The sequence below is a fragment of the Gobius niger genome (genome assembly GCF_951799975.1).
Source record: "Gobius niger genome assembly, chromosome: 2".
In the NCBI taxonomy this organism is placed as follows: Eukaryota; Metazoa; Chordata; class Actinopteri; order Gobiiformes; family Gobiidae; genus Gobius; species Gobius niger.
Window position 1 is genome coordinate 23,411,149 of NC_136853.1, and position 110,214 is coordinate 23,521,362.

Here is a 110,214-nt window from a genome sequence, read left to right on the forward strand (position 1 = left end):
AAAGACCCCAGCGGGCCTGCTAGGCTAGCTACCTGTAGCAGGGGGCACCTGGCACTTTCTAGTGCACAGTTACCACCCATCTATGGCTACAGAAAAGTCCATAAAGTTCCTCCGAGTCAGCGAGAGCGGGGGTGGGAGATTGGTGGAAGACACATCGGAGGACTACATGGCAAACGACCCAGAACCGAACCAGACAATGAGAACTAGGAATCCAGCCATACCTGAAGCTACTACAGAACAAGGTCCCTCACTCCAGAGGGGCACTTGTGGGTGGGCCAAAGTGACATCCCTCCATGGCGGATCCATCAAGGCATGCAATAAGAAGTGTTTGAAGCCAGTTGTGTAGGGTACTTGCATCAACCAATACTTCTCATGGAGCAAACCGAGTCAGTCGCTCGATCAAATGAACCTTTCATTGCAGGTTAAAAAAAAACTCACCATATATTTCATGGTCTGCCCAGAGGCCTATGGGCCCTGGTCTCAAGTCAAGAGAAAAAAATAAATAGAAATGTAATCATACATAAATAATCATAATGATAAAAGAAACAATACTAATTCCCAGCTGTTGATCTGTTGAACCAGGAAGTGAAACTACCGGATGCATTGTTTTAGATTTTTTTGATCAATATTGCATTTTCTAACCAACAGAGGGGGTCATTTATCAAGACAGGTGATCAATAGCGAGTGCAAGCTGGAAAATATAGCTAATAGCTATTTGTGAGCATGCTGCACCTAATTTACCAATTGCAATCGCCTGTGTTACAGTGTTAGGGCCCCAAATCTGATATGTAAATGAAAGAAGGTGATCCACTTTTGCACGCGCTACCGTTTTTGCACATGAGCAAATGCTTGATGAATGAGCCCCAGAGTGTAAGATAATAAAGAGAATGAGATTGATATTATTACCTTTAGATGTGACCTCAGGCGATATGACCTAAAATCTATATCACGATATAAAAAAGAAATAGCACGAAAACGATATATTTCACGATGTAATTGACAATGGACAAACAGCCTATTGGGAAGATTAATTCAGTGATATTTTATTCTTTTTTTTTAACGGCAAACTAATTTTACTAATATGATCTCAAGCAATTTACATCCTTGGATTCATTTTTAAGCACCTGTCAGTGTCCCCGTGTTCTACAGTCAGTGTTAATGCTGCTCTGATGGAGCTGAGCGTAACAGAAACATCGTGTCCACAATGATATAAAAAATTACAATGATATAATATATGATATATTGCGATAACAATATGTGATACGATCTGGCCCACCCCTAATTTATTCCTTTTAAGTCTCTGTGCAGTGCATCCAGAAAGTATTCATGCCCCATTTTTTTTCACATTTTGTTTTTATTCGAAAATTAATTAAATTATTTTTTTTCTCCTCATCAATCTACATACAATACCCCATAATGACAACAATTCTAAATGTTTGCTGAAACATGACATGCAGCATTTGTTGCCTGGATGAAAAATAAAATACACTGACATAACTGTTTACACTCTTTGCTATGACACTTAAAACTGAGCTCTGTTCCATCCTGTTTCCTCTGATCATCCTTGAGATGTTTCAACAACTTAACTGGAGTCAACCTGTGCTAAATTAATACCTGTCTCTGTAAGGTCCCACAGCTGACAGTGCATGTAAGAGCAGAATAAGCCCTGATGTCAAGGGCATTATCCGTAGGTTTGTATCGAGGCACAGATCTGGAGAAGGGTACACAAAAATTGTTGCAGTATTGAAAGTCCTGAAGAGCACAGTCGCCTCCATCATTTATAAATGGAAGAAGTAAAGACCCACCAGGACTCTTAGTAGAGCTGGCCGCCCCGCCAAATTGAGCAATTGAGGGAGAAGGGCCTGGGTCAGGGAGGTGAACAATCGAATGGTCACTCTGACAGAGTTTAAGGCTTCTTAGGAAATGGGAGACGGCAGAACTCCACCAATCAGACCTTTATGGTAGAGAGGCCAGACGGAAGCTTCTCAGTAAAACACACAACACAGCCCATGTACTTTGAGTTGAGAGACGCCTCTCAGATCATGAGAAACAAGATTCTCTGGTCTTATGAAACCAAGAGAGAACTATTTGGCCTGAATGCCAAGCATCATGTCTGGAGGAAACCTCATCACCTGACGAATACCATCCCGACAGTGAAGCATGGGGGTGGCAGCGTTATGCTGAGGGCAGCAGCAGGAACTGGGAGACCATTCAGGATGGAAATAAAGATGAATGCAGCAATGTACAGAAACATCCTGGATAAAAACCTGCCCCAGGCCTTAGACTGGTCATCGTCCAACAAGACAACAACTCGAAGCACACAGCCAAGATAACAAAGAAGTGGTTTCTGGACAAGTCTGTGAATGTCCTTGAGTGGCCCAAAGAGAGCCCAGACTTGAACCCGATTGAATATCTCTGGAAAGACCTGTGACACTCCCCATCTAAACGGACAGAGCTTGAGAGGATCTGCAGAGGAGAATGGTATGCATGCCAGAGTGCTAAGCTTTACCCAAACCCAAGAAGAACTGAGGCTGTAATCAATGCCAAAGTGATGTTAAGTGGTTAAAGAGTGTGAATACATGTGTACATGTGATATTTCTTTTTTTTTTTATAATATTGCAAAAAATTCTTAAAACCTTTTCACTCTGTCATTATGGGGTATTGTGTGTAGATTAAAGAGGCATTATTATGAGTCCTTATTGTTACAGCCTTATTCCATAACAATAAGGTGCGTCTTTTGCGTTTTTCACTTTTATGAAGTCATTCTCTTTTTTTTCTCTTTCTTGGCACTCAATAAGTTTTCCAGTTCTGTGGAGCTTGCATTTTCCTCCCCAATCCCCACCATTAGCCCTCAGTCTCCTCCTCCTGCTCCATGCGTCTAAATGGTGGTTAGGGGCTTCGGGACGGTGGGAAAGCTGCATGCATGAGTTTTTTCCCCCTCTCTGCATGTTAACGTGTTCACCGGCTGGACAGCACATTCTTTCCACCTCTGTCGGCCTCACGGGTCAACCAGAACCATACCCCTTCCCTTCAAGCTCCCCTCTTTTCTGTGCAATGATCTGAGTCGGATGTACAGGGGCGGCTGGGTAGACCATTTCACAGGAATCACACTTTCCAATAGTCCTTACTTATTACATTCTTCAGTTACTGCTGGACCCCAGAAAAAGTTAAGCGTGAGCAGAAGGCCTAAACATAAACACATGTGGCACACTGTGCTGGTAACGTGAGTGTTTCCATTCCAGACACTTGACTTATGTCTGCTGCGATGGCCCAGAATGAAAAGGGGAAATTGAGAAAATGGAGAATTGCTAATAAAAGCACCACTATTACACATATTGCTATTGTTTTCACATAGTGCTCCTGAAAAAGACTGTCACACCCAAGATGAAGACTTTTTGGAAAGAATGGCTCTTTTGTTTTCATGTTGTTTTAAAAGGAAGAACCATATGGGCAATCGCAATGTCGTCCAGGGGCTGTGGTGGGCAATTTAATGTTTTAAAGTGGCAAAAGCAATGTTCACAAACAGGACATTGCATCCCTTGTGCCGTAGAGGATCAATCACTTTATAAAACAGAGGGTTGAATGCATCCACTGTTGCCTACCATTCACCAAAACATCCGGCGAAACAACAATAAATTATTTACATTTTTGAAACCTCAGTTCAAGCTGATGTGGCATTTTCAGTTTTATTGAAAAAGCATATATGAATTTAATTAAATATCGGATGGGTCAGCAGATGGCGCTAGCACCCATATAGTATAAAAGCCTACCCAGTTTACTTCCTCTGTCTTCCATGGGGCGTGCGTTGTGTTCCACGGGTCCAGGTAGATGTCCCTATGTTCCCTCTTCATTCTTAGATTTTTGTGCAGCCATTAATGCAGATTTTATTTTAGTGTTGCAGGTGGTTGCGGGTGGTTGTGGGTGGTTGCTCCATGCTCGGTGGGTTGTCGGCTCTGGATAAGTCGAAAAGGGCTAGATGTGGGAGTGCGATGGTGGACCTGGATGCTGTCGTCTTGCTTCCTGTTTCTTTCCTTATTTTATGTAAATTGTAATTGTAAATTAAGTAATTGAAGCTGCGTTGAAATGAAGTAACTAAGAGCTCATTTGTGCCAACTGATGTTACAACTAAAAACTGTCACCCCATATGTGTGTGTTGCAAACTCAAGCTTCTGTGAACTGAATGTCAAACTAAAATATGATTATTTAGGAATTAGAAGTGAAACGCAAATGTGCAACTAAATGAAACCATGTCAAAGGAACACGCTGCCTCTGTCCTTTGGTAACACCTGTGTCCAGTGGAGTCAAAGTGTTAAGTTCTCAACCAAAACAAAGTAAGGATTCTCTTTACTTACTTAAGTAAGGATTCTCTTTACTTAAGCAGTACTTTAGTAAATGTACTTATTTACTGACCACCTCTGGCTACCCAGCTGCCCTGATAAGGTATTCCTGTTGGAGCTGGACTTCCCTGTAACAAGCTACAAAATAGGGATAAAGCCATGTTCTCTCCAGGTGCCTTCGCTTAAAAATCACTCCTTTGCTTTCGGATAACAGTTATTCAGAAACAACAGCTTTGCATCCCGAGGGAGATCTTTACAGGAATAAACACAACCCTTGTAGTCTATCAAACAGCAATGTCATGTGGTTTAGCATTCGACTAAAACATCTTTTCCACACTATTTCAATACGTTTTGTTTCTGTATTTTCTATGATATACACAGATCACGGAGCATGACTCATGCGCCGTTCTGTAGATATGACTCATACAGTCGTGGAAATGTTTCTCTCATTGTGGGTTTAAGGAGTCCATCACCCCCACTAATCACTTACATAGACCGGAGCACAGACACTGACTAATCTGAGAAGTCGTACAACAGCTGCATTTGAGGACAAAATCAGGGATTCGGAGTCTACAAACTTCGGTAGGGTGGAAAGAACTAGCCCCTTGTTTGGCTGTCTACCCCACAGCCCTGCATGGTGGTTTTCAACACGTTCTGGATAAGAATGTCTATCTGTGGCAAAATGGTGAGGTCATAACCCTGTAACCAGGAATTAATGTGTCAACTCAGCGTAGCTTATCACCTTCTCAAAAGCTTCTGCAACAAAGAATAGGGAAGGCCACAGATCTTTGAAGAGATACAGTTTTTTGGGTGGTCATTTCTCAAAAGATATGAATGAAAACACAAAAAATGTGTTTTCACTCATGGTCAGTGACAGCCTGTTTTTACCAGACCCTCGTACTCATTGCGTTTCGTACAAGGGTCTGGACTTTCACAATTGAGCTCCGTTATCAGGTCGGAGGGGTGAACTCTTTTGAAACGATTGGATCTGATTTTCACTAGCGTTTGGTCGTGACGTATGTAGTGCGCCCGAGTGAGTGAACCAGCTATCAGCTATGCTCTTGGGAGTATTTCTTGCACATTCCAAGGCATCTATTTTAATTTCTGGATATTTGGGAGTGAAGCCAGAACGGAATGAAGAGCTTCCATTACTTTTGTATCCGGTAGGATACGAAATGGTAGGTTGAAATTCAACCGATGTAACGCGGCCGCTGAGATCAGACCCAGGCGATCAGACCCAGACGTACATGTAGGGAAATAATAATTGACCGGAGTTTACGGATGGCTAAGGCCAGGCTAAGTCAGTGATGTTGTGAAGCCATTTATTGTGGAAAAAAAATTGTGAACTCATTTCAAATCACCATAACAAAATAAAATACCAAAATGACCCCTTGAAACGTTTACATACCCCAGTTCCTAATACCGTGTATTGCCCCTTTAGCATCAATGACAGCTTGGATTCTCCTGTGGTCGTTGTGGAGAAGGTTCTGTATAATCTAATGGTAAAGCGGCCCATTCTTCTCGGCAAAAAGCCTCCAGTTCCTGTAAATTTCAGGGCTGTCTTGCATGAACAGCAGTTATGGTGCAGTAGGTGTGGAGCACTTCTCATCAGGCCTATGATGAAAAGTGAACCATACCTACTGTGATTTATGGAGGTGTTTCGCTGATGACTCTGGCTTCAGCAGAATAAAGTGAAGGTCCCCTTAGTGCCATCTCAGTCTTCTGACCTCAATATCATTGAACCACTGTCTGTGGGGAGATCTCAAACACGCTGTTCATGCAAGACAGCCCAGGAACCTACAGGAACTGGAGGCTTTTTGAATGAATGAAAGAATGGGCCACTTCACCATTAGATTATACAGAACCTTCTCCACAACTACCACAAAAGACTCAGAGCTGTCATTGATGCTAAAGTGGGCAATTCACGGTATTAAGAACTGTACAAACTTTTCAACAGGGTCATTTTGGTATTTCATTTTGTTATGGTGATTTGAAATGAGTTTTCACAATAAATGGCTTCACTGACCATGAGTGAAGAAAAACTTTGTGTGTTTTCATTCATATTCTTTGAGAAATGGCCCAAAAAAAAAGCGTCAGGGATTTGAGAAGTTTGGGTTGAGATAGTTCGTCTGAGCTCTAAAGAAATTTCAACCATTCTTTACATAAAACCCCCAAAAAAGACAAAGTCCCAACACAAAAACGATGGTGAGATCCTTTGTTTCTAATGAGGGGTGAAGGGGGCAGTTAAGTGAATGGGGGGACGGGGCGGGGATGGAGGGAGGTGGCTGTCCAAAATATACTGAAATCGGGCGGTACAGTTGTTGACACACTTCATCACTGATTGTACCGATACATTTAACACAATTGCAAGGCCGGCACAAAGCAAAGAAATTGTACTTTTTCCTAAAGAGAAGGTACTGTATATTGTGTTTATTTTTGATGGAAACATAATTCAACAGTCGAGCTTCAACAAAGGTGCTGTGGGTATACCAAAACAGAGGCTCAGATGTCCGTGAGCCGAGAGGTAGGATACACTGTGGGGGAGCAGCTTTTGGAAAAGAAAAACAAAACGTTACTGAAACAGGCGAGAACAGTAATTTCATATAGGTCTGGCAAAAGGATTCCGTTTCCTCTGCACGTTTGTTGTTGGATAATTACAACCACGTGTTTTTTCGTGGCAGGGCAGGCAAGTGCATAACTGTGAATTCAACACTTTCAGCATGGACATAGCTATATCCCTTTAATCTATATCATTCTTACTGCAGCTACAAATCAGAGCTGTTGTGTCTAAATGCTCCGAGATTTGAGACCTGTGTTGTAAAATGGACTTCTAATTACTGCCGCCCAGTTTGGTGTTTCAGCTCTGTGTGAAAAAAGCTGAATCAATCTTCATATTGTTGTCATCGTTTCTGCTATAGCAGCCTAAACATGAACTGTGTGTCAATATACCAATACTTTCCTTTAAAAAATGGTTATTTGCAGATTATTAAAGCTATAGGTCCTTTGGGAACACCCTCAAAACGTTTGAAACTGCCAAGAGGGAGAAAACAAACTGCTCTTGGTCCGGAACTTCTTCAAATGCAATCCAAGAAAGCTGTATGGGCTCTTCTAGCATCCGGGTCATTTCAGTGCACCACAGAAGAAGAATGGTGGTATTAGACAGCAGTTTTGCCTGTGAATGACAGACTGTGTATAATAAATTGAGTTTTTCTCAGTAAATCCTGCCTAAAAGCTGTTGTGCGGTTGGATGTTCTATGTGTTCTAAGAATCAATGTCTGCAAATCTAAACTGATTGTGTGGATTATGTTTTAAATTGTTAATCATATGTTTAATGTCATGACACGTTTAAACCGTGCTTTTGCTAAACCTAAAGCCGAATAAACTAGAAAGAACGTTGCCTTAGAGCTTCTAAATCCTTTTCTAGTCTGCATTACGTATAAAGCAGTACTAAGTAACTAAATCCTTCCCGTAGTCCCTCTGGAGGTAATACAAGTGTTAATGGATTGATTGGGGGGTCTTTCATCTCCCCCTGGCCTGAAAATCACACTTGCAACTTTCCTGCCTATGGGTCGGAGTCACCAATACACACTAATGGAATCATGAAGAAGAAGCTAACAGGCTAACGGGCAAAGCTAACTGCGGGCTAGCGCCACTTAAACAGTATTAACAGCCACGTTTGAGTGAAAAAAAAAAAATCTCCATTGTGTAATTGAATGTACAATATCCCTCTGTAGTATTTACTCTCACGGACAATTAATGAGTAAAAAACACAACATGTTAGGACACCTGCAGTGGCGCTTATGGCCTCTAGGGGCATGAGTTACTACTGCTTTAACTTAGGCCATGATTATTTCTCATAAAGCAAACATAAATGCGTGAAATTCAACACAAAGTTAACATGGATTATTGACGGGTACTAGGCGACCTCTTGGCAGATATTCATCGAGACCAATTAAGTCAAATTTCTGTTTATATCGGACTTTTGCCTCAGTATGCGGGTTATCGTGGTTATCAAATGACATTTCATCACAATCTGACAATTATTCACCTTAATAAATCCTCTGAAATCCAATGACAGCTGCCCAATGCCACTGATCGGCCATTGTTTTCAATGGAGCGCAGAGCGTTGTATTCACCGCCGCTTGATTTGAACACCGTAGAGCCCTATTTCTGAGAAGTTGAAAAAAATGTCATCTTTTTATTTTAAATCTATGTTTTAGGTTGCTGTATGTATCAAGGCAACTAAATGTTGAAATTTGAACAAAGGACACCTGTTGTCAAAACACTACAATAACATCTCCATAGAGACCATCTCCATGGTGATGATCCCCCAAAAAGTTGACGTTAAAAGGTCTGAGGAGAGACAACCCCATAAGCCACATGTTTTTGAGGCATTTGTTTCCTTCTAACCTAACAGGTCCTCTCTCGCTCCTCTGCTGTATGTTCTTTGAATAAGTTCCTCATGTATTGCTTGTAATTGAAACCATAAGGTCAGGCCTGCGAAGACCAAAGCAGAAAAGTTGTAACATGTCTGTGGTCACTACAAGTTCATTCAACTAGTTCATTTGGAGTTTTTATCACCATGAGCCATAGTGTGGGGTAATGAGAATGAAAAGTTTCCATCTTTTTAAAAGTGGCTTGAATGTGTTTAAATAGATGATCGCATGGAAAGTTCAACTAATCCATGGAAAGTGGATAATTAGGAGAGAAAGGACAGACCATATAGCCTTTGTTTATATACCTCCCAAAGGGTTCTGAATAGAAAATACTCATGATTGTGTTTTTAAGCAGAATCATCCATGTCTCTTTTTTCCCCTTATGGATAAACGCCACTTGTAAAGGGACCGCTTTTCAGGAAACAATTGAAGACAATTGCTTTGAAATTCAGAGTTCCATTTTTTTTTTTTTTTTTTTTTTACTCTTTCTGATGTACAGAGGCAAACTTTTCTTCACAGGCCCCCGGGTCTTGCCCCCCTACCCTAAAAGAGGCAAGTATTCTCCTTCCATCAACAGCAAAAGTTACATTTTATGGCGCACTTCCCTGTATGAGTATAGACTTGTGTGGAAAATGGCAGGAAATAGCAGAAAGGCGAAGGGAAGGCACAGATTGTGTTGTTTGATGGAAAACAGCTTGTTGGTGTTCATTACCGTGATGTTCGGAGGATAGATGAAGGCAAGCTGACTTGAGACTGCAGCTGGAAATTATTTATTTCTTTGGTCTTTGCCGAATTTCTCCAAGATGATTTATAAACTCACAGCTGTGCTTTCTGCCCTCAGTAACATTCACTCACTTTACACGATGTATGCACACACATATGAATGTGTAAGTACAACTTAGGTATACAGAAAATGTATGTTGTATTTAGGCAATCTGTGTTTCAGAACTAAAACAAATGTGAGCTGAGGCCAAGAACAAGAAAATCCTTGCCTGAACTTTTCTGAGCGTGACACAATTGTGTAGGGGCCAATCTCTGACAAGAATGTTTTAGAGCCTACAACATCGCTTAAGGCAATAAATCAAAGAGAGCCAAATCCAAAACATGGAAAATATAATTAAAGCTTCAGCTTCTGAACATTGAGTACTCAAAATCAATCAGATATCTTTCCTTAGGGCAAAAGCATCCGTAGTATCACACATAAATATGTTGATATTATGTTTGTGGTGCTAAATGACTAATGGAATACACAGCAGCATCACTTGAGTCTGTCCCTACTATGATATTTTCTCAATCTATTGGATCAGTGCTGTAGTCATGTGTGGAATTGTTCTGATTGGTTTCATTGTCTGGTATTTTATTACATTTTGTACTTTTAGAACTCTGCCCTCAGTGATCTAAAGTCTAAACTAAAGGTTCATGTATGAGTCTGAGGACACATAGCGGTAGTTCAGGCTCCAATCATTTTCTGATTATCTCTTGCTGCTCTTCGTCCCCTTTCACCCTGTGTTGTTTAGTCCAATAAAGCCGATGGGCCAAAAGGTAGCTAAATAAAGCAACATTATATTAGAATTAAACAAAAATATTCAATGCTCAAGTTTGGCAACATGTGGCAACTTGTACTGGTAATGGTTTCCTTGGGGAATCCTCGACATAGGGAAAGGAATTTAGCACCCTTTGAGTCAGAGCTTTTTCCACCTCTGCAGACAGAAGAAAGGATCACCCTGTGGGGGTGGAGGCCTTGTTCTGACTCCTGGCTGGGGGTGGGAGTTGGCTGCATGTCCACATTACCCTTTTTAGTAACTTTTGAAGAGCGTGCGCTTGGCAGGAGTGATGCTTGGCCATGAGGCGCTGATGTTGCTGATGGAAAGGAAAAGAAGTGACTGCAGAGGTTAGTCATGTTGGCAGTGGCCCTGAGGACTCAGGCTGACAGAGATAGTGTAGGTTAGAGACTGCGTTGAAGGGAGCACAGCACAGTTCTATCTGGAGTCTCCTCTGGTCCACTGTGCTCCACAGGCAACACTGGAGCCTGCACACCTCTCCTATTTGGCTCGGGCTCAGCGTCCATCATTATCTCCTGCGCACGTGGGCCTGAACTGTTGTGTGTATATGGCCTCTCTCCTTTCTCTTCCTTCTTAGTTCTCTGGCCTCCACTTTTTTCTGTTGCATAATGGCTTTTAAGTATCTCCTCTCTGTAGCCAGCCCCCTGCTCTGTCACATAGACAACTATAAACCCGGCCCTTTTAAACCAAACAATGGCAGCAGGGAAATAAAAGTGATGCCTGTTTGGAACAGGGCAACAATAGGCCACTTAAAACTGCCAGAGCATTTGAGCAGACATCTGGTAAACAGCTTTGTAAATGTGTGTCCTCTTCCTTCCTTCATTCTTTCAAATTGATCTTGTTTATTTGGTTGAACGCCGTGTGAATGATATGAGGGATACTCCCACTTTTTTTTTGTTTCAATAGCACCACCTAGCAAGTCAGCATTTTTAATACAAAAAAAAAATCTAATTAGACCCGTCTTCTTGACTTGGCACTTATTTGAGACAGATAGAACACGCATGTGCCACGTCTCCATCCAGTGGTGGCAGATTTTGCGTGACTTTTAAAAGGAAATAAATGTATAATTTAAAGCTTAACAAATTCAAAGAATAAACCACAAATCATTACAGATCGTGGGTCATACCCCCCCCGATTCACCACCCACACTTTCCACATCCTGAGTCTTTTCCGATTAGAATGTGTTTACACTATACGTCTTCTGCTCTCGTCGTTCTCAGACATTATCCTTGTGCTCTCTGTACTGCTGATGTGTCACCAGGCCCCCATTCTTCTGCAGCCCCCTTCCTACATCCACACGCACACACACACACACACACACACACACACACACACACGCACACACTCAGAGCGGCCCATAGCGGTTCCAGATGTGAGGGCGATGATGTCATGGCAGACCGGAGGCTTTGGACTCGCCGGCTTCTTTTCTCTCCAAAAAACATTGAGCACAGAGGAGGGAGCACGCGGCGGAAGAAGCACATCACTGAGATCTTCCCAGTCCAGCCTCGTTTTGATCCCAAGTCACACTTAACAGATATCCATCATTTGGCTCCAACTCCAAAAGTCCTCATATAGCAAAGATCAGGCTATGTTTGTCGGCCATTTGATTTGTAAAAGAAAAAAAACATCTTATAAAGTAGGTTCTGAACAGTGTTGAACAGCATGAAAATCAGCTGGCAAACACCATCATCATTTTGACCACCAGCGACAGCAGAGAAGAGGGTATTGTTGTGACGGTTGCTAGACAACTAGAGAGTAAATAAACTTTGCAAGAAAACATGGCTGTGCTGTAAAAAAAAAAAGAGGAGAGAGTGAGAATGTCAATTGTTCCTAAATGTCTTGCACTTACAAGGAGCTCTTTGTGAGTTCCCTTCCGCAGAAAAAGGAGGCTGAAAAATCCGCAGAGCAGAGCTAAATCTTTACTAAAACATAAGAAACGGAATTATCTTTGGAAAATTGCACGATCCCAAATGCCATGTGTACTTTTCAAGACAATAAGACGTGTACAGCCTTTCAGCCACAGTATGGGTGTGCCACATGCAGAGCACACAAAAAGATTTCACTTCACTTTTTATTTTTGTCATGCTACAAAAAAAAGGAAAATGTGCCTTACTTACCACCACCATTGTTTCATGTTGGAGGAGATACCAGCCTTCAGACATTTGAGTGAATGAGACGAGCAAGATATATTACATATACTATTCTCATTTGGGATACATATTAAGTATTCACGGCCATGTTTTATGAGTCATAAAAGTCCAAAGATCCTGTTGTTGGTACTTTATGTCCTTGTTCTAACCACTCTTTTTCTCTGTTCTTTTTCTTGCTCTTTCTTACTTGCAAAATTCAAGCAATAGCCTTTCACTTTAGAGCAGTTTTCTTCTTTTAATATGTATGTGCAGAAAAAGTATACAATATATATATAGTATACACAAATCTATCAAAATGACTGTTATTGGGTTGTTTATGTCATCATTTCAGATTATTTGTTTGGTTTATTTAATACTTTTAAATAAACCTTTTTGAGGAAAAGACAATATTTGACATTATATTTTACAAGTCCAGGTACCAGGGTGAGTCCCGACGCCATAGCAGTTGAGAACCACTGCTTTAGAGAGTTTCATGTGGCAGCATTCATGTGGAGAACGTTTACAGTCAGACCTCATCACTAATGTCCCTGAATATCAGTGAGATCTCAGCCATGATTGATCATGAGGCTCATCATTTTTATAGTTACAGTAGGAGGTGCTGCAGTGAGGGCGCCAGGGGACCGGCTCTTAATTAAAGCCTGTTTAAAGGTCACATAGGGCGGGGCTATGTTAGCTCTGCTCTGACTCCCTCAGAAGCAAATCAGGGGCAGAAAAAGATGATTTATTGTTGAGAGTCACTTTCATGTTGCTGTCTATAGCGAGATGTTTAATCCTCGCTATAGACAGCAAGTGAGTATACCAAAACTAGAGTATACCAAAACTAGAGTATACCAAAACTAGAGTATACCAAAACTAGAGTACACCAAAACTAGAGTATACCAAAACTAGAGTATACCAAAACTAGAGTACACCAAAACTAGAGTACACCAAAACTAGAGTATACCAAAACTAGAGTACACCAAAACTAGAGTACACCAAAACTAGAGTACACCAAAACTAGAGTATACCAAAACTAGAGTACACCAAAACTAGAGTACACCAAAACTAGAGTACACCAAAACTAGAGTATACCAAAACAAGAGTATACCAAAACTAGAGTATACCAAAACTAGAGTATACCAAAACAAGAGTATACCAAAACTAGAGTATACCAAAACTAGAGTACACCAAAACTAGAGTACACCAAAACTAGAGTACACCAAAACTAGAGTATACCAAAACAAGAGTATACCAAAACTAGAGTATACCAAAACTAGAGTATACCAAAACAAGAGTATACCAAAACTAGAGTATACCTAAACTAGAGTAAACCAAAACAAGAGTATACCAAAACTAGAGTATACCAAAACTAGAGTATTCCAAAACTAGAGTATACCAAAACTAGAGTATACCAAAACTAGAGTATACCAAAACAAGAGTATACCAAAACAAGAGTACACCAAAACTAGAGTATACCAAAACTAGAGTATACCAAAACTAGAGTACACCAAAACTAGAGTATACCAAAACAAGAGTATACCAAAACAAGAGTATACCAAAACAAGAGTATACCAAAACTAGAGTACACCAAAACTAGAGTGCACCAAAACTAGAGTACACCAAAACAAGAGTATACCAAAACTAGAGTATACCAAAACTAGAGTATACCAAAACTAGAGTATTCCAAAACTAGAGTATACCAAAATTAGAGTATACCAAAACTAGAGTATACCAAAACAAGAGTACACCAAAACTAGAGTATACCAAAACAAGAGTATACCAAAACTAGAGTATACCATAACTAGAGTATACCAAAACTAGAGTGCACCAAACTAATGAAATACACAGTAAAATAAAATGGTTGTTTTTGCAATTACATAGCCCTCTGCTTCTGCCATTATGTCTACTTGCAAAACATAATCAACATCTACTACTGGCACATCCTACTTCCTACTACTACCACATACTACTTTCTAATACTACCACATCCTACTTCCTACTACTACCACATACTACTTTCTAATACTACCACATCCTACTTCCTACTACTACCACATGCTACTTCCTACTACTACCACATCCTACTTCCTACTACTACCACATACCACTTTCTAATACTACCACATCCTACTTCCTACTACTACCACATACTACTTCCTACTGCTACCACATCCTTCTTCCTAATACTACCACATCCTACGTCCTACTATTACCACATACTACTTCCTGCTACTACCACATACTACTTCCTACTACTACCACATACTACTTCCTACTACTACCACATACTACTTCCTAATACTACCACATACTACTTCCTAATACTACCACATCCTACTTTCTAATACTACCACATACTACTTCCTACTGCTACCACATCCTACTTCCTGCTACTACCACATACTACTTCCTACTATTACCACATACTACTTCCTACTACTACCATATACTACTTCCTACTAATCCCGCCTCGCTGACCTGTGTCCAGGCAGGTAGGGCAGAAGGAGGGAACGACCCGATCAAGAAAGGGAAGTGCAGGACTCTGCCATCACTACTATTTACCATCACATTTGTGAACTGTCAGGCTCAGGGGAAAACAAACACAAATGAATCTAAAAATGTCTAGTTGTTTTCCCCTGTAGTAGGAGCTATTCACAGGGAAATCATTTGGCATGTTTGTTCATGATTTATGGTGGGATTGAGCAGAGGATGATCTTGTGGATGAACTGCAGAAGGTGTCACCCTGCAATCTACAAACTAGCGGTGAGAGCAAATTACATGTGGAGATACAGAGGTCGGCGCTGGAATCCCATTGTGGGCACTGAGCTCACCTCTCCCTCAGAATCCAAAGCCTCAGACTATCACAACAAGACGGGCACGGGATTTTGATCAAACTACCACTGTGGAAGACGATGTTACCGTTACTGTAACTACTCACGTAACCGTATTTAAATAAGGGAAACTTGGAAGAGCTTGGTCGCTTCTAACTTCACCCCTGTTTGGCCCCATAGAGGAGAGGAGGAGAGGCTAAATGCTAACAACATGTTTGGTCTTTTTGCGTGACTGAGCGTGCGCACAAAGACCAGACTGGTACGCATCAACTCGTCTAAGCCCAGGTAAGAACACATCTCAGTATGGAAAAAAACTGTGGCCTGCTCCTTTAAATGAACGCACATAAGACTCATGAATGTAAACACGCCACGTCGAATGGTAGCTATGGCCTGGCCTATTGTACATGTTTTGGTGGTAGGGGAAACCGGAGTGCCTGGAAAAAACCTACGCACACACGGGGAGAACATGCAAACTCCACACAGAAAGTCCCTGTCCGGCCCGGGCATCGAATCCGGGACCTTCATAGTGGTCATAGTAGTAGTAATAGAAGTCGTAGTAGTAGTTGTAGTCATCGTCATCTAGTTGTCATAAACATTTATGGCTAAATTCCGCAGCACTGGACTCTTGTCTCCTTCTTCTGTGCTCATGTCTGTTCACCCACCTCCTGGAAAGGTTCAGGTAAGTGAGGCAGGATTTTCTTTTTTTAAGTAATTGAAGTAGTAGTAACAGTGCAAATAAAATAAGTAAGAGTAAATACTTTTGATGATAATACCACCAGTGATTTACAGTAAATACAACAAACCTGTGAGGTAGCTCGTTCCCTCCTGTACTGGGGGTGCGAGGGGGGAAGTAAAAGTGCTCCTGGGTGAGGGTGCCGAGTTCCTGAGTGAGATGAAAGAGAGCGAGCTTTGACCTATGGGTGCAAAACACTGTCTCTAATTAGTGATCGCTAATTAAAGCTCGCAGCTCTGAGCAAATGCGCTGTGGTCACGTGTTGCAGTATTTGTTTACACATAAGCAATAAACACAGCACACATGAAAGGTGTCCACAGGAACAATCCCATGCTCTAAGAGACGGCGTATTTCTCCCAAACCAAATCGTCAATCACTCCAAACATAAAAATAGACCGTTCACAGTCAAATATGTGTCTTCCTTTTCCGAGTTGAAACATACTGTATATCAAAGTCTCCAGGCTCAGAACTTGCACTGGAGTATATGAGATTTATTATGGTATTCGTGTGTACAGTTTTGATAACACCTGTCCAAGCATAGTCTGTTTAATAAAGGATACAGACTGCTTTAAGAATGAGTTCAATATCTTACAGTTTCATATGTTTCCTTGCAGTGACCATAAAAATTACACATTTCAAAACGTATTTACCGGACTATAAGTCGCACCAGCCAAAAAACGCATAATGAAGAAAAAAGAAACATAAGTCGCTCCGGAGTATCAGTCGCACCCAGGGCAAACTATGAAAAAGAGTGCGACTTATAGTTCTACCAAATTTTACTCTAATGAGATGACTTGAAGAGTAAATATGTTTCATCAAGTTTTCCAGAGTAATTCACATTGTTTAAGTATTGACTTTTCACTTGAGTAAAAGTTTCAGATATCGGGCATACACTTTGTAGGAGTTGTACTTATCACTCTTTACGTTGTTGTGTTGTTTGAAGACTTTTTCACCGTTGCTTGTGTATCGACTGATAACAGTGTAATAGGTTGTGCTGGAAATAGGTTAATGAAAAATACGACATAGCCACCATTTCCAAAACACACACAAACAGGTCTAAAATAGGACCATGAATTAAACCTCGAAAAACAAACCCCTTTAACCACAGCAGACTGGATGTGAGTGTGCTGATGATTTTCCCAGACAGACGCCTTCCTCCAGCTCACAGCGCAGACGTGACCGGAGTCTGGAGGTGCACTGCTTTCTCCATCACACGGCTCCAGAGCAGACAGGAACACTCTGCTCATGGAACACCCCATGGGACACTTACACACCGGGCACCTTACAGCGACACATTCAACTGAATTACATGCCCCGTCTGTGCTTTAATGATGTGACACATTCATTTGACATTAAAACAGAGGTAGAAAAAAAATAATAATACTAAAAAGTTGTTCCAGTTGAAAAAGAAGGATGTTTAAGGAAAAAGATGTGCTCTCTCGAAAAAATGGTAATGCTTTACTAATTGCAGTGTAATCACAATGGTGTCAGACTTAAAGCAGAACTAAGTAACTTCTTTACCTTAATAAATCCTTCATAGTCCCTCTGGGGGTAAAGCAAGTGTTGATGGGATGAAAGACCCCACTTTCATCTCCTCCTGGTGCCTCTGCCCAGAAAACCACCCTTGCAACTTTCCTGCCTCCGGGTCAGAGGCGCAATACACACTAATAGCATCACGAAGAAGAAGCTATCGGGCAAAGCTAACTGTGGGCTAGCGCTACGACACCTGCAGTGGCGCTTATGGCCTCTAGGGGCATGAGTTGCTTAGTTCTGCTATAAAATCTTCAAAACTTCACGTTACATGCGAGAATTAGCTGATAGACCAGGGGTAGGCAAGTTTTCTTGACGGAGGGCCGATTTTCTTTATTGCAAATAGACCCAGGGCCGAAGCCACTGATTATTATCCCAAAGTAAAATGCTAACGCCAATGGAACAAGAATAAAGCCCACTTTGAATCAGACAAATAATTGTTTTTCACTTGAAATGACACAAAATTATCCGAATTAAGAGAATAACTACTACTAGAGGCTTTATCTCATCCAAGACCAGACTATATAGCAGTTTTCACAGTGACATGGCAGAGGACGTTTGATTCACTGCTGCCTGTCTATCTGCATTGTTCTGCCTTGTTCTCCATTACAATGACCTTCTCACCTCTGCATTCTCTGTTCCATGCAGGCTCCAGTCTTAATATTTCAGCAGCTCCTTTTGAAGTTTACAGCAAACTCAATGCACGCTCCAAGTGCAAACGACTGGAGCTGACAAAGCAAACATACTGAAGTCGCTCAGTACAACTTTTCCACGGATATAACTCAAAGTTTACATCTTTGAAAGGAAACATTTATACATTTAGGCTTTCTAGGAGAAGGAATGGAAGACAGTCGACTGGAATCAGGTTAAATGAAAGTCCCAGAAGCTACCATTGCTATCTTCATGAAGAAATATATAGTGAAAAATGTAGGCGTGTCATAGGCTATTGCTGAACATGTTCCCATACACTTTATATTCGTACAGAAAGAGGATGAAGAAGCTACTTACTGAATCCCCAGAGTTCTGTAAATTGCCATCATTAATTTCCCAGAGCTTTACAGTGCAGAAGCCTGCAGAGGGTCAAAGGTCAATGAGAGTGTTTGGAAGTGCATTGTGTGAGTGGCGGGCTGCATCTGCTCCACAGCGTGAGGCCATATTTGTGAGAGCGGTAACTGTGAGGGATCGCAGCTGTAACTCAGGTGGCCAGAGTGTGAGCAGATCATGCTTCGATCCTGTACAGATCTGTGTGAACTGCTGTTTGACGCTTTCTGGAGAGTCTAAAGAATCAGGTCTCCAAGGAAAACAACATTTCAAATAAAATTTCAAATTATGAGAGTGCAAGCAAACACTGGAAAACGTGCACTCCGCTTATGTAGAGGAAAAAAGACACTGCCTACAGAACAAAGATGCAAAACTCTCTGCAGTCTAGTATGAAACAACGCTGCCATCTAGTGGTCATTAGCAAAATCGTTGTGTCCTATTTACCAAAATGCCATCATTGCTCTTTCAAAATCAGCCACTCTCAAGATGTTCAACTATATTACACCAAGTTTAAACTCAACTTTTCCACCGTTACTACTGATGTGTGATTATAGGGTCAGATCAATAACACATTATTCTAAGTGCAACGTTGATAGCATAAATGTGAGATCAGAATGTTATATTTATGTGATGTATTTTATCTTTCACTAACCATAGCAGTTCTACAAAACAAAAAACAACATAATCGGTAAGTATTTTTCAGGCATTTTTAATTGGCACAGTAAACACAATACAAAGTATTCAGTGCTCTGAAACACAAGCGCGGCCTACCAAATGGACACAATGAAAGTGTGAAAACACACCATTTGGTAAACCTCACAAATTAAAACAAGTCTTACTTTGTGAAGCAGATAAAGTATTGGTAAGACTGAATAGTTAAAATAGATGTTTCCTTTTAAAATTTTATATATTCATATACTCTCTCTGTTCCTCCATTTCCACTGTACATACATCACTCTGGGGCATGGATAAAGTGTGGCCTGATGAACAGAAGGTTGGCCTCAGTTTTGTGACTTCTATTGTCATTCTCGACTGTAACTTTGTATTTTGACATATTTACTGACAGTTAGCTGAAAAACAAACAAGCTTGACTCTATGGCACAGCAATGGTTCGATCAATGCTTCCATCTTTGAAACGTTAAAAAGAACATGGCGTTAAATACACAAATGGCTTCAGCCAACATACAAAACATTGTGAATTTGACTCAAGATTGTAGGTTCAGGCAAAAATAATAATATAAAAGCACCCTAAAAGAAGTGGATTGAAATTATATGTGCCTTGGAGATGGGAAATAAGCGAACACTTTAGTTTCATAATTAAAATATCACATTAACTTTCACATATCTGCATTTACTCTTTTCATTCAGTGATAACACAAAATAGGAGCTGCATATTCTGTCACTTCAGACGACTTAAAAGATCACAGTATATTTTCATATACAGTAGATAGGAACTTAATTGTGTTTTTGTGTCTAGTGATAATGACTGTAAACAAACATCAACTTTCATGAAACACTCTGATCATAACTTACAATATAAACTTTTTACATACCATTAAAAGTAAAACAGAATGCATATTGCATGGTGGTACGCATAACAACTCCCAGAAAAGAGCTTTTGAGAGACAGGGGTAACATTTCAGAAAGAAAAACAGGGAAACATGCCGTCTGAAACTCAACGTGAAGTATTACCATAGGCACATGACCAGATTAATCCGAAAAACAGCTTGACCAGGCAATGACAGTTAACGTGAAAAGAAAGAGCAGACACAAGCTGCCCCGGGCTTTGCCACAGCAGAGGGGCAGAGGAGGAAGACAGGGCAAGCATGCAGCAAAATCACAATGCTGAAAAGACCCCCTGCCAAAGAGAGAGGTGTCAAGCAACCACAGCGGGTCTGTAGCAGCTTGTGAGGGGAGGGGCGGGGTCAGAATGGGGTGGGGGTCAGTATAGGTAGGAGGTAGGAGAAGGGTGTGGTCAGAGAGGACAGACAAAGTGACGAGAAAAAAAAAAACAGTGAGGTTGTAATAGGAAGTGGATGAATCTTCTCTGGTGAAGATGGAACACACATCTCACAGACAGGCAAACATGGAGGACCTACTATCAATGTGTAGTTAAAATACTACCACATGCCCAAATAATAGACAGGGAGATAGTATACAACACATAAACACCAATCAGGCACGACCTTATGGCCACCGAACTAACATAAGTGTTCAGATTTACATTTGAGTCTACCGGCGTAAATACTGCTATATTTCTGAAGTCGTTAAAGCCACACTGCGTAGAATTTCACCCAATAAATAACATTTAAATACAAGCATTAATTTTATGACAGATGTTTTCACCATTGAAAAATACCTCATAAATGTACAATCAAACATTTATGAGGCTCACCCCTTCTAAGATATGATTTTAAACTTTACCGGGAGTGGGTACGTCTCCAGCTCGTTTCCATGGAGATGTGACAGGCAGTAGAATTTGAGATTTAAACTGGTCAGTTTTTCATCCAAATCCACTCTTTTATTACACACTGCAGTAACAGCATTATCTGTGTTGAGCTGGTCATTAGGAGCGTGTTTTTGTTTTGCCGCAACAGTATCGTCCAAAATGTTATGCAGTGTACCTTTAAGCTTAATTGAAATATATGGTCTTAAAATGTTTACCTGTTTCTTATGGTCCACAGCAGGTGTCCAAATGAAGATGTAAATGAAGATACTGAATGTTGAACTACACCAGTGGTCATAACGTTGTGCATAATTGGTGATTAAGGGATACCGTAAATCAACAAAATCAAGAGGCACTGTCAATCTACTAATGTGTGACAGGAATTCAAGTCGCAATGAAGACGGCAAACAATACCGAAACTAATTCTACCTAGAAAATAGTGTATGCGATCTAAAACGCCATTGCATTTGGTACACGTTAAGCACCTTTGTACGGCAGGACAGGCCTCCGGTAAAATGTGAGGTGATTGAATGTTCTTTTGGTTGAAGTGACTTTCACAAACACACGACCAGATGAAGGTGGTACATGACTTCTTCCTGTTTGCTTATACTCATCATGTCGGTCACTGTCCCGTCTCTGGCCACACCCTCTGCCAAGTGTGTGCAAACAAGCTCAAGTAAAAGGCGGGAGAGGCTGTCAGTGTGCAAGCATTAGTTCATTTGCAGCAAAGCGAAAAGCTATTTTTTGTGTTTGTGAGCGCTGCCAATGTTAGGAATGGAAACGATTGTTTGTCTCTGAAATTGTGTCTTGTAGTTGGTAATTTTGAAATGGTTAGGGATTACTGAAAGTTTTGAACTTTATCTGTCAGTTTGTGGAAAGTAGTTGTTTTTTTTCTCCAAGACTGCTTGCCCTGCCATTCCTCAGCCTACCTCACGCTGACTTCAAGGAATCTGCAATCCAAAAAGTACAGAGAATTAGAAAACTGAACGGAAACAAAGAAACAATAAAACAAAAGCACACACTTACATTTGGATAAGAAATGAAGAAATGCATGTTTTTAAAAGACTTAAACATTACTAGTGCAGAAAAGTTCATCTATACTTAACATTCAAATAGTGAATCAAAGAAGGAAAAACTTTGAAATATTATCGTAACTTAACTGAATTGGTTCAAATAAAGTATTGTGTCTCAAAACAGGACTACTTTAAATAAACTGACTTTTCAAAGCAGCATTATGCAGATATGTCAGCCGATTTTATAACTTGCTTTTAAACTTGACTTGGGCACATGCTGAAACTGATCACTTGTCTGTCACTCTGCAGAAGTGCACAGCATGCATGATGTCATACGCTGCTCTTACACAATGAGGGAAGGCAAAATATGCCCCCATTAATCAAATTACGTTCTTCACTTCAAAACCACCATGCTGTGCCAGTTAAATCTATCAAAGCTGTTGAGCAGAAAGAAGGTCAAACAAAGATTTATAATGAATTGAATGAATTATAGAAAGATCAGGCGTCTTTCTCAGTATGATTACGTTACCGAGGCCACACACACCATGCTCTCTAACTGTGCCCCCATGTCTGTTCAAAGACCATGCAGTCTAGCTCAGGAGCTGCTGCTTCTATCTAGGCGCAGTCTCACCGTGTAACACAGTGCACTATTGTACGTCTTTATTCCTTTACCAAAGGCCTGGAAAAAAAGGACCAGAACAGCTCACAACTATCATTACCAGAAATGCAGCACGGGAAATGCAATCTTACAAGGTGTCTGTGTCGAATATCTTACACCTGGTCTACAAAACCTGCGCTCAAAGCTTTAACATAATACAGTCTAACATGTATTTTACAACATGCCACAATATGAGATTTTTTTTCCTTTCAGTTAATCTACAAAAATAACTTTCTTTTATGCTATGTTACAGCAGGTTAAAGTACATGTCTAGCTGCATGATTGTAGAGTAGTAGCATGCATTTGTACAGGCTACAGGTGACCAAAACACAAAGCTTATGTTTCGATCAGCATTATAGAATTCAAAAGTGCACATTTACTTGTTCAGAGTTTAAATTTACAGGGTGTACATTGCTTTAAGCTGAACTACTGGACTATATTTTAGACATATCGAGTACCAACACAAACTTTACATTTAAACTCCAGTGTTTTGATTTGTTATGATTTATAAACACTCGGTGGCACCAGCAGTGACTTAGTGCCACACAAATAGCATTCAAGTACCAAAATGAATACAGTAATACTGTCCAAATTGAGGCACACAGACAAATGTTTGGTCCAATAAAGCATTGTTTCTGGGCTCGCAGTAACATTCCTGGATTGGACATGTCCAGACAGAAAACAGACTTTAAATGTATGTCATAGCACCTTTGGCATTCGTTTCCAAAAAGACTTCAACGTAGGTTGTGGGGACATATCCCTCCTCTTCCTCGTTTCTGCGAACTCGAGTCCAGCCATCGCCTTTGTCTTGTTCGATAACATACAGGAGCTCCCCTTCTGCTATTGCAATAGTGCCCTCATTTTTACCTAAAAAACAAAATCACATTTACTGAGGTACACAATATAATACAGCAGGCAAGTTTGCTTGGCAGAGGGCCGGTTTACTGCATTGTTAAAAGACCAAGCACCAAACCTGCCAATTTCAGTCCAAAGTAAAGCACCGCTCTCTACAAATGCCAGTGGAGATAATATTTTACCTTATTAGGGGTTTTGTTTGGACATTTTAAAGTAACTGACAGAATTAGTCACGTTTCAAACAAGCAGTACTAAGTAACTTGTGCCCCTAGAGGCCATAACAGCATGTTGCTGTTTTTTACTCATTAATTGTCCGTGAGAGTAAATACTACGCTGACAGAAAAGACAAAGAGAGAGAGGGATATTGTTCATCCAATTACACAATGGAGATAAAAGAAATTTCGCTCAAACTTCTTCTTCGTGATTCCATTGGTGTGTATTGGGGCCTCCGGGTCGGAGAAGGGAAAGCCGCAAGTGTGGTTTTCTGGCCAGAGACACCAGGGGGAGATGAAAGACCCCTCAATCATCCCATTAACACTTGTATTACCCCCAGAGGGACTACGGAAAGGATTTATTAAGGTAAACAAGTTGCTTAGTACTGCTTTAAAGCACTCATTGATATGTGTAATAATATTTTTCCAAATCATCTTGAGGGCCAGAGGCACAGAACCCTCCAACACTTGGAAGTAAAGTGCTGAAGGGTTGATGTTGCCTACCCCTGCAATATACAATACACTGAAGTGAGTATGAATTGAGTAAGCAACAGATCGCTTTAAATCACACACTTTTTCATTAGTCACTCCATGTTATCATAAGTTATACGTCGTTTGTTTGTCACATGTACCTTCAAAGGGATATAGGGCTTTACAGGTGCCAATGGTGGGTAGAGTCTCTTCATCATCAAACTCATCATCGTCGTCTGGCGTAGAGGGCGTGGGGTTCGGGTTGATGCTGGCTTTGACCTGAGTCTCAGAGTTCTGCTCCTCTGTGTAACTGCCATCAGGGCTGCTCGAGGTCCAACACACACACACACACACACACACATAGTAAAAACCACTATGAAAACATACTCCTCTGTCGAAGGTTCATCATACGGTATAGATATAACTAAACAGATGCCTGGGTAAAAATGCCATACCTCTCTCGGTCTTGTGCACAGTTGTTGCTCACTGTGGTCGCGTTATTTTGTGTCTCATAGATCACACTTCTCCTTTGTGTATCGCTTTTGGAGGGCATTCTTTCTTCCACCTCTGCTAGCCACCCCTGAAACAAACAAAGAGCTCAAACCTTTGGCATCATGAACAATATGGTGCTGTGAGTGTCACCAGGTCCAGATCTACCACAGTTTGCGAAACAACGAGCTGGGTTACAACTGCACCACACATTAGAATAATTGTTTATACACATAACTGGCATGGAGTACCAAGTCCTGTATTTAATTGTCTCTAATAAATGCAATAAGTTCACGATTTTAAGTTTAAATGTTGATTCCAGCTCAGTCAAAACAGTCCTTTTGTTGCAATGATCAATATAAACACAGCTTATGCCTTTGTTCAGAGAAGGGCCCCTCGTCCCAGCTCCAAATGTCCAAATATGGCAGAGCAGGAGGCCTCTCTGGCCCTGCCCCAACTCAAGACGTGTATCTGAGCCATTTCATTATTTACAGTCACTGCTGAACCAAACAAGATGGCCTGTCCAAGAGTATCACTTCCAAATGAGATCAGCCATTGGCACACACCTCAAATTTCTGAACTTCAGACTGCATTTTTTCAATACTCTCTCCGATTTCCGCTAGCCGTGGGTCTACGCTGGCGGGGTCTCCCATTTGGGGGTTCTTCACATACACGTCTTTCATCTTCGTAAGTGCATCCCTGGGAGGAGAAGTTATTTATGTCAGCCCGAGGAGCAAAAACACATCGGAGTGCCTTGAGCTGCAGATTATCACTTTTACACTTTCACGCTATTTTTAGAATACCTCTTGTCCATCTCTTTCTGGATGTCCTTATTTAGGTCATCTATCTTTCCTTGCAATTTCTTTCTCCTCTGCTCAGGGGGGAGATGGCTGAAGTCCTCTGGCCCGGATCCCTGAGAAAAACCAAGAGCGTAGGCAAGAGAAGTATTAAAAAAACAGCTTCCATAGTGAATTATTCATTATATCTTTTTGAATTTGGGCTATTTTCTACTTTGTTGCAGTATCTCCTGAGCCTTCTGAACTTTAGGGATTACAGCTTTGCAGATGCTGCCAATTTTGCTTAAGATTAGGATGATACTGCAGCTTTCTATGTCTTCATCACAATTTGTGTTATTAACCTTAACCTAATCAGTTCAACACCTCATCTGCAACCACTATGCTGTCATAAACGTCATTAAGGTCTAGTTACATGGTGATGCTAATTGTGTTTAAGCCTGTCTTGGAAAAGTGTGTGTGAGAAAATGTATCTTTTCCGCTGGTAGATCATATTTCCTGATGGAGATGCTTCCAGCAACTGAAGCGATGAGTCATGTTGCTCGGCAGTCCGTTAAAACTTTCAGTAAACACACTGCATCACTGTCCTGGCCAGTGAACGCACCGCACATCTGGTTGACCTAGAAAAACTGATTTCTGATGTTGAACTGAATAGGTTGTGGTCTGCTATCTTACTGATTGGGTTATAAGAGGCACCATGGGACACTGGTGGAGCTACTTTTGTTCAGGATTCACTGCACAGAGGCAAACAGCTGGTTACCGATGTTGATCTTACCCTTAATCCCGGCATGCAACACTTACCAAGCATGCAACACAGTAAAAAGTGTGAGTATTCATGCAAAACATGCGTCTTAATCATGAACAGGAGCATCTCAATAAATGTGAATGGCAGAGATTGGTTTAAGAATGCACATAAAATGTAATGTTTTATTATAATAGGTTGTGTTCACGTGACATCACAACGTTTGAAACAGCCAATAGTTTAACTTACCACGGACTTAACCGAGTGTGTTTTCTCCAGTTTGGCTGATCTAAACTGATCTATTTTCCTCACGTTGTTGCTGTGTGGTTGTAACTGTTTTCACATCTTCTTTCATCTAACTTTTGCCACTTTTTTGTATCACTTTCATCCCTTTTGTTGTCACATTTTTTCTGCTTTTTCATTGGTTAATTTTGCTGCATTTTTTTTTTTTTATCTCATTCCTGTTTTTGTCGCTTTTTTCAAGAAGCTTTTAGATATAGGTAAAGCCAAACTGGAGAAAATGTGCACGATTCAGGAGGGGGTTAAGAGGATAACTGACTTCAAACCATAGCAATGCCGCCCAAGAAGTGTTTCGATCCAGCACGGCAAAATAAAAGCACCATCTTATTCATTAGTTCAACTTTCTTTCTGCTTAACTATTAACAGACAAAACACTTCATTTAAAATGTGTGTATTTAGTTCGATTTTTGCAATGTTGCAAGTACCTGCTGATCTAATCAATGAGACGAGCTGTGTGCTTTTATTTTGGCGTGCTGTATGGAAACAGGAAGTCACTTCTTGGGTGCCGTTGTTATGATTTGAAGTTATGCACAGTGGCAGGAAGCTATGAATTCTATGAGGGTAACTATGACAACAGGGAAGATGCTGATGTTTTTGGCTTGGTTTATCCTGTGCCAATCCACATGAAACAAAAACTGGCAAATAGTCCAACGGCTTCACTGTCTGCATAAATGACTACGATAAAGGTATTTTTCTCAAATAGGCGAATATCCAAAAGTGGTATGAAATGATGGCAAATAATGATGAGGTTGACGTCTTTCTCCCATAGGGTTGCATTATACCTCCACCTGACATTATCACATTCTAGAACATGAACACAACCTATTTTACAAATCGACATGAGCCCAATTGAAATGAATGATTGTGATCTTGTGATATTAAGATGCGCCTGTATTTTTAGTAGTCCATCACAAATGGGAATGCCGTCTAAAGTAACTCTAAGGATTTTTGTTGTCTTCTTTTTTATATCTAGCTAATTAAAAAATCTGAATGGTCAAGAAATGACCCACTTTCAAATGAATAGTTCACTGTCTGATTAAGCATGCACTGGGACACCGCTAGAGGCCGTCCCCTCTATCAACAGTTACAGGTATTAGTGTTCTTTGCAGAAACACAGGACTACACAGACATTAGACATGAAGTATGTTTGATCACCTCAATGAGATTCCGGACGTGGGAATTGAGTGTGATCTGCACCACAGAGACAGACATTGGCAGGGACAGGACGAAGACGACATATAAAAAAACAAACAAAAAAAACAAATAATAAGATGACAAACAAAACCACATAGGTTTGGGGGGGGGGTCCATCTTTGCGCTGGATAAAATGTGATTAAACAAAAGCAAAACATCGTACAGGAAGCAATTAACACCGTATTACCGGGGAGGCGTGACATGCGTGCTATGATCATGCAGCTAGAGGGGTGTTTTTTATTTCTATTTATTTTTTTCGGTCATGCTTACCAGCTTGAGAGAAAGCTTCATGGGGAAGAGGAGAGAGAAATGGCGCGGAGGAGCAGGAGAAAAAGAGACAACAGACACAGGTCAAAAACATTAAGAGAATACAAGCTCTCGTTCATGTTTGTAGATACTAATTGCAATGGATGGTGAGTTGTTGTTGTTGTTTTTTTTGGTTTTTTTGCCAAACTTTGTAATCTATATGCAATTCAAACCGTGAATATAGACAGCAGAATCTGGCACTTTAACATGTATGATGAAATGGAAAATGGGAGATGTTGGTTAGAAAAAAAAGGCCATTCTTCTGCGAAAGCGTGGAGTTAAAGAATGACATAAAAACTGCAGGAAAGGAAGAAGAGTAATAGAACGGTAAAATGAATCGCAGTACTTTTTTTTTGGGTACTTTTTTCACTTCCTTCCGCAGTCGTTACAGTTACCTAAAGTGACAGCAGAGGGCGCCACAGCTACGCGTGATATATTAGCAAGTCGTCAGACAAACGGGCTGCTGCACACATAACAAGAACAAACCCTGCAGAAAGCACAGACATCCAAAGCACCCACATTTTAGAGTGAAATGAGGATAAAAAAAACAATCACAGAGCACATATTAGGTAAATCTGGTCTGTTATTGCTGGGGTTGCTGAACATGTGGAGGTCATCAATCAGCAACAATTGGCTGGTGAAACAGATGAGTATAACCTTAGTAGATCTCAGCACTCACTGAACAGCCCTCTCCTGCTGCCAGGTAGGGAGCCATTCAGATTTGTTTTAAATCTACCAAAACTAGAGATACAGTTGGAGGCATGTATGGCACAGACAATACGACCATAAAACGTCAGAGCGACAGCACAAAGGACAGGTCTTAAAAAGGGACAAATTCAGGGTATTGTCAGCTGATTTACAGTCGTTGTGAAGCTGTATTGACTAGAGCAGTTTTACAAAATAACACAAAATGGCGTCACTGTTGCACACAGGGCTGACACTGAGGATGGAAAGAGCCCCCACAGAGTAGTTTGGCTCTTGTCAGATGCTTGTGACACTTTGTGAATTGACTCCTCAGAGATGTTTTTTTGTCTGTTTTTTTTCTGAAACAGCTGCAGGACACAGTAAGCGACTGGAAACCTTAAGCAGATACATGTGATGTGGGATGAGGTCATCATCATTTCTGATCATTGGCCTGATTTCTTCATGTGTCTGAGCCATGTGATCAATACCAAGACAAACACACTAGCCTCCTTTGTATTTATGACAAACAGGCTCTTTATAGAAATGATATGCCACGAAAAGAAAAAACATTTAAATCTGCCAAAACCAATGAGGCCACTGTGTTCTTAGTACTGACACACAAAGCGTTGGATACTCAGACGGAGGCATTCCACACTCACTGACCGTCGCACGCACGCACTTACAACATATTGTCTGGCCTCAAAAGCATATGTTGGCTGGCCCAGAGTCCTCTTCATTAGCTCTTTGTGATAAACAAGTGCGCGAGGAGATAGTGGCTGCAGCAGTCATCAGAGAGAACACAGCTTAATCACAACTTAGATCCACTATGTGTTCTTAATGTGCACCAACAACAAAGCAACTTATACCTACTGCAACACTTACAGCTGCACAGACAGTGGTTACTGACACTTATAGGACAAACCAGGTAAAATGTCGCCTACTACACATGAAGAGGGTTGGGAAGCGGTCTTTGAGCCTTGAAACATTATATTCCATTGACAATGGCAGATGTTTTCATTTGAGGCTTGAGTTTGAGAAGGTTTAAAGTTTAAGAAGGTTCAATAGTTGTGACAGCTGCTGTTTCGTGGCATTATCCTGACGTAGCATTGCAGCCAATTACTGAGCAATTACTGTGCATGTTCTTTTTACCTCAGCAGTAGTTCTGAGCGCTGAACACTACGTTTTAGTAAAATGAATTGGCAAGTAAGGCTTCACTAAGGTCAGCTTCGATTGTGTGACGAACTAGAAGAGCAATACACAAAGCATCTGATTTCACAGGTTTTCTGTTTTATCTCTCCCCTCAAGAGCTGTTTCAGCACTTCCGTTTTCAGAACCATGCACTTCCTGTTTGACGTGTCCTACTCTAGAAAAACACAGCCTTCCCCTTTCTGTCCTTCCTCCACAATATGGTTTACACACTGCACTATTGCACTGTATTGTTTCTGTGCTTGTTCAGATCTTTATGCGCAGCACCAATTCAAATCAAAGTGACTGCTGCCCTTTTAAAGTTTGAATGTCAACATAAACTACATTGGCAAAAAGGGTCCGGAAGGAACGTGTGAGTCGCCGCCTATTCCTGAGGTCAGGGGCAGCAGAAGTGTGACAGGAAGGGGGGCAACAGTCTGACCTGGCCTAGTTTAACAATAAGCTGATATCGTTTTCCCATGAGCCAATGGGTCATCAAGAGATCAGAATTGTACTGGTTCATAAAATATATATAATATATGTTATAATATTATGTCTGTGTAGGCTCTTAGTCGTACAGGAGTTGCCCATCTTCGATGAAGGTTCTCGAGTCATCTTCTGTACTCTGTAGTTGTGTAAGCACACTACATGAATTTTCCCTACAGGAAAAGTACCTTACCTTACACAACACTTCAACTACAGAGTACAGAAGATGACTCAAGAACCTTCATTGTATATAATATTATACTATAATAATGTTAATATATATTAAATATATTATACACATTTCTAAAACACGTTCAGGTGTCATTCCTAAACGTACTACATGTTCTCTATACAGAGAGAAAGACAGTCATAGAGTGAAAAGGTGAAAACCTTTCTTTAAACATAAAATGGGGTTTTTGTTTTTTGCCTTCCTACTGAAGTAATCTACGCCACAGTTGTCTCCTTGTGAAGGACACATTTCTCTGCTTTACTCTGCACATGATGCCCTGCTTGAATTGACAGTCGATTGACAACCAGGTGCACTCTCTTGGAGTCCGACAGGTGACTGGCCATGCTAATAGTACAGCCATGAACTAAACCTTTAGTTCTAATGCCCCAAACACAGAATGAAGGAGTTTTTCTATATCACTGGCTCCAACAACACTCAGGCAGCATCCTAGTTTCTTTGTATTAAAGGGGAGCGGGATGGAGATGAGAGCTCACTATAGGTTAATATGAGGAATGAAGGAACTTTGCTGGTGGTGAGTGAGATACTTTCACAATGAGTTGATATAATGTGTGCTATAGAAGCAAGCTAGAAGCAAAACAGCAGAACAGTGTATGAGTGAATGCTAGTTTTTACAGGTAAATGTACACTGATTATTAGGGCAATACAGAACCTCAGACTATGTTGCTGCAATGAAGGAAAAGGCAGTTAGGGGGTCATTTACCAAGTGTTTGCTGCTGATCACTTTTGTTTTCTCAAGCAGAGTCATTTGGTCTCAGGCTCCGTCCTCTACATAACCAACTCAGTCCAGATGAAGATTTAAAGCTTCACTGCCACAGAGAGCTATATTCTATTCACTCGCTATTAAGCGCCGGTCTTGATAAATGAGCCCCTTGAATCAGTTTAAGATGTAAGTTAACTTCTGTCTTTGCATCTGGATTAGATTTCAGATTTATTTTAGTCCTGTTGTAGATTTGCATTATATTTGACACTACATTTTGTACAGCCCTAATGTGCAGCTTTTTAATTCACTCATACGCTGTGGCAGTTACTGTGCAGCTTACACACCAGGTGAAGAGAGCCGCTGCATGGGCACATACACTTACCCCTCGCCTCAGGCTCCGAAGGCAGTGTATTTTGGGTTTGGAGGTCATGAAGTCGTTGAGGCGATGGGACAGGGGCTCCTTGTGCTGCTTGGGAGACTGGGGGTCGTTGGGAACAGCAGAGGATGAGGGCGAGGATGTGGCTGGGGGAGCAGGTGGGGGCTGGCGAGGGGATGTTAACAGGGACATAAGCTACCGATAAGAGAGGGAGCCATGGCGTAAAGGACAGGAGACAGAGGAGGAGTAAAGAGGGAATACATGGTAGTAAAGTAAAGGAGGTCAAACAACAAAACAGACATAGAAGGAAAGGAGGGAACACAAAACGAAATAAATAAGCCTAGTACAGAGATCCAACATATAAATTAATCCCAAACATAAGATGACAACTGAAGACATTTCAAAACAAACTTTCAAAATGTTAAGAAACACAGAATGTAATAAGACAAAATTAACATACATTAAAATGGTACAAAGAATAGCAGGTGGCGTCAGACCAGTCAAAGCAAGCAGCTGCTACAAAGCACACATTGCACCGAAGCACATGCAGAGATCCACTGTATCATTTTAGCTTTCAGGAAATCACATGCGAGCTTGAGTGAGCGTTTACCACCAAAAAACACCAGGGGGTTCTATACCTTTGTCATTTCTATCCACCACCCTATGTGCCCTCTGATCTGATTTGGAGAGAAGTTATAGCTGTGCATGCAAATCCACACCACTGAAAAAGCACCCAAGTCGACCCGCGTGTCAGTGCTGCTCCACGTTAGCTTTGCAACCCTAAATTAAAGAGCCGATAGCTTTTTATGTCATACTGCATCAACGTTTTCCAGCCTCTTCGCCACAACTTCCTCACACATGCCAACTGAACACCAACTCTGTAATATGTGCTTCAGAAGCAAATACACCTATTAATCACCAGCATGTTAATCAAGGGGAGATGTTTAAATTCTGCCCAGATGTTAGTACAACTGCCAGGAGTCTGCTCTTTTATTAAAAGTACATGGGAAATACAATATTAGTGCGTTGTCATTATAGGAAATGGCTCCAAAATAAATCAGGAAGAACTGCAGAGTGCCAGCGATGTCTGGCAAATGGAAGTACAGTAAATGGTTGCAAAAATGAACAAGGAAATGGCAAAATCTACAAATGTAGCATAATACTAAAAGGGAAATCAAAAACAGCAACTTTTAACAATTAAAAGCGTGACTGGAATTATCAATATTCACTAAAGCTACAGTTACATGAAGAACTTAATAAGAGATGTAATCGATTAGCAGAGCATTTCAAAACAAAACTATTGTTATTTAGAACTACAGTGCAAATCTTACCTTGTTCTTATTCTTTATAAAAGGCCACAGTTTGCCCTTGCCTTTGCCAGTAGATTTGTCTTTGACCTCCCTGGAATTGGACAGGCTGTTTTCTGACACTGTTCTCTTCATGGCGAGACCGTAGTCTTCGAACTCGACATCTCCTGGAGGCTCGAATCCCGATTTGTACGACTCCACCACCTGCTTCGAGTCCTGTTGAGAGAGAGAAAGGACACAGATTGTACCTCGCATGTTGACATGATTGGGAGAACATGCAAAATCTACAACACGAGGCCATTGACTGAACCAGAGACCCCCTTGCTTTGAGGCGAGAGCCGTAACCATAGCGCCCCCATGCTCCCTGTTCATTGTTGTTTATTTATGGCTACGACAAACTATTGAGGCCAAGTCATAGAGGAAAGGTGACATTAATCAAGGTCTCTGATAACAGCTGGAGCCTGGCTGGCGTTGGGATAAGAACTGGAGGATGTGCTTTGCTGTCTATAGGGGACAAGAAAGAATTTGTAAGAGTGGAAAAAAGGAGGGGCCGTGTGATACGTGATGAGGCTTTGCTGTTGTTTGTTGGGCCACTTAGTCACAGGCTGGAGTCATGCTTTGGAGCCGGGCCATACGCGCAGAAAGCTTCGCTCTTCACATATGCACTATATCCCCAGGGTTAGTCTTGTTTTTCTCATAAAGCAGGATTGCAGCACGGGATTTCTCAATATGTTACACTGCTGATTTCCCCAGTTTAAGATAGCAACGAGCTTACAAGGCAACGGTCTCGTCATAAAAGTCAGCATAAGTGTACAAGTGTAGAATTATTGGAGTTTAGCTATCAGCAGGGTAAAGAAAACAGAATATAAAGGAGAGATAGGGAATAATAGATTGCATGAAAGGATAATCATAATGTGATTGTGATGGATAGAGAGCCCAGTTTTGTGTCACAAACTCTTATTCAGCGGGTTTTGACACAGATGTGTGACTCGCCAAGTGACGACAAATTCTTTGGTTGTTCCCAGACCCAATAGTAACTCAATGAAAAGAACTGCTCTGTACAGAGGGAACTCACTTCCTTTTAATTTGAGAAACACTAAAAGTGAACCACACTTCAAGATGAAAGTAAAATTAGCTCAGTACATGTGAGCAATAGTAACTATGTCCTATATGCGTCATGTTATATTATGTCAGGACCCCAGGAAGACTAGTGACCACTTGTGGAAGCTAATGGGGATCCTAATAAAGAATAATGAATAAAGAATATTTGAGCTATAACAGAGAACCTTGTTTTTTTAATGGGTTAGAATCCATTGCAGTTAATCTGATCTTCTTTTATTTGCATCTTTTTATTTGTTTATTTGGTCAGGACAGTGCATATCAATGAACACACATGGGACTCATGCATGTAAACACGCCACGCTGGACGCCATACATCACTTAACCTGGCCTATTGTACATGTTTTTAGTGGTAGGATCAAACCCGGGACCTTCAAGCAGTGCAGCACGAACACTATCACTAACATCACGACTTTCTGAAGAAAAACTTCCAAAAGGGAGGTTTAAGAATGAGTGAGTGACTTCTCCGTCTGTGGACTCACAGTCTTGGGCTCGACGGACTCGGCAGCTTTCGTCATGCCATCTAAACACTTATCCACGATGGGCAGCACCTGGCGGTCCACATCGGCAAACGTCTTCATACACTCTCCTAGCTTCTCGATTCTTTTCTCCTCCATGTCTTGAAGTTTCTAGGAATGAATAAGCAGAACATAAATCAAAAGTAGGAGTAAATGCTTAAAACAAGACAATAGTTGTGCAAAAGCTAATCATGGCTTCACTTTTGTAGAAAATTCTAGCTGATGTTTTATGAAAAAGATTTATTTGTTTGCTTTTTTGACATTTTGTTCCGTACCTGAAATATACTGGGTATATTGGTATAGTAATGATCATTCTGCTCCTGGTTGAACTTCTGCAGGTAGGAGGAGTACTCGCTCTTACTGTCCGAGGCCATCTGGTGTCTCATCTGAGCTTGCTGCCGCGCCTGATGGAATAAAAGGCATAAACACACACACACATCACAGACAGGCTTAACCCAGTGAACCTCCAGTGTCCCCACGTTAACGCAGACATATGGGTTAGTCGCACGGACACAGGGCTAGTGCTCAAACCCAGTAGGAGTAGACACATCTGTGAGAACTTGAGCTCAGGCATGCACATATATAAAAAGCTTGTGAATGTCAATGTGAGTGCCCGTGTTGATCAGAATGCAGCAGCCATTAGTAACAGCCTACGCAGGATATAGGCCAGAATAAATGTGACAATGTGGCAAAGAACAGCCAGCTTGAGACCTGTAAGGATTTGATCGCCCGTTTAGCCTTTCCTTTTTGGTTTTGTGCTGGGTTGGACGTTTGGGTTTTTTTTTAGCAATGAGACACAGGCAGTCAGAAACGCAGCAGGAGTAGCCTATTAAAACCAAGGGCAAGCAGATGGACATGGGATTATCTCAGTGAACAACATGTGGGGACTGTGTACATTCATTGTGCCAGTTATCTGCAAGTATCTGTTTCCTTTTGGGAGCTGATTCAAGGACTGCCCACTCACTAACATAAAATGTAGTATCTAATGACTTTACGAAGATATTGGGATATTTTTGTGACTGGAGGCCATAATCCAATAAGGGACACTTGGTCTTGTAATGTTAATATTCCTATTCGTTTAATAATCAGACCAGTGTGGTTTTCATACCAGACAGTTTTGACTTCACTTCCTGCAGGAGAGAGGACAATACGTGCCACCGGGACAGCTAACTGTGATGAGGGGGCTTTGCTGCTTTCGTATACATGTGTTGTTGTACTGCAGAAGTCAGACTGCAGAGGGCGCCGGTAGGAAAACGGCGCCAAAATCTGTGCAAATCTGCTGACAAGACACATCACAGCAACATCACAAGACCACGATGAGGACGACTGCAGGAAGTGAGCTGTCAAAACTGTCAAGTATGAAAACCACATTGGCATGATTAGTATGAAGAATATTTTCTACTGGAAACATAGGATTGATTATTAGGAAGACTGAAATTAAAGAAGAGGTAATTATTGCAATCTTGTGTATTGTGTAAGGTCTATTCACACATGAGAGCTTAACCCACTCTGTTGGGCTGGGAGGGATGGGGAATTTGTAAAGCTGAATGAAAGTATTGCAAAAAATGATACTGTTATAATACAGAAACAAACAACTAAATAAATAACTATATAATAAAGCACACAAATGTATTACAGGGCAGTCCAACAGTTCGCCCGGGCATCCAGGAGGAGCAATCTCAATCTGGTGCATGATCGTTTTAACAAATAGGAGGATAGGATAAAGATACTTCTAAAATATTGAAAATACATGGCTAAGAATATGTCCAAGCACCGCTTCAGGACTGCCGTTAGTTGAGATAGTGTTAGTGCATGCAAAGCCTGTAAGTGTGCTGGGTATGTGTTGAGAAATAGTCACTATGGCAACCTGAGTGGGACTGAAACCACATCACTTCCTGTTGGCTTTTTCTGCAAATAACCCTATAGTTGCTATGGTTGAGGTATACTTAAGCCTGGCTTTGCAAGACTCCCCTATGTCTATTCTTCACAGGAAGTGTATACTTTAGGGTATACTTTATTGTACAAAAATTAGGTGTATGTACAAAATATTTCAATACGATTTCAAATTAACTCTTCCAATACAGCATGGCCAAAAAAGTATTGAAATATAATCGTGAAAGTGTTTAGCATACAACAAGGCAAGCCACTGAACAGAAGCAGTCCATGTTCAAACGGGACAGTCGTGTTAACAGTGGCCTGGACAAGGCTGTGAGTCTGAGTCCGCAGGGGAGTGTGTGAATCGCGACACAAGGCAGACAGTATGTTCCCACAGAAAAACACTTTGTCCAGTGGACCTACCTTGTGGGAACTTCGCTTCAGTGTATGCCGTAAAATCATACAAACACATGTGATGTTATCTGTTTTCACCTCAGCACAAACTTTTCATAGAACCATTTCCTGGACTCACAATGACGTCACCACTTGAGATAGAAAAAAAATGATACTGCCATAAAAAAGTAAAACACAGACGGCACGATATTCACTAGACAGGTCTTTGCCATTACATTTATAAATGAGGACGACTGATGAGCCATTTACATGTGATTGTAAGAACAAAAGTAAACTATTAGAGAGACTCCTCACATAACAGATATCAATGAGTAAGTTGTAACTGCGCGATACTTCTTTCTGGAGCAGCGACTTTCCCAGTTAAAGTCTCACTGCACAAACTTGTAGATTGTGGCTGCGTGTCCCGGAGGCAAAGGCTCTTTATTCCTCCCTGCATTTGCATAATAATCAGGACTGTGTCAAGCCTGGGCCTGCGATTTGAGCCAAATACTGATGAGGCAGCAGCATGCATTACTGACCAGAGATGCTCTCCGGTCGTGGGAGCAGTATGAGCAAAAGACCATATTGCTGAAGCTCACTTTAAATTAGTCATGGCAACAGGAAATTACATCTGCTACAGGCCACGGGGTCCGCCATATGGCTATGTATGTACAGTATGTATGATGCAAGTGTATCTGTAAATTACTAGATCAATGATGTCATAGCGCAACGCTCTGGGTCACGTTCTTTGCCGTTGCCAATTCCCAAACAGCAGCAGCCACTGTGTGGTGCCTGTTTTTCAGCGATAATGGAGCGGCTTTGACACACAGACATGCTGCACAGCCCATCGTTAGGGGTCTGTGTGTGAGAGGACATGAGGGAGGGATGGTGGTAGATACAACAGGTGTGAGACAACACGGTGTGACAGACAGAAGCTGAGTTTTGTGCGGTGAAAACGCATGGCAGTGGCAGGAAATAAGTGAAGGCGGCTCACACCTTCTCCACGTCGGCTTTCGTCACGTTGATGTCAGCGTCCATCTTTTCGAAGTACTGCTGCGCCCGGTCTGCCTCTTTGCAGTCCCTCTCGAAACGTCTTTTACTCTGAAAAGATAGATTCATGAAATGTAAGGCACAGCATGAAACTCATAACACATGTTGCTTCTGTGAGTATGGGCTTGCTTCTCTAGAATGAAATAATAAACCAATATTTTGTAGTTTAAAGCAGTACTAAGTAACTCATGCCCCTAGAGGCCATAAGTGCCACTGCAGGCGTTTTTTCACCCATTAATTGTCCGTGAGAGTAAATGCTACGCTGACAGAAAAGACACAGGGGGAGATGAAAGACCCCCCAATCATCCCATTAACACTTGTATTACCCCCAGAGGGACTACGAAAAAGATTTATTAAGGTAAACAAAATACTTAGTTCTGCTTTAACTTTAGACCGTTTTACAACATCAAACTCATGTCCAGCTGTTTCGTTGTTTATACACAAGAGTCTTTATTGAGCTGTATCTTCCTGCTCAGTCACACAATAACGTCACAACATTAATATATACGTCAAAAAAAGAGCTTTGAGACAGAAGCCAATGCAAGTCTGTGACACCACAACAGGCGCAGTGTTAGTCAGCAGCCGCTCGATTAAACAAATATTCATAGTAGGGATTTGTTTACAGAAAAGACAACCATTCATCCAGCCTCGTTCGACCCTTCCAAACGAACAATCAGGGTTTGTTGGTCAAGCATGCACTCTGAACTATGCCTGTCTTCCACACAAACAATAGGATCATTGAACATGCTGCAGAGTTGAGGAGGACAAGGCAGTTATGCTTCTCTCTTGACGTCCTGCCCCGGTCAAAGGGGCTTGGTGGAGATGAGAGGCGGTGGTCTATTTTTTAGTTCACAAACAGAGCTATTGGGAACTTGCTCGCGACTTGAAATTGTCAAATCAAAATTTGGCCTGTGCGAAACGATAGATATTCAACCCTAACCGTAACCCTAACCCCCTAACCCTAACCCCCAACCCTAACCCTCACCCCTAACCCTAACCCCCCTAACCCTAACCCTCACCCTAACCCCCTAACCCCAAACCTAGCTCTAACCCTAACCCCCTAACCCGAACCCCAAACCTAACCCCCAAACCCGAACCTTAACTCTAACCCCCAACCCTAACCCTAACCCCCAACCCTAACCCTCACCCTAACCCCCTAACCCGAACCCCCCGAACCCCAAGCCTAACCCCCAAACCCGAACCTTAAATCTAACCCTAACCCCCAACCCTAACCCTAACTTGAAACCTAACCATAGCCCCCAACCCTAACTCTAACCCCAAACCTAACCCTGAATATTTGAATTTTCAAAAAAATGCAAAAGCAACAAAAACACAACAAAAATGCCCAAAAATTCTGACATAAATGCAGCGACAACATGGCATGAAGTTACGATCAGTTTTGTAGGTCTTAGCTTTCAAATGAGGCGCTACTCTGGCCTACAGGCTGTAAAGTCTCCAGTCGAGAAGCTTTTAGATTTGGGTGAAACCGAACTGGAGATGCTTAGTTGCTTAGATGGTGCTTAGTTCAGGTGGGGGTTAAGAGGTTCAAATAAAAAAACTGAACATTTGAAATGACCATGCAGTTTCTTGTAATGCAGATATTGCATCATCGAATATAGCAGTAACAATAACCTTTATATATAGTGCAGCCCTAATCCCAATATTGAAAATACAATCACATTAGAAAGGCTTTACAGTTGTATTTAGGGTTAATGTCAGTGCATACACAGATATAGGTTTATGGGTCAGTAAATCTCTCCTGTGCTTTCCGACTAATGACCTAGAATAGATAGACCGAGTAAACGTTGATTGAATGACGCTTTCGCTCTGCAGCTCCTACATTCGTGTAGCTACACATCTGCTCACATCTGTTTTACTGTAAAATATAGTGTGTCACTTACTGCTTCCAGTTGTTTCCACGAGCTCTCGATGTGCTGTTGTGCCTTACGCCCATCATGAAAGTGCTGCAAAAAGAACAAAACTTCATCCATCAACATTTGTTTAGTTTGATCCCAGATTTAAAACCAAATTAAACATAGCTTCTTACGATTTTAAAGCAAATGCCACTATTAAATACTTGGGAATGTGCAATGTAACAACTTGTTTAATGTTTTTTTTTTTTTTTTTCCTGAATGTACAACCATAAAACAACTCGATTTCAATTTCGTCTGGCCTGGTTACACAGACTGTGGAAGCTCGAGTCAATAGCTGAGCAGCATATCAATGTCCACAGCCTATTCACACGGATTCAAACAGTTGTACAAAAGGACCATTGCTTGCACTCCTACTGGGACTTTTCTGCCAGTTGGACGGCATACAAAAGTCGCACAAACTCCGGATCCAGGATGTGAAATTTAGTCGTTCGGGACCATTTTACCGAAATAACAATGGATGTGAGACTATTTAGTATTAGGCTGTGGTAACTCAGGTTTGAACACTTCTTGTTTCCGCAAGTTTCTAGAGAAGCAACAAAAAATGGGAACTATTTAAGGGAACTTTACTTACTAACATAACACAGGGTTATTTAATTCAATGGCAAAAGGGTTTGTTGTGGTTGTGTGGGGTAACTAAATAAAAATAATCCTTGTAGATCGTGTAAAATGTGTCAGACAGAAGACTGAGGAAACCCACCGCTGTTGTCTCCCTTTACTTCCTGTTCATATTTGCTTCCTAATAACAGGCTCCTTCAGAGACAGCGTTCTTACAATTGACTGCAGTGACTTCATGCATTCCAGTGCTGTTTTTGCCAATGATAGCAATATATTTTATTGACACCACTTTTTTCCACAACAATAATGTGACAGTGAAAAAGCTTAACGCGGCTCTTTCACTAAAACGTGACAAGACATGAGGGAGTTTCCGTTGATAAGAGGAGAATGGACAGAAATATTGGTAAATGGACATATGTAGACATGTGGCCCTGTTTCACCTGCCAACAGTGGTGATCATTGACCTGCACTTAAAAGGACATAATTTGGTGAAATCACATCAAATGAACAATTATGACCTTTGATCTACTGATGTAATTTTGGTCTTTTTATCCAGTATAGTGTCCCTGTTTGCCGGGTTGTACGGTAATGCAAATTTAACTGGTGTAGTCTACATGATATGCAGGTACAGTATATGCTGTATAACCACTAGAGAGAGAACCTGCCGGATTACCGTATAGTATGCCCACTTGATTGAGATGTGTATGAACCCTTTGCACAGTGTTATTTTCACGCTTTCTTTCATTTAGAGGGCAGCACAAACTTCACAAAGTTCCCCTTCTGAACATGAAAGAAAGGACCGGCGGGCATCTCTCCCTCACTCTCTATCACACAACGCCGACCCGCTGCTCATTCTTTTCTTTTGTTGAGACTCCGTTCACTACAACGTGGGCTAAAACTAACATAAAGAAATGGGAATATGAGACTAAAACTAAGATGGTTGCCAAAAACAATAATGATAATGGCTTACACTTGCATTGCGCTTTACAAGCCTGTATTACCAAGTTTCTCAAAGTGCTGCACTGTACTGTAGTCATTATTCATTCACTCCATATTCGGTGGTGGTAAGCTACTGTTGTAGCCACAGCTGCCATGGGGTAGACTGACGGAAACAAGGCTACCAGTCTGTGCCATCGGCCCCTCTGACCACCACCACTCACTCACACACTACATTCCCCAGACTTCCTGGTTCTCAAACGGTCTCCCATCCAAGTACCGACCAGGCCCTTCCTGCTTAGCACCTGAGATCTGATTGGATCAGGCCGAGCAAAGGCGCTATCAATGCTGATACATTTTGTAAACCAGTCTGCTCAATGAAGGCTTATTCATTTTTCTAAATATGTGAGTGATAGCTGTGTCAAAAATATAACCAAACAATAAAAAAGTATATATTATTTAACATATCTGAAATGAATACCCACATTTTTTTATATGAGTGAACATAACTGTGTGTCTCTCAAACGGGGAAGCCCAAAACATTGCATGGGTTTCCCCTGTTCGTTACAGTCCAACTCACATCAGAGGCACAGTGGAGAAAAACTACATCGCACACTCCCATATATTGTTTGCTTGTTTTTTTTGGTGCTTTTTTTTATAACCACTGCCCTGCCCAAATGTGTAACAATATAATATTACACCTCAAAATGCCTAATAGAAATAGAAACAAGGTTCAATGAGGCTGTACTGCCTGTGAAAGGCCCTGCAGCATATTGGCCTCATTATAGATCCTAAGCCCAGTGATCAGACAGTCTGCTGACCAAAGACCCAAATATGATTCCTCAGCATCTCACTGGGGCAAAGGCTCTTTACCTCTTGTACACAAGTCTATTGGTATTCATTATTTATTTATATATATAAATAATATAAGATTATTTGACAAAGCTACAAATGACAGAACACAACATGACTCACGACTTGAAGAAGATTTGGTATTGGAATAAAAGATCAAATGCTAAAAACATGATGAAACCCGAACAAAACTTGAACTAGACTTTTTAGTCTCTCAAAGTTAAACACAGACTTGTGGCATGTTTTGAAATCAGTATCTGGCGACCAAAATACAGCAGTTGTTGCAAAACCTGTATGTTCTGTACGTTCGCACTGAATCTAGATCTCTTGTGACTATACCCATCATGGCCTAACTTCTTGTCTTATTTTAGCACAGAGGAAATAGCTGAGAGGTGCCATAGTTCCAGCGTCTACTGGGAATAGGTGTACCTATCTAATGCATACAGTTTGCAGTTTTATCTCACAAATCTCAGAGGTTACCCAAAGAGCTCTTAGTGATGTTTAAATATTAATGTAATGTAAAGCAGTGAAAGCAGAAGTGAGAGGCAACAGTATAAGTTATGAGGCAAGACATTTGGAATGAGCGAGACAGATGTCATAGTTTTGTCCCATAATGAATATATATTTGATTAAATATTTGAAACCTCATTTTAGACATAGCTGTCAAGTGTCCCGTTTTGGCAGGGAAACTACCATATTTTGACCCGTCTTGGAGCTTGATTGGGCCGGTAAGACGGCTCTTGACAGGGATGATTTTAGAACAACCTTGAACTCTCCAATTCACCAGTATATACATGCCTTTCAGTCATGTGGCTTTTGTTGTTATGGCTGCCATTTTAAATACTGTAGAATAGTAGAATTGTGCAGTACTAAAACATGTAGCAATATCTCTACTCAGGAAGACGATAACAGTAAAAACACGGCTCCAGAGACGCACGTTTATGTGAAGAAACCAGTGAGTCACTGTTTAAGATGCTCAAGACGTTAGCATTCTACCGGTTAGCATGCTACCAGTTAGCATTTAGCTTCAACCGCCCAGCTCTGACCTCTCCAAGAGAAAGCCCTGAACCACACTCCAAACCTTGGCTACAACATGTGAGAGGGGCCTCTCTGGGGCCGTGCTTCAACTGTTATCTTCTTGAGCAATGATTAAGAGTGCAAAAAATGCTACTGTCGATCAGGTGTCATTCATTTTCATCCTGAGTAGGGATATTGTTACATGTTGTAGTACTGCATAATTCTACTTCGGTATTCAAAATGGCGGCTAGACCTATGCATGATGTCATTAGAAACACATGTATAGAGAAAATGAAGCACTTTTTAGGGATGCAAATGGTCTCAATGAAAAAAAACAAAGATCTGGGCCAGCTGTGGGACAAAAAGCATTCAACAACATCTTACCGTTTTCCTTTCGCTTTTGAGTTCTTGCAGGAACCGTGACAGCTCATTGATGATTAGTTGCGTCAGGTTTTCCGATATAAGCTCGTGCTGACCTGCGTAGTCATTCAGTTCACTAAGTGTTTGTTGGAAGGCTTGACAGAAGGTGTACCTGGTAAGGCAAAGGCAGCGACTTGAGAAGAATGGATCTCACAACTGTAATGCAAACTGGTGTTGAACTTACTTGCTCTCCTCCTCTTCTCGCGAGTTCTTCTTGGGTTGATACTTCTTTGATAAATTTCTGCAAGAAAAGAAAGAGGCACTGTCAGTGTCAAAGTTTTGTCTTACAATGCACTTTGTATAGGACAGCACAATGTGAGAAACATTGCAACATTTGATAACTGTGTTGTGTTATAGCAATATTTGACTAATAATCTCAACACTGATTTTTCATATTTGTGTATTAACAAACAAAATGGTCGGGTGCAAAACACGGTAAGAATAGAATTATGATCAAAATGTATCTTTTGTACGTTTTCTAGATACCATGTGTTATTATTTTAGGTTGTGTTAGCAGAATCTGTGTAAATCTCAGACAAACTGCTACAAGAGTTTGCAGATAAAGCGTGGCAGATATGGTGCCACCTAATGTTGCAATAATGTTGAGTTGGAAACATTTTGCCTTAATCTTGTGGGACACCCCTTTAACATTGATTCAGCTGACACTCCTCCATAGGCCTGCCAAAGGGTCATCTAAACCAAGATCCAATCCCTCAGAGTGCTGTCCGCCCTCCTTGACCATTAATCAATACCATGCAGGAGCATTTGTGCAATGTCAGTCATTACGAACAACATGGATTTTTCTCGTGCTGATTTGGCCCATGTGATAAGTTTAAAGTGAATGAATGTTCAGGAAAACCATTTTTATGATGAGGTTTGTGGATCCATTCACTACCAAATAACTGTCAGGTAGATTTTCACTTTGGAGGAAAACTCTCTCCCACAGTGTTGTATTGTACACTGCCCTCCCACTCACTCACTCACTCACTCACTCACTCACTCACTCACTCACTCACTCACTCACTCACTCACTCACTCACTCACTCACTCACTCACTCACTCACTCACTCACACAACATTCACCCAAGCTACCTGGTATGCCCTCCCTCACTGACTCCCATCCATATATTAACCAGTAGTAGCTTCCGATATCTCATGGAATCGAGCATTCTTAAAGGGATATTTCAGGATTTTTGACATATTAGATATTTTTTTTGTAATTCATGCAGTTCTTATGTTTGAAGAGTTAAGTGGCGCTAGGCTAGTGCTAGGCAAGTGCATTTCTATGATATCAGCTAGCCTGCATTAAAAACAGTCTAACCCGCTCCACAGAGCACCTGAGGCAAATCACTTATAACGCCAGACTAACCATTTAAATGTCTCTGCCCATAGAGTAATATTAACCATTTTACATTTAAAATAACTTATATTTGAGCAGCATCAGCATCGTGGTTGTATAAGCTACGCAGCGGTAGAGTGATCTGCTAGAAAATAGTCCCTCTAAATGATCTCATTCATGTGATGCAAGGTCAGTTATATTCCAAAAATTATTTTTTTATTATATCGACACAGACATTTATATGGTTAGTCTGGTGTTATAAGTGATTTGCCTCAGGTGCACTGTGGAGCGGGTCAGACTGTTTTTAACGCAGGCTAGCTGATACCATAGAAATGTGCTAGCCTTGCACTAGCCTAGCACCAACAAAAAATATATCTCCAGAAATCAGCAACACTCTGGATAACTAGGAAATGAGTCACTATGTCAAAAATCCTGAAATATCCCTTTAAGGCGGTATGACTTTCTACTTACTAGAACATGAACACAACCTCTAATACTCTCTAAATCATGAACCTCAGCATTTGAAGCAGGAAGCAGAAGAATGCAAAAGAAATGGTGTATACGCATTACCTTATTAAAGCCTATTTGCCTCCCCAAAGATAATGACTAAATAATACAGAATATTCGCATTCACATGAAATAATTGAAATAACTATCTAACTACTGATCTAACTACTAATAACTATGACCATGATTACGCTCCAAAGCAGAGCTAAAACCTCTATAAGTGCGTGGTTGTCATGAGCAATGGAGACGAGAAAGCTACAGGAGTAAAGTGAGCCACGTGGTGCACACATAACAATCTCTGTCTAAATGTGGAGAAGACAAGGAATATATTCATATCATTCTATTTTGCTTTATCTGGTGTTGGCGACGAGGGATTGAGTCTGTGCATAACTTAAAATCATAACAACGCCGCCCAAGACACGAGGACTGACTGATGCTCTGCAGAGTGAGTGGTGTGTGGTGTAGCCGGGCCTGGTCCGGTTGGGGACAGAGGATGGAAATTAGCTTGAGCTATAATCCTGCATTTTAAGTATACTGTACTTTGTGTAAATGCATTGTCCCTTTTAAATAAATAAATACAAATACAAATACAAAGAAGTGACTTCCTGTTTCAATCCAGCACACCAAAATAAAAGCACACAGCTCGTCTCATTGATTAGTTCAGCAGGAACTTGCAACATTACAAGAATATAATTAAATACACACATTTTACGTGAACTAATGAATAAGATGGTGCTTTTATTTGTGTGCTGGACCGAAACAGGAAGTCACTTTTTGGGTGGTCAATTGCCCTTCATGGGACTAACAAAGTTTTCTTATTATGAACTTTTGACTTATTACTATGCATCAAAAACCTGCCCTTCTGTACCATAAAGTATAAAACAGGAACCTCCCCCCATTTCACAAGAGGTTACTGATCTATTTTATCAACAATACATGAACGCAAAGGTATTAAGCCTGCTATGTTTGAGTGCTGATGAGTGAACGTTCGCCTTATCTCTTCACAAAACGGATGCGAAACGAGAAAGCAGACATACAACTGTGTGAAATGAGTCTGTGCTCCATCCAGCTCAATAAGGCCACATCCCCCACAGCACCTCGCTCTCCCCGGTGCTGTTTGCACTGTTGCTAGGCAGATCTGTCACTACACTGCACACTCGTCCTTCTCACCCTATCTCTAATTATAGCCGGTGCACTCGTCCATTCATTTATTGCAACCGTATGTTAATTGTCGCAATGCATTCTGTCAGTGACAAAATTGAACCAATATGTCAAAATCACAGTGAGAAAAGGAAAAAATATATATACTTAGCATAAAGATAAAGTATTGCATTTTCTGATGTATACAAATCAGGCAATATCTTTGTGAATTTCTATACCTGCTGTTGTTGGGCAGGTGGAGTACAGTCTCTTTTGTTTACTGAGTTTTGCCCTTGCAGTTATGGATTATGCCAGACTAGAATTTGGGGGGCAGGGGCGTGGGGGGAGCTGGTACTAATGCAATACCGAGCAGTGACTAGACTGGGGCATTGTGCATTACAGCATTGCAATGGAAGAGGATTATTCGTGGATTAAACTAGTGTGTTAATGTGTCGTGGTATGTTGAAAGAAACGCTTGTGGTTCAGTGTAGTTATGACCAGATATGTGAAGTTAATACTGTGGATTTAAAGGACACTACTGTATTCTCTACGTACGATATAGTAAAACAAACACAAAATAGGGCAAAAGAAAAAACATTTGTGCACACATTCAATCATCCTTTTGAGTTTCAGCAACAGTAGTTCCCTTGGTCCGAAGTGACCTAGAACTGTTTTGTTGCTGTGTTATTTTGGTACATTGGATATATATTATTAGCTCGGCCAACCTTATGGTGCTTGGAGTTGGAGAGTGCCCAATAGATTAAGCTTGATTTGTGTGCTAAGTTGATTACACAGGATAATTGGTCTTCAGGCACAGCATGGTCACTCAGGTTGGACCAAAACAAAGAGGTACAGTGTGTGACAAAGCGCTGGGAAAAACCTTATGACTCAAGCGATCCTGATTTCCTCACCTCTGCCTCATCTAACAAGTGTTGCCGATGTGCAAATGTGAGTCTTTGAGCAAACAACCTGACTCTGTGCCAGCCAGGTGATTGAAAAAGTCAAACGCCATCTGTCGCCCGCTCCAAGTTTAATCAAAAGGCAGCCGGACATTGATGGCCTACATCATCATGAATATTGTTTATCTGGTGGTGAAAGTAAGCATTCTCTTATGAACAATGGGACAAACTGCAAATGGACTTTTATCAGAATATCCTCACATTCAAAAACTATACAATTCATGTTTTTCCGTTTTATTTGGCAACACTACTTACATATCGAGTGTGGAATTATCAAATGATGGACATTTTAAATATATTTTCAAGAATAGTATTCTCTAGTTTTAATTTTCAGCCTTGTTTGCCAGAGGATACTGCTGGTCAAAGATGAATACCAAAGGTTGAGAGGGGCAGAGGGGGGGGAAGCAAACTGTAAACACAGGCCTAGTCCTATTATCTGAAGCTGATACTAGCCCCCCAAAAAGGAGGGGGGTGATGAGGGGGGAAGGGGGGGGTCGATGCTACTTTCGGAAAACCGGATTAGGTTTGGTTGGTGCTACTTATTGCCTCCATTGAATCTTTAGGCAGTGTTTTATTGATTTGAGACTATGAATGACTATGCAATATTTCTGCGAGTATAACGATCAGTTTTGCCATTAATGTTTAAGGATCATAACTCACAGGAAATCAATATTGGAGAGAAGAATGAAATATGTATTGCTATATGTATATGTATGTTTTATTTTATAATTGCAGTCTTTGATGATTTCACCCATTAAAACTGAGATTTCAGCTTTGATAATGATAGCTAGTAATTGTGCAGCCCTACTTATTGGCTCTTTTAATCACGGGAAGCAATACAGTGTTTTTTGTTTTTTTTTTCTGCGTGGAATAAGGTATGGAGAGAGAATGGGATGCACAAAGCCTGAGGAGATCGATGTACACAGCACACATGCTCGGACCTCTGCCCTCGGAGCGCAGTGAGAGCACCACAGCAGTCTGAAGCAAAATCTGGGTCAGACTTGGGGTTGATAAAGCCCATACCTACAAGTCTCTATGGCAACACAAGCTCCGCCTCTTCCCCCTTCAACCTGACTTCCTTTTGCCTGAAGCTCAAGCTAGCAACAACAGCAGACAACGTGCTGCATGAAAGCACTTCAGAGACAGACACAAAAGGAGTCAAGTGGGAGGGGGTGGAGCATCCTTCCCAAGTCAAATGTGTGGTTGAAATGGCACCATATTACAAAAGCAGACCTTTTTCCAGCACTCTTTTGGAACAATATGCAGCTAAATATATCTCTCTCTCACGTGGGAATGCTAATTTTCTGCTCCAGAAAGAGGTCAAAGGTCCCAGTCAGCTTCATATAATAGTAAAGATTGAATCTCTTGTCTCAAGGACACTTGAGTAGATCAACTGCTGTGGTTTCTCTCTTGAGCCATCTGGATGAATCCTGCTAATTACACCTTAGAGCAACAAACGTGCATCATAAGACGGCACACTGTGGCTACTTACCTCATTTGTTTTGCATAGTTGACTTCAATCTCCGATCTCTCCTTGACGAATTTGGTGTACTTCTCAATGAACTCGATACCCCACTGTGTGTGCTTCTCCAAGTTGTCAAACTGATCCTGTGGGGGCAGAATTAAAAATCAATTACATGTTCCACATATTAGAGAATTATTGACCAGACTGACCTACAACCATCGCATTATCAATAATTTGCTTCCAGCTATTCAAAGTTAGTTTTAATGTCTCTGTTGGAGGCAATTAACAGTGCAGTTTGCTGTTAAAAAGACCAGGGGCAGCCTACTGAAAAACATATACAGATATAAAATATTTACTCATTAGGATTCAACAGTAGATTCAACAGGAGGAAAAGTAGGTCATTTCTTGAAGACAATTAAGTTGCAGAGACCCAGTTTCTATAATCTTTAGATTTAGAACAAATGACTCCATTTGTTATTTATTATAATCAAGCTAGCAGAACCACAGCTACAGCAAGTGTTTGTAAAAATAGAAAACAACCTTAGTGAAGCTCCAGCAAAGTCCCATCTTCTCCTCCATACCTTAAATCTGTCTGAACAACAGTTTATCTGCCTATCATCCGCTCGAGATTTTGTGTCATTGATGTATCAACATGTGCTCAATCCACTTTCGTAGCAAAGACACAGGAAGTGGTTGTGGTAATGATCTATAAGAACATGAGCGCTCTAGCTTTTCGCAGTATGATTTAGCATCATTTCTATAAAACACCTAATTTTAAATCCCTTCGGTCTGATCTATGTTTCCTTTTGAAATGCAAATAGCTCTCAACGTCTTGGCTACACCCTTCTGCATCACTTAGTGAAAACAATAAAAGTAACAATGAGAGCAGCACTCAGTGAGTAGTGGGACTTTCCAGTTAGTATTGTTAGTCAGTTTCAAATATAGTTTCAACTACTGTAGTTTGCCAGCAAAAATGACAAAGAAAACTAAGTAGAAGTAAATTGCAACCCCCTCACCTTTCATTTTCTCTACAAGAGGACAATTATTCTGTCACATTTACTTGAAATAAAGCATTTAAATACGTTTCCTCATGCACTCTTATTATCTCAGAAGGAAAGCTCAAATTACCCTTTTTTGTAGAGGAACCATTTTGTCCAATTTCTCATCTAATCTCAGTGTGGACTGGGCGCTCCTCAAAAACATTGCAATCCAAAAATGAATTCAAGCCAGCTCGTCTTCTTCCAAAGCAGAACCACAACAAAGGCTGAGCTCAGGTTAGGGAGCATTTCCAAATAACCATCTGTTCCAATGGTAACAATGCTTCCACACAGCCCAACAAAGAAATATCCAAATTTCGGTCCAAATAATCCAGAAATGGCAGTGATGCAGTACAGGCTAGCTAGCAGAGACACTCCGATTGTGAGGCCACTGCTGCCCACAGCGTTGAGAGAAATGCTCCATCAGGCGTAAGGTGGAATAAGTGGGATGTGAGAGGGGAGGGAGGGGACTGGAATGGGAGAGATGATAGAAGAGGCGGGATTAGAGGATAGGATTAAAATAAAAATGTCACTATGTCACCTTTGCTAACTTCCTTTAGATCTACTGAAATGTAGTCAGAAATATAAAATACAGATATCATAAAAACACATTTGGTTAATATTACAAAATAAAAAAATTAAAACCAGTAACGCTTGTACACTATGCTAATATACTAGGAAAAAACACAGAGGAAGTGCTGCAAACTCCTATTGGGCTCGTGAGCCAGGACATTCTGCCTCAACTTCCACTCTATCATCTGCTCCACTGACACCTGACCTTGTTTCAGCCCATTCCTTTTTTAGTTGAATATTTTTGTTGTTGTCGCTACTGTTGGAACAACACCAACCAAAATAAACCATTCATTCATTCAAAAGTTAATTAAAGGAGGTGCCAGGACCTGAACTTCACTTACGGTTTTTGATGTATCGATAACAAATGAGGCAATAAATAGAGCTCTGAGGATTGTTGCTCAAAGTGACATATACATAGCTTTCCATTGACAAAACAAGCCTCCGACTTTAGACTCTTGAGACCGGTGACTGGGATTACGAGGAGTTTTAATGTATTGGATTGTGGTTAATCTGCACTTAAACTCATTATTTAGAGACTGCCATAGATGACGCCCCACTAAACTCTATCATTCATTGCAAATCTAAGCACTTGCTGGGTATTTGGAATCACACTCTACTCTTTGTGATTAAAAAAAATAATACATTTGTTGGATTCAGTTGTTGAAAGAAAAAAATATAGAATTGTAGTACAATAAAGTGTGCTATAAGCTGTTTCAGATGGCTCACAGGCCCAGTCAAAACAATGTGAATCATTTAAATGCATAGAAAACGAAAGTGTTGGATCACTGTATGCTAACTAAGAGGCTCCCATTCTTTCAAAGGTTAGCAGCAGCATGATGAAATCATCTCAAGCAGAAACCAAAACTCCACAGTGTTTTAGTCATTGGCTCAGGAAGTGTGCCAGGTCTAAAAAGATCAGCAGCACACAGGTTTTAGACAAAGAAAAGCGTTTCTGGGGTCAACGAACTCTATCGAACTCGCAAGTTGTTTTATTTAGCTGTAAACTATAATCACAGCCAAAATCAATGAGAACGCATAAATAAATAATAAGTACATGCATTAGGCCAGAAACAGTCAATTCTTAATGTAATGTTAATATAATGTAGTTAGTTCGTACTAAACATAAGCATTTTAACAACAGATAAGGTTCTTTTAGTAATTCTTTCATGGTTTTACAATGCACCTCACTTGTAGAAAACGTAGGTGTCACAATGAGCTAATCCACAGATGTCGAGGCCAGATGTTATACTGAGCAGAGTACAATGGGATGAAGGAGCATGCTGAAACCTTTGTCATTGTGCAAGTTAAGACTGTGAGGCATTGGCTTGTGTCTAAAGCAGTGGTTTCTCAACCACTGCTCAATCTGGTATGGCAATATCACCCTGCGATGACAAGCCGCAGAACAAGACTTAGACTTGTAAAATATACCATATTTTCCGGACTATAAGTCACACTTTTTTTCATAGTTTGGCTGGGGGTGCAACTTATACTCAGGTGCGATTTATATATCAAAATATGTAATTTCACATGTTTATTATTTTCACACTGACAGCCGCAAGAGGGAGCTCTAGGCTTGGATCTGCTACTCCTGTATCACTGAAGATTTAAAAAAAAAAAAAAAAAAAGGGTAATTGAGCAGCAGAAAGAAAGTCTGGACTCAGCGAGAAAAGCTAATCGTGGGATAAAAACTCGATGGCCACAGCTCGAGGAACGAGTTTGCAAATGAGAGCTTGAACAATGTGATGCCGGGAGAGGCTTGTCAACGGGGCAGTTATGCCTCCATGCCCAGGTGCCCATACTGTGGTGCGACTTATAGTCCAGAAAATACGGTAATGTCAAATATTGTCTTGTCCTTCAAAAATGTTGTTGAATATGCATCAAATAAGCCATAAAATGAAATTATGATCAAAACAACCCGGCGACAGTCATTGAAACAGACACAAGTGGTGATTCTATACTTTTTCTGTACATACAGTACATATTCAAAGACATTCTTTCTGGGAAAGGCTCGCGACCCACTGAAAACGCTTCCCCACTTTTGGGTCCCGACCCACCAGCTGACAACCACTGGTCTAAAGTGTGACATATGTCCAGCTAGTTATGTTCTCGTCCCAATCGTACCAGTTGTACCGATACAAACACATACAAGACTACAATCATACAATACATGTAATACCCATACATTCAAACTAAACTTGAGATGAATCCAATAAACCAAACTTTAAGAAAACTCGCAACACAAAACCGTGTGGCAGCATTGCTCATTGCGTGCAGCTTTTGGTTTACAATAGTCACCCAGCAGCATAGACAAATATTTAAAGAACTTGCCAAACCATTTTTGAGAGACACACGAGGCTTTGTAAGAGGGTGCGTGGTCGGAACAATGTAGCTACAGCCCTGTGGAGCCTCAGTGCAGGGGTAGTCCCAGGAAATGGACAGCTGTCATGTGACCGGACATAGGCCTAACGTGTAATTCCCTGGGGTTACTACATGTTTAGTAATAGTGATGTGCTTTGTTCTTGTATTTCATTCACCCGCGACGTAGATTTGCATGAAGCCGTTTTTCTGCATCCCAAATAAAGGGTACCTTATTTGGAACAGTGAACGGAGAACACAACCAACTCGAATGAACTAGACGAGGACCAATAAGAAATAAAACCTCGGACGTCAATTTTTGACCGGCAAGGGGCCCAAACCAAGTCACTTTCAGTAGATAATTGAGCCATGACATTTTAAACAACTTTCACTGCCACTTCTTATGTTTCCGTGTGGTTAAACAGAGGCACCACATGGACAGACAGACATGTAGAAATATGAGCGGCTGTTTGAGGCAGTGGCTGACCTTATGTGTAGACGCACTTGTTTGCATGCCACAAGGATATTTATAGAACGACACCTCAGCTGGGCAGAAACTGTAGACCCTGTATTTGTTTGTGCACGTGCATCTCTCTGCATGATCAAATGTGGCGGAAGGAGACCTACGCCGCAGATCTTTCATGACCAGCCTCTTCAGAGTACGACGGAGTGAATGAACACCCTCTCGCTCTCACAATGAGGCAACGGGAAACGAGAGGAGTCACTAACTGGAAGTGGTGGTCAGCTTTGTCGTGGTGCCAAACCCTCTCAGTCACAACTGATTTGAAGAGCAACTAAACACACCAACTCCGCCTGCTTCATACTCATGTGACATTAGGGCGAGAAAAGCCCAGATACTTCGCCACGAGAAAGAGATTTTACAGCTGATATTTGCACAGTTCTTTGCTCAATGCAGTCCAAAACCAGAATGCATGGTAACATAATTGCTCAAATCCAGCAGTAGTTATAATTTAGTCTTCTTGATTTTGATACAGTTTGACAGGGAGAACAATAGCTAGATTCTGTTATAATTTTAATGTGATGTTTTGAAATGTTTATATATTGTTATCACAAAATTTGCAGACAATGCAAAGTACTACATCATATTTTGTATAACTCACAGCACTTGCCATCTTCATCTGCAGCAGCACCTGCAAATACTCCTCAAAGGGACTCAACTTCTCTTCTTTCATATCCTCCACTTCAGCCTTTTCCTTTTGCTCCCCATTGTCTGATTTCACGGAGAGGACGTTGTCGAGGAAAACAAAGAACTCACTTCTTCTTCTCAACATGCTTTTTCACCGCATCAAAATAAACAGAAACTGTTAAAATGCTACAATACAGTGTATCAAACGCAAATTACTGTGAAACGCTGACCGTGGTTGCAAAACCTAATAAATTGCCCCTAATTAATCTGATTAGGCCTTCTGGTGACCACCGTCGTCAGCCAATGGGACGCGTCCATTTGCGGGATTATTTTGGCTAGGCTCGGAAAAGACACGTTAGCCATTGTTCTTCATAATCTGTTTTTGTTCCTATCCAAGGATCAAGCTCTTTAAACCTTATATAACACATTCTCTAGGTTGAAACCTTGGAAACTTTGGATGGAGTATGACTGTGATATACCATTGCCATAGCATATCAGTTACATCTACTGAAGTACTTGGACTGCTTCCAGTTTCCCTCTTTGATCCACCATCACGCCACTTAGGAGCATGAAAGCACTTTATGAGAAAGGACAGGTGTTGCTATATCGGCAGAAATATAACTCAGTATGAGAATTTCTTTAGAGGTGACTGAAATACCATTCTGTGTTCTGTAAAATCATTGCTTGTGATCTGAGAAGTACCTCTCTCAGTTGTGTACAGCCACTGCAGTTGACATGGTATACATGTTTCAGATAACTGTCATGCCTGAACACGACCTGAACGTAATGCCTAAAGTCACATGGTTCTGGAGCAACCACAACATGATATTTTGTGTCCAAATTGGAGACTAAATTCAGCTCTTGAAAATGCAATCTTTGACGCCAAGTGAGAGAAGGAAAAACATCAAAACAAACAGCAGAGGCATCTTATAATGACTGTGGGAAAGATGGTGCGGCCAAATGAAAGACTGTGTGCTTATCAGACTATTAATTAAAACTTCATCTGACGACAGCTTTAGTTCATTCTTAGAACCATCACTTTTTGTGTATATGTCACTTTTTGTGTTTATAGCTCCTATATGATTCTATCTTCTATGTCGTCATTGGCTTCCAGTCAAATTTCACATTGCCAGTTCAGGCCCTTCAGTATGAGCCTGGCAAGTCCAGAATGTATACCGCTGTCTTGTTGGTACCCCTGCTCCTCAGGGCGCAGCCTTCAGTCGTCAGGCGGGGTTTCCAGAAGATCACAGTTACTCATTTTAAAACACAGAGCGATCTGGCGTTTCAAGCTGCAGCCCCCAGACTCTGGAATGACTTGGCCATGTCCCTCTGTGTGCTTAACTCTGTGGACTGTTTGAAAAAGCAATTGAAGCTTTTGGTAGATGCTTATTTCAGCTGTTTATTTTGTGATGTTTTTTATGTGTTTTATCTCACTGTGCACTTTGTGATTTTTATCTGTGAAAAGTGTGATAACCATATCTAATAGATACATTGCAGATAGCTAGGGCTGGGCAAAACATTGATTTGAATAAAAAATCGACTTGGTAAGTCAAATCGATTCATATTGCCCAGCTCTAATATAGGCTATGTTATTTTTCTTACATTTTCTGAGGCCTTCTAGCTCATTTTTGGAATTTCTTGAATAAAACATAAAGTCATCTTTAGAGTTACCCATAGACTGTATATATTGAGTTGCCAAATATGTGATGTTACTGTCAGTGGTTTCAACTTTAGAAAAGAAAATTAGAATATATTATGAATGATATTGAAGTTGATAAAATTAACTTCATCAATGGGTTATATTTACTATTGTACGCTTGTTGTTGCTGCCATTGTCTGATGTTATTTCTGGTAGCCACTGATTCCTTTTTAATAACTATAGTAGTAGTAGTTTTGTTGAATCATACACATTCATGGAGACATAAATTAATTACGTGAAACAATCAGCAAGTTCCTGTGAAACAGTCTCAAAACAATACTAAAATAAAAACCTCTATAAAAAAACAACAACTCACATCTCATTTGGCTGAGTTACATCCACTGTTCAAAGACGGCCGATGCCAATATGCAGATGTGACCTTCCACATCCTCAACCTTTAAAAGGCATTAACAGCGCTACTCCATTAGCCAGAGGAACAGTATATCTGTCACAACATACAGAACAAGCAGCACTAACAGTGTGTAGTACAACACGCAGTAATTAGACCAGGACTCGGTGACAATAAGTCACACAGACTGCCTTCAGCTGCAGTCAAATGTCCCATGCCATGGCGGCGATCGAAAACAACAGAATACTGAGAGGCTAGAGATTCAGAAATTGGTGTGGGAATACTGAGTCACCTTATAATGGACAGGAATTCAGACAATGTGAATATCATATTGAAGGAGGAACCAGACAGTAGTCCCACTTATCCGCATAGATCCTTTCAATCTTCTCAGATAGTTCACATCATTTATCTGCTTCACTTTTTCCTGATATACCACAATTATCTAATCTAATTTATTGAACAGAAATGGGAGTAATGCGCCATGTACTGGTGTGAGGTGTTCTTAGGTTTCGGTCCTCGAAGTTCTACTGAACATCCCGGAGGTGAGTGAGCTTTTGGGTGGACGGCTACTCCCTGGGAACAGTCTGGGGAGGAAATTCGGCCATCATTGCGCTGAAAGCTTAGCGTGCATACATGTATGTTCCTAAATCTCACTACCCTCAAGGTGTGACAGGAATCCACACAGACAACATCACTTGACTTGTCACAGGAGCCAAGTACATGCCTCCTATTATTACACAGAAAATGCTTTTACAACATTATGAAGATACACGGCTGAGGCTCTTAGGACTCAAATATTACAAATAATGACTCTATATTTACATACACTTACTCATATATCTCAGAGAGACAGAGCCATATGCAAATTTTACACATTTACACAACAACCGCAGTACCACACAAATGAATGCACAGTACAAAAAGGACATAAAAAATGCTTTAAATAAATGAAATCCACATAATTCTAATGCAAGCTTACATCAGTGAGTGCATGTGTGCTTTTAATTCTGACTTGGAGTGGAGATCTTTTATAGTTTACAAGGCTAAAAGTAATTATTGAACAGTAATAAAGCATAAGAAATAAGATAACATAAAGTTACAATGAGATTTTTATTTTATTTTGAAACATTATCCTATAAACTTTGCCTATCTGTATTCAATCTTTTGATGCCATTTAGTGAGAAAGAAATAAAAGCTTCTACCTTCAGCTGCTGCTCCTTTACAAGGGTTTCCATTCTCTCCATATCTCAGTAAGGAGAGTGCTATCCAGAAATCCACTTTGCGTGACTACAAAAACTAACGTGCATGGCTCACCTATAGGCAGCACAGCAGAGAACTGAAAGGTGTTGGTTGCGGTGCGTCAAACTGAAAAGTGATGTAGTGCCTTACCTGACGTAGCAGAGCATGTGTGGGGCCCATCAGCAGTTGTTCTGCTTCCATGCTACTGTTGCACTGGCTCTCATAATGACATCTCAAACTGTAATTCTTACAATTGAAACCGGAGCCTCAATAGGAATAACGTGAAGATGTGGAGCTGCAGACTTTCTGGGTTCAAGCACAGCTAAGTTGTTTTTAGGCATTGATTTTTGACCAGAAGTTGATGTTACTTTTGGACTCTTTATAATTTCATTTTTTTCTGACCATAGTTCCTCTGAGAAACAGTCACATGTTTCATCATCATAAGGGACTTCCCATAACTGAATGCACACTGCAGTACAGCCGAAATGCTGTATTGGTAAAATGGAATGGATCCAAAAGTACAGACAAATTCAATCAAGCATTTAGATAGTGTGGACAGTATCCTCCTGTGCAGTATGGTGACAATTTGTGCTGCACCAAAACAACATCATATTCAAAATGTGAAACTTCATTTCCTCAGCGCAAGACTGGATGACTTGATACGATATAATGGTGTTGCAATAAAACCAACAGAGCTTGGGGTATGAAAAATGCCATTTAACACAAAAAAAAACAATAAAAAGCAAATACTGGATTTTTTTTGTATTGCACATGTAAAGGAGCAGCCCAAAGGAAATAGAAAATGTTGCAAACAAAGTATGCAACATCCTGCACTTGCGTCATTACATAATTTTTTTTTTGACAATATAATCAGTAACTTTCTGTAACTTTCATAGTTTGGCCCAGGAGATAAAGTCCTTAATTGTAAATCACTCGCTGCTTCTTTGTTGCATAGAAAAGTAGCACCTTCCTGGATCAAGCATCTGGCAAAACCTGAGTCTTTGTAACCAACAGAGCAAAGCAAAGAGATCCAGAGGTACTTGTGGGCTGAGCAACAAACTAGGCATCAGAGAAGAAGTGATGAAGATGTGATTGAAGTAACTGCTAATTCTAATGTTGGGACCAGGTTAAGAACTAGAAGTTATATCTAAAAGCCAAACTTTTATAATTTTCCATTAAGACAAACCAACACTCTGAAACTATGTTAAACCCTTAAACCCCACCTTCACCAAGCACATTTTCTCTAGTTTTACCCAAAACTAAATATTTAAAAAGCTTCTTAACTGGAGCTTAGGCCAGTGTAGGGCCTCATTTGAAAGCTAAGACCTTATCAAGTTAAAGTTGTTAGAATCTTTAGAAAATCATGAGTTACAGCTCATTGGATCAAAGGAGTTGTGTGGTGCGTCACAGCATAGTTTACCAGAAAGTGTCAATTCAAACATTGCTCTTTTATCAGCTGTGCCAGGATCATCCAGAGGGTCACGAGCTGCTCTTTATCAGGTTGTGGAAATAGTGCCCTGCTGTAATCCCCATTTGCATCTGTATTCTATAGCAGAGCACGTGTGACTGCCACCAACAATCAGTTAGGCCTCGTGTTGTATGTCTGTACCTCTACCAGGTTGTAATAAAAAACAATCCAGAAAGATGACATCATGGTGTAGGAATCTATCATTTGTCGTGAGCCTTTGTTTTTTTTTTTTGTGTGTTTTTTTTTTGCCAGACTCAATACCAGGAGCTGATACCCTCTATTTCCTTTTGTAAGCATAACCTACAATTCCGTGCAGCAGTACAGACACATCTAATGGGCATGTGTTGTTGTTATTATTACACAAAACAAGTATGACGGCTTGCTGCAAGTTGCAACGCAAACCTGCAGCTGTGGATCCATGGTTTTGAGGGGGTGTGTATGTGTGCTCGAACTAACATGGGATGTTGCAGTCCATTATAATAAAGCGGTACCTCCAATCAGAGGAACACGACACAACCAACACAGCGAGGCATTTAGTAGGCTTATTAAGTCCTATCCCGGTGAATCAGTCCACGGGGTGTAATACGTCGTTATAAACGCAATCAGCGGACGTCGTTTAAGCTGTCACACCGATGCGCCCTTCGTTCTGATTTTACGCGAGCACCGATCGAGTCCATCGCAGCCCATAAACATTATTATGATGTAATGATACAAGAATAGCAACACTCACCCATAGCTCTGTCCCCCAGCTCATGGTTTCAGTCTGGTGTCCACGGTATAATCCACCACTCGTGAGACTCTTTTCCAAACCCACCACAGCGGATATGAATGATTTCCTTCCCTCCTCTTCGCCTGTCAGAGTCCGAGTAGAGCCCAGTCCCTGTTTGTCTTCTACTGTTTCATCTCATCATCTTGTCTGATAGCTACAAGATGGCTATGCGCTGCATTATCTTCAAACTGGATAGCCTTGCGCGCACCCGTTCCGAACCAATGACAGCTGCTGAGGCGCGCTCGCAGCCGTCCAGCTAGGCAACAGAAGAAAAGCTTGGCGGGGGGTGCCACAGACACTGCGGGCCCGTCCAGGAAAGCGTTAACTCGCACTGGCTATATACTCGGAGCAATCTGAACCGGCGCGAGAGCGGGGGCCCTTTCGGTTTGAATTGTTGCTTGAATGTCGGAGAAACGTGGGGGTGGCGGTGGGAGGTTCAAAAAGGTCACCACCCTATGGCAGATGTTTCTGAATGCCCCCACGCGGTACTCCGCAAAACCACTGGGCAGAAACAAGCCGTGCACCGGTCCCTCTCCTGCTTTTGCTTTGTGCCGTTTCTGTCGTTTTTGGTTTTTCTTTTTTTTTTGTGGGGGTGCTACATTTGTTGTCAGAAGATGCAAATGCAGCTTAAATGTCTAAACCGGAAAATATATGCAACAAAATCCCAGTGTTTGTGGTGTTGCTTATAATAGACTGTTTGTGCTTATGACAATACTGCCATCTTGTGGGCAGATATTAACCTAAGAAAGAAAGAAAGAAAGAAAGAAAGAAAGAAAGAAAGAAAGAAAGAAAGAAAGAAAGAAAGAAAGAAAGAAAGAAAGAAAGAAAGAAAGAAAGAAAGAAAGAAAGAAAGAAAGAAAGAAAGAAAGAAAGAAAGAAAGAAAGAAATGAGGAGAGGAAGGGGAGAAAGACCCAGCATAGGGATATCCTGAACAGGACAGGACACAACTAGGGCTGGGGACCAAATAAAACTAAACTAAAACAGGACTGAAACAATTCCAGGTGACAGTGAACATAAAGACAATTAATAGCCAAACATTTACAAAAAATAAAATCAATAGGCTACAAGGACAACCTGTACGGTCTGCCACATGATTTAACCAGGCCATTATAAATATGCTGTACATATTTATAATGTGCAGCATTATAAACAACAATTTCACATGTTAAAATTATGTGAAATTGAAATGAGGCTATTTGTTTGTACTCAGGAGACGAGGAGAACAGGTGAACACTGTGCATTATACAAAGAGTGAGGATGTTTTTGTTGCTGAGTGGACCTGTTATAGGAGCTCGCCATATAATTAGAAAATCATGGAAAAAGATCCATCCATCCATCCATTTTCTTCCGCTTTCTCCGGGGCCGGGTCGCGGGGGCAGCAGTCTCAGCAGGGATGCCCAAACTTCCCGGTCCACACACACCTCCTCCAGCTGTTCTGGGGGGACCCCGAGGCGACACCAGGCCAGCTCAGAGTCATAGTCCCACCAGCGTGTCCTGGGTCTTCCACGAGGCCTTGTCCCACTAGGACATGCCTGGAACACCTCCCGCGGGAGGCGACCAGGAGGCATCCCGAACAGACGCCCTAGCCACCTCAGCTGGCTCCTTTCGACGTGAAGGAGCAGCGACTCTACTCCGAGCTCCTCTCGGGTAACTGAGCTCCTCACCCGATCTCGAAGGGTGCGCCCAGCCACCCTGCGAAGGAAACTCATTTCGGCCGCTTGTATTTGCGATCTTGTCCTTTCGGTCATTACCCAAATCTCATGACCATAGGTGAGGGTGGGAACGTAGATCGATCGGTAAATCGAGAGCTTTGCCCCCCGACTCAGCTCCCTCTTCATCATGTAATTCAACTTAAATGTGAAACTAATATATGATATAGACTCAGTACATGCAAAAGGACATATGTCAAGCCTTTATTTGTTACAATTTTGACAATTGTGGCTTACAGTCCATTTTCAAAATATTCTAATTTTATGAGATTTTTAATTTGGGTGTTGGGGAGTTGGGAGTGAAAATTATAAGAAATAAAGGCTACACATCTCACTACATGTATTGAGTCTATCGTATATTAGTTTCACAGTTTTAATGCACTTTTTCATGATATTCTAATTATATGGTAAGCACACACACATTAAAAATACTGAAGGTTATTGGAATAATTAACGCCAACAGAGAGTTCAGTCTCTTTCTTTCTGCTAAAATAAAATTATCCTGTGAACAATTCGAGACCTCCAATGTAAAAACTAATAACTGGTAGCCTAATAGCCTTGCAAAAAAACAACAACAAAAAAACACTGCTAGAATCTGCTTTATAGTATGTGAATTGATTTATTTGTTTACTTTGTTATTTGAACTCAATTACCAAATGTATGCTGTTGTCAAGTAAGAATTATACATGGTTATTCATTTTCTTGGCTTTACAAAAATGCAGGAAAACACACTAGCAAGTTGATGAAATTGATCTATCCATCCATCCATTTTCTTCCGCTTTATCCGGGGCCGGGTCGCGGGGGCAGCAGTCTCAGCAGAGATGCCCAAACTTCCCGATCCACACACACCTCCTCCAGCTGTTCTGGGGGGACCCCGAGGCGACACCAGGCCAGCTCGGAGACATAGTCCCACCACCGTGTCCTCGGTCTTCCACGAGGCCTTGTCCCACTAGGACATGCCTGGAACACCTCCCGCGGGAGGCGACCAGGAGGCATCCGGAACAGATGCCCTAGCCACCTCAGCTGGCTCCTTTCGACGTGGAGGAGCAGCGACTCTACTCCGAGCTCCTCCCGGGTAACTGAGCTCCTCACCCGATCTCGGAGGGTGCGCCCAGCCACCCTGCGAAGGAAACTCATTTCGGCCGCTTGTATTCGCGATCTTGTCCTTTCGGTCATTACCCAAATCTCATGACCATAGGTGAGGGTGGGAACGTAGATCGATCGGTAAATCGAGAGCTTTGCCCTCCGACTCAGCTCCCTCTTCACCACGACAGACCGATACAGCGACCGCATCACTGCTGACGCCGCACCGATCCGTCTGTCGATCTCACGCTCCATCCGTCCCTCACTCGTGAACAAGATCCCGAGATACTTGAACTCCTCCACTTGAGGCAAGGACTCCCCACCGACCTGAAGAGGGGAAGCCACCTTTTTCCGGTGGAAAACCATGGCCTCGGATTTGGAGGTGCTGATTCTCATCCCGGCCGCTACACACTCGGCTGCAAACCGCCCCAGAGCGTGCTGAAGGTCCTGGTTCGTTGAAGCCATCAGAACAACATCATCCGCAAACAGCAGAGATGAGACTCTGAGGCTCCCAAACCGGACACCCTCCGGCCCCTGGCTGCGCCTAGAAATTCTGTCCATAAAAGTAATGAACAGAACCGGTGACAAAGGGCAGCCCTGGCGGAGACCAACACGCACCGGGAACAGGTCTGACTTACTGCCGGCAATGCGAACCAAGCTCCTGCTGCGGTCATACAGGGAACGGACAGCCCTTAACAGAGGGCCCCGGACCCCATACTCCCGGAGCACCCCCCACAGGGCACCACGAGGGACACATGAAATTGATACAAATACTTTATAATTAGATGCACAGTGTTTTCCCCACAAATGTCTGAGTTTACATTAAACTAAAAAAAACAACTAAAAAATCCGGTATAGTTCCTTTTAGTGCTTGTAAGGTTTTATTTTGAACAATAGAGGGCAGTAAGAGCTATTCTTCCATTCTACAGAACAAAGTAGCCAATACATTGATTGCTTTCAGATTATCACTGGCCTTGTGAATCCCTCCTTAAAGGAAAAGTTCACCGTTTTTCCATATGTTCTTAAGTGAGCTTAGACGAATTGGTCCGTACCTGTCTGGTCTGTGTGTGTGTGTGTGTGCGCTCAGTCACGCAAAATGACCAAAGATGTTGTTAGCATTTGGCCTCTCCCAGTATATTCCTATACCTCCAAACAGGGGTGAAGTTAGAGTCAAGCTCTTCCATGGGCACGCACAAAGGCAGACAGTTACCCATCAACTCGTCTAAGTTCAGGTAAGATATCAGTATGGAAAAACGGTGAACTATTCCTTTAAACTTCACCTCTAAATCAAATCGGTTTATCCAAAATCTTCAAGACAACGCCAAGAAGAGCTGTAGTGCGATGTGTAAAATCGTACGAAAAGTTCCACGAGTTCAAAGGTCAAAGTTTGCATGGTGAAGGATATGAGTTGGATTGTCACCAGAAATCCAATTAAACCAAGTAATAGGCCCGGCAGGCTGATCGGAACTGTGTTTTAATGGCTGTATAATCAACTTTGTAAAATAAAAGTGACTGTGTAGCCTCACTTTTCTCCTTTTCGCTGTCCTGAATCCAACCGGAAATGAAAAAAAAAAAAATGATGACGACAAGACTCCACCTCATGCCATTTAGCAACAGATGAGCAGCTGAAGGTACTGCTCATTTCACATCGCCTCGGTTAAACCACTACCTCACCTGAAGCGATACATGCGACCGTGTAATGCCCGTGTTGACAGTGTTGTTTGCACCGTAGCCCGGGTCGGTGGCTTGGCAGTGTCCGTGGTGGTCTGTGTGCCCGTGCCCGTGCCCGAGCCGCCGCCGCTGCCCTGACTTTCGCTGGAGCGCTATGGATGTGCTATGGATGGTGCCCCTGCTGCTGATCCCCCTCCTGATGTGGACCAGCAGCGCGTTTGTTTTCTATTTCAAAAAGTTCTTCTACGTGGCATGGATGATGTGTCTGGCTCTTCTCGCCATCCCCCTGTGCATACTGAAGAGCGGGGGGAGAGACGTGGAGAATATGAGGTTAGTTTTGCGTGCATAACGTAAATGTAGCTCATAGCGCCGTCTGACAACTAGCCGCCACAACAGCTAGCAGGCTAACACAACATCACACAAAGTCACGTTTGTGCCGACATTGTTACGGATTGTATCATGTTAGGGTGTAATATCACAAGCTTTCTGGTTATTTACTGGACAGCAAATGTTCATGTGTATATGCCTTTACGCTGCTAACATTAGCCCCTTTACTCTCGCATAACTAACACGAGTCCAGCACAGCGGTCTGTAATTTAACACATGCTTATATCTGGTAAGTGAAGTCACCACGTCAGTCATGCCCCTGGGAATGTCATTTATAAAGCTGTAATCTCATTGTTAGTTCAGAAGAAGGCCTCCATGAAGATCACATGTGCTTCAAGTTGGTAAACATGAAGTGAACCCTACGATCCTATGTCTAAAATATAGCTGGAAAACACACCTAAATAGGGAGGATCGTTGTGGTCGTTTATTTCCGTGATTTCCCCCGGTCGTTTGGGTGAATGGCGGGCAAACATCTGAGCTGTTCATTTAAATCACTGCTCTTTTACAGCGTGGCTCTTTTTACAGAAGCAAAGCTCAGTTTGTGAACATTGTTTTGACCCACTATAGAACTATTATTATCTATTTATCCATAGTAGTGGTAATGGTAGTGGTAATGGTAGTGGTGGTAGTTGTAGATTCCCCCCATAAACATTTGTTTATTGCTGACTTAAATCCAGTCAGACAAAACATCACTTCTTTGAACTTTATCTGTAATTCTGTAAGTATGGTGCTTGTTGCTGTGTTTGCGATTTATGTTTTATAGTAAAGACACAATTCCCTGAGCCCATGTTGAATACCTTCAGAAGCATTAACACTTCTGAACTGCTAATCTAATACAAGAATGCTCTCATTCTCTCCAAAATGCATGACATTTATGGAGGTCTTAACTAGAGGGTTAGCAGGTTACATACAGTGCTTAATTTGATCCCCCGTTTGGAGGAATGCATTCCTCCAATTTTCAGTTTTTCAGGGTAAAGGATCCGGGAAATATTTAAGAGGATCTAGCAAAAAATGTATCTGATTTAATGGTGTTTAATGAGAGCGTTCAGTCAAGTGTTTTGGCCTGTTTCCCCGAAATCAGACCAAAAGTGTTCCTGAAAATACAAATTTACAAATTAAGCACTGGTTACATACATTTATAACATAGATACAGATCTTTTTTTAGTCGTTTTTAAAAGTTGTTATACTACCTAAATAATTGCAGTCTTTGTGATTTGCTCTTTGGAACCATTAAAATTGAGCTTTTAAATTGTGATTATTTATGCAGCCTAAAGCTATTTACATTTCCAGTTACAATTTGTGTCAATTGCATTGCAAAACCTTGACTGTAATGGTCCCATTGGTCACCTGACCCTGTGTGGGGGTCTCATGTTGCACCTGTGGATCTGTTGGTGCAAAGGTGAACTGGACCTGTTTACTCAAAAAAAAAAAAAAAAAAAGCTTGAATTGGGGTCAATTCTTTTCACCCTTATAGTTAGTGAATAGTTTATTGAAGTTGCTGACACAATGTTCCGCTCATCACCTGAACAAAAGGAATCTTCGTTCTTGGCTTATGTATTCAAGCAGCAGCCCAGTTTTAGCTTCAGATAATAGTTTTCTTAGTTTGAAATGGAAAAAGAGAAAACATAGCTGTCCATGGCTTTGAGGAGTTTCACCAATGATGCTGGAACTGCTGCAACACTGACTGATATGTTGCATAACCAATGGCTTTGTACAACATTGAATATGTTATCATTACACCGTTGCGTATAAAGATAACGGATAGGTTTTCTGTGTAAAGGTTATTGTTGGATGAACTCTGCATTAACTGTTAAAGCCTGTGCGCTATCGAAAAAATGTGGATATGAGTCAAAAGAAAGTTTGTCTTTATTGCAAGATTTCACTGTGTCCTCACGTACTGTTAGGCAATTGTAACTGGGTTAAAGCTTGAGGTTTAAGTTACGGAACAACGGTGCATAAAGAGTGTCTCAGGTAGTCATGTCAGCATGTTCATGTTAAATATGCCTTATCTTTGTAACTCCAAAGATCAACCTATGTTCTATTTAATGATCCTAATCATTTGAATTCATCTTTACTCGTATGATTGCACATTTCCACACATTTTTAAATCATGGGTTAATGATTAATGGACCTTGTAGAAATCATAACTTTATGTTTTTTCTACTTTTTTTTTTCTAAACTGTTGTGTCCCCCTCTCCCCCAGGGTCATTCGCTTCCTGGTCCGACATGTAAAATACTTACTTGGTTTGCGTTTCGACGTGAGTGGCTGGGAACATCTACAGACAGAGGGACCTTACGTCATCATTTCCAACCACCAGAGCTCCTTGGATGTGTTGGGTAGTGTTCTTTTTTTTTTTTTTTTTTTTACATCATTGAATATAATATTGTGAATTTATTTTGTTTATGGGTTGAGGAACTATTCCTACCTCTCTGCTTGTTCATTATATTATGAGGTTGAAGAAAGTCATTTTTGCATAAAGGGCTGGATGGATGGAAGTTTTAGGAATGTTCAAAAAGTGCACATGACTGAGATCAATGGAGGCGTTGGCAGGTCATATTAGGGCTGTAATTACCCAAAAAGATTCATGAACTTAGACATATCTTTTATACAAAGCTCAGCTCAAACAAAAATGTTTTCCTCCAGTATCATTTAACGCAAAAATCTTTCATTGTCTCAAACTCCAAAATAAGGAGCTGTTTCTGCCAAAGAAAGGTCTAAACCTGTCGATTATAAAGACCCATGAGGATTATTGAGATTGACTCAAGTAGAGATTCCTTTTTCGATAAAATTTGGATTAATTGCTCAGCCCTAGGTTATATGTTAAACAATATACCTTTTATTTTAATTTTATTATATCACTCTGACTGCAAAATCATATAAAAATGTTTCTACCGTATTTTTTTTAATTTTTTTTACAATAAATTCCAATTATATATGAAATTAAAATAATAATTTTAAAGTTGCCCTCAGCTATGCCCTTTTTTTTGTCAGTAGGTGGAGTAGTGAGCCCTGCTTTGCGGATTTCGGCTGCAACAGCGCAGGTCATTCAGACGTTGGTCTGTTCAAGATCTTTTTGTAAACTTCTGTGATAATGCTAAACTCTGACTGTTAGCCACTAACTGCTGCAGCTTCTGCTGCTTCAAACATTTGCGATCCCTGTACGTGTTTGTGTTTACATGGTGAGGGGCAGGTGAGGGTGAGGCCTGTGTTGGGGGGAGGCGAGGGAGGTGCGGAGCTTGTTTGCTTCTGCAGGGAAAAGTGAACTTGCTTTTTGAAGGTGGCGCATCTAGCGATGTGTGAATGCAAGTAGCTGAGGGTAGCTTTAAGAATGTTAAAAGATTTTTTTTTATTATTATGATATTGAGGTCAGTATTGGAGGTCGACCAAAATATGGGCCGGCCGATATTGGAATCTGCGCTTCACACTGATGTCCTCCGTGGCGTATTCATATACGTAGACCTACTGTATGTCTGCATGTTTGGTTTGACAGCAGCTCGTTTTTCGTGCGTAGTGAAACAACGCAGTCCGGTCCAGAACTGCTCTGCCAGTCCTAGAGCAGTGTGTCACCTTCTCCATACTCATCCTTGGTCCATTGCAAAGGCGCCGATACCTGTGCCCATCACACCCCGACACTTTCCCACTGTCCAGGCTCATTCATAGCAACAGTTGTTGGGTCCGTTGGGGCGGGGCTTATAAGAACTTTCTTTAAAAATAAAACATTTTTTTCTTGCATTCCTATTCTTGATACAGTCGTTTGTATTCTTGTGAGTCTGAGTTTGTTTAAAAGTGAGAACTCATGACAAGAGCCTGATCGATGGATTTTTGGAGTCCGATACTGGCATTAAAGGGGTTGGAAAAGCCGATAGCAGAAGTCTAATATGATTAGTCATTTAATTTCATGTATTTATGTCCCAAATTGCCCAAAATGTATAGTGTAGTTTGAAAAATGATTTGTTATCAGCTCATTTGTTTCAATTTGTTTGCTAATGTTCTATTGTAAAGCCACTTCTTTAGCTTTGAACCAAGCTGCTTTTGATTCTTTTGCCTTTTTGGGCTAACATTGTCACTTTATATTGAACTTAGGGTATATAATTTTGCAATTGTATTTATAAACATTGTTGTACCTCTTCTCTGAGTAGCAGAATTAAAGAAGGGCCAAGTCAGTATTGGCTCACATTGTTTTCATTTTTAGCTTATTTGATTAGTGGTTTCGATATGCCCAAAATGCATCCATTCACGCCTCGTTTTCACACCTCCTTCATATAACAAAGTCAGGCCTGTAAACATGAATACTGCCAGAAGCTCGTTGAGAGAATAGGCCGGTTGTTTACTTGTAGCTTGAAGAGCTACAATCAAAAAATACTAAGATGAATTTCTTGTGATTTTGGCATTGTTACCACAAATCTGTGCTTCTATAATAATAAATGGGTATAAACCAATGGCTTAGGGTAGCACAGTGTTTTGTGACCAGTGACCACGATGCAGGGGGCCGTCATGGGCCACCATGGCTGTAGTATCTCCGTCTAGTGACATCAGAAAAAGAACTAGAAAGCATTGCTCTTTACACACGTTTTAACAACTGTAAAGCCCGGTTTTCAATAATGTTAAACTTTCTACACCTGTACATTGCTCCTGTGATAATGCTGGGTTAGGTATGAATTTGATTAAAGAAACCAGGCGGGTTTTCATGAGGTACATTTTCGAATTCTTGTATATTAATGAGGGCCTGACTTTGATTGACAGGCCGATAGCATCAGAGCTACAGGCGCGGGCGCGATTGCAACCGAAATTCCCCCCCCTGCGAAGGCCGAGTCTACAGTGAAGATCCCGCTCTTTTTAGGAACATGCTCGATCAGAGCAGGGTAGGAGGAGTCTGTAAATCCATGGCTCAAACGATTGGCATTAACATAAGCGGGAGGAGTGAGCAGAAGGAGACTATTTACTATGTCTATGGTATTAACCTAAATGGTTTTAAACCTCACCTTCCGCGTGCCACCTGTACCACTATTTTGGTTCTAATTTAGCTCCATAACTGCTATATTTTTGACACTCATGACACTCCATACATTTGCTTGCCTTGCTCTGTGTTTGCACAGATGTCAATCATTTTGAAGATGAAAAAATCCCCCAAACCCCTTTAATGTTGCACTTTTTGTTGCTGTCTTGGTAAAGAATGGGGCCGCTAAAGCAGTAGAGGTGCATTTCTCAGTGAGTGATGAGAGCAGGCTCAAAGCCAGAGCAGCAGCAGCAGGAGAAGAGACGGGCATCTAATTATCTGGAGAAAACTCTGCATGAGTCTGATTTGGTGTTGGAAGTTAAGAAGCTGCTCATCCTGCGGCGGGTGTAAAGATGGCTCGGCTGGGTGGCAAAATTCTTTTTTTGCAGTGTACTCTAAAGTTTAGAATGTTTAAAGCCTTATATTACTTTACACTTTCACAAAACTAGGGATGCACATTCTGTTCAATTTCTTTAATTCATAATTCATTTTCGCTTTATTAAACAATTATCAATTATATCTCATTGATGTCATAATTGCAGTAGGTTTATGTATCATGACTCCTCATAAAAATACAGGATTATTGCACAGGGTATGCACATTTTAAAACTAAAAAGGAACTTCCAAAATAGCAAATTGGCAAATCAATGAATAATGATGAAACTTGCCACTCATCTTGCTGCAGTTGTGGTGATGGAAACTGCCACACGTTACCTCTGTACATTTCTTAAAGGCAAACCGTGTCACATTTTACCTAATAAATAGAAAAAAAATACAAGCATGAATTTGATTACAGATATTTTTAAAGTCCTAAAAAATGACCAAACAAATGCGTGTTTGCTGTGAGTGGCTTGGCTCTCCTCAGATCTGACTGTAACTTTAATGGATCCACTGCAAATTATGGCTGGGCAATAAATCAAATTAATCCGATAAATGTGTGCTTTTGATAACGATGTGTAAAATGGCGAAAGCTTAAAATCGCATCCCTCATATAACTCTCAAAGGGTACTCTTTCATTTCCCTTTCATTCAGCATAACGATTAATTGTTAGTTTTAATTTAATCAATTAAACCCATGATGGCAATACAGCGATTTACCATGAGCACCCTTAAAGAAGAGACATCTACCCTCCAGTAACCCTGATTTGCTTAGTTTGTTTGTCTTGTGTGAAATTAAAGTGTTTGTTTTCATACCATGCTCTCTTAGGCCTGATGGAGATCTTACCGGACCGCTGCACAATGATTGCCAAGAAGGAACTAATCTATGCTGGAACAGTGGGACTGATCTGTTGGCTCGGTGGCATCGTGTTCATCAACCGCAAGAAGACGAGTGATGCCAAAAGTGTCATGACAGACGCTGCCCAGACAATGTTGAAAGATCAAGTGTGTTCACCTTGTGTCTAGATTGTGTCCAATGTGTGACAATAAAGATGAATGGGCTTTATATTCATTTTCTCTGTACTACAGATTCGTCTTTGGGTGTTTCCAGAAGGTACAAGAAACCAGAATGGCGATCTTTTGCCATTCAAAAAGGGAGCCTTCCACCTCGCAATTCAGGCACAGGCAAGTCATCTCATCCGATACTGCAGGGGTTCCCAACCCCTGGATCTGCATGAGGGCTCAGAGCTTTGTCTGCTCGGAGAATCAGGTTTAGAGAGATATTGAGCAAATTAAATGTAAAAAACATCCCATATTATGGCAAAAATGTGCAGAAAACACTCCAAATTCAGTTTACCTGTTGGGGGAGGGCCCGGTCTCTGGGGGTCTCCTAAGAAAAAACACTGTTTATGATTCGATTCAAGTGTAATTTGAATGTATGTAATGTATGTTCCATGTAAATAATGTTAGGTTTTGATTTGACATAGTAGTTTCTCTCGGAGGCACACGATGGAGCTAGACCCATGCTTGTACAAATGACATTTGGCCAGTCCATTTCGAGCCACTCAGGGCCTCAAGAGCCACAGCATAAAGAGAGATTAAAATTCTTTCACTTTCAAGGATTTGACCCTCTTTTTTGAGGATTATATTCAGTGTCCTGTATAAACTCATAAGGTCTTTCAACATAAAAAGGATTATTTGGATCTCCCTGTTCACATACATATGAGTAAATTCAGCATTTACAGTACTTTTGACGTCACTTTAAAGAAGCTAAAGAAGAAAACAATATCATAATGTTTTTGTTCTCCAGGTACCGATCATACCCGTGGTGTTCTCTTCCTACAGCAGCTTTTATCTACGGAAAGCGAAGCAGTTCAAATCAGGTGACTGATATAAACCTTAACCTTTCAATGTTCTTCAAATTGAGCTGAAACAAAAGTGATACAATGTTTTCTTCCAACAGGAACCATCAGATTGAAGATTCTTCCGAAGATTGAGACGAAGGGCCTGTCATCAGATGACGTGTCAGACCTCTGTGACAAATCCTTCAATGTGATGCACTCGGCTTTTTTGGAAAGCTCTCCCTCTGTACCACAGAGGAACGGGCCCGTGAGCCACTGAACACCATACTCGCCTCCTTGTCCCACTGACGCCCCTGCAGCCCTCAGGTTGTCCTTATACTTGAGCGGGACACATGATGGTGCTGTCCTGTCATGAATCTGTTCTTGTGGAGTTGACACCTGGTCCAGCGCGCCTTTGGCCTGACCACAGCACAGTCGGTCCTGACCCTCACATATTCAGCAGCATTGCTCTGTGCGCTGTGAGAGGAGTGACGGACAGAAAGCCCATACAGAGATGTGTTTTTCATAGTGCATGCCTTTTGGATGGCTTTGTCCACCCTTTATCTTTGCTTTCTTTCTTCTTTTTTACTGTCCTGAGCTTTTTCTTTAATGTCTTTGTGGCATTTCTGTCTTTTGTATTTATTTTATTTTTTCAATTGTTGAATATTTATCTATGCTGACTGATTTATGTTTGATGCTGATATGTACAAATGCACAGTATAACACCCAGCCTTATTTCACCACGTTGTTTTTCTGCCTGCTCTTTTCTATTTTCATTCCTATTCTTTGCCTAAAGCATTCAGCAATCAGCAGAGTGTTAAAACTACATGTATTTATTTGCTAATATCTGCTTTAGTTTATTTTATATACCTTTTACAAATAGTTTCACAATTCAGAGAGAGAGTGAATTTCCCGGTTAAAGAATTGGCTTAATCTGCCTGTACTGAATTCATGAAGGACACATTTCTTTTAGTGTCGTGTAATTTTGTGCATCATTGTAAAGTCGGTCATTTCTAAACCTTACACAGATATACTTGCTTGTATTAATGTGAAACGGCAATGTGTTCTGTATATTTGCTCTATTTATTTTTGGTGATCTTGCTTTAAGAAAATACTTCTTTTGGCTACGGCTCTGTAGGGAATTCTACATTAACTCAATCTAAATGTGTCAAAAAGTTAATCCAAGTGCAATGTTTAATTAAGTATTAATTTTCCAAAGTGCGAGCTTCCTGCTGTGCCATGCTAGTGTTTTGGGGACATGACATGTTCACTCATCCCATCTGTTATGTTTAAGTAACTTATCGACTGACGTGTGACTCCACACGGTAAATCTCTGCTGCATTAACTATAGTTTTCTAAGTACCAACAAAGAACCATAATGCGTGTATTTTAGCGAAATGTGAATTGTCTTATCTGTACAAATTGGTGTGGACATTTTGGGCCTTAAGACTGATTGGGTTTTTGTAGCACTTTGATGTTTTTTTTTGTTTTCAAATCATTTCAAGCAGTTTTCTGTTTCGTTTGACTGCCTTCATTTGTTTGCATAGTCATTTGCCTCACCATTTTGCCCATAACGATTCTTACAAGAATGTATTTAGACGTGAGATACTACTTTACGAGTAGATGCATCTTACTGACCTTAAGGGTTCAAATGACCATGACTGATTTCCTTATTTAGAAAATATAATTATTTACCCAATTAGTATTTTAATTATTAGTGGTTTTCGCGACACATTCACCATAAACCTGTCAGCTATATATTTACATGAACCTGATGTATTTACATTTCAGCAGCATCGAGTGAGACTATAGTCCTAAAGTGTGTGAGCAGGGCCAATATACTTTTATTACGACCCAAGCAATTTTGAGCAGATTTTACTATGTATATTTATTTAGCTATTGTCTGGCTCTTTTTGCCATTATAGTTAATGGTTTGAATGTTAACACAACCAAATTAGTTTCTTGGTAAATTTAGGACTTCAGTACATTTAACCATAGTGTAATGTTTTCTGATTGGTGTGTAAATGGCTATATTTTCTTATCTTTTTTCAGTTGATTTGTAATACATGTGTTTGTATATTGGTTCAAACTGGTGACTCGGTTGGTCCTGCTGGTTTGGACACGTTTGTTTATATATATATATATATATATATATGTATATGTGTATATATATGTATATGTATATATAATATATATGTATATATATATATATACATATATATATATATATATATATATACACATACGTATATGTATATGTATATATATATATATGTACATATACATATACATATATTAAAAAAGACGCTATGTGAGGTTTATTGAAAGAATGGATTTGAAATGATTCAGCAGTTCAATAACAAACTTTCTCTGCTCAGCGCGTGTGAAAGTTTCCACCAAAGCTATAAAAGCCCAACAGGTGAAAGCTTTACAGGAATATTATAAACATCATGCTGAGCCCCGTGTGTGTGGTCCCATAGGTGCACACATGGTCTGTGCCCATTGCATATAGTATCCGATTCATATTGATGTTTGTAGGTTCGCCTATACTAGGTTAACATGAATGCCTTGCTAAGGAGTATGTAACAATAAAATGATTTTTTACATTTGTTTTGCTTTCTTCCAGGTTTGGTAATAAAGTACCTATCCAATGTGCATCCGTGTGATTGTTCTTTCACAAGCATCGTTTTATTTATGTAGCAGCTGTGAAAGAAATGTTCTATACTATAGAGGCGAGTGGGCTGAGCCACTTTTGCTTTGGTGGTGGTTGTGTAAAAACAGTATAAAATAGACAAAAAATGGCACTATTTACATACGTTTTGAGATGTTTTCTAGTTGCCTGAATCTTTAGAAATCGTCTGGAATATTTGGTTTTAAAGATGTTGGTCTTGAAAAACAAGTTGTCTTATGGCTCATTTTACCCACGAGCGGGGTAAGTTGAACACGGTCTTGGGGTAAAGTTGAACCTCCAGACTTAAATTGACACTAAACATCAGAAAGTTTTATTTTTTACATTTTACACTATTCAGAATAAAATATAATAAATATTTTTCTTTTCATTTGCAACATCTGTAGATTACCCAAATCAACCCAAATAATTTAATGTAGTATTTGATTTGAATTTGTTTGTCTCTACTAGACCCACGAATAAACAATGCAAACACTATAGAATTGTACATTTCTGTAGTTTGTTATTCATTGTTTCACATGGAGCAGGGGCTCCCGTTTTTAAAAATGTTTTCTTCTTTGAAAACGCTAAGACTGTTTATTTAAGAAGAAATCTGCTTAAGCTGCTTTTATACCTAGCAAAATGACAAACCAACATGAGGGGGAAAATGGACCAAGATATTTGTTTTTTTGTGACGATCGTTTTTGTGATCAGTCGTGAAAAAACCTTTTTTCATAAAAAGTGGGGTTATTTTACTTCACTTATTTCTACCAATTTTTCGTCTGACAAGTTCAAAATATAAGGGTGGTTCATCTTACCCCACTCTCCCTACTCAAGAAAAAGTCATTTAAAACGACATGCGAGTAAAAAAGGATGCTTTTGAACACTGATATTGTAACTTTAAACTTTTGAGTAATAGCACTTCTCATGTCACTGCCACTGGGTCAGTTCAGTTACCTCACCAGGCCATGCAGCACTTTGAAAAAAATAAAAAATATATATATATATATATATATATCTTTTTTATTCTAACTCTAGTTTACAATTGTTTTTGAAAACATTCTGTTCACAACAAATAAAGTGTAATTGTAATTATTAATAATTAAAGTAATAATTTTCAAATGTGTCCATCTGATTAATGATAACTTGACGTGGGCCGTTACACACTGTAAAAAAGAGAAATCTATCTGAAAACTAGTGTAACAAGTAACAAGTGTAAAGTATTCAATAAAATGTCATTATTGCATTTTATCTACTTTTGCCTCTTATAGTAATTCGGCACAAATCTGGTTTGGTATTTTATTACAAAACGTATTACAAAAGTAATTTTAAGTAACCACATGTAATCTTAATTTAAATAGATAAAGACAGGTTTGTCTCTCCAGGACAAGAGCTTCAACTGGACAATGAAAACACTGGTTTGTGTGACATTTGAACTCAGTGGTGTTTAAACATGCACAGATTGTGTCGTTTTATTCACTTGATCGGAGAGGCTGCTTGGTTTTCCTGGCAAGAACCTAAAGGACAAAAAAACAATGAATGTAGACATCCACAAGAAACACAGAACATATTACTGGTTTAATTCAGCATTTTAATGATTGAAAAGCTCTAATAACAAAATCTTTTCTATTACTATTTTAGAACTTCATTTTTAGCGTTTGGGGATGTGGCGAGCTGTCGGGGTTCGGTCATGAGCATCCTGGTTTGTTTTGTTGTATGTAAGAAATGTCAAAGTTTGGATGGATTGACCCCAGTCAGCGATCCAGAGGAAAGAATATTTATTTATGCATTCACTCATGTTTTTGGCTGTGTTATTTCATGGATGCACTGAGCAGTAATAGCAGGTGGCTTACATGTACCGAGTCTTTCCTCCAGAAATCCAATCTGCTCACTCAAGGAGTCAATGCGGTCGAGCTGCTGAAATGAGTAGGACAATAAAGTGGTTTTCTCTGACACGCTCTCGTCTGCAGCTGACGGTGAGAAGATGCTGCTGAAAGGTGTCAGTGCCATCTGTAGCGTCTGCGAAAAAATGTGATGCGGTTAGACTCTTCATTTTATTCAACATTTTAACGGGATTTCAAATGCTTTTACCTTTTCCAAAAGCTCCACTCTGTTTCTCAGATTTTGTACTTCTTCTGTCACGTTCTCCGCCAGGTTCAGCCTTTCATCTGGGGGAGAAAAAAAGACACAAAAGGAACTAACCCCACATCCAAATGAAAAAAATTATCAAACTTTTTATAATCTTAAAATAATCCCAGATGTGATTTGCTGGATAGTTGAGAAAGGTGAAATGGGAGGAGGAATGGAGGGGGGGGGGGTAGGAATGAGTACACTTATTAAGCAGCCAAGAAAAGAAAGAAAAATGTAAGACAAAAATGTGGTCTGTGACAGTTCAGAGCGGTCAAACAGACAGTGGAGCTCTTGGGCCATCTCCATGTTTGTTTGCAGTCTCTGATGTCGGCGCATGTAACAGATACTGGAATGTAGTCCAAAGCAAAACACTCTCCCTAGTATTGAGAAATGCTGATTCCAAGGTTCTGATACAGTCTGAATGTGCGGAGGTGCTTGTTTTTTTAACTAGCAACAATTCAAGCTGATTTAATCTTCAACATATCAATAACATTAACACTACACTACACTATCACTACATTACACTACACTACACTACACTACACTACACTACACTATCACTATCACTATCACTATCACTATCACTACACTATCACTATTACACTGAAATATGCTGTGAATGCATGGCCTTGCACACAAAGTCAGAACATTTCCCTATTTTCTTTAAGTGTTATGTTTCACAATTCAAAGCTTGTTTTATGTAGAAAAAAAAACATGAAGCATATTAAGCTGTTATCAAGAAGTCGTTTACACTCACTCATGTTGCTTTGAACCAGTCGCAGTGCATTATTACTCACGGTACGAGTTGAGAGCGGCATAGCGCGTACCAAAAGTAATAATGAGCCGCAAACCTGGTCATGTTTCTGTCTTCTTTGCTGAAAAGTCTCAAACAACACAAAAAACATGTATTTTTGTGGACCATGCACTTTGGTATCTACCAGTGGGAGAGTGACCCTCCTCTGCGGGCCCAGTGGTAGGAGGAGGAGGAGGAGGAGGTAGAGGAGGAAGGCTTTGGCACGAATGGCCGTCTCCTATCAGTCTGAAGCCATCTCTGCACTCACACCGATAGCTGCCTGCGGTGTTGACGCACTTGTGAGCGCAGGGGCGCTGCTCACTGCACTCATTCACATCTGCAATACCACAAACAACTGTTATACTGTGGACCAAGACTTTCAGTGCCCCATCAACCTCTGGACTGATTAACACTTGTTATGGTGCTTAATATGATTGGTGGTTATTATAAAATCAGTGTTTTCTAATGCTATTTTGGCAATAATTGACTCTGTGCAAAACTTCAAACAAAACAACGCTGCCCAAGAAGTGACTTCCTGTTTCGATCCAGCACGCCAAAATAAAAGCACACAGCTCGTCTCATTGATTGGTTGATTGTTTCTTCCAACATTGCATGAATATAATTAAATACACGCATTTTAAGTGTTTGTCTGTTAATAGTTAGGCAGAAATAAAGTTGAACTAATGAGCTGCTGAACTAATGAATAAGATGGTGCTTTTATTTTGGTGTGCTGGATCGAAACAGGAAGTCACGTCTTGGGTGGGGTTGTTTTGATTTGAAGTTATGCACAGAGCCAACTGAGGGCATCCACCTCGGAACTGAACCAGGTGACATTTTATTTACTCTGTGGTTAACTCATTGACTGCCCGCCATTTTCAAATCAGAGAGCTCCCCACGGCCAGAGGTTTTTCAGGATTTTGACTGTTTTTTCAAGACCCACAGAAAATTTAGGTCTAGGTCTATGTTAACACGAAACCCACCAAAAGAAAGATTAGACGCTCTTCTTTCATCTAAAAAAAAAGTTTTTTGTAACTCTTTCCACTCTTTAGTAATCGTCCGTAGAAAATAGGTGAAATCACCCAAAATGCTGTTTTCTGACCAAAAAGCTGAGAAAACGAAAGAGCAATGCTGCCACCTAGTGACTCAATAAAAGAACTTATTATTATTGAGTCACTAGGTGGCAGCATTAGGCAGCACAACTAAGATTTTAACACCAGACATGCTTTGCTGCAGCTGTTCCCATTGAAAAACCTAATTGACGTCTATAGACGTCATTGGCAGTCAACGTTCAGATTTCAATTGACGTCTATAGATGTCATTGGCAGTCAATGAGTTAAAGTCACTTTTTACCTTTCTGACATTGGTGTCCTCTCCAGCCTAACAGACAGGCACACTGGTTGGGTTTATAACAAGTACCACCGTTCATGCAAGTTTGTGCGCACACAGCTGTCAAAACAAACACAGAGGTGTATTAAAATGTGAAAATATGATGTGTAAAAAAGTGAAACAGCTCTAATTGAAATTACCTTGGTTACAGTTGTAAGAATGAAACCTTCTCCAGCCAGGACAGCACTCTGGATAAAGATTGGAGTGCAGCGCTGCTCTGCTCACCTGCTTGTATGCTACAGAGTACACAGTTCTGTAGAAAACAAACAAGTGTCAAAATGAATCAAAATTGCTTTTAAATTCAGCAAACAGCCGAGCCAACAAAAATTGAATGTGATTTTTATTTGATTGTATTTTTTTGATTAGGACAATGCATGAATCAATCACAGATGTCTGCAGTCTGTGATGATAAGAGCTCTAGTATACATTCCACACCTGTTGTATATGTTCTATATGACCATAAAGTTACAGTCCAGAAGAATCATGTAAACTACACTAACTTCCAGGATTGTATTTGTGATGAGAGATGAGAGATCTGACTGAACTATGTGGACGAAGCGGCATCAGAGAAATGCATCGAACATACAGAACAACTGCACAACTAAAACTCATACAAACAGATTACATCCTTTATAAATCTTAAGCCTCGAGTTGAATTGCCAAACAATGATACTGCGATGTTTTATGGTTTGGCAAGAGTTGAAAAAAAAAAAAACGGTTGGAGAATGCTTAGGGGGGGGGGATGGGGGGGGGGGGGGGGGGGGGGTCAGACCTGAGAACATGTAAAGTGTGGAGGGAGACGTCGTCCAAAATAAACACAACAGCGGTCTCTGTGGGCAGGCCGTTCATTTCCCGTAGTTACACAAAGTGCTTGAGATCTGCAGTAGATTCGACTCAAAAAATGTGGCACCGTGACCCGGTTCTGCGCTGGCTGTTTATTTATGACTGACTGCTTTCCTGATCCTTCATAAACCGTGATTTACATTCGAATCAAACAAATACCCCCGGCCTGATTGTTTAATAAAGGTCATCACTTTACTCTGGACTCACTTGTATGTGCTGCACAGACGATGCCCCCGACACAAGGTGATGTAGGGCTGGTGTGCCGCCTGGACATAGGATTGTGTTGCCATGACGATGCTGTGGCCGTGATGAAGGGCTTGGCCACACACCCTCCTCCTGGAAGAGAGGAAAGAATAAAGTCAAGTTGTTAGTAGTCAACTCTGTATGGTAAAGTGTTAAAGCAGGGGCTGTGATAGAGGGGGGCCCTGGGGTGGTACTGGCCCCGCCTGGAATTTGACTGGCCAGCCCGCTGAAGGTGGTGACCCCCCCCCCCCCCCCCCCCCCCCCCCCCCCCCCCCTTGTCCACGCTAGAGAAAAAAATCAGGATCTGCCACTGGCAAAAAGTCAATGGTCGGTCTATAAAAGTTGGGATTCACTCAATCATCAAAGGAGATCATATTTCTAGAATTCCTAGCAGATAAACTAATGGAGATTTTATTTCAAGCTATACTTTTTTCAACTCCTTTTACTGTCTCTTTTCTGAAATTGCAAAAGCTTTAGCACATACCGATCTATCGCCTGTCAGGAATTGTTGCTGACCAGGTGTTTTTTGTCCAATAAAGCGACAGCCAGAGGGAAAGGTTAAGAGAGACATGGGCCAAAATGTTCTTATGTCTTAAGATGTCAATAACACAAAGTGGTCTGACCAAATAAGGGGACTAATACGAACAGGAAGCACTGTGTATTAGCATACCCGTAGTGAGAATAGAACTGGGGAGCGCCCATCACATGAAAGATGAAAAGGGAGGCGTGGAGGAGCAGCACTTGGTTCATGGTCTCTTTTCTGTTCCCACGTTCTTGAACCCTTCAAATCTAGGTGCCGGCCGGGGGGACGGCAGGATTAGAGAAGGCCGTGGACTGTGGCCAAAGTCCCTCTGAATGTGTCGGCCAAGAGGACGGCTACAGCTACCTGTAACACAGATCAGAAATACCCTTATCATAATGACAGTTACTGTGGGGGGGAAGTGGTCACAAATGCATTGAATGAAATAATGAGCTTTGTTTCATAGGTCAAGAGAACTGACTGAAACAAGAAGTTTTTTGTTGACATGAAGACCTGAGCTCTGACATGTGTGTCACAAAGCCCGATTGATAATTAGGCAACACACATATAGAAAAAAACAACAAACAAAACAATAAACAGAGAGAGATAAGACAAAACTTTATTGATCTCACAATGGAGAACATCACTTGGAGAACGTGTCAGTATTTGCATGTTATTTACATTAATAGTAAATAACAATCCATTGATTACATTAATAAATCAATAAATTCAATACAATAAACTGCCTAAAATTTCACACGAGAGCAAACCAGTTGGCAGATTTATGAGACCTGAAATAACTTGCATATACATTCCAATATTTAAAAGGAATAAACATCAAATGTATACTGCCTCGTTGTTGATGTTTCAGTGTGTAAGACACTGTGGTACGAGTCCGTGTGGTGAAACGTCTGAGCCACATTACATTCTGGTATAACATGATGTTTCCCGGAGAGGCCAGGAGAGGGCGCTGTTTTGTAGAACACATTTACAGCCTATATCTGCGGAAGCGTTATTATCACATCGGAGTTACGTCCATGTCAGTGAAGAGTTCTTTTCCAGCGCATGCAGGAGACATGTGATCCTAAACCAAACCACAAACCGCGTCATCACCGCCACTATGCGCGTGCATCGCCTGTTCCCACCGCACCGAGCGCAGTGCGGGAGACTACATACAAAAAACCATATCACAAACCGTACAACTGAAGTTCAGCTCGCGTCGCGTCTAGTCCCACAATCGACTACGCAGAGAGCGGAGACACCCGCAAAAGTCTCTTTAAGTTTGGCCAGAAGCACAGAGTCCTGAGAGGAGCCGCGGTCTTGGAGCTCAGACTGACAGAGAGCATGGGGGGTGATGAAGGACCTCCTCCCTCTCGAGCATCTGGGGGTCCCGCTGCACTCTGCTTGATGGGGGACCCTCCGTGACGTCATATCAGGTCCATAACCGCAGGGGCTTCTTTGGTTTCATGAACAGAATTTCACACGCGCACTGAAACACTTCATTGGCTACACAAGGTTTGGTTTAAAATAGGTAAACCTATCATATAAAGTTGAAACTGATGTTTTCTGTTAATAACCATTGTATTAAAAATAAATTGGTCTTACCGTTTAAATAAGTGCGCGTCAGGTGCGTGTGCGCACTCGGGGTCAGCGGCAGCCATGAGCGCGGACCGCGGTGGCAATCTTGTGGAAGACTCCAACATGGTGCAAAAGGATTTTAAAGGTGGCCTCAGTGGCTTCAGTACAACCTCGCCGTTATTTCAAGGTGCTCTTGTGAGTCCAGTGGCGACAAATGAAATGTCTTTGGGCGTTTTTCAGTTGCTTTTTATGCAGGGCTTCCTGTGGAACGCAGGAATTGGACGGACAATCCCAGAACCGGATATCCTGTGAGTGTTCGATGCTGATAAAACCATTCTCCTGTACAAACACTCTCCATCCTGCTTAGACCACGCTAAGAGTTTGATTTGAGAGCATTTTTCTGCCCAAGTTGTGCATTTAACTGTCTTGGAGAACCTTGGCCTTCTCCCTTCATGACCTGCTGCTGCCATGGCTGGTCAGAGGGAAGCTGTGAGTTCATATCACCAGTAGCACATTATTCTTGCACTTTTTGTCAAGTATGAGCCTACACAAGGGGCAGTAAAAATGACATTATTTAAAATACAAGCTTTAAGTGAACTAACCTAACCAGTCATCCATAGCACGACCATCTATCAGCTTTTTGTTTTGCACACAGCTCATCAGGTCAGTTGCTCCATGTCCGAGAGCCCACAGTGTTTCTGAGATTTCATTTAAACCACTGCTTTTCCCTAATTTACAAAATAAAGATGACTATTGTGGAAGATGAACAACCAAAATAGCATTGAACAGTGGTGTTTTTATTATTTTTTATTATAGTGCATTACTGTTGTTTGCTGCGACTGTCGGCACAGTGTTTTGCCTCACAGCAAGAAGATCCCGGGTTCAATCCCCGGACTGTACGGTGCTTTCTGTGTGGAGTTTACATGTTTCTCATCCCGAGTATGGATGGGTTTCCTCTCGGTGCTCCAGTTTCCCCTATGAACTCAAAACATGCCCAATAGGTTAATCCTCCACCCAGGCGATGCTGACCATTAGCCTGGCTCAACATCTGGAGATAGTGTCATCCTCTGCTTGGCATCTAAAGATGAGTTAAATGCAGTGTACACATTTTGGAGAGGATACCTAAACCTTACCTAACCCTGGTAACAAAGAGCCTGTGTGCTCATCGGGGATGCAGATGTTTATAGGTGGATTCAGTTTTGAAGTTGTTTGTGAATGTGCCATTATGCATGTTGTACTAATGGAAGAGGGAGGGTATGTCTTAAAAGGAACTCATTCATTCTTTGAAATCAGGACTTGGCCGACATAACTGGTGCATATCTGAGTGACCATGGTCCAGATTTGTCCAGCGAAGTTGTGGGAGGGAAAAGTGAAGCAGATCAGCACTTCCTCTTCAGGAGGAAACAGGAAAAGCCTGGAAGAGTAAGATTTTGGAGCAAGCAAACCGAACAATAAAAATCTCACTCTGACAGGAAACGGACCTGCGTCAAAGGGCCTGACAGATTTTGGTAAAGGGCAGCAGTAGTGACCCAATGGGGCTTAAAAGAAGGATGCCTGTGTGCCACAACACTTCAAATGGTACAACTTATCGATTCATGAACCTTAAAAAGATACAAAGTTTTGCCTCTGTGTAGGTGGGAAAGCTAGTTGGAAATGCCACCGTTTTTTTTGTGTATGTGTTTTACCACAAGCAAAGTCTGGTTGAAACTCTGGCTCATGTGAAGTTGTGTGAAGACAGCGGACACTTGGCTGATTCACATTATATATTTGTGATGTGCAGCATTACCACAGAGAGCAGCCCGGCTAGACATCCTGTTGTTCACTCTTCCCTGTCTGCCCTTTGCTGTAAAAGGTGAACTTTTCTCATATCAGCCCACATATTATCTGAAAACATGTATATTATCAAACAACATATTTAGACTATATTATTTTGAGCGAATGTTTCACACCACTTTTAACTGCCCTTTTTTATTTATATATATATATATATATATATATATATATATATATATATATATATATCTAAAAAAAAAAAAAAAAAACTCTTCCTCACCCTCCGCGGGCGGTCTCTCTTTTTCCTCCTGCTCGGGTCCTCTACCAGAGGCCTGGGAGCTTGAGGGTTCTTTGCTGTTCCTAGAACTGCACTTTTCTGGACCGAGATGTCTGATGTATTTCCTGGGATCTGCTGGAGCCACTCCTCCAGTTTGGGGGTCACTGCCCCGAGTGCCCCAACGACCACGGGCACCACTGATTTTTCACCCTCCAGGCCTTCTCCAGCTCTTCTCTGAGCCCCTGGTATTTCTCTACTTTCTCGTGTTCCTTTTTCCTGATGTTGAAGTCGCTTGGTATTGCTATGTCGACCACAACGGCTTTCCTCTGCTCTTTGTCCACCACCACAATGTCCGGTTGGTTCGCCATTACCATTCTGTCCGTCTGTATCTGGAAGTCCCATAGGATCTTGGCTCGGTCATTCTCGACCACCTTTGGAGGTGTTTCCCACTTTGACCTTGGGGTTTCCAGCCCATATTCTGCACAGATGTTCCTGTACACTATACCAGCCACTTGGTTTTGGCGCTCCATGTAAGCTTTCCCTGCAGCATCTTACACCCTGCAGTTATGTGCTGGATTGTCTCATTGGCCTCTTTGCACAGTCTACACCTTCTGATCTGAGCCTCTATTGCTCTGCTGTTCAAGGCCTGCTCCTGTGCAGCCATGATGAGCCTCTGTGCTGTCCTTTAGTATATACAGTATGTGTATATATATATATATATATATATATATATATTAAGGCCAGTTATTTTTCGGTTAATTACGATGAATTACCCTGGAATGAAACTGGGCGAGTCTGTGGGTGGGGGCTCCGTCTCAGATGAACCCGGCTCTTTGGGCCCCCCCTCGAAACAGAAGAATAAGTGCTGAAAAATAAAACAGATACGGGGTGGACAGTTTCAAACAAACTGAGATGTGTTATGTTGTTGGACATCAAAGCACAACTTGGTATTAAAACACACAATTTAGAAGAAATAGGTCTGTTTTGATAATACACTCCACTACTGTATTTGTTGTGTTGTTTATGTTTCTTTTCTGTGTGTTCTTATGTTTTATATGTTCTTCATATTTTGCCTTATATGTTCTTTATTTCCTTTCTTTTATATATGACTCTGCATGCATGCACATGTACACGTGTTAACTCCGTTTGGAAGCATGCACTCATTAAGAAAATAGAAAATAAAGACCTAGTCACCGACAGAAACAGGGAGAGGCAGAGAGGAGGTTATAGTTTGTCTAAACAGCCACTCATGTCTACATTCACACATGAATTACAAAGAACAAGAACAATTTGTGACATTCATATTTAATGTGTATAATGTTATCACAAAGGAAATCACACTTAACATTGTGATAAAACTGGTCCAAGGGCAAGGCCAAAATATAAGCATGTGTTTCAACTTTAAATCATTTTCCAATTCCCTCCTTGCTCCCATATGTCGTGTGATAATTGTAATAAAAAGTCCATAGAGCAGTGCATATATCAGCGCTGCTGTCAGAACAACATGTGACTCAGTATGAAATGTGAAGGGTCCCAGACAGCACCCGAGAATAACCCCTCCCTATCTTTCTGCCAGAATGCACAGTTACTGGATCCTTGTGGTTGTGGTGAAAGATGTTGTCGTCGTTATGGCAGTGGTGAGTAGCATGCCAAATATCTACATAAAAAACATAATAATAAGCACAGTGTGAATAGCTTTACAGCATTTAGAAAGCTATGAAATACCAAGAGAGTGCTATTAACTTAGGTCTTAATGATGGGTTCATTAATAATAAGTATCTCACCGCCACCGGGTAACTCAGTGCAGATGTACTGTACTGTAAAAAACCTCTGGAAGACGTTTATATTCAACCACAACTCTAGAAAGTGTACGGCAAAGTCAACATTACAGCCATTTGATCTTCTCTGTCCTCGGCTTGACATGATATCTAAGACTTCACCGTCCTTGACAGCTTCATGCTATTGATAAACACAATATAGAGTGAATATAACCATCTTTGGCATTTCACAGCTAAAAAAACACTGACAAAACACTACTCTCTTCTAGCATTCTGAGTGACAGAGTGTGGTATTTGAGAATCCTGACTCTCAGCCTGAGATGAGCACAGCATGCACACCAGCTAATGTGCCAGTAAACACCAGGTCTGACGAGCCCAGCGCACCGGCACACGGCTGTACAAGGCTTTATGGGCAGACACGCTCTCATAACTATGTGTTAGCGAGGCCCCACTGGGTCTAAAAAAGAGCAAATCATTACACACTCAAAATGAATTACAACAGATAAGAACAGATTGTTTTGTAATGATGAGATCCAACCAAAAATTATAAAAATATACAGTGAAGAAATTTGTGTTTCCCTACAAAAGTAAAAACTGGAACTCAATGCAAAGAGAGATAAATTTAATACACAGGGTTAGCAAAATGAACACGATACAGCCACATGGAAACCGCATATTAATTCAACCATTAGATTTACATTTGTTTGCATCTTGTGTCGCCCAGAAGAATTTCTGCAATATATAGATTTGAATAAGATCATTTATGCTCCAACATTTGACCCAGATGATGTATTTGTGAGAGCTGACGCTTTGGTGAACCAATGCTGAGGTGGTGATGGTATTTGTCTGTTTGTTCTCAGACCTGAGATGGTTCATATATGATGTGTCAGAGATGTCACTCGAGTCTAGTGCAGCTTTAGTGATTAGACCATAATGACACGTACACAAGCAGAGTTGTTTTAAAGGGATATTTCAGGATTTTTGACATGGGGCCTCATTTCCTATATATCCCCAGTATTGTTGATTTCTGGAGATTTTTTTATTCCTGCAGTCCTTATATTTGAAGAGTTAAGTGGTGCTAGGCTAGTGCTAGGCTAGTAGCCTGCATTAAAACAGTCTGACCCAAGCACCAAGGGCAAATCACTTATTATACCAGACTACCCATATAAATGTCTGTGTTGACTGATTTTATAGCCATTTTGCATTTAAAAGAACTTACATTTGAGCAGCCTCAGCTTCCTGGTTGTAAACTACGCAGCGGCAGAGTTATCTGCTCGGTTACCGGATCTCCAGTAGTTTGTTTACCTGCATTACTACACATGGAATTCACAAAGGAGCTTTCTACAAATCAGATATGGCAACGTTTAGAGGACTACCCCATGATTTTGAAGAGGTTTTTAATCCAGGCTACTAGTTACCATAGACATACACTAGCCTAGCACTAGCTTAGCACCACTAAACTCTTCAAATATAAGGAGTGTATTTGAAGTGTATGAATTAAACAAATGTATGTATCTGCAGAAATCAACAACACACTCTCAACACTCAACTATAACGAGGCCCTATGTCAAAAATCCTGAAATATCCCTTTAATGTCTATTCACTGAGTGACAGGAAGCCAGTGCCAGAGCACTGGGCTAATATGGACTAGAACTATTTTATTGTTCGGGTCAGGATTTTAGCAGCAGTGGTCTGGATGAACAGTAGCTCGTTTAGAGAGGCCAGTGAGCAGGCCATTAAGACTAACCTGCTGGAGAAGAGCAAAGCGTAAAGCGTTGCTATACATTTTACTACATGATGAAGTTTTTGCAAAGAGAATAAAAACACATTTATTTTGAACTGTTATTACACAACGCTTTGTTTTTACCAGTGTTAACCTGTAGATTTTTTTCGCAGCAGTCAGTTTGTCATTGTTCAGAGATGGATTCACAGACTTGTTGTTTTTGTAGGATCTGTTTTAGCGCTGTGGCTGGACAGTGCAGGCACAGGATGTGAGGAGGGTGTGGTGCTACTTCTCACTCACAAATGCTAAACTCACAGACAAACAACACACACAAATGAATGGGCACTAAGAATAGATTTGACATTATAAACACTAATTTCATTTGTGGTAATTTCACATTACGAGCACAGTTTAAAATCCTTATTCTGCTCAGGTTAATGGGCTTGTTTTGAATTCCTTCACCTCCTGACAGGAACCACATTCCATGCCTTGAAAATAGCGGCTAACACAAAGACAGGAAGTGATGTGAGAACACTTCCTCCCCGTTCCCCTCAGAATTATCTCAATTCTGCAGACAGGCCCTGCATGTGCTCCTCCCGCTCAGCTACCACCTCTTTTCTTCTTTGAAGAAATGCACAGGGCAATGGCAACTTCTTATGCACATATCATTTCACCTTTAAGAGCAAACATCAAGCAAGAAACATGTCCAAAGTCAAGGGTTTAGGCTGGCTGTGATTAGTTTCCTCAACTGGATCCACCTTAAGTGACATACATGTAGATGTATGTTGGTGAAAAGTGGTGGATACAGCTAAAACATTTGTCAGAGTATTTTGTGCTGGGATTTGATACAAACCTGCTGTGCCCTTTGACCTTGGCTTCATGTGGCACACTGCTGCAGGGATAACGAAAAAAAAAAATCAAACTCACTGATCTTTTTCATGCTTTGTTTACTTCTTGCAACACTTTACTTTTCCCCAGATGTTTATTCTTCATGTTTCATTTCAATATAACAGATGAAGGAATAATTTTGGTAAAGAATGTACAAAGCTCTGCAGTTTCCAAAGTGGAAAATAAAATGTCTTCCATCCAAACCGCTATGCATACTGTATATGCAGGTTCTCATTTCCTCTACAAAGATTTGGCCATCTTTACACAATGCAGTCATCTTTGTGTATTTGAATTCACAATTGTATTTATCTATTTGATGCTCTTTAGAGGACTGGCATCAAGAAACACTAACATGGTGGTGCCGGTCACATTTACAGGGGAATCAAGGGGCAGGAAGGTTCATTCAGCTAAATCTCCAGAAACAGATCTTCCGCTCTGACTGCTGCTTCCCTATGTTGACGCTGGAATAATATATGACTCACAACACAGGCCGATAAAACTGTGGATGAACAGAATTGGGAAGAGCGAAGCCGTGGTGAAAAACCAGTCAGTGGTTTGTTGAAGTAAGTTGGTCCAAGAGGGTGGTCTGTTTGGTTTGTGGATGCTAAACATGCTTTGTTGTTATTTCTCCATGAGTCAAAGTTGCACATTGGATGTTCATAATGCATATTATGGAGAAATCTTTGCTCCAGTTGCTTCGAGACCCTTGTAGGTGCCTCCACAGTAGGGGCATGTGAATGAATTCTGCTTATATTTTTGAATCACTGAAGAATAATAAACTCTCCAGAGCCCCCTGAAATCTTCTTGAACATTTGCTTGAAGCCCACCATCACAGCTGCTTTATGTGTGGGATGCTTTCGTTTTTTTTTTGTAGGGGAAGGAAACGATCTATTGCACACATGCCTAACAAAAAACTGTAATCCTCAAAGTGTAACTTGCAAGAGAACATAGCTGTTCCATCATAGCGCTGGTGGTACTTGGAACATGGGCCGATTATTTTATGAGGTGGTACTGTGTTTGAAAAGTCTGACAACCACTGTAGATCATTAACACTCTCGTGCCATTTCATAAGGAAAGGATTGGAAAACAATGTCCACTCTGCAAGAAACCTTCTTTCACTTGACTCGGCTGCTGATGCAGGTTCATGTAAGGGACATATGACCCCTAAACTGTGGAACACAAAGAAGCCTGGTAAGGTTCCCTTTTAACAACTCACCACTGGCTCGTCCGTCAGTCCATGCAGTGATCAGCCGGTAAAATGAACAGGCATTTAAGCCACAGTGTGAGACAACAAAGCTTAACCAGACCTATCATCACATACAGCAGCGCTTTATACCATACTATTCAGAGGCGCTAGTACTCATGTGCTCGAGTAACTGTACTTCTTAGAGTAGTTTCCACACAGCAATGTTACTTCTGCTTTAGTAATAATAATTTGAAGTTTTAAAGTTAGTTACTCCACCGTGATTAAATCTGTAAGTTACAAAGAGTTTTGTTTTTTTAACTTTTACTTGTGTCGCTTTTTGCGTCACAACCTCTTACTTCTATTTGATGAAGACTTCCACATATACAGTACAAATATACATAAGTGAGTGCATTTTCTGATCACAAGAGCGAAGAAGAAGCTTTTAGATAGAAGTGAAATGTCTTCAGCCAAACTCAGTCCAGTTGACAATTTAAAGCTTCACTACTTGTGAGGGATATTGGCCACCTGAAAAAGAAAGACTGCCGCGGATGTGGCAGTATGAAATCACTTCCTGCAAGGGAAGTGATTTCTAAAGTCTGAATATAGAAGTGATTAGGAACAGAGGGGATGTTTAGCCAACTACAGGGGCTCTGAACACAATAGGGAAGCTCCCTGTGCATGTTTATGAGATGATGACAGGCAATGCCTGTGTGATGCGACCATAAAATATAGTTATAATTTACGTCCACATAATAAGAATTCAGAACAGTTTTTTTCATTTTGCATTTTGCAAACACGCACGCACATACTCGCCTTTATTTTTTGCACTGCAAGAGACATTTGTGAGAGGCCATCAATTCAGCCTATGCTGTAACCTCATCTCAAACGTTATGAAACTCACTCATATAATGTCCAAAAGTCCAAAGCGCAGGGTTTTTATGTGCTTGTAATAGTATAGTTACATAGCAAATTCCCAGTGCTTAGAACCCCATCTACTGGCGATAAAAAGCAAGGCAATTATACACTGTCAAGCACAACAGACAAGGACCAATAAAAAACGAAATAAACCCCCAAAAATATATGCGTGTGTAACAGAAAAAGGTTTAAAGATAAAAACACAAAATTCTTGAAACTGTCTGAACATTTCAATGGACATATATGATAAATAAAAGTGCAGATATACCACCGACAGGTATGCAACAAAAGTGAACATGAAAAGTGAAAAAAGCCTGTACATTAGGTTACTGCCGTTAAATGTAGATTTTAAAGGAACAGGCCACTGTTTTTCCATACCTGAGCTTAGATGAGTTGATAAGTACCTGTCTGGTCTTTGTGTGTGCCCTCAGTCACACAAAAATACAAAAAAGATGTTGTTAGCATTTGGCCTCTCCCAATGTATGTATCCTATAGCTCCAAACAGGGGTGAAGTTAGAAGCGACCAAGCTCTTCCACGGGCACAAAGACCAGACATTTACGCAAACAGTTACTCAAAACAGAACTCAAAACCAAAGCAAGGACAGCAGTAAACAATGTTGATCACTGGAAAAACAAAAACACAAACGTTACAAAGCCATTTATTAACTTAAATTAATACCTTTAAAGGAATAGGCCACCGTTTTTACATACTGAGATATGTTCTTACCTTAGCTTTGACGAGTTCTTTAGGACCTGTCTGATCTTCCCCCGTGCCTTCTATCCGTTTAATATAATAGATCCATGCTTCAATCACGAAAACACAGCGCAGACGGCGCAGACTCTTCACTTTACTGCAAAGTAATCTTCACTTTACTGTGCGGATGCCAAACTACTCCTGGTATTACTACGCCTTACATTATAGTTCCCCCTTTTATCCGCTTAGAAAATCCACATTGTTTAATTTTGTGTAATTATACTTTGTAGTGTAACACTTACCATAACCATATTTAAATAGGGAAAACGTGGAAGAGCTTGGTAGCTTCTATCTTGACCTGTTTTGGAGCTATAGTGGAGAGAGGGAGAGGCTAAATGCTAACGCCGTCTGCGCTGTGTTTACGTGACTGAAGGCACGGGGGAAGACCAGACAGGTCCTATAGAACTCGTCAAAGCTAAGGTAAGAACATATCTCAGTATGTAAAAACGGTGGCCTATTCCTTTAAGGTCATTACTAGTGCCATTCCATGACAGTAGTAATGACGGCGGGCAGGGGTGGGTTTGCTCATAGCCCCCCATCTCAGTCGCCACGTGTTGGAGTTCACCCTGGTGAACGAGAGGGTCACGTCCCTATACGTGTTCGGGTTAGGGACAGGTCTCTCACCGTTGTCTCGGCCTACGGGCCCAACATCGGTGCAGAGTACCCGGCCTTCTTGGAGTCCCTGGTAGGGGTACTCGATGGTGCTTCGACTGGGGACTCCATTATTCTACTGGGGGACTTCAACGCCCACGTGAGCAACAACAGTGAGACCTGGACAGGGGTGATTGGGAAGAACGGCCTCCCCGATCTGAACCCGAGTGAGGGACGGATGGAGCGTGAGATGGACAGACGGATCGGTGCGGCGTCAGCAGTGATGCTGTCGCTGTATCAAACTGTTGTGGTTAAGAGGGGGGGGGGGGGGGGGGGGTCAGATCTGGGTAGGGCAGGGCGATATGGCCAAATAATAAAATCGGTTTGTACTCAGTATGGACGATTATGATTTTAATCAATTTTATTGGGAATCAATTTAACAAACAGGTTGAAAAGTTGAAGCGCCACCTTTGGACGTTCACTGCGCTACGTCACCGAGAGCGACTCTTCCGCTATCTCCATACCGAAGTGTTGTAAGCTAGGATGTGCTTTGCAACTACATAACTTAGCCCAAACAATTTGCCTTGTCCGGGTTGGCACCGGCCTAGCGCCAGTAAACAGAGGATGAAGCACAGAAGGAAACACGCGGTGTTGCTGTGGATGCTTATTTGTTCAGGCCTGGCCGAAGCTATTGAGCCCATCAGTACCAGCATAGCCGTGGGGATGGCAGCGGCTCTGACCGGCTTTTTAGCCAGCTATCCAAACATCCTCTACTACTTCCACGAGTGCTGTCGGCCGGAGTGGATTTCTTTCAACAAAACAGGTTTGCTTTCACAAACAATTCGCATTGTTAGTAAGTAGTTAGATAGTTTTGCATCACACGTTAACTTGTTACATGAAAGCAATGCCAAAAGCATCAAATAAAGTCTCGTGAGCATAGAGAGAAATATCCGCGGACACTCAACAGTAGCTATTTGCCAATTTCTTCATTTTATTATTATTTTTTAGCATGTTCATATCAGCCTTGTTTGTAAATCTAAGGTTCCGGTCACGTGACAGTTGCATCAACGTTGATGCGGAAGTCGCGCTTTGTGGTTGACGGTTTGCACGGTTAGCAGTTAGCCACTGTAGCAGTAATGATCATTTTAATGTAGGCCATAGACAGTTTCTATCTCATGTTACATCATTAGGACGATGAAAGCAGAACGCATTTATCTGTTCTTTTATAGTATTTCACTCATCAGCGCAAATGCAAACGCGTTTGATCCAGTTACAACTACTGTGGTAGTAGGAATCGGTGCTACACTTGGATCTATCTACAAATATTTCCAGGAAAGTTGCAGCCCGAAATGGATTGCGTTCAATGCTACGGGTGAGGAATAACATCTCTAGTAAACGTGTTGTGCATAATTTGACACAAGACCTACATCAAGGATCAGCGTTACAATTATAACGGATAATATTGCTCCTTTTTGTTGTTGTTTTTTATTTTGTATTTTGCAACTGGTGGATATTTCTAACGTTAATTTAACCTTCTTTTTAGATCTTGAGGTGGACCTACAACGAAAACTGTTTGGGCAACATATCGCATCACGAATCATCTTGAAAGCTGTAAATGGGTTTATGAATAATGAAAACCCAAAGAAGCCCCTCGTTCTCTCTCTGCACGGATGGACCGGAACAGGGAAGAACTTTGTTAGTAAAATGATTGCAGACAGTCTCTACAAGGAGGGAATGGACAGCAATTTTGTGCATGTCTTCACATCTGAACTGCATTTCCCACATGCAAGTCAAATCGAGACTTACAAGGTATGGGCAATTTGTTTTGTTATTTGTTTGAATAGACTATTTAACTATTATTTGTTTCACTCTAGTCTCAACTGCAGCAGTGGATCAAAGGCAATGTGACTAATTGCCCACAGTCCATGTTTATTTTTGATGAGATGGACAAGATGCACCCCGGATTGATTGACAGCATTAAACCATACCTGGATTATTACGACAAACTGGATGGCGTGTCCTATCGAAAAGCCATGTTTATCTTTCTCAGGTGTGTAGGCTATTTCGATTTCATTTGTGTCATTTCTGTGCCTCACTGCCACTGTCACAATAAAAAAAAAACTAGAAATGTAGTAGTAGTAGTGTTGTACTAAAAGAGCTATCGTAATTCTAATCTTTCTTCCTGTTCTTGTTTCATAGCAATGCTGGAGGGGAGAGTATTATCCAGACGGCACTAGATTTTTGGAAAGCTGGACGTGGCAGGGAAGAGATTGAGCTTAGTCATCTGGAAACGGCGCTCTCCCTGTCGGTGTTTAATAACAAGAAAAGTAAGCGCTCTACTTTCTTTAAAAATACATAATTGTAACGTAATTAAAAACAAAATGTTATACATCTAATTTGATATTTTCTTCCCGATCTTTCCAGGTGGCCTATGGCACACAAGTTTGATTGACAAGAACTTGGTGGATTTCTTTGTTCCTTTTCTTCCCTTGGAGTACAAACATGTTGTTCAATGCGCCTTGGCAGAGATGGAGGCCAGAGACCTAAAGGCAGACAAGTCTATAGCAGACCAGGTGGCTAGAGATTTGATTTACTTTCCGAAGTCTGAGAGAGTATTCTCAGTCACCGGCTGCAAGACAATTGTGAGTAAACTGGACTACTACGTGTAACTCTGGAAGATGCCAAGTCACTACATGCACTTTTTTAAATGTGAGAGGCTTTCTGCTGAATGACATGAGCTACTGACTGACTCTGGACTTGTCTGGAGAACAAATAATCAATTGTAAAAATGTGATTTTGAATTTTTGTTGAGTCCTGGAGTCAGCATTACAGAACATCATCTTCTGTATGAGAGAGAATACAAGTCTTTTGGAATGCCTTACGTGTACAATGTAACACCTTTTTGGTTTGCAGGGCAACTGGCCTTAACTCATTTTACACTGTTCAGTTTTTAGATCTATTGGACTTTTTTAATTTTTACAGATTTGACAACCTCTCAATGAACACGTTATTTCTCAAATCAATTTTGTTGTAATTTCCATTGCAGGTCACTATTTCTGTAGAGCTACAGATATGTTTTGTGATAAATTTCATTGTGCGCTAAGAATTTAAAGCAACATCCCTCTGCTTTTTTACTTGACTTTATGACTTAGCGGTTTGGAAGTAAAAAATTAAGGTCATTTTAAACTGTTTTTATAAAAAGAGGGGTGGTGGCTTTGAATATAAAACTACAATAAATAATACAAATACAATGTTTTAAGTGGTTATTTTTTGCTTTAATGAGTCCGGCATAAAATGGTTAGTGAATGACATCTTACCACACTGGATCAAAGGTTTAGTTGAGTAACATAAATCAATCCTCAGTTTTGGCCCTCTCTCTGAAACCTACTGCATATCATTAGTGCATACTACAACTTATAAACATTTCACCCTGAAATTCATACAATATTTTATTCTTATGGTTTTGGTTCAGTTTATCATGTCAGTTTTTTTGCCTAGACATGTCTGTCCAAGGCTGATATTTCCTTCGATGTGGTTCTTGTCATGAAGGAAGGCTGTCCACATCACATTTGTTTGTCTTTCGCTGTCATTTCTGGTTTGTAAGTCTGTAACATTTGTGCAGCCTTGTGAAGCAACTGCTGTTTGAAGTTGTTCAAGTAGGCCCTACATCTAATAGTTATGTAGAAGAAATTTTTTTCAAAGAAATTCAATTCAAAAAGTGAATAACTATGAGAATACTCGTGATTTGTTCTCATAGTTATTGAATGAAGCATCTCAAACTGTTTTTTTCTCTGAATTTTGAAAATTATACGGAGGAAAAAACCCAAATCAGTATGAAATTAGAATAACGTTGGGAATATAGTGGACATTATAAACTGTCTCATATGAAACTCTAAATGAAGTGAAACCATCTTCATGATCATTACTCATTAAAGTGAACGTAAAGGAAGATGGCTGTGAATTAAAACTATGTATTTAACCGTGTCATGGGAGCTTGAGCACAAACACTGTTTCCGTGGCCACAGTGCTTCCTGTTTTGGTTTCAGAGGACATTAAGCTTTCTTCAGATCTACAGATACTAAAATAGTGAAGTACAAGTACAAAGGACTCATAAGATCTAGAAGTAAATGTCAAGTACCCCCAATTTGTACTTTTTACTCTACTACCACAGCCAGATTGTAGCGATATGCTAATTTTCTTCAGTTGTCCACCATACACCACAGCATCAAGACACTTGGTGGGCACTAGTGTCTTGCTTGAAGACACAAGATCGATCCACCGACCTCCATATTTGCTCAGAACTGCTGTACCATTGAACAACCACCAACTCACATGGAAAAGTATCTTTTATTTTTTATTAAACCTTCATCATTTCATCAAATCCCATTCATGAAATGTCATTCATCATTGTGTTGAAAAGTTTCTCCCTCTATAAAGTCCACAGCTTCTGCCTTACCAGTTATTGTGAAAGTTGGTCTTTGAACAAGAGACCTACACCAGCAGAACTGCATTAATGCAACCGTCGTTCTCTGGGTTATTCGTCACCTGGGCATACTTTCCTAGAAAATAGAAAGATGGATTCAATTAGAAAAAGCACAATGAATAAAACAGATTCAAAAACATAGCACTACTTGTCAGTCCCTCTAGGATTTTGCAGGTAATTTGTCCAAAGGTGCCATGAAAAATTGTAATTTTAAAACAAAATTTACATAAAACATTTTTACATAAAATATTTTACAAACATTTAAACCAAAGAGATTCTGGGGAATAATAAACGACTTAACAAGGCATTGTTTTAAATAGCTTTATCATCTATAACAGAACACATCCCTGTCCACAGATGTGGACAATGGGCGGAGCAAACAGGACTAATGGACGAGTGTCTGTTTATTTTAGAGATGCACCGATACCACTTTTTCTAAAACAGATACGAGTACACATGATTTTACAAGTTAAAAATCAAATTAGATGCACTCTGGTGTTGCTGCAGCGGCCGTGACTACCCGCTTAATGCTGGATCAATGCTGAGTAAGAAGAACTTAGAAGTTCAACTGAGGAGTTCAGCTTCATCGTATAGGAGCAGGACTCAAATACATGATGCTCAGGCTGGGTGTCCGGGGCACATGGGCAACAGCCTTGCCAACTAAGCTGTCGGGGCACTGTTCATTTCTCCAGATTTCTAAATTCAAATTAATTTGGATGTGAAGTTTATAGAATATACTCACCCCAGACAACTTTTCCGCCTTGTGTTACTAATCCCAGCTCGCTGACATTGACCTCTACGACGGTTCCTTTTGTGATGACTCCCAGTGACGTGTAGAGAGGAGATGAGGGGTTCTTCTTTACACCAAGGATGGGAAGGCAGAAGGTGGCTTTAAGTTCCGGGTGTGTGACATGGGCCTTTTTAAAACGCAGACCCTAAAATGAAGAGGTAAAAAAGGAGGATGACACACCCAAAATCTGTATGTCACATACATACAGTGCATCAATTAATCTTACCATAGGTCTAATGAAGCGTTCATATTTGGGTGGTTTACGTGTGAATCCATCACCAACAAAGCAGACTTTGGTGACCATTCTCTTCCATGCCTTTTTCTGTCTTTTCCCAGTTCGGACCACTTTGAGAACCTCCGTTTCTCCCTGGGCTCGTACTTTGGGTAAAGGCACTTCCCATTTGCCCTAAAGAGTTAATATAACAATGCACAATCTTAATAAATAATTCAAAAAAAAAGTTATTAATCATATTGGCCAAACTCACAGCTTTTTCTTTTCTTTTCTGTTTGATCATGTTGGAAAGAACTTTGGCACGAGACTGTCCTTCTCTGTCCAGCAGGTAGGCTGGTACAGCGCCTTCTGGTGTTTTGTCATCATTTTTCTGCTTAGTCTTTCTCTGTTCATGCATCTTGATGCTACATAAAATAAAATAAAAAATAAAATAAAAAATACAATTAAATACAATTTGTCCATTTAAGCAAAGATATGGTAAATGAGTTTCACAATACTGATTTATACATACGTTTTCTTCATCTGTATCTTCTCTGCATGTCTCTGCTTGTGGTAAAGTTTGGCCTTTAACCCAATAAGTTTCCTGGCCTTATGGGATCTTTCATGTGCCTCACGGCTTTCCTTCTTTCTTTTTTTCTCATGATGATCAAGGCGGTAACCATGCCGTTTACGGTGCAACTCAATGTGTTCATTCTGGGGCTGTAAAAATGACAAAAATGCCACATTGAAAACAGAACAGTAACAAATCATTAGGTAACAGTACAGAAATAAATGCAAAGGATAAACATCACGTTGAAATCAATCAACACAAGCTCTTATAAGATAATGGTATGGCACTATAGATGTAAATAATCATACTTAATCCAACATTAGCAGCATGTATAGCCAGAGATCGGAATGTGATGTCACATCGCTAATCATCATGGGATTAGCAGCAATTATAAACTAATGGAAATTTTAAAAGTTAAAATACAGGAGTTATTATTCACATTAACACACTTGGACACCACAGTGAGTCAGATGTATTTATCAGCAGTAACTCAGCAGCTAACGGAGTTGTTCCACGGCTTTTTTCTCCACTTTTTACACTGTTTAAGTTAATGTTTAGTCAATGGAAAATGCATGCTAACAGCTGCAAACATGGCGGATCTCCATGGTAACAGTGGATTTCCCAGACCTCAACAGAGTAGTGAAATAGTTCTAGTCAAAAGGAATATCAGCTAGCAATTGCTAGGGTGGACACAATGTGAAACACACACACAAAAAAGTGAAATAGAACTTGTGCCTATGAAGAAGTTGTTAGACAGACTCAGTGAATGTGCAGGGCTACTACATAATATAAGACTTCGTTGATGATTAAAACACAATTTCAGCTTTGCTTGAAAGTTTACAGCATTAAGATCTCTATTTAATAAAAAAAAATGTTTATTTTGCACAATGTGAGTGGCCCTTCATTATCCGTTTTAGTCATTTGTTTGGCACATAGAATCGGGTTGAAGAACACATCTCCCCTGATTGTCAACGCAGAAGCACATGTGGGACATGCTAACGCGACATGCTAACAGCTGACAACATTTCGATTGACAAACTAATGAGGAAGACCAGTTAAACTCTCACCATTTTGTCTTCAGGTTGGTCTTAGACCTTTTCTTGTTTGACTTCTGGCAATACCAGAGGAAAAATGCGTAGTTTGATGATGTATTCTTGGGCTTGGGCGATTCAGATGTTGTTTTCCCGAAGCCCACAGTGTAGAGGAAGTACGTCACCACAGAGGAACAGCAAAATAAAATAAAAATAAAGCAACAATTAAACAAACAACTACATAGCTAAAATAAGTTCTCTAGATGACTTTGGACAATAAAAACTCATTTATTTTACAGTATATAATAAATTCGTTTATCTTACCATATGTTTTGTGGATGGGTGGAACCAAAAGCATCGTTCATTTCGCTGGGGAAGTATTTTGAAACGGGACCATACGTCACATAAGACGTGACCATGGATATTTTAAAGTCTTTTTTTACGTAACTTAATTTCCAGTATTCATAATAATTAGATAAACAGACATAGGTATAGTATAAGACACTTAAGTTTCGCTTGCAATTGTGTTTTTGAAAGCGATTTATTTATTTCTTCTTTATTTTCATGTACCTGACAGAGCAACATGATCAAGATGATTTTGGTAACCATCGCTCTAAACTATCTCTGAAATAATTGTATGCCATTGTATTAATATATTGATATGAATGTGTCGTAGGTAAAGTGTCTATATACGGGTCTACCTCATCCTAGAGTCAGGGTGATCAGGCTTATAAAAAGAAACTTTAACTTCCTTCCAGGTGATTGTCGATCTCTGTTTAATATTATAATGTATTAAACTCTGCTTGTTTTTTGTTTTTGCTGTTCTACTCTCTAACTATCGTATTTCATTCTGTAGCTGATGTCAAATCTGTGCGAACTGTTGTCTCTCCTGACATATCCAAGTAAGAACACCTCATTGTAATGATGATGATTGCTATAGTATTCATTCTACATCTTATTAATTACATTGGTAGGATCAGAAACATTGGCATTATGGCTCACATTGATGCAGGCAAGACCACCACTACAGAGAGAATGCTGTTTTACTCGGGATATATAAGAGCATTGGGAGGTGAGGTCATTTAACTTAACAAAAATGTATTTATTTTATATCTACAAGTCGCCATTGATTATTCATGTTGTTGTTCTTTCAGATGTGGATGATGGAGATACTGTCACCGATTTTTTGGCCCAGGAACGAGAGCGGGGCATCACTATACAGTCCGCAGCTGTCACATTTGACTGGAAAAATCATAGAATAAATCTCATAGATACTCCAGGTAGGTTTATTTTGCTTTTTAAAAATAAAAATGTGTGTATGTTCATGTGTTATTGTGTTGTTACAGGACATGTTGATTTCACTCTGGAAGTAGAGCGGTCCCTTCGTGTTCTGGATGGTGCAATCGCAGTGTTTGATGCCTCTGCTGGTGTTGAGGTTTGCATGTTGCTACTGACAATTTAGAATGTCTTCAGATATATGTTTCACAGTACTAGCTTTTAGTAATGATTAAAGGTGAAGTCTGTGTTGATAATATGTTTAATATCCACAGGCCCAGACGATGACTGTGTGGAGGCAAGCAGAGAAACATCATGTCCCCTGCATAGGTTTTCTGAATAAGATGGATAAACCTACAGCAAAGTAAGTAAAGGCAACGAGAGATTGTGTAACCAACAGTTTACGTTTACGCACTTCAATGGTCTACCTTCTGTATTCTATTTTAGCATAGATTTTTGCATTAAAAGCATTAAAGAAAAGATGCAAACCACTCCAATCCTCCTACAGGTAAACCTTCAAAATCATCTAAATAATGAAACATTATTGTGAACTCCAGGCTTGTTCTATTTATTTCTAAATGGTCACATTTATATAGCGCTTTTCTACGTTCAAGGAACCACTCACCCATTCACACTGTACTTCTTTTACATCGCTTTTACAGATCCCAGTTGGGTGTGGGAAGAACTTTTCAGGCATTGTTGACTTATTAACTAATCAGAAAGTAATATGGAAAATGAAATCAATGGAAGATGATGGAAGTCATTATGAAGTCAAGCCCCTGGATCAGACCGACGAGTCAGCACTTCTGCAGGCTGCCAGAAAGGCCAGAGCCACTTTAATTGAACAGGTAGACAATAGATTGGACAATAATGTACAATACATATGGACTGTAAACTTCTCCTAACATGAGAATAAGAACTAATTAAATATGACTTCTGTTTTCAATTAAAGGTTGCTGATTTAGACGATGAATTTGCTGAACTGTTGTTAACCGACTTCAGTGAAAATTTTGATGAAGTTCCCTCAAATAAGGTATGTTTAGCTTGAAATTACAAACACAATTGTGCGGATAATTTGTGTTTTTATTTTTTACCATTTTATGTCATTACCTAGATTCAAGAAGCTTTGAGGCGAGTGACACTGGCGCGTAAAGGTGTTCCCATCCTCTGTGGAAGCTCTCTGAAAAACAAAGGAGTTCAGCCTCTCCTGGATGCCATCATTGCTTACTTGCCAAACCCCAGTCAGCGTCACCATGATATCATGTGAGTATGCCTTATTTTCTTTGACTTTTTAATGATCATAATTTTGTCCTCTGGGCTTATTTTCTCCCTTCAGACAATGGTATAAAGATGACTTATGTGCGTTGGCCTTTAAGGTTATACATGACAAGCAACGAGGTCCTTTGGTGTTCGTCAGAATATACTCCGGGACTCTGAAAGCACAGTCAGCAATCCATAACATAAACAGAAACTGCATGTATGCCTTTTATGTCCGATATTATATGGCATACAAAATATGTCATGATTAAACATGTTAAACGAATAAAAATGTCTTCACAGTGAGAGGATGAGCAGACTTCTAGTACCGTTTGCTGATCAATTTGTGGAGATCCCTTCAATGACAGCTGGAAACATTGCTTTGACAGTTGGCCTGAAGCAGGTACATTGCACTAATGTTCTTCCGCCAGTATTTTAAATGTACCACTCTGAAAGCCTTATATAGTATTTTATTTATGCAGTTATTCATGTGTGTTATTTAAGACAGTCACAGGAGACACTATTGTAGCATCTAAGGCCTCTGCAGCAGCCGCATTACGCCGAGTTCAAACCAAAATGGGTAGTAAAGGCGATGCTGTTGATGTTATCCTGACGGGTGTAGAAGTGCCGGAGCCGGTGTTTTTTTGCACAATAGAGCCCCCTTCCATGGCCAAACAGTCTGGTTTGTGTTATTGATCCCTGTTGTGCAATGTGTATTTTTCTGGTGTAAGAGATATTTAAATAAAATGTAATTTTGGTTCCCCATTGAAAGATTTGGAGAATGCCCTGTTTTGCCTCCAGCGAGAGGACCCCAGCCTGAAAGTACGAGTTGACCCGGACTCTGGACAGGTAAAACCATCATTGGATTAGCTTGAGCTTTTCTTAGTCTGTGCATCTGCTGCAGTCGCTCTGCTGCAGTCGCTCAACTTATTATCTGCTTTCCATCCACAGACCATTTTATGTGGGATGGGAGAGTTACACATTGAGATAGTCCATGACAGAATAAAAAAGGAGTATGGTCTTGAAACTCACCTTGGCCCTTTACAAGTGTCTTACAGAGAGACCATTACCCAAGAGGCCAAAACAAATGGTGAAATAGAAATACTGACGCTTTGTAATGTGAAAGGATGTATTTTTCATTTGTCTTAACTGTCAATGCTTATGGCGTAGATACCCTTGACCGGACCATAGGAGGTCGAAGACATGTTGTGTCAGTGGAGCTCACTGTTGGACCTACAGATGATGGAGGCCCGAGCGTATTTACAATTGAAAGAGAATTACAAAAGCAACTTCCTCCTGATTTAAACAGTGCTGTTGAAAATGGAGTTCACAGCTCATATCTTCAAGGTCATCCGTTTGTTTTGTTTTTTACCAATAAACTGGTATAATATACATTGTTTTTCATTTGTAGGTCCCCTTCTGGGTTATCCAGTGCAAGGCGTGTCTACTCTAATTCAAAGTGTCAACATAGAACCAGGAACATCTCCAGCCATGGTGTCAGCATGCGTGTCACGTTGCGTGCAGAAGGTGAAGCATTTACCTTACTTACATAAAGCCTAAAGTTGTCCTACGTCTAGTCCTACCAGAGGTGGAAGAAGTACTCAGTATTCTTAAGTAAAAGTGCAGATACCGGACCAAAAATGTACTTAAGTAAAAGTATAAAAGTATGCATTGTAAAATGTACTTTCTAAGTAAAAAGTAATTAAGAGTTGAATGTGCAATCAAACCAGGTCTAAATGAGTAAACCAATAACTCTGGTCAAAAACAGGAACTAAACCAGATCTAAAAGGAGTAAACCACTAAACCAGGTCGAACCCAGATCATCGTGGAGGTCACCTTGGAAATAAAATACTTTCCCTTAAGCCAATTTAAAGATGTAGTGAAGTAGAAAGTACAGGTACAGGCTCCAAAGTGTAGTTAAGTAAAAAGTATTCATCGTAAAATAGACTTAAGTGAAGTCTTGGCGTACTTATAATTTGTACTTTTTACTTGGTTACTTTCCATCACTGTGTTCTACTGTATTTCTTTTTAGGCAATGAAAATCGCAGGGGTCCGGATGCTTGAGCCGGTCATGTCGCTGGAGGTCACAGTTGGAGAGCATTACCTGGGCTCTGTGCTCGGAGACCTTGCCCAAAGAAGAGGAACTGTACGGGACATTCAAAGCCGTTATAACGACAAAGTGCTGCTAGCTACTGTGCCTCTGGCTGAAATGATGGTGAGTTAAATACTGAATCTCACACATTAATATGTAAGCAGAAGTAACTTTCTTTTTTCCCCTTTTCTTAGGGTTACTCAACGATTTTGCGCACACTAACGTCAGGCACAGCCACCTTTTCTCTCGAGCTGGACACATATGAGGGCATGAACCCACAGGATCAAAATGTTTTACTGAAAAGACTGACTGAGCTGCTCTGATTTAAAGAATAAATCCAAGAAAACAAACACTGGTTAAGAAGGTAAACATTAATGTGAGGATGATGTGCAATCACATTTTATTTGGAATATGAAAATAATTTAGTAAAATCACGCAAATGTTGATCAAAAGTACAGTGCAATCCATAAATTCAAGACATTCAAAAGCAGTATGATCAACCTTTTAAAAATCAAACTTATGAAAAGGCAGCAAGTATTCAAAATATAAACACATACATCGGTTTAAAAGAAAACAGCAAATATTTCCCTTCAGCCACATCCTAATTGTATTTTCTTAGATTCCCTTGTACTCATGAGGACAGAAACTGGTAAATAATGGTTCTGCTGGAATCCCACGCCTTAAAGACAAAAATAAATGAATAAGTAAAATACTTGTATGCATAGGGTAAAGTAATATTAATTAGCAGAGAGTTGACTTACTCCACCATTCGGCATCGATGGATTGACAGCCTGTTATAAGCATCATTGACGTCTGTAACTTCCTTGGCACTCCACAGGCGCTCAGCCACAGCACTTGCACGAGGCCTACATCCAATAAAAAAATAATGCTAAGAAATGGGCAACAAAATGCTAAAGGAAATACTATTTAAAAACTTACCAGAGTCTTGGCGTCAAGTTGGTGCCGTCTACATACTCCCCCCACAGACATGCCTCGCCACCAATCACAAGCGCCTTTTGCTTTTCAGTTCCTGTTTGGGGATGAAAAAAAACGGTCAGTATGTGGTGCAACACTACTCATAACTTTCTCATAATACAAAGTTGAAATGCACAAAAAAGTTTAACAGGCTTACTCATATTTGCCCAGAAATAAGACTGAGGGTTGAGGGGTATAAGCAAACAGAAATAAAAACTATAGCAAGGATGGATGGGGAAAAAATGTACAGCATCCAAATATGAGTGTAGAAACAGATATATCATGCATCAGGAATCAACAAACCCTGAAAATCTTGTGGGTCAGCTTTGTAATGGTCATGCCAGTCCTGGCCATAGGAGATACGGTTCAGGTACCAGGGAGTTGACAGCAAGGTGTGGTAACCTGCTGAGGTAATCTCTGCCATTTCATTCTGGTATTGCTGTTGGTTTCCTTTCCAAACGTGGATAATTGTGTCGGGTTTCAGCTATACAGTACATACATAATATAATTATTGGCATTGTATTTGAAAAGAAAAATGGATGTCAATGTTAAACACCCTTGTTCTCTCCTGCCGTTCGCTCTGGACATTTGGAATGGATTCATGTCATTTACAAAGTAACAAATGGAAAGGTCAAGGTACAACAGCACCAGACGCCCCGCCCCATGTTGGCACTCATTTGGTCAAACTATGCAATTATGAGAAAGCCTGCTGAGCACAACATTTGTGCTCTAAGTTTCACCAGTGTACTGCAAATTTGTCAAACTGACCGTCAAAGTTTAGTGGCTCAACCTTGTAGTACTTCTGCCAGTCCTGGCCGTAGCTAATGTAATCTAAGTACCATGGGGCGGAGAGGACGGTGGTGTATCCAGCTGCTGTCACTTTGTTCATCTCATCCTGCTGCCCGCTGCCCATCCAAACGTGAACTACAGTGTTTGGATTGATCTAGAACAGTTACAGTTCATGCAAGTGATGCCATGTACAAAGTACATTGTGCAATGTGTATAAATCACAATACACAAGGAATGATTAATAATAACAACACAAATAGAATGAGTTGCTAAAATGTTACCTTCACACCATTGTCAAAGACCTCCTGCCAGATCATATAGCCCTTATTGGTCTGGCCAACAATTTCCAATAGCCTATGAAATGCATTTGATTATACTTCCATTGTTACATTAATATAAAATATATTTTACATAGAAGCAACCAACCTTTGAATGTAAAAAGACTCCAGCTTTGTAAAGTCTTCACCAAAACCTTGTTGCTTCATGAAAGCCTGAATGTCTGGGTTGGACTTCCTGTTATGCAAGAAATATACTTAGTATTTACTGGACAAAAATATATCACTCTAGATGCAGTAGCTTGGCCTTACCAGCAGGTAAAATCTACCTCATCACCACCTAGATGCACGTAGGCATCGGGAAACACAGTGCTAATTTCTTTGAAGAACTGTGTCATAAAATCATAAGTGGTGTTCAGAATGGGATTGACGGGTCCAAAGGTGCCTGACGGTGACGATCCGGAGTAACAGGGTGTAAGAAGATCTGGCTGACCTTAAAACAAATCTTTATTTTTACTTTGAAGTTAAAAGAAAGTGTATAATTTATATTAAAACTAGCAAATACTACCTCCTCCCCATGAAAGTGTGTGCCCTGGGGTGTCAAACTCTGGGATGACTCGAATGCCCCTGAGCCGTGCAAACTCAATGATCATCTTCACATCAGCTGGTGTGTAAACATGAGTGTAAGGATGGTAAGCTCCCTGAAAGAGACAAAGTTAGTGATTTTGAGGCTAATGCAATAAAAACGATAATTCCAAAACTGGCCGCAACAAACCTTCTGGCTTAGTTGAGGGAAAGTCTTGCTTAGATAAGGGAAGGATGGGTCATCCACAATATGCCAATGAAACACATTGAATTTGTTCATTGCCATCGTTTCCTATCAAAGTAGATATTAATGTTAATGTGCGTATGCAATGACCTATAATAACCAAACAAGTAAAACCTCAGATGTACCAGGTTGGCCAGGATAACTTTAATCGGCAGAAAGTGTCGTGAAGTATCCAGCAAGATACCTCGGTGTGCAAATCTGGGGAAATCGCTGATTATAGTTGCATTAATAGTTCTCTACAGAGAGGACGACACGTGAAAAACAACACACCAGCACACAGTAAATAAATCTTGAATGTTTTCACTTACAGCTCCAAACTCATCTTTAAAAACCAGCTGGCTGAACGTTTCTAAACCTGCAAAGTATAAAAACATCAGCACTGTCAACGTTTACACAACAGGATCTTGAAAATTCAACACTTTAACATTTTAGCAGCTTGTAATTTATTTATGAATGACTGACAATGCACATTATTAGTTTCACAGGTGTGATTTATGTCAAAAGTCCTACCATGCAAGGCTCCCCAGACCTTTGGTGCTTTTAGAACTGCATAGGTCTGATTGACGGTCAGCTCATCTGTAGGCACAGTCATGTTTGATTCATTCAAGAAGTTGAACATTCTAGACACATTTATGAACACTGTAGGTAAACAGTGTGGGCCTACATGAGAATGAGGAAAGACGGGATAGACACTCACATGACTCGTCCGCAGTCACACTGGGGTAAGCATCGCAGTCAGTGTCAGGTGATGTGATCCATACCTGCAGCTCCCCCAGCTCCGCGCCCTCCGTGGGCCTGCTTTTACCTGGCCACTGCGTTTTAGACCCACCAAACATGTATTTGTAATATCTAAACAAAAAAAATTAACCGCAGGGAAAAACATGTAAAACATTTTCTTACAACATCTTTACAACAAAGTGAAAAGACAAATGATGAGTGGATCTCTACGCACCTCCTGTAGGCATTTTGCAGAAGACTACAGCTTGGTCCAGCGGATGATTCTTTGGCGTCCACAATCCTGAAGCTGGCACTGCTTAACTTGAATGAAGTGTCGGAGAGAGACACTTTTTGCGGAAGAGGCCATAGAGAACCATACTTCGAGTTCGCATTAACAAATTTGACTTCATCGATATCATTGAACTGAAGTCCCTGACAGGAAGAATAAAGTGACAACAGCAGAGCGATCAGCCGGAGAGGGGCGCGCATGTTGGAGGAAATCATCCAAGTCACAAGATCAAGCCCTGCACTCGCCCAGCATGCTAATATAGGAGGGCGGGACTTCCCACGCGGAAGTCACTAAAGCACGCGCATTTAAAGGGGCAGATCATGACATTGGGTAAACAAACTAACGGTGGCCTCTTTTAACCTCCTAACCCCCGCCTTAAAGGAGCTGTATCATGCTATTTTAGCCATTCCAAAGTAAAGTATTAGGCAATATATTATTATATGATATATTGTACATCTACCACTATGGAGCAGTCATTTTTGTGATAGTTTCTGGAGGTATTTCAAAACCTGGAAGACACATTGCTTCGATTCAGTTAACTCCGCCCCCCTCTCGCTCATACAACTTTTGCAGTAATAGATATAGGCTATAAACACACAGAAAAAAGTGAAATTACTTCACGATGCAGTTATAAAGAGTTGACATTTGCAACACAGCTTCACAAATTGCTAACACACATGCTAACACACAAGCTAACACACACGCTAGCACACACACTAACACACACGCTAACACACATGCTAACACACACACACTAACACACACGCTAACACACATGCTAACACACACACGCTAACACACACAAGCTAGCACACACACACTAACACACACTAACACACACACTAACACACACAAGCTAGCACACACACTAACACACACACTAACACACACACTAACACACATGCTAGCACACACACGCTAACACACACAAGCTAACACACACACTAACACACATGCTAACACACACACTAACACACATGCTAACACACACATGCTAACACACACAAGCTAGCACACACACTAACACACACTAACACACATGCTAACACACATGTTAACACACACAAGCTAGCACACACACACTAACACACACACTAACACACATGCTAGCACACACACGCTAACACACACAAGCTAACACACACACTAACACACATGCTAACACACACACTAACACACATGCTAACACACACATGCTAACACACACAAGCTAGCACACACACTAACACACACTAACACACATGCTAACACACATGTTAACACACACAAGCTAGCACACACACGCTAACACACACAAGCTAGCACACACACTAACACACATGCTAACACACACACTAACACACATGCTAACACACACATGCTAACACACACAAGCTAGCACACACACTAACACACACTAACACACATGCTAACACACATGTTAACACACACAAGCTAGCACACACACTAACACACACACTAACACACACGCTAACACACACACTAACACACACACTAACACACATGCTAACACACATGCTAACACACACACGCTAACACACACAAGCTAGCACACACACTAACACACAAGCTAACACACACACTAACACACATGCTAACACACACACGCTAACACACACAAGCTAGCACACACAAGCTAGCACACACACACTAACACACATGCTAACACACACACTAACACACATGCTAACACACACACTAACACACATGCTAACACACACGCTAACACACACACGCTAACACACATGCTAACACACACACTAACACACATGCTGACACACACGCTAACACACACTAGCTAACACACACACTAACACACATGCTGACACACACGCTAACACACACTAGCTAACACACACACTAACACACATGCTGACACAGCACGCTAACACACACTAGCTAACACACACACTAACACACAAGCTAACACACATGCTAACACACACAAGCTAGCACTTGTTTGGATTGACTCACCGCTCCGGTCCATCGCTGTTTACGTTATGGGACTCATGTTGGTAATAAAAAGTCCCCTTTGGTTCTGGCCAAAGTTCACCAAACATCCATCAGAGACAGAAAAACACTATTTTGGTGATAGTCGCTGAATCCTGGAAAGAAATTCCAACTTCTGGAGAGTGGCCTCTTCCTTTAGGAAGGTTGAAAAAAGTCCCGTTCTTGTAGCCAAACACGCTTTTCTCTGTGACATCATCGTTATGTAAGAAAAAAGAACAGGCGTCTCCAGAGAAGGTCTAGAAAGAGCTCCTTCTTCACAGCTTCCTGTGCAAACATGACATCTGTTCAGACGCTCAGGGGATGAGTTTGTTTTGTCCACCCCTTTATTTATTTCTTAGAACAGAAATAATGAAAAATCTGTTTTACAAATTAAAATCAGGCCCATAGAATTACATTACAGATGATGAGCACTTCCATTCAGCTCTGACGACACAACTGAGCAGGCCAGTCGTTCACCAGCAGAGGGCGGGAGCAGCTGCTCAGAGCGCAGGATTCAGGAGGATTGCTGAGAACTTTGTGAATGAAGCCACAAAACACTCTGGGGGTGTTTTTGAAGGAAATATGGTTAAAAGCTCATAAAAAGTTTTGATTATAGGACCTTTAACTGAGAACACTTTCTCCAATTTGTCTTTACCCAAATCTAAAAATGTCTTTACTGGAGAGCAACAGAGTAATGCCTTATTTGAAAGCCAAGACCTACAAACCTGATTCCAACTTTTATGTTGC

The 110,214-nt window shown here is 40.8% G+C and overlaps 7 protein-coding genes across 28 annotated transcripts; 3 read left to right on the plus strand and 4 right to left on the minus strand.

Moving 5' to 3' along the window:
* Window positions 1-21,216: 21,216 nt before the first annotated feature.
* On the minus strand, window positions 21,217-60,311 carry fnbp1b (formin binding protein 1b). 18 transcript variants are annotated; one of them, XM_079581500.1, is made up of 20 exons: window positions 50,275-50,524; window positions 49,174-49,289; window positions 43,921-43,977; window positions 43,701-43,848; window positions 39,924-39,986; window positions 37,969-38,073; window positions 37,003-37,017; window positions 34,980-35,108; window positions 34,669-34,815; window positions 33,092-33,283; window positions 31,767-31,925; window positions 29,447-29,539; window positions 28,044-28,058; window positions 27,735-27,770; window positions 25,547-25,656; window positions 25,310-25,442; window positions 24,710-24,834; window positions 24,416-24,576; window positions 23,425-23,583; window positions 21,217-21,995 (listed from the first exon to the last, which is right to left on the minus strand). In XM_079581500.1, exons 1-20 carry the CDS (start codon window positions 50,347-50,349, stop codon window positions 21,976-21,978), a joined length of 2,058 nt encoding a protein of 685 aa, XP_079437626.1. In that variant the 5' UTR covers window positions 50,350-50,524; the 3' UTR covers window positions 21,217-21,975. The 18 variants fall into 18 exon arrangements, with proteins under 18 accessions (XP_079437626.1, XP_079437616.1, XP_079437627.1 ...); XM_079581490.1 differs by having other exon boundaries at window positions 31,767-31,862; window positions 50,275-50,523; XM_079581501.1 differs by lacking the exon at window positions 50,275-50,524 and adding an exon at window positions 57,509-57,630 and having other exon boundaries at window positions 21,218-21,995; window positions 31,767-31,955.
* A 4,065-nt stretch (window positions 60,312-64,376) lies between these two features.
* Window positions 64,377-73,180, plus strand: agpat2 (1-acylglycerol-3-phosphate O-acyltransferase 2 (lysophosphatidic acid acyltransferase, beta)). Its single transcript, XM_079552317.1, has 6 exons — window positions 64,377-64,576; window positions 66,837-66,970; window positions 70,837-71,012; window positions 71,097-71,192; window positions 71,818-71,890; window positions 71,971-73,180. The coding sequence occupies exons 1-6, from the start codon at window positions 64,401-64,403 to the stop codon at window positions 72,126-72,128; spliced, it is 813 nt and encodes a 270-aa protein (XP_079408443.1). The 5' UTR covers window positions 64,377-64,400; the 3' UTR covers window positions 72,129-73,180.
* Window positions 73,181-75,918: 2,738 nt separating this feature from the next.
* Window positions 75,919-80,804, minus strand: egfl7 (EGF-like-domain, multiple 7). 2 transcript variants are annotated; one of them, XM_079551977.1, is made up of 8 exons: window positions 80,582-80,804; window positions 79,876-80,004; window positions 78,966-79,078; window positions 78,790-78,885; window positions 77,585-77,776; window positions 76,608-76,684; window positions 76,376-76,535; window positions 75,919-76,033 (listed from the first exon to the last, which is right to left on the minus strand). In XM_079551977.1, exons 1-8 carry the CDS (start codon window positions 80,659-80,661, stop codon window positions 75,993-75,995), a joined length of 888 nt encoding a protein of 295 aa, XP_079408103.1. In that variant the 5' UTR covers window positions 80,662-80,804; the 3' UTR covers window positions 75,919-75,992. The 2 variants fall into 2 exon arrangements, with proteins under 2 accessions (XP_079408103.1, XP_079408102.1); XM_079551976.1 differs by having other exon boundaries at window positions 76,370-76,535; window positions 80,582-80,802.
* An 11,611-nt stretch (window positions 80,805-92,415) lies between these two features.
* tor1 (torsin family 1) lies at window positions 92,416-95,116 on the plus strand. 2 transcript variants are annotated; one of them, XM_079552324.1, is made up of 5 exons: window positions 92,416-92,717; window positions 93,438-93,703; window positions 93,769-93,944; window positions 94,094-94,221; window positions 94,319-95,116. In XM_079552324.1, exons 1-5 carry the CDS (start codon window positions 92,519-92,521, stop codon window positions 94,561-94,563), a joined length of 1,014 nt encoding a protein of 337 aa, XP_079408450.1. In that variant the 5' UTR covers window positions 92,416-92,518; the 3' UTR covers window positions 94,564-95,116. The 2 variants fall into 2 exon arrangements, with proteins under 2 accessions (XP_079408450.1, XP_079408451.1); XM_079552325.1 differs by lacking the exon at window positions 92,416-92,717 and adding an exon at window positions 93,008-93,266.
* Window positions 95,117-96,222: 1,106 nt separating this feature from the next.
* nsa2 (NSA2 ribosome biogenesis homolog) lies at window positions 96,223-99,157 on the minus strand. The gene is made up of 6 exons (XM_079551571.1): window positions 99,017-99,157; window positions 97,911-98,098; window positions 97,653-97,803; window positions 97,394-97,573; window positions 97,120-97,312; window positions 96,223-96,453 (listed from the first exon to the last, which is right to left on the minus strand). Exons 1-6 carry the CDS (start codon window positions 99,017-99,019, stop codon window positions 96,386-96,388), a joined length of 783 nt encoding a protein of 260 aa, XP_079407697.1. The 5' UTR covers window positions 99,020-99,157; the 3' UTR covers window positions 96,223-96,385.
* A 222-nt stretch (window positions 99,158-99,379) lies between these two features.
* gfm2 (GTP dependent ribosome recycling factor mitochondrial 2) lies at window positions 99,380-104,150 on the plus strand. 2 transcript variants are annotated; one of them, XM_079551315.1, is made up of 21 exons: window positions 99,393-99,423; window positions 99,558-99,581; window positions 99,657-99,738; window positions 99,837-99,882; window positions 99,955-100,052; window positions 100,135-100,260; window positions 100,327-100,415; window positions 100,531-100,619; window positions 100,703-100,763; window positions 100,918-101,103; window positions 101,208-101,288; window positions 101,370-101,518; window positions 101,592-101,732; window positions 101,816-101,915; window positions 102,017-102,194; window positions 102,285-102,361; window positions 102,464-102,602; window positions 102,683-102,859; window positions 102,924-103,039; window positions 103,545-103,727; window positions 103,799-104,150. In XM_079551315.1, exons 2-21 carry the CDS (start codon window positions 99,564-99,566, stop codon window positions 103,925-103,927), a joined length of 2,265 nt encoding a protein of 754 aa, XP_079407441.1. In that variant the 5' UTR covers window positions 99,393-99,423; window positions 99,558-99,563; the 3' UTR covers window positions 103,928-104,150. The 2 variants fall into 2 exon arrangements, with proteins under 2 accessions (XP_079407440.1, XP_079407441.1); XM_079551314.1 differs by having other exon boundaries at window positions 99,380-99,581.
* Window positions 104,151-104,209: 59 nt separating this feature from the next.
* hexb (hexosaminidase B (beta polypeptide)) lies at window positions 104,210-107,739 on the minus strand. 2 transcript variants are annotated; one of them, XM_079551317.1, is made up of 14 exons: window positions 107,425-107,739; window positions 107,170-107,321; window positions 106,983-107,048; window positions 106,781-106,827; window positions 106,598-106,708; window positions 106,419-106,520; window positions 106,212-106,344; window positions 105,956-106,136; window positions 105,795-105,881; window positions 105,650-105,722; window positions 104,883-105,063; window positions 104,544-104,634; window positions 104,366-104,470; window positions 104,210-104,283 (listed from the first exon to the last, which is right to left on the minus strand). In XM_079551317.1, the coding sequence occupies exons 1-14, from the start codon at window positions 107,691-107,693 to the stop codon at window positions 104,220-104,222; spliced, it is 1,662 nt and encodes a 553-aa protein (XP_079407443.1). In that variant the 5' UTR covers window positions 107,694-107,739; the 3' UTR covers window positions 104,210-104,219. The 2 variants fall into 2 exon arrangements, with proteins under 2 accessions (XP_079407443.1, XP_079407444.1); XM_079551318.1 differs by lacking the exon at window positions 104,883-105,063 and adding an exon at window positions 105,348-105,522.
* Between the last annotated feature and the right edge of the window lie 2,475 nt (window positions 107,740-110,214).

Excerpts from the sequence above, each read along its gene's own strand:
- gfm2 (XM_079551314.1), top strand. Across the intron at positions 99,883-99,954 it reads GTCTCTCCTGACATATCCAA|GATCAGAAACATTGGCATTA; the intron begins GTAAGAACACCT and ends TTACATTGGTAG. Across the intron at positions 100,764-100,917 it reads CCACTCCAATCCTCCTACAG|ATCCCAGTTGGGTGTGGGAA; the intron begins GTAAACCTTCAA and ends TCGCTTTTACAG.
- agpat2 (XM_079552317.1), top strand. The coding sequence starts at position 64,401 with ATGGATGTGCTATGGATGGTGCCCCTGCTGCTGATCCCCCTCCTGATG. Across the intron at positions 71,013-71,096 it reads AGACAATGTTGAAAGATCAA|ATTCGTCTTTGGGTGTTTCC; the intron begins GTGTGTTCACCT and ends TCTGTACTACAG. Across the intron at positions 71,891-71,970 it reads AGCGAAGCAGTTCAAATCAG|GAACCATCAGATTGAAGATT; the intron begins GTGACTGATATA and ends TTCTTCCAACAG.
- egfl7 (XM_079551976.1), bottom strand. The coding sequence starts at position 80,661 with ATGAACCAAGTGCTGCTCCTCCACGCCTCCCTTTTCATCTTTCATGTG. Across the intron at positions 76,685-77,584 it reads GGAGGGTCACTCTCCCACTG|ATGAAAGGCTGAACCTGGCG; the intron begins GTAGATACCAAA and ends TTTCTCCCCCAG. Across the intron at positions 76,034-76,369 it reads GGAGGAAAGACTCGGTACAT|GTTCTTGCCAGGAAAACCAA; the intron begins GTAAGCCACCTG and ends TTTGTCCTTTAG.
- nsa2 (XM_079551571.1), bottom strand. Across the intron at positions 97,313-97,393 it reads AACGCTTCATTAGACCTATG|GGTCTGCGTTTTAAAAAGGC; the intron begins GTAAGATTAATT and ends TCTTCATTTTAG. Across the intron at positions 96,454-97,119 it reads AGGCGGAAAAGTTGTCTGGG|GAAAGTATGCCCAGGTGACG; the intron begins GTGAGTATATTC and ends TCTATTTTCTAG.
- hexb (XM_079551317.1), bottom strand. The coding sequence starts at position 107,693 with ATGATTTCCTCCAACATGCGCGCCCCTCTCCGGCTGATCGCTCTGCTG. Across the intron at positions 106,709-106,780 it reads TTAAAGATGAGTTTGGAGCT|AGAACTATTAATGCAACTAT; the intron begins GTAAGTGAAAAC and ends TCCTCTCTGTAG. Across the intron at positions 104,471-104,543 it reads AACTTGACGCCAAGACTCTG|GCCTCGTGCAAGTGCTGTGG; the intron begins GTAAGTTTTTAA and ends TATTGGATGTAG.
- fnbp1b (XM_079581489.1), bottom strand. The coding sequence starts at position 50,349 with ATGTTTTTGAGGAGCGCCCAGTCCACACTGAGATTAGATGAGAAATTG. Across the intron at positions 49,290-50,274 it reads TGGTTCCTCTACAAAAAAGG|GATCAGTTTGACAACTTGGA; the intron begins GTAATTTGAGCT and ends CTGCCCCCACAG. Across the intron at positions 38,074-39,923 it reads CGTGGAAACAACTGGAAGCA|AGTAAAAGACGTTTCGAGAG; the intron begins GTAAGTGACACA and ends CTATCTTTTCAG.
- tor1 (XM_079552324.1), top strand. The coding sequence starts at position 92,519 with ATGAAGCACAGAAGGAAACACGCGGTGTTGCTGTGGATGCTTATTTGT. Across the intron at positions 92,718-93,437 it reads GATTTCTTTCAACAAAACAG|ATCTTGAGGTGGACCTACAA; the intron begins GTTTGCTTTCAC and ends CCTTCTTTTTAG. Across the intron at positions 93,704-93,768 it reads GTCAAATCGAGACTTACAAG|TCTCAACTGCAGCAGTGGAT; the intron begins GTATGGGCAATT and ends GTTTCACTCTAG.